Genomic DNA, 102,470 nt, shown 5'->3' on the forward strand with positions numbered 1-102,470 from the left:
AGGAAACTAATATGGGATGATCTGGAAATACAAAATCCTGCACCAGTAGGGAGATTTGCCGTAAGGTAGCCAGACCCAGGTGAGGCCGAGTGTGGCGGGAGTGCTTCATCAGGCCAGCAAGGTGTCAACCTGCAGGCGTCTGTTTGCATGAGCTTATTTGCAGGGAGGGTAAGTGCCTCCCCCAGGGCCGTGAGTGGCTGTGTGGCCGGAGTGACGTCTTCTATCTACTCCTACCTGGTCACCCAGATGTAAGCCCCAGTCCAGTGGGGAGACGCTCTGGACAGAACTGAAAGGACTCTGACAGCCTCATGGGTGGCAGCTGAGTCGCTGTGATGCCCAGTGACAAGGCAGGACACAGCGGGAGCAGGGATCATTTGCCCCATTTCTACATTCAGTAGCATCTCTACACTGCCTGGCCTGTTCTGGCCCCCAATGCCGCATCTCAAGACCATTGGCCCATGTCAGCCTTGACCCGGGACAGTAGGGAAACACCACTCTTGGGACTTTGCAGGCAGGCAGCAAGTGTCACCAAGAGATTCGAGCCAAAGACCTAAAGTTTCCCCTAAAATTCCCCCAAAGAAATATGCAATAAGTCATTGTGGGGGATAAACACAAGCCACTGGTATGGGGACTAACGTGCGATGGTGCCCACCTGCCGACGAGGCCTTGGGACCCTCAGGCCATCGCAAGGATCACCTGTGGGCATCCATCACCGTTCCTCTCAGGGACAGCTGCTCCCTACATGACCCGCTGAGCTGTTTCACAGCGGCCCCTGCACTCTGCGCAGGGTGTGACCACACCTCACCTATGGGAACGTGACCTGTTCACTGGAACTCAGGTGTGGTTCTCTCGAATTCCTCCTCCCCTGTGTCACATGTATTCTGAGTCCACCGGACATGCTGGATGTCACAGTGCCTCTCACGCTGCAGGTGGCTCTGAGAGTTTAGTTAACCCAGCGGCACTACAGCTCGTGGCAAGGGCGCCTGTGACCTGGGAGCTGGACCAACGGGTGGGATTCCCTCTGCCTGAGGATGCAGTGGCCAGATCCCAAGCAGATGGGCCTTGGGCCTCATCCATCGCGAGTGAACACTCACCCGCTTGGCTGGACCCCTCAGCGACCAGCCCGGGCACGCGCCTTTTCTCCCTTCTGATCTGCTGCAATCCCAACTCTCCTGCCACGCCACCGCCCACGATCTACACGGCAGGCCGACCCACCCAAACAGGGAACAAATCACACCAGGTCACCCCTCCATCGCTTTAAAACCCTCCACTGCATCCCAAATAGGACTCGGAAATAGACTCAGCAACAAAAACACTAGGTGCCCGGTTAAATTTGAATTCTGGATAAACCGGGCATAATTCTGTTAGTGTAATGTGTCCCAAAACGATCTGAAATTCAGATTGAACTGGACATCCTGTATTTTATGCAGCAACCCCTAACTGAATACAATGATTGCAGTCTCAACACCTCGCCTTGATGGACAGGAGCCTGGGGAGCCCCACTTTTGCCTGCCTTGTAGACCTCAGATCACACCCTCGTTTGCTCCACAGGCTTCACTACATTAGGTTTGTGGTTGCTGCTTGACTGCATTAAAGCCTTTCCCCACTGAGCCTTTATACGTTGTGTTGAGGCACCTGGGTGGCTCAGTCGGTTAAGCGTCTGACTTCGCAGTTTGTGAGTTCGAGCCCTGCATCCAGCTCACTGCTGTCGGCGCAGAACCTGCTTTGGATCTTCTGTCCCCTCCCCCCACACCCCGTTCTCTGTCCCTTCCCCACTTGCGCTCTAAATAAATCTTCGTACACTCTCTTCCTCTGCAGAGTCCTCCCCAGATGCTCATGCAGAAGGCCTCTGCGTATCACTCAGGTCTCAGCTCCCGGTCACCCGCTCAGGGTGGCTTCCCCGACCCCGTCCAGGGGCTCTCTTGCCTCCTACTTTCTTCCTGTCGTACACCCAAGTTCACTGCTCACTGGGCTGGAAAATCTCAGAAGCTAGCCAAGTGGAAAAGGCATGGGAAGCCCATGAAGTGATTTTCCATCGGGATGGACTGAGTGAGGGTCCGTGGAAAGCTCGGGAAGTCCACCTGGTTCCCCTGCTACATTTCTGTCTAGTCCCCTCTGAGGGTGCTGGAGAGACCAGGGTGGGAGAGGGAGGAAGGAGCCAAAGCTGCTTCACCTCTGGGGCCTGTCTCCTCCCCCCCTCCCCACTTTCTCCTCCCTGGCCTTGTGTTGTAGCGTCATTAACAGACTGCGTTTTTCTGTCTTCCCCTCTGCCCTGACCGTGTTCTCTTGGCGAGTTTGGTTCCCCCGGCCAAGTGTCAAGGATACTTAGGAAAGTTCCTCCTGGTCACCCGGTGTTCAAGAAAAACCTCACAAAAGGGTCTTAGCATTGCTGTAAGCCTACCCCTGGACACCTTTCTCAGAGCAGGATGTCTCTGGGTCATTCTAGAATTTCAAAATCCATAGTACCATGACAGGGGAGGGGAGCCAGAGAAACTCTTTGTTTCAGCAGGGTCCTCTCCTTCTGGAAGTCAACAGACCGTCCTCAAAATCCCAAATGTCCTTGATGTCTGAGTCTCTCCAAGGCCTTCAGAGGCAATGCGTGCCTGTAGTAGAATCCGTTTTCTTTTTATGCCCCAATCCACCTTAGACTGACACTCCTATAAAATACACTAAAAAATGAAGCCCTAGAAAAACAGGCTCACAAAATACAACCTCCCTGACTCTGCATTTGTGTATTGCAATGTCAAAATGCTACACGCACTTCTAAACGCTGACTCTCGCTTCGGCACGTAACCCACTGAGGGCAGACAATAAACGCTGGCGCGCTGTACCGGTCCACGGAGCGCGCTCGGAGTTCGCAGTTCTGAGACGGTAAGGATGGGCCCTGTCTACCTCCCTGTCCTGGCAGGGAAGGGAAGCTGGCTGGAAGAAAGGAGTCTCCAAGCCACGTTTGCTCTGAGGCTCAGTCGGGATGATTGCTGTCACCATGACTTCAAAGTCATGACCTCCCTTATAAGAAAAGCCAGTGGGCATAAACCTTAATTTACAAAACGGTTATTGGTAGTTAGGATGGCTCCTGTGTTTACTCTGTGGCAGGCACCTCGCAGAGAGCTCTCAAGGGCTTAGCCCCGTGACCCTATCAGGTTCTTTCCATTGGCATAATGGTCACTTTACAGAAAAGGATCTGGCTTCAAGGAGCCAGAGTGCCATGCCCAGGAGGGGCAGCTGGTGAATGGCCCAGCTGGGATTTGAACACAGACCTTCTGGTTTCAAAGCGCCCTTACCCGCCGCATCACGACACCTTCCAGATCCGTTAAAAGGGCTATTTACGACATTTTGGGAAAGGATTTCCTGGCACAGGGCTCCCCAAAGTCAAAGGTAACTTCCGTGCCTGACACTGGGATGCTAGAAGAACACAGTTCCACAGATGACCTCATGTTGAGCAGCGGTTCTCAAACTTGAGTGTGCCCGCCTCACCACATTCACCCAGAGGCCCGCCTCTGCCACAGACTGCTGGGGCGGGACTCAGGCAGTGAGTGCCCGGGGAGAATGAGAGAATTTCCGTTTCTAACAAGCGTCAGGTGATGCTGAGGCTGCCGGTTCAGACCGCACTCTGAGAACCACTGGCTGGCGGAGAGGCAGGTAGGGCTGAGTGCTGCTGAGATGGTCTCTGAATTGGGGAGTTGCTCCCTGGGTGAGGCAGACCCGAGAGCTGGGAGGCTGGTGATATCTCTTGTGTCCACTCCAGGGGGCTCCTCCTCTCTTCTTGAGGACTTGCGGTTTGTTCTAAAGCAAGCACCAGGCGTTCTAATTCAGCACAGTCGTAACAGTGAACTTGGGGGCATGGAGGCTCAAGAACAGGTGTTCCCCTACCTCCTCCGACTATGGTGCCCAGCCCAGGTGTTTGCTAAAGGCCCCGGTAGATTCTCCCCAGTTAACTAATCCTGCGAATTCCAGCTGATTGCCTTGGCGGGGAGGAAGAACCCGTGATACTTTTCCCTGCTCCCCATGACCTTGCTTAAGGATCTTCAGGATTGGAGATGGACTGACCCGGCCCAGAAACGACAAGGGAAGGAAATCAGAAAATGGGATTCCAGGGGCGCCTGGGTGGCTCAGTCAGTTAAGCCTCCAACTTCAGCTCAGGTCATGATCTCACGGTGGTTCCGGTTCGTGAGTTTGAGCCCCATGTGGGGCTCTGTGCTGACCGTGGGGAGCCTGCTTTGGATTCTCTGTCCCCCTCTTCTCTCTTCCCCTCCCCCGCTCGCTCATGCACACACACACACACACACACACCCTCTCTCAAAAACAAATGAAAAAAGAAAAAGAAAATGAGATTCCAAATGGAAATGAAAATTTTGTGCAAGGAAATCGGGAAGCCGACTCGACACCCCTTCAGCTCCGAGAGGCAGTCGCTGTGCTGGAATCAGTTCTGCACGGAGTGGGTGAACACTGTGTTTTGTCCGCAGCTAACTGGGGCTAGCCCAAGATGTGACCTGCTTCTGTGGGATGATGTCAACACGCGAGGTGGGTGGGCAGGACTATTTTAAGACCGTCTTGGGCCCAGTCTCATTTTCAGAGGCTCTGCTCCCAGTCACATCAAACATAGGAAAACTCAGCCCATTCCTCGTTCAAGAGAATCCATTTTGCTATAAATTTCGAAGGGGCCTTTGTAAGTTCTCCCGGGAAATTACTTGGCTCTACGAAATATTTAATGTCTATATAGTTGTCTATAATACGAAATATTTAATGTCTATATAGTTGTCTATATAAATATAGTTGTCTATAATTTCTTAGCCATCACGTATATCTGGAGACTTTCCGTGAAATTTCAATGTCATGAAATTCGAACTCTCCATTTCACAGATAAGGGAGTTGACAAAATGTTACATTTCAGGTGGACATTTGATTAAACGTTACTAACAATACGGTCATTTTCTTATTTTAGAGATAATAGTTTTGGGGGTCTTTTTTTGCCTGGTCTTAATCATTTTCAAAGACCCTTGGGTCCAGATGCTGTCTTTTTAGCACCTAAAGGTTCAAAAAGGCCATCGCGCAGGCGCCTGGGAGGCCCTTTCCCCCAGCAACCCTGCCTGGGCGCCTCTTCCCTACAGCTCATTCATTGACCTGCTCCAAGTGCGCGCACGCACACATGACCTCCGTGAGACCAGCCCTGACCACACCCTCCCCTCCTTGGCATCACTAATCCCTTTTACTTGGTGTGACTTTGTCATCTCCAAATGTACCGTATAATTTACTCATTTATTACGTCTACTGTTCATTATCCCACCCCACCTCCACCTACCCCACCTAGATGGGACATAAACTTTAGAAGAACTAGAACTGGATCTTCGGGGATTTTTTCGCTGATGTATCCTAGGTATCTAGAAGAGTGCCTGGCACTCAGTAAATACTTGTTGAATAAAAGTATGCCACAAATGTAGCTGGGGGTCAGGATAACAAGTTGGGGCTTTTTCTTTTAGGACTGGAAGCCTGGAAGGGGACAAGACCTCCTTTTGCATTATAATACCTCGGAGATCGGCTCGCCTAAGCTTCGCCTCCAGGGGCCGGAAAGGCCTGAGTGGTAAGTTTGCCACCCTGAGTGCAGGTCTTTGTGAGGGCCCCTCCCCCTCATGCCCTGCCCCCCAGAATCCAACAAAACGGAGAGTGACCCAAGCCTGATCCGGAGGCAGGACCCGGGAGAGGGAGGGAGGATGAGAAGGAGTCCAAGAGACTCCAGAGAGGAGACAGGAAGAGAACGCAGGAGGGAGGAGAGGGCCTCTGTCACTCAGAAGCAGCGACCTGGGCCCAAACCAAGGCCCTGTGCCCAGGACAGAGGCTAAGAGTTGCGGATGCTAGAGAACCCCTCGCAAACCTGGCACCTGCGAATCCTCTGGAACGTGTCCTAGAGCCAGAGGTCAAGGGCAGAGCGGACACCTGCCAGGACTCCCAGGAGTTTGTTTGCCACGGTGACGCTCAGATCCCAAGGCTGTGGACTGACCTACCTGCCTCCTCCACCATGAGAAGCTGTCAGAGCTGCGGACACCAGATTGGGACAGGAGCTCTGCCGGGCCCCAGATACTGCCGGGGGTGGCCGGTGGGGGCTGCTTGGACCTACAGGAAGGGAGGGATGGATGGACCTCCCCGACAGGAGAAGGAAGGGTAGTAGCCTCAGCCTCCTCCTTTCTGGGCATGCTCCTCGGTCGACTATTATTTGCCCACCAACATCTACAAAAACGTCCACGAATATGTGCAGCATCTCATTTGCGCAAGGTGGGACCTTGAGGCTCCAACACGCGCCAGTCAGACAAGAGGCCTGCGTCACTTCCCCGGAGTCCCTTGAGGATTACAGAGCAGGGCTTCCCGTTATGCCCTGGCTTCCTGGGCTGGAGGGTTCCAAGGAGAAGGGCGAAGGGGATTGGAAACTCAGTCCTGTGCGTCAAAGTCAAAGGGGCAAGGGATTGTCAGTCTTGGGGAAGTGGGCTGAGGGGGCCGGCGCCTGTCAATACTGGATGGTTTTGTTTTGTTTTGTTTAGCATGTGAGTGAAAGGTGTTAGTTTGGGGAATCAATTACTTCCTGGAATTTAAAGACCAGTGAAAAGACTCTGAATTCGAGGCAGGACTACACTTCTTTCTGTTGTTGATCAGCAGAGCTTGCTGCTGGAAGTCAGAGCAAAAAGAAAAATTCAAAAACAACTATAGTTGACTCCGTCCCCAAAGGTGCATAGAAAGTCCTTTTCACATGATACATAGCTCACATTTTTAAAACTAGGTTGTCCTTATCAGTAAGGCCCTACAAGCACGTGAGTGTTGGAAGTTGGATCCCATGGGGGTGGGGGATGTTCCCGTTTGGTATTCAGGTACTAAGGCAAAGTATGTGGAGAACCCTCTCATTCTACTTTTTGAGAAGGCTCAGAAATGGGCACTTTCCACATATAGGAAGCCTCTGCACCTGCAGTATTATCTGAAGCCTGTTTGCTTTTTCCTCTGAATGTCTCCATCTCAAGCAATGCAGCTGTGGAGGCCAGCCACCCCTGTGCATTTGGGGTTCAAGGTCGTCCCCGGCGATTCACCACCCCACCCAGCAGGTGTGGACACCTGAACCAGGTTGCCATGAGGAGCAAGGGGGCCTTGAAGAGGAGAAGGGGGCTTCGAAGGGGGAAAGAGGTAACTGCAGGGTTAGTGTAATCTTCAAAGGCAGTGGGAGAGGAAGACCCAGAGCTGGTCCAGGTGGGGGATATGGACCCTTTGGGCCTCGTGTCAATTCAAAATCTTTCTAAAAAAAATCGAAAGCCTTCAGAATTTGCTCACCTTTTGGTTGGTATTCCACCATGTACAATTTATTAATAGGATAAAGCACACACAAAGATATATAAATATGATTTGTCAGCAGAGCATTATTTCTTAGGAAAAGCTGGGAAATAATCAAATTGCCCCTTCATGGGGGATCGCACAAGCAAATTACAGGACATCCAGGCAACAGACCCTGATGGGTTGGGTCTGCTCTTGCCATCATGGGAAAAGAGGAACAGGTGCTGTTGCTGAGTTGACAAAGAAAACAAGGGGTGCCTGGGTGGCTCAGTCGGTTGAGCTTCCGACTTTGGCTCGAGTCATGATCTCGCAGTCTGTGGGTTCGAGCCCCGCGTCGGGTTCTGTGCTGCCAGCTCAGAGCCTGGAGCCTGTTCCGGATTCTGTGTCTCCCTCTCTGACGCTCCCCATTCATGCTCTGTCTCTCTCTGTCTCAAAAATAAACAAACATTAGAAGAAAAAAACTTAAAAAAAACCAAAAGGATATAGACATGCTTCTCTGTTTCCCTCTCACTAAGCACAGAAAAGAACCCTGAATATTATATACAAAACAAACATGAGAAGAGTTTGTATAGTGGAGAGAAGACGAACGGGCCTGAGCCGAAATGAAGAGTCAGACACTTAACTGGCTGAGAGACCCAGGAGCCCCTATTATTTTTTTTTACGTTTATTTATTTATTTATTTTGAGAGAGAGCACGCGAGTGAGTGAAGGAAGGGCAGAGAGAGAGAATCCCAAGCAGGCTCCACACTGTCAGCACAGAGCCTGATGTGAGGTTCAAACCCACGAACCATGAGACCGTGACCTGAGCTGTAGTTGCTTAACCAACTCAGCCACCCAGCGCCCCTATTAGTAGTAGTAGTACATTATATTTTATTTTTAAATAATCTTTATACCCAACATGGGGCTCAAACTTATAACCCGGAGACAGAGAGTCACATGCTCTACCGACTGAGCCATCCAGGCACCCTGTTTTATTTGTTTGTTTTTATTTTTTTGCTTCCCATATTCCAGTCGGCATACTGGAAAGGCTGGCAACTCAGAAACACGGATGGGCGCGGACAGAACAAGGCCTATGAGAGGCCTGTGCTGTCCACCCAAAGAACCAGGAGAGGGGGCGCAGCACGGCAAAACAGAAACCTCGTGGACAATGACCGCTCCCACGGCCAGGGCGGCGTCAGCTGAGACCCAGCGGACAGCTAGAGCATCCAGCCCTGGCAATTACAAGGACGCCTCCCACTCTGGTGTCCGTGAGACTAAGTGGAGAGCCTGGAATTTCATCCCTACTGAGAAGTGACAAGGTGGCATCTTGCCACGTGCCAGAGGGTGTCACAGGAGACCTCCTAAAACACCAGAGTCAAATATACTCCAGAATCTCATCTCGTACCCGCACGTCCAGGTTTTAAATATCACTCATCCTACGGAGAACTAGGACATCTCACTTGGAAGGAGAGAGGACAACCAACAGACAGCAACACTGCGATGACACACGTCTAGAATGATCTGACAAAGATCTGAGAGCAGCCATCATAAAAGTGCTTCAGTAGGCAATTGTGAACTTGCTCAAAGCAAGTGAAAAATGCAAATTCTCAGTAAAAACGGGTCTCAACAAATACATTGAAGATTAAAGAAGAGTCCTGTGGAAATTTTATTATTTGTATTTTGTTAATGTTTATTTTTTGAGAGAGAGAGAGGGAGGGAGGGAGCAGGGGAGGGGCAGAGAGAGAGAGAGAGAGAGAGAGAGAGAGAATCCCAAGCAGGCTCTGTACTATCATCGAGGAGCCTGACCAGGGGCTTGAACCCATGAATCCTGAGATCACAACCTGAGCCGAACTGAGTGGGACGCTTAAGCGACCGAGCCACCGGGGTACCCTGAGTCCAGTGGAAATTTTAGACCTGAAAAATACAATAACCAAAATTAAAGCTCTGTGGTTGTTGGGGCTAGACACATATTGTGCCAATGTCAATGTCCTCGGTTTGATACTATACCTAATTGTGTGAATGTACCCATTGGGGAAAACCGGATAAAGGTTATAGGGGACCTCCTTGAACTATCCTTGCAACTCCCTAAGAACCTATAAGTATGTCAAAATAAAAGTTTGAAAAAAACTTATGCTTATGTTGAGCATGATGTCATCTTATAAAATTGTTTAGCTTTATCTATAGGGAAAGTATCTGTGTAGAAAGGTATCTGGAAGGATGTTCACCAAATTTGTGAGTGACTGCTTCTTGAAAGATGGCATTTGGAAGTGATTTTCACTTTGTTCTTTCTATTCTAAATATTGTGTGACTTATCTTTATTTTATTTTAAAAATTTTTTAACATTTATTTATCTTTGAGAGACAGAGCATGAGTAGAGGAGGGGCAGAGAGAGAGGGAGAGACACAGAATCTGGAGCAGACTCCAGGCTCCCAGCTGTCAGCACAGAGTCCGACGCGGGGCTCGAACTCACAAACCATGAGATCATGACCCGAGCCGAAGTCGGACGCTCAACCGACCGAACCACCCAGGCGCCCCTGTGTGACTTATTTTTAATTTAAAGTCTAAAGTAAATTAAAGGGCACTGATGGTTGCTGGAAAGAGAAAGGGAAAGTAGAAAGGTCACATCCATTTGGCCTTGGCAATGGGTGGTTGTGGTAGAATGTCCTGTGGCTACGGGACTGATCCGTGGCCCAGGTCTTTAGCAGCAGGAGGGTACTTGCCACCTTCCCTGTCATGGCAGTCCCTCTGAGGAGCTCAATACGCAGCAGTTGCCTCTCTGATCGCAAATTAGAGGCCTGGCCAATCACTCTACCTCGCTCTCCACACTTCTTTTCGCCATGCCCTTGAGAATGCTTGTAACTCAGTTCATTTCAAAGTCTCACTTCAACTGGACATTTCTAACTTTCATTTTAACTCCAGGTAGAAAACAAACCATAGAGATCTTGCTGTTTTTATGAACTGATGCATATTAAATATTGAAACCAACGACAACGGGGATACGGTAGTCATTTTTTGAGCCCCAGTGTGCTAAAGAATATCACTGACTCTTTTTTTTTAATTATTTATTTTTAGAGACGGGGGGGTGGGAGAAGAGCAGAGAGAGAGAGAGAGAGAGAGAGAGAGAGAGAGAATCTCAAGTAGGCTCCATGCTCAGTGTTGAGCCTGATGCAGGGCTTGATCCCACAACCCTGAGATCATGACCAGAGCCAAAAATCAAGAGTCAGATGCTCAACTGGGTGAGCCACCCAGGTGTCCTGTCAACCCTTAATATACCCTAGAAGGCCCCGTTTCATGCAGGTAATTTAGATAAATACGTGCAGATTCCATGACATTTTTCTTGGTTCTGATGAGCAAAGCTTTTTTTTTTTTTTTTTTTTTAATTTTTTTTAACGTTTATTTATTTTTGAGACAGAGAGAGACAGAGCATCAATGGGGGTCAGAGAGGGAGGGAGACACAGAATCTGAAACAGGCTCCAGGCTGTGAGCTGTCAACACAGAGCCCAACGCGGGGCTCAAACTCACAGACCGTGAGATCATGACCCGAGCCGAAGTCAGACGCTTAACCGACTGAGCCTTCCCAGGCTCCCCTGATGAGCAAAGTTTTATTTGGGTCTTTCCACTGAGGAGTTTGTGCGTGCAGGGTGATGATAGGAAAATGCACTGGAGTGTGTATTTCCACAGAGCTCAGCACTCTTGTGTGTCTATTAACACAGACGTTGTTGGTGTGGCTAGAAGCACAAGGCCTTGGGTCCTGGTTCTTCTACCTCCTACGTGCATGAGCTCCAGTGCCCTCACCTGAAAAATGGGGGAAATACACGACAGGGCTGTTGCGAGCCCTAAATGTGAACATAAAATGTGGGTAAAAAGGATAACGTCATAAAACAGGGTCTGGCCTACAAGGTTGTTCACTTTGGTCCGCTCACCGATGTGTCCATTAGCAAAAGAGGGGTTGAAAAGTCTATGGCTTTTTCATTGCCTTAAAGAAGTGGTAAGAGGCTCCAGCTCAAAAGGTCTTGAGGGGGGAATCGGGCAATAGGTAGATGGCCAGCTGGCAGACCTGACTGATTTTTGCAAGATATTAAATGAGATTTTTATTTTAACCAAAAGTGGGTCTCAGTTTTATACTGAAAGGCCTATAGAGAAGGGTGGGGAGTATCCAGAGACTTTGGGCTTTTTCATGCTCTGCTTTCTGCTCTTCCCATCATACCCTGGGCAAGACTCTTTCCCTATCTGGGCCTCTTTATCTGTAATGGGCTGACAGAGTCAAGCACTGCCTGGCTGCCTCCGAGCCTGGTTGCAAGAACGAGGCCAGCCTGTGAATGGTTCTTCAGTCAGGGGGCCTTTGCAGATGGGTCTTTGTTCCTCGCCCCAAGGGTGATGCTGTGACTGACGGAGCCGTCTCCTGACCCACAGGCTCACAATCCACAGGGTAGGGGCCACGCCCCACCTCTCTCCAGATCCCCTCTTTCTGGGATTCTAACCCCCTCCCCTGGCTTGCTTATGCCAGTTGCATCGTCTCAAGCGAGGCAAACCGTGTCGCCCTTCGGAGGCAGGAGGTCCGTGACTGCCGAGGATACAGCCCCACACCAGGAGAGCACCTGGCCTGAGCTTGCCCACCGGCTGCTCAGGGCGGGTACTTTCTCGAGTCCCGGATGCATTCATCCTTCCCATCCATCCCTCCATACCTCCACCCACCTCCCCATCCACCCCTTTATTTGGCGGGTCAGTAATAAAATTAGCCAGGCAATCCATAGACTCCCATGTCCAAACTACTATTGTGCTTTGGCAGAGCATTAACATCCGGTGCCAGGCTACTATGCCCTAGGCACGGTGCCAATCTTTTAACATGCTTGATCTTCACATTAATCCCAGAGGCAAGTACGAAGCTCCCCACATACAGAAGAAGAGAGTAAGCCCAGGGAGACGGGGTGATCTGTCTAGAGACAATCAGTGAATAGGAGACAGACCTCACAAGTCCCATCCTGGGTCTTTCAGTCTCGGCAGCCCACACTTTTTTCCAAGTTTTTTTGTTTCACATCGCTGTTTAGAGTGTCTCTACATTCCCCGGATACTCACCATAATCCGGGGAGACGCATCAGACTGCCCCGTTGTGCAAATGGCAAAGTGTGGCTCAGAGGAGTTGAGTGAGAGGCCAAAGACCACAAGTTGCTAAGGACGGACTCTGAACTTGAACTCGGGCTTTCTGACCACAAAGTTCTGTTGTTGCTACAAGATGTGTCCTCCAACAATTAGCCCCATGGGGCAGCAAGTTCTGAGTGGCTCGGCCACTGGGTATTGAGGAAAGAACCCTGGCTTCTGGGAAGGGAACACTGAACATGTGTCCAGGGCAGAGAAGGATCTCTGGACGGGTAATAATGAAGCCAGGCCTTGAGGGATGGGGGAAATGTCACCCGGTGGAGAGCACTCCAATGTGACAAAGGTGCAGACAGTCTGTTTCAGAGTTTGGCTAGAGCAGAAAATTTGTGACAGGCCAAGGAAAGAGATGAGGCTGGAACACAGGGGTTGGGGGCCTTCTCTTCCACCAAGACCCCTCAAAGAGTCCAGAGGGACTTCTCTAGCCCACAAATCTGATCATGCCCGCTCTCATTTGAAAGCCTTCAATGCCCGCTCTCCATTTCCCCCACGATCAAGCCTACACCTTGTGCCTGGCTTACAAGCCCTCTGTCCCCCATCACTCTGCCTGTGCACCCACCCTACCCCCAGCAGTCCTGCTCACAGGGCATCCTACCTCTGACATGCCCGTCCGTGTGGGTGCTTGGATTTGCTAGCTTCTCCCAGCAATGACTCAGGGAGCAACTTTTGTTTCAAGGAATCGCATGGGCAGGCCTGCCACGCCCTGGCTGGCCTCTTGCATCCAAAACAAACAGTCTGGCGGGCAGCGTGTGGGCACCAGAATGAAGTGGGGGAGGGCATTTCAGGATAACCAGGAGAGCTTCCAGAGACAAGCCTGTTTGTTGTTAGAAAATAAAGATGATGAATCCTGGAATGGGGCTGGACGTGGGGGGAGCGTGTACCTTCTCCAATGGCCCAGCAGACGCTGTCATGAGCACCCACTCTGCACTAAGGCCCATCCTCACAATCTCTATGCAGCAGAGGGATCACTTAGCCAATGAGGAAACTGAAGCTCAGAACACTAGAGTGAGTGGTTCAAAGTTGCCCAGCCAGCAAGCAGTAGACTTGAACTCAGACCCGTCTGGCACCAACAGCATCCCCTTGCTACAGCATCATGGGTCAAAAAGCTTAAATCACAGAGATGTGATCTTTTGGGTGTTTGTGAAAGCAGCTTTTGTAAACAGTGCCGATCATCTTTCTACAACAAAAAGCCTGAACTGATAAAGGGCTGTTGATGCAGAGACTGAGCTGAGTAGGCTGTTGGTCTGCCATACTGGGTACAGAACTTTATCGATTGGCATTTGATTGAGTTATGTGAAAGAGGAGAAAGAAAGCAGAGAAAAGGAATCCTGCCACAGGAAATACAATGAATACTGCTGGCCTCCAAGGACCAGCTTCCTGGACCGACCCAAGTGCCCCAATGGAAAGGGGGTGACAACCATGAGGGACTAGGGCCATGCGGCAGTGGTCAAGATGGTAGTCTAGGCCGTGCCATCGACTCTCATAGCTGGGCCCCTTGACACCCGCCCTAATGGCTCCATTCTCCCAGGTGCCTGAGCCCATTTCTACAGGTGCTATGTTGGGCTTAGCATCCGGAGCTAAGCCTGGGGGCTTGGAATCGAGTCAGTAGGAGCTGCTACCAGGAGCGAGTCCTGGACAGTTGCACACCATGCTCATGCCCCGTCTGTCCCCACTGGACTTCCTAATGCTCTCAAGGCCCTTTCCAGGCCTGGAACCTACCCTCCCTTCCCAAAGCCCCCAGGCATACCTGCCCTCCCTGGCAGGGTGCTTGCCTCCCAGAAACACTGCACTGTTTCTTGACCCTCCTTTCTCCAGGGGCTGAGACTACAGGGGTAATTAAGACATGGTCCTTGCCCTGAGGAAATCATGGCCTCCTGGTACAGACATAGCTATAATTTATTTTATTTTTTTAAAGATTTTTTTAATGTTTATTTTTGAGAGACAGAACGTGAGTGGGGGAGGAGCAGAGAGAGAGGGAGACACAGAATGCAAAGCAGGCTCCACCAGGCTCTGAGCCGTCAGCACAGAGCCCGATGCGGGGCTCGAACTCACGAACCGTGAGATCAGGACCTGAGCCAGACAGGTTAAGTCAGACACTTAACCGACTAAGCCACCCAGGCGTCCCCAGACACCCCTATAATTTAAACATGGGAATGATAGGGTCACAGAAGAGAGAGGCTCACTCCTCTCTGCAAGCCCAGGAAGATTCCAAGAGGTGATGAGTTTTTTTTATTGGGGTATTAATGCTTGCCTCTCAGGGTAGGTAGGTTTTATCTGTGGGAGTTCAGGGAGGGTGGGATGGGGCCCAAGGGAAAAGCCATTCTGGGCAGAGGAAAGAACATGAGCTAAGAAACAGAAGGGGAACAAAACCAAAATGTCTATCAACAGAATAGATAAATTGTGTTTCATTCATAAAATGAAATATTACACAGCGATAAAAAGAACAAACCTATTACCGCACTCACAGACGTAGGTAAATCCCACAGATGCAATGTTGAACAAAAGAAGTTAGATGCCAAAGGGTACATGACATAGTGTATAATTACAATTACATCAAGTTCAAGAATAGGGCAAACTAACCTATGGTGATAGAAATCAGACTAGTGGTGATCTCCGGCTGCCATAAGAAGCCTTTTGGGGTGTTAGAAATGGATCTTGATCTGAGTGGTGGTTACACCATTTATTGGGCTTTAAACTTAAGAGTTGTAGATCGGGGGGCACCTGGGTGGCTCAGTCAGTTGACTGTCCAAATCTTTTTTTTTTTTTTTTTTTTAATGTTTATTGAGAGACAGAGAGAGACCGAGCATGAGCATGGGAGGGGCAGAGAGAGGAAGAGACACAGAATCAGAAGCAGGCTCCAGGCTCTGGGCTGTCAGCACAGAGCCCGATGCGGGGCTCGAACTCACAAACTGGGAGCTGAAGTTGGATGCTTAACTGGGTGAGCCACCCAGGCGCCCCTCTTTGTTCAGTGTCCAACTCTTGATTTTGGCTTGGGTCATTTTTGATCTCGAGGTTCGTGGGTTTAAGCCCCACATTGGGCTCTGCGCTGACAGTGTGGCGCTTGCCCGGGATTCTCTCTCTCTCCCTCTCTCTCTGCCCCCTCCCCTGCTCGAGTGCTTGCGCTCTTTCTCTCTCTCTCTCTCTCAAAATAAACACTAAAATAAATTTCCCTAAAAAAAAAAAGAGTTGTAGATTTTGCTATATGTATTAGTCAGTTTGAGCTGCTATAACAAAATACCACAGACTGAGTGGCTTAAAAGGAAGTGTATTTCTCACAGTTCTGGAGGCTGGAAAGTCCAATTTTTCCGACAAGGAAATGTGATTCAGTCCCTGGTGAAGGTTCTCTTCCTGGCTGGCAGATGGCTGCCTTCTCCCCAGGTCTTCACATTGCTGGCAGGAGTGGGAACAGTGAGCTCTCTGGTGTCTCTTCTTACAGGGACACTAATCCCCTTGGGTCAGCCCCCGCCCTTAAGACCTCATTTAATTGCAATAACTTCCATAAAGGCCTATCTCCAAATACAGTCACACTGGGGGGAGGGCTTCAATATATTAATTTAGGAAGGGACGCAATTCAGCCGTAACTCCATCTTTAAGTTATACTTCAAAACAAAGCCAAAACAGAGAAGGGAAATAGTAATACCAATGTCAACTCCTCATTGGCAGAGATTCTAATCTCAATTGGCCTGGCGTGGGGTCTCGTCCTAAGAATTTTTTTAAAGCACTCCCAATGATCCTGCCATGGCAGCGGGGCTTGGGATTCACTGTAGGCCCTCTGAAAGACCTGTCTCCCTCGTTCCAGGACCTGAACCTGGCAGGAGAAGTCAGCCGCTGGGCTTATTCTGGAACGCACAGACTGCCGTGCCGGTTAAGGAAATCAGTGCAAAGCCCTCTTTTATCTGCAGGAAGTCGTGCATAAAGTGCGGGTGCAGAGGTGGCTGTTGAGGTCTCCAGCCTCGGGGCGGTCTGGCTCGTCGCGAGCCACTGCGCAGGCTTCTCCGCGCCGGCCCCCCGAGCGCACACCTGCACCGGCTGCCCTTGGCGTTGGGGGGGTGGGGGGTGGGGGCGGGCTTAGCCTCCCTTTTCAGCCTCTCCGCAGCCCCGCTGGGGAGGCAGGAAAGCGGAGATTGGAATAAGCCGCGGAGGGAACTAGGTGAATAATTGTGAATGGAATTCGTGCTGGAGACTTCTGGTTCTCACAGCTGCGGGGGGGGGGGGGGGGGGGGGGGGCGGGAACCACCATGGGAATTCGGAGTATTGTTCAGCGCTGGCTGCACCTTCCATTGTTCGGCTCTAATTACAGCTTTTGTTTCAGCATAAAGTACAGTTATTAAATGCTGGCCGGAACAAAGATGTATTTACGCGCCAGGGGTGGGGTGGGGGGGTGGTGCGGGGAAGGCTCGCTATTTTTAGAGCTACCCCTGCTGTTAGTCTGCGGTGGGGGAGGGGCTGGAGGGGGAGGTAGCCTCCAGCTTTTAGGTGAAAGCGACAAGTTTCTGAGGGAGGCGGGCGGGATTGAAAATGAACAAGGAGCCATCGCCGTCCTGCTCTAGTCCGCCTAAGTCTGTTTATTTACTTTTGTAGCCAGAAGGGGTGTAGGGTACACTTGGGAAAGCAAACTCAAGTCCCCCTGTGTTATTAGTCAAGGTTTTCCAGAGAAACAGACTACTTAGGACTTACAGAGGTAGATACAGAAAGATATAGGGGCGTCTGGGTGGCTCAGGCGGTTAGGCGTCCGACTTGGGCTCAGGTCATGATCTCGCGGTCCGTGAGTTCGAGCCCCGCCTGGGGCTCTGTGCGGTCAGCTCAGAGCCTGGAGCCTGCTTCCAACTCTGTGTCTCCCTCTCTCTCTGACCCTCCCCCATTCATGCTCTGTCTCTCTCTGTCTCAAAAATAAACATTAAAAAAAAAACAAACTTAAAAAAAAAGATATAGATAGACAGATGGACATAAAGATAGATAGATATATGAGAAAGGAGACTTCTGTAGTTTCCTCGGCTATGGAGGGCGAGAAGTCCCACAATCTGCTGCCTGGGCTGGTGGTGTCATTGGGTTTGGGTCCAGGAGCGCGGACGTCTGAAGGGCAGGAGAAGAGGTGTGCCTCCTCAGCTCAGGCAGCCATGAATTCACCTACCTCTGCCTTTTTGTTCTGTTCAGGCCCTAAATGGATCGGACGATGCCCATCACATTGGGGAGGGAGATCTTCACTCAGTCCACCATATCTTCCAGGGACAGCTTCACAGACACATGCAGAAATCACGTTTTACCAGCTATCTGAGCCTCAGTCAAGCTGACACATATAGTTGGTCATCACATCCTCCTTAGGCTGGCGTCCTGGGTCCTTATGCAGGAGCCCTCCCCCTCCTCTCCCCCCCAGCACCATATCCACGCAGCCCTGCTTTCCAGCAGTACCAAACTCCTCAAGATCCTAGACCACAATTACTTCCATCGCAGGCACCCCAGATAGGCGTGAGGTTCACAGCCATCAGAGTCGTTCTAGAACCTACCCACCGTCATCCATCTTGGTCAGGCGAGCTCGGAAATTGGGCTAAACTGAAAAATACAATCGTGGATGTTGGTGGAGCCATTAATATGTGCCAGACGCTTTGCTAAGAGTATGTATTCGCTAATATGCGTTATTTCATTTAAGACTCATCATGAGCTGTAAAGTGGGAATTACTATTGACTCCATCTTACAGATGAGGAAATGTTGAGGCTCAGAGAAGTAATGAGCCCAAGGTCATAGTAGTCAGGGCAGATGGACTTCAGAGCTCCTTGCTATCCTATCCTTTCCTGGGGTGGGACCCATGATGTCCACAGGGCTCCTGGTGGAAGCTGTGACTTCTTGTCTTCCTCTGGGGGTCGGAGCATGGCAGCCCTCCCAAACACCTGACACATTGGTTCTTGTTATTGAATGCACGTACACTCTTCCGACAAATGACAAGAAGGACGAGAGAAACCAGCGGCCTTTAACTCAAGGAGGAGCTTGGCCAGAGTGGGGCAGGTGAATTGCAGGGTCTGAGGAGGAATTCCCACAGGCCGAGGGATGTGTGAAGCCCAAAATGGATTCATTCCCAGATCTTCTCCCATCTCTGTCTGGGAGAAAGAGCTCTTTACTTTCTAGAATGTTCCTCCACTTAGCTCCCCAGCCGTGGTCCTGGACACACACTTTGGCTTCAGAAAATCTTCCTTTTCACATTTTTATGCTACCCTGGAGCAAGATTCCACATGTTTGGACGAGAGCAGGCATTCTGTGCTCCACGACTTTAGGCCTTACCAGCATCCCAGACCTGCCACATGCGGTCAAGAGAATTAAAGTATGACCTAACTGGGGTGTGTGATGGGGCTGGAGCCTCACCAGACCCCAGAGATCACAGTGGGTGCTGAGGACTTTTAGGGGTCCTGTGGAATTAGGCAATAAATACTCTGCATCAGGTTCCATTCCTTATTGCCTGATGATTCCAAGGCAGAACATACCGGGTTCCGCTCCCTAAAAATCCCAGAGGCAATTATCTCCCCTGATCCCCCTTTTTTTTCTTGTTGAGCCTGGAGTTTGGGTTGGTTGCTGACCTGTTCCGAAATCCTGTTCTCGCATCTCTGCGAGCACGACTTGGTGAGCAGTCCTTCATAGTTCCTTCCTGATTGCCCTCCAGCCTTGGGACACAAGAGTGAGCTCCAGAAGGAGCATCCAGTCACCTGATCTGTATTCTGGGTAGGTCACTTAATCCGCCCCACCCTGGGTAATTACTGAGACTCATCCTTCATATCGCTTGGCTGAGGCTCAGTACGTGGGAAGGCTGGGAGGGCCAGCCTTCCGCCTCCTCAACCAGAACAGCAACCCCACTGACGGCTACAGGTTTCATTTTTATTTTTTATTTTATTTTTTGTAACTTAAAAAAATATTTATTTTTGACAGAGAGAGAGAGAGAGAGAGAGACTGAGCACAAGTGAGCAGGGGAAGGGCAGAGTGAGGGGGACAGAGGATCCAAAGCGGGCTCCACGATGACAGCAGAGAGTCTGATGTGGGGCTTAAACTCATGGAACTGTGAGATCATGACCTGAGCCAAAGTTGGACGCTTAATCGACTGAGCCACCCGGGCGCCACACGGGTTTCATTTTTAAACTGAAAATTAGGGAGGAGCTGTTTTTCACTCTCTGCTACTCAGTTTCTGGAGGAGACATGACAGGAACAAAGCTGGGTTCCCAGAGTGTTTGGTTCATGTTTAATTCTTGTTCCACATTGGTTCTGATTTGTAGCGAGAATAAGGGTTTACTTCTGGAGTTGCCTCTTCCGTTAACTTCTGATTCTGACTGTGAAGTTGGCTGGTGGCCTTCACCATGGAACAAATATTTCTGTTCTAGGCACTGAAGACACCGTGATGAACAAAACAGCTAAAATCCTGATGAACAAAACAGATAAAAGCTACAGGTCACACTCTAGTGCAACATGCAGAAAATAAACAAGATAAATAAGTAAAATATATAATGCATAGGAAAGGGATCATTGCTAAGGAGAAAAATATAAAGCAAGGAAGGGAGGGGCGCCTGGGTGGCTCAATGCGTTAAGTGTCCGACTTCGGCTCAGGTCATGATCTCACGGTTTGTGAGTTTGAGCCCTACATCAGGCTCTGTGCTGCTGACAGCTTAGAGCCTGGAGCCTACCTGAGATTCTGTGTCTCCCTCTCTCTCTGCCCCTCCCCAGCTCACTCTCTGTCTCCTCTCTCTCTCAAAAATAAACATTAATTGGGGCGCCTGGGTGGCGCAGTCGGTTAAGCGTCCGACTTCAGCCAGGTCACGATCTCGCGGTCCGCGAGTTCGAGCCCCGTGTCGGGCTCTGGGCTGATGGCTCAGAGCCTGGAGCCTGTTTCCGATTCTGTGTCTCCCTCTCTCTCTGCCCCTCCCCCGTTCATGCTCTGTCTCTCTGTCCCAAAAATAAATAAACGTTGAAAAAAAAAAATTAAAAAAAAATAAAATAAACATTAAAAAAAATAAAAAATAAAAATAAAGCAAGGAAGGGAGATGTGAGGTGTCCGTGAGGGGAGAGGAGGTCCAATATTTCAGAGGCGACAAGCGCTCAGTAACTTTCTGTGTGATTTTGGATCAGTCATGTGACTTGTCTACACTGATCTTTGTGTTGTCAAAGGAGTTAATTCTATGTGGAGGATCCTCCGCATAAGCGTATGGAAGGGACTCAATGGATATTTTTGAATGGAATATCAAATGCTTTACACACTCAAGGCATAAAGAGGAGGAGAGTGATGTTTTAAAGGTAAATTGCAGATTCTTGAATTCAGACTCCTCCTCTCCCTTTTCTTCAGATGACAAGTAGCCATGGAATATTCCAGCATTCCTCACTGCTGTCTGTGGGTCCTGAATGTTCTTGGTTTGTTCTCAGACTGTAATTTCAACAGGGGAATATTCCACATACTACTTCTTTTTTTTTAAATAACACTGAGAGCACTGTTATGTAATAAACCTCTCTATCCCCCCGAAAAAAAAGGCTGGAGGAAAAGGAGAGGGAAGAATATTATTACGGTTATTATTATTATTATTACGGCCACTGCATTTACTGGCTGATCCTGAGCCTTCCATACAGAAGGGTGTTAACAGGTGTGCTAGTTACACCCCAAACTCACAGTACCCCTGGCATTACTTGGTTGTGCGTCCTTAGGTAATTGAGTCACTTTTCCGGCTTTCCTCATTGCCTAATACACGTGGCTGTCAATATCAAACAAACTTTGGGACTTGTGAGGCAAAAAGAACAAGGGAATAATTTAAAATCACGCAGTCAATAATGTCAAATGGTACTAACAATAAAGAGAAAGTTTCCCTCTGGGTCCTGTCCAGAGGGGGTGAGAAGCTCTCTGCTTCAGTGGTCTGATCTCTGGGCTAGGGTTTCCAGATCAAATACATGTTAAATTTGAATCTGAATTTCAAATAAACATGATTTTGTTTTATTTTGTTTTGTTTAAGGATGTCCCAAATATCCTCACTTAGAATCTTCTAAGATTCCAGAGCTATAGACCCCCTCCAGACCATCTGGCCAGGGAAGGCAATCTCAAATATCCAGAGGAATCAGAAAGGTGACATCTGGATTTTTATGTGAAATCTTTCTATTTTTATGTATTTTTTATTAAAAAATTTTTTAATGTTTATTTAAGAGAGACGAGAGAGAGCGAGAGAGCGAGAGAGTGAGAGAGAGAGAGAGAGAGAGAGAGAAAACACGAGTGGGAGAGGGGCAGAAAGAGAGGAAGATACAGAATCCGAAGCAGGCTCCAGGCTCTGAGCGGTGGTCAGCACAGAGCCTGATGCGGGGCTCGAACTCATGAACTGTGAGATCATGACCTGAGCTGAAGTTGGATGCTTAACTGGGTGAGCCACCCAGGCGCCCTGAAATCTTCCTATTTTTAAATGTTTGCCACACATTCAGTTAAAAAAACAAAAACTAAAACCCACTGCATGAACCAAAGGAAATAGTGCTCTGGCCAGTTTATAAACTATGATGATGCCAAACCCTTTCAACCATTATACAGATGAGGAAGTAAAGCCTCAAGAAGACAGGGGTCAGTGAAGCTACACAGCTAAGGTTTCTCAAAAAATAACAGAACAATCATCTTGGGACTGTTGAAGAAAGAGCCAGGACTGGAGCTTTCCATGGAAGGTGAAGTCACCTCCATCAGCTTATGGGACTCTGAGAACATTCTTCAAGTTTAGCAGTTGAAATCGCTGAGACTCAAGAAAGACCAAAGTGTCACCCTCTGCCTAAAGTCACACAGGTAGGTCTCCACAGGTGAGTTGAGGGCTGTTTTTCACTTCTCCTTTGATTTAGATGACATAATACCCAAACTCCCTTTAGGATCCTAGTAAAGATAAACTCCAAATCCAATTTTCTGCCTCATAAACAGAATGGAGTCAGGAGGCCAGGCTGAGTGCCCAGACTTTTAACCCGGCTCACAAATACAGAAGGGATGTACATCTTCACATGGGAAAGATGTTCTAAAAGGCCTGGACAAAGATTTTGAAGGGATAAGGATGTGATCTAAAGCTGTGCAGGAAGGAAAGGAAGGACACAGACATAAATATTTACGAGAGCCTAGTGTGTGCCATGCACAGCAAGAGTGTGGCACAGAACTTTTTCCCTGATGTTTGCACGTCTGAGTAATTCTCATTTTTCAGGTTTCAGCTCAAGCATCACTTCCTCCGAGAGTACCCCTCCATCTCTTTAACTTACTCCGTTTCTCCACGTAAGTAAAATCTAAAATGATGTTGCTTAAGGAGATCTCCCTTCCCAGATTGCAGGCTCCGTGAGGACAGGACGGTGTCTGTCTCGCTCTCAGACGTACGCTTAGCGTCTATCATGGGACTTGGCACATAGTAGGTGCGCAACAAATGTGTTAAACATTTATGAATAGTCATGAGAATAATATTTATGCTCCATCTTTCCCGAAAGAATTTCAGTTAATCCTTCAAGTTTCTCTAAGCCTCCTGTCCTATACAGTAGGAGGTGGAACCAATAGTTCCAGGGAGAAACGGTTACGAGCAAAGAATTGGCGCGCAGAGCTGTAAAGCGTTTTTCTCCAGGTCACACAGCGGCCTGTCAATTTATGCTTCCTGGACCGATTATGGAACAGCTTGCAAACAAATTATTCGCAAACGAGCGAAGCCTATTTTTAAAGATCCCCATGCCGCGAAGCTCTAGCCGATGACGTCAGAGAACCCCGAGTTTCCGCCCCGCCCACTCCGAGCCAAGCCCCTGCTCCTCGAAAACTACCAGTCCCAGGAGGCACCGCGGCGCAGTGGCCCAGGGCTCCACGCGCGGCCCGCCCCGACGCGCCGAGGCCGCCTCCTCTGGAATTAGGAAGACGCCCGATGCCCGGCCCGCCACGCCGCCGGGACCCGCGCGGGGCCTGCCGGGACTTGTAGTCTCCGCGGGCTGGGAGTGCCGGCTTCGGAATCTCGGCCGCCGTCTGGGGGCTGAGGCGGCGCGGGCACGCGTGCGCAGTGTGCGGACTGGCCGTCGTGGGCGCCGCTCCGGCAGCTCGGTGGCTGTGGGAGCCGGGGCCGCGGCGGCGTGGGTGCTGCGGGCGGAGGGCCGACGTGAAGTTGGGCGTGAGGAGCGCGGCCGCACCAGGGCGGGGTGGGCGGGGCCGGGCTCTGGGAGCGCCGCGCCGGCTGAGGCGATCGGGGAGGCGGCCGAGCGTCCGCCGAGGAGCCGGCGGGCGCTGGTGAGTGCGGGGCGGCGGGCGGCGGGCGGTGCAGGGTCCCGGGCTGCCCCGCGGCCCCTGTCGGCGTGTGTCCGCCCCGCGCGGCTGCACCTGGGCGAGGCCGCGGCGCAGGCTCACCTGCGCGCGGGCTCCGGGGCGGCGGGAGGGGGCGGCGTCCTCTTCCCGCGACTCCTTTATTGTTTTCCTGACCTCAGCCCTCGGCGGCGTCCGGCGGAGGAGGGCGGGGAGGCCGGCGGCGGTCGCGGTCGCCGTCGCCGACGAGCTAGCTAGTCGGGGGGCTGTGCTGGGGAAGGACGGTCGCGCGCCGCTCCTGGACGCCCTGCGCCGGCCAGCTGTCCGGGGATTCCCGGCGGGCGACGCCTGTCGGGGTGGCCCGACTCCAGGACGGTGCCCACGGGGGCTCAACTGCCCGGGGCATCGTTTTCTACGGTCTTAACGCGCTTTCACTTTAGGACTCTCCGAGTCTGCAGCCGACTCCGCCCTGTGCTGTGCATAGAATCACGCTTTCCCTTCGCACCTTAATGGTGCAGATGACCGGTGCGAGGGTTGAAAGTGACTTGCCCAAGGTCACGCGGGTAGGACCAGGGAGGCGACCCGAACCCAGGTCCTTAAGCCTCGATGCCAGCCGGCAGCCGCAGCGCTTTGGGGGGAGGTCCTGAGTGGTTTGTGGTTTATCTCAGATGCTTTCTAATGACCCTCCTTGGATGGATCATCAGAGGGGAAAGTGTTGCCATAGTGAAAACGGTCTTGTTATTTATAGTGTTTACTGCCTTCGTTGACTTCTAGTTATGCTGAGTCCCATAGCAGAGCACCTGCCCTCGGCTGGGCACCCGATCGCTCTGGCGGGGGCGGGGGGCGGGGGGCAGATCCAAGACGAGGTTTAAGGAAGAAATATGCACGCGGTTTGTGCCCTTTTCCTCTCGTTTCACCTTCCAGTCCTGCGACCCTCCTTAATTTTACGATGGATCGTTGTCTGTTGCAGCAAGACTTTCTTTGCTTTCGTGAAGTCATTGCCCTTTGTGAATTGGTTTTCTAACTAGAAAATCTTATTTCCTGTGTGTTTAATGACTGGAACAAGTAGCGCGGTATGAGTTTTGTAACTATTGTCTCTTATCTTGGAACTGCTGATCGAGTCCGCTTTATTACCCCCCGTCCCCCGAGCGCTCAGCTTACATGCTTTCTGTTGGTTTAATGCCATTGAGACGCTTTTGACAGCGAAATCTGGCCAAGCTTTAATATGATTCAGAGAAAAACTGAAAAGAGTCGTTTTGGGAAACTCCATTTTTCTTCACAGTGTGAAGAACTTGAAAGAACTGTTATTTCAAAAATAGTAAGACCCATTCTTACTAAAATTCCTATCGCTTTTCGTACTCGCAATTTTCATATTAATACACTTGTGGCAAAAAAATATTTCCCCAAACATAGTAGGTCTAAATACTCCTTATCTTGGCCGAATCTTCCCAAGGAAAATTACATATTAGAATAATTATGTATTTAAACATGCATGTTTAAGCTTAGCAGAATTTGGGTTAATGGTTAATTTATTTTATAGTGCCATAAACCCTAGAATGTTTCCACTGATGAATTTCTCTTGAGTAGAGAGCCCTATCAAAGGATAGCAAGGGACATGGCTGTGAATTTGCTCTTTGCGGTAAGTAGTGGGTAACTTTTGTCACATTGAGAAGATGTGATTCATGTGTGTGGAAACTGCTTCATATGGCACTTTATCTTGCTAATTAGTAGTTTTATGGTTGCTTTGGGGAGGAGGGAAGTAGCAGGTTTGTATCTTTTTTATTCTCCGGTTTTAGCAATGTAGCCAAATAGGAAGGAGAGGTGATGCGTAAATTTGAGTTTGTCACAGGCTAGGAGAGACAGTCAAACAGGATAAGTATACAATTGTTAGGAAACTGCCATGAGTTCATAAGCCGGAAGGACCTTTTTAGAAGTGTTTAAGGGCATTAAGAATAGCATTGGGGTATTTTCTTTAGAAAGTCGCTGTGGGCAGTCCTCGCATGTTTGTTGTTAACTTATAGGATGTGAGGATGTTGAAGACGCCTGAGAAAATATCTGGAAAAGATGGCAACATTTTATATGTTTATAGGGGCTTTTTCTCTAAAAATGTCTAATGCAGCTTAAAAAAACAGAAAAACAAGACTTAAGCCCGAAAGTTCTTATGGTCATACTGTAAAACGTGCTGTTATTTTGACTGTATGATACTTTGTAACCCAGAATGAAATCTGTGAAATAATTTATTAGCATGATTTAAGTCAGACTTTGATTTTGAAACATTGCTTGCTGTTAAGTAGTTGTTCTTAAGTATTTCTGGTGTTTAAGAATGGGGGAGATAAATCATTTTCTGAGTAGAATATAGTAATTATTCAGATGTGACAACAGTTAACTCTGCTTTTATGAGACCCCAAACTTCAAGGACCATAGCAGTAACTGCCTCAGCCTTCAGCTTGAGCTGAAGTACTATGCAAGTATTACTTCTCTCCATGCTTGAGCATTTTACTGTTATTAATATTAAATTTTGATTTTCAATTTCAAGATGATTCTCTCGTTTCTGATCTGCAGTGATGTAATAAAATGGCTTCAGTAGGAAATAAATATGAAAATTGAGTTTTAATGGTTTTGACCATCGTGAGTACACAGCATTTAAAAAGGTACTGACATGATACCACAAAAGAGTTCTTAGGGCAGAAACTTGGTGGTTTTCGATGCTTGTCTGTAATGCTTGTCTGTTATTTTTAGCAACATAGAAATATGGGATGTTTTTATTTAAAAATAAAAATTCCTGTTGCTGCTTGTTTAGCAGTAGGACTCTGTTATGCCTAATGAGTAACATGAAACCACCGAACTCTAATATTTTTCCTAATAGCTGGCTGTGTAATAAAGAATATGTGAGTTTATAATGCCTGGAAGATATTTAAGCGAACGTATTTGCTGTTTATTTTGATAAGCCTTTTGATCAGTTGCATTGCTTTGATTCAGGGAAATAGTGTTCTGGGGATGTTATAGCGTAAGTTTTCTTTGAATTGGAATGTCTGTTGACCGTGAAAGAAAATGAGTGTCATCTAGGATGTTTTTTAGCATCTAAAGAAATCTGAAGGTCTTAAATACTTTTTCCTACATAGAAACCTTATAATTGTCAGTCTGATAGTTTTATTTTCCAAAAAGTTGTGGTTTTATCCTTCCACGCAGCCTAGCCTTTTATAGTTTAGCCATTGAACTCTGGATTCTGTATTCAGTTTACCCTCTTCCCGAAGAAAGGACAATCACAGGCACTTAGAACTGGAAGCAGTCTCAAAGGACTTCTCATGTAGCGTCTTACCCAGTACAGTGAATCCCCCGTGGGCATTTTCATGTCAGGTGTTTCCTCTCATTGCTAAGGGCAGTGATGCTGTTCTGTATGTCATCAGCTTATTGAGCAGTCTGAGCTTGGTGAAAACAAACAGAAGACAGTTTTATTTTTCAGTGTTTACTGCTTTCAGATATGATTTGTAGGCTCTTCCTTTTCCCCCTCTCTCTCCACCTCATAATATGGACAAATGATAGCTTTTCCATCATTGACAGCTATTAAAAGCTCATCTGTCTGTTTCAGTTTAAACCTTCAGTCTCCTATTCAATTTCAAGTTCCTGTCCTCTCTTACCCCACTGTCAGGCCACTTACTGCTTGAAGTACTTGGAGTGGAGAGGGATTGTGGTATGCTCCCAGAATTCCTTTCTCTTTCCTCTTCTGGGATCTACTTGGTCAGGGACTTGTAAGAAGCAAAATGGAAAAAGACAAGTCTTACGGGGGGCTGCTAAAGCCCTCTTTTGATGAACAGTGGCGAGCCATTCATATCCACTGATAGTCACCCACACTGGAACTTTTGGTGAGATCGCACTGAGAGACTCCCCACCGCACGTACTTCCTGGATATGGAATTTGCTGTGGGTTAACCTTTTCCAGCCTACACGCCCACCTCCTTGTCCCTGTCGTGGTGTTAGTGTTAGTGCCACCCCCGGGTTCCTAGGAGTGTGTGGGGTGAGGCGGTTTGGGGATCTTCTCTCTACAGCCAGATGTTTTGATAACAGCAAGACAGCTCAAGTCTAGCTAACCTTCTGCAGTTTTCGTTTAATCCACTGGAAACTCACTTCCTTGTGACGCCAAATGGTGCCATGCCAGCTGCAAAAATCTGCCCCCTTTTTGTGCCCTTACATTTCTTTTTTTTTTTTTTTTTGTCCCCTGCTCAAATAGGTGCACGATCAGTCATGCGATCTACTTCATAAGTAGGCATTGAACTGGAGAATGGGATGCCAGTCTCTCCTCATAGGCACTTCTTGGTGAATGATTGATTCTCTTGGAGGGCCCTGCCACTGTTTTGGGGCGAATACCCTCATCTTTTCCCTGTGTTCTCCCTGAAGACTCGAAAGACTTCTAATTTTTTCCCTCTCTCGTATCCCAGCCACTTGTATTGAGTGATGCTAAGGTTAAGGTGTTGATTAGGGTGCCAGAGCTGCCCCTGTGTGGGGGGGGAAGGGGTGTCCGTGTTGGGCTCCCCAGGTGTTGATGTCCTTATATCTTCAGCTTTGTATTTGTTAGCAAATTCGGGACAAGGCTAGTCTCACCCAGCACTAGGTAACAAATGATAGTGAACCCCTGTGGGCCTAACGAAGTCTCACTGTGCAGAATTAAAAAATTTTTTTTTTTACATTTATTTATTTTTGAGAGACAGAGAGAGACAGAGCACAAGGCGGGGAGGGGCAGAGATAGAAGGAGACACAGAATACGAAGCAAGTTCCAGGCTCCGAGCTCCGAGCTGTCAGCACAGAGCCCGATGCGGGGCTCGAACTCACGAACCGTGAGATCATGACCTGAGCCGAAGTCGGACGCTTAACCGACTGAGGCACCCAGGCGCCCCTCACTGTGCAGAATTTAATTTTTCTTTTTTTTTTTCCCTCTGTCTCTCACTGATTTTTGTTTTCTTTTTACTTTTTGGCTTACTTCCTGGTTCTTGACTGATGAAGTATCAACTGTGAATATGTTAAGTTATGACTGATTATATGGTCTAACTATACCTTAGACTGATGGATACATTTGGGGGGAGGTTTTAATAATGCAATTTTATCTATTCTTGCCTCATTCTAGCTTTGCTAAAAATAGAAATACAAGTAGAAATCCAGTATTTGAACCTTTTTCCTTCCATCGTCTAAGCAAACCAGTCATTTAAATCTGCTAGATGATTTCTTGTCTAATGAGGAAAAAGCAGCTTTCTATCTAGAAACTTAAACGCTAATACTCATTGCAAGAACATGGATCTAAGAGTATTATGCTAAGTGAAAAAAGTCAGAGAACGACAAATACCGCATGAGTTCACTCATTTGTGGAATTTAAGATACAAAATAAGTGAACAAAGAAAAAAGAGACAACCCCCCCCCCCCCCCCCCCCCCCGCTCTTGACTATAGAGAACAAACTGGTGGTTACTAGATGGGAGGTTGGGGAGGGGTGAAATAGGTGAAGGGGACTAAAAGTACACTTACGGAGATGAGCACTGGGTAATGTATGGAACTGTGGAATCACTATACTGTGCACCTGAAACTAATATAACACTATGTTAGTTGTATGTGAATAAAACAGTTGTGGAGGGAAAAAATATTGAAGTAATTATGGGCTCCTTAATGCTTCCTTCAACAAATAGTTACTGAGTGCCTTCCATGTGTCGGCACTGTTTTAGGCATTGGAGAAACAATAGTAAATACAAAAAACAAACAAACAAAAAAAAAATCACTGCTCTCCTGGAGCCTTTCCAGTGTGGGGAAACAGACAACAAACAGGTAAATAAATAAGTGATATTGTTTGTTAGCAGCAAATGCTAAGGTGCAGAGTAAAGCAGGAAAGGGAGCTGGGAAGTGGCAGTCCGGCTCACATTTGCAGTTTTAGATAGTGTCGAGATGGGTTGTCACTTTTTCTCTGGGAAAGTGACATTTGAGTTCAAAGGCCAAGTGGGGAGCTTGTCTGATGTAGTAGGTGCCCTCACTGAACACTGACATCGTCTGGGGAGATTTTAAAACGTACTGATGTTGGGGCACCTGGGTGGCTCACTAGGCTGAGGGTCTGACTCTTGATTTCAGCTCAAGTCATGATCCCAGGGTCATGGGATCAAGCCCTGCGTCGGGCCCCGCACTGAGCATGGAGCCTGCTTGGGATTCTGTCTCTCTCCCTCTGCTCTTCCCAGCTTGTGCTGTCTGTCTGTCTCTCTGTCAAAAATTTTTAAAAAGTAATGATATTCCATCTCCAGAGTTTCAGTTTTATTATGTTTAAAAAAAATTTTTTTTAATGTTTTATTTATTTTTGAGAGAGACAGAGACAGAGTGTGAACAGGGGAGGGACAGAGAGAGGGAGACACAGAATCCGAAACAGGCTCCAGGCTCTGAGCTGTCAGCCCAGAGCCCGACGCGGGGCTCCAACTCACAAGCCATGAGATCGTGACCTGAGCCGAAGTTGGACGCTCAACCGACTGAGCCACCCAGGCACCCCTTGTTATGTTTTTTTAACTTTTATTTATTTAAGTAATCCCACACCCAACGTGGGGCTCGAACTTGACAACTTTCGAGATTGGGAGTCACATGCTCTTCTGACTGAGCCAGCCAGGTGGCCCTGTCTCCGGAGTTTTCTGATTTAGTTGGTTAGGGGTGTGGGGCCAGCCTTGGCCTCAGGACTTTTAACAGCTCTTAGGTAATTCTAATAAGCAGCCAAAGTTGAAGACTTTTGAGCAGGGTGACTTTACATAATATTGTACAGAAGAGCCTGGGCTCCAGGGCTAGACTCCCCTAGTTTGAATCCTAGCTGTGCCACTTCCCAAACCTAGGACAGTGGACAAGTTATTTAAAAAATTTCTCCATGCCTTTGTTTTTTCATCTGTAAAGTTGTTGTTATAAGGATTAAATGAACTCCTATTTAAGTATTTGGAACAGTGCTTGGCAAGTAGTAATACGTGTTTATTGAATAAACACTTTTGAGTGTATGTTTTAATGGAGAATAAAGTGAATGGGGCAAGAGCAGAAGCAAGGAAGCCCCTGCAGTAATCCAGTGGAGAGGCAGTGGTGACTTGCACCACGGAGGCAGCAGAGCAGGTGATGAGAAGTAGTGGGATTCTGGGTATGTTTACAAGAGCCAACAGGCTTTGCTGCTACGTTGGACGTGTAATGAGAGAGAGAAGATTCATTCAAGTCCGACATCAGGATATTTTGCCCGAACAGCTGGAAGAAGGGAGTGGTTGGTTTTTGAGATGAGAAAGGCAGAGAGGAACAAGTTTCTAAGGGGAATATCTGGAGCAGTTTGTTAAGTTTGAGATGTCTGTTAGATAAGTAGGTAGATCTGTAGAGTGGACATTTGTACACGTGAGTCCGGAGTTCAGCTGAATGTCCAGGGCTGGAGGTAGGTATTGGAAGTCATCTGTAAGTGGACCTGTGTGAGTAAGTGAGCTCACCAAGGGACTGCATATATACAGAGAAGAGGTCCGTGGGCCACCTCCTGGGTCACTCTTACGTTTAGAGGTCTGGGAGATAAGATGTTTCTTAGAGTTTCTGGTGTGCTGTAGAGTAAAAGACAGTTGTAACTATTTCCTGTTTAAAAAAAATATTTTTTTTTAATGTTTACTTATTTTTGAGAGAGACACACAGAGCGTAAGCAGGGGAGGAACAGAGAGAGGAGGAGACATAGAATCTGAAATAGGCTCCAGACTGATAGCTCAGAGCCCGACGTGGGGCTCAAATTCATGAGCCGCAAGATCATGACCTGAGCCTAAGTCGGATGCTTACAGGCGCCCCATCCTGTTTTTAAAAAACAGCTTTATTAGAATATAATTCACCCATTTAAAGTGTACAATTCAGTAGTTTTTAGTGTATTCACAGTATATTGTGCAACTGTTACCACAGTCAATTTTAGAATATTTTTATTACTCTGGAAAGAAACTCTGTACCCTCCCATCCCTAGGTACCTCCTCAGTTCCCCTCCTCCCTTCTATCCCTAGGCAAGTGCTAATCTACTTCTGCGTTTTGGGTTTGCCCACATGGAGTGCCTATCAGTGGAATCCTATAATATGTGGTCTATTTAGAGAGATGTGGTATTCATTAGGACCTAGCATCTAGATTCATTAGATAATCATTTGGTAAAGATGGGGGCTATAAGATCTCTCTTGTAGAGAGACATTTTTCTCTTTGTAATTAATTAGTAAGAAAACTGTGGGGTAGGTATTTTGAGGCTATATGAATATTCTGTTCTCTAACAACATATTATATAATGGTTTTAGTTTATTGAAGATCCTCGCTCCAGTCCATGATTATAGTGGGAGTGCAAAGTGATGATTTTTTATTACTATCATATTTTCAAAGACCATACATTTATAATATCTCTAGTTCAGATGTATTGTGTAGAGTTTTGCCTTTTTTATACATCTTTTAACATGAAAATCATGGTTCCTAATAACAAGTAAATAAATGTTTTATTACTTTATATTATATTGCATACATTAGTAAATGTTATCTAAGATAAATCTTAGCATCAATATGTTTATGTTATTCTATAATACACATAAAATACTACCATATAAAATAGTTTCAGAATTATAATACTTAGTAGAATTACTGGGTTATAGGATAAATGTATATGTGATTTTGTTAAATAGTGCCGTATTCTCTTCACTAGGGTTGCACCATTTTGCATTTTTATGAGTGATGTAAGAGAGTCCCTGTTTTCTTACAGCCTCATCAATATAGTGTATTGTCAAGCTTTTGACTTTTTGCCAGTCTGATAGGTGAGAAATGGTATTTCTCTGTAGAACAGAGTTTTTCCATTTTGAAGAGTTGTGAACATCCACAAAGGTAGACTGAATTGTATAACCACAGTACCCATCACTTAGCTCCAACAGCCGTCAATCCAGCCCTTGCCTCCTTCAGTCCCTTCCCCCTGGATTTGTAGGTAATACTTTATCTCTGTATCAGTAAATACCTCTACCTGGTAAGGATTCATTTTCTTGGTAATATAACCACAATGACATTATCACACTGAAAATAAAGATCTATTTTCTTAATACCATTAGGCAATATTCAAATATCTAATTTTCTTAAATGTATCAGTGTTTTGTTTTTTTTACTTTTTTTTTTTGTTTAATGTTTATTCATTTTTGATGGGGGTGGGGTGGGGCGCCGAGGGGCAGAGAGAGAGGGAGACACAGAATCCAAAGCAGCTCCAGGCTCTGATCTGTCAGCACAGAGCCCCATGTGGAGCTTGAACTCATGAACCCCTAGATCGTGACCTGAGCCAAAGTCAGATGCTTAACCAACTGAGCTACCCAGGCTCCCCAGTGTTTTGTTTTTTTTTTAAACAGGATTTATATAAGGTCCCTATGTTGTGATTATGTCTTTTTTTTTTTTTTTAATGTTTATTTACTTTTAAGGGAGAGACAGAGTACAAGCCAGAGAGGACAGAGAGAGGGAGACACAGAATCTGAAGCAGGCTCCAGGCTCTGAGTTGTCAGCACAGAGCCTGACACAGGGGCTCGAACTCACGAACCATGAGATCATGAGCTGAAGTCGGACATCTAACCGACTGAGCCCCTTCTAGGTTCTTCCTCCTGTTCCTTTCCCTCTGCTCCCCGGAATTTGTTTTTGAAGGAACCATGTTACTTGTCCTGAGAAATTTCTTACAGTTTGGATTTTGCTATTTGAATCCCTGTGGTATGGTTTAACATGTTCTTCCTCTGTTTTCTGTATTTCCTACCCGTTGGTAGTTGGATCTAGAGGCTTGGTGAGATTCAGCCATTTGTATTATTTTTTTCAGAAGTGCTTCATAGACGTAACGTAGTGTGTCACGCTCTTAGACAAGTAGGCACGTGAAGTCTGGCTGCATTTTCTGTGGTGTCACTGGCAGTGCCTACTTTATCTTTGTATGTTATTTTGGGATTTTTCTTATTATGATTAATGTTGAGCATCTCTTCATATGTTTAAGGGCCATTTTTATATCTTTTTCTATAGAATGTCGGTTCGTGCCTTTTGCCCATTTTTCTATTGAACTTTTGATATATTTCCCTTGAGATTTTTTTGCAAGCTCTTTAAGTGTTAGGGAGATTAGCCGTCTGTGATGATAGAAGTTGTAAATATTTTCCACTGGTTTTTGACTTTGCTTATCAGGTTTTTGCCATGCAAAAATTAAAAAAAAAACCCTTTTTTTAATGTTTATTTTTGGGAGAGAAAAAGAGTGTGAGTGGGGGAGGGGGAGGCAGAGAGGGAGACACAGAATCGGAAGCAGGCTCCAGGATCCGAGCTGTCGGCACAGAGCCCGACACGGGGCTCGAACTCACGAACTGTGAGATCATGACCTGAGCTGAAATTAAAAGTCAAATGCTCAACCAACTGAGCCACCAGGCAGGATGGAAAAGCTTTTATAAAAAGTTATAGGTGGTCAGTTTTATCAGTGAATTTTTTGTTGCTGCTGGATATTTTTTGTTAATTTTTTAGAGTTTTAAGCTACATACAATAAACTGTATCCACTTAAAGTTTATAGTTCGATGAGTTTTGACTATATTGTAGCATGTTCCCCTGTGAAGTGGTATTCCATTGTATAGACAAATTACATTTTATTTATCTCTTCATGTGTTGACGGACATTTGGGTTGTTTCTAGTTTGGGGCTGTTAGGAATAAAGCTGCTATAAATCTTAGTGAATGAGTCTTCACATGCATATGTGTTTTCATTTTCTTGAGTAAATACCTAGGAATGGAATGACTGGGTCATAGATTAGGTGCATGTTTGGTTTTATTGCCAGAACTTTTCCCAGAGTGGTTGTATCATTTTACATTCCCATCAGCAGTACAGAAATTCTGGACGCACCACATCTTCGACAACGTTTTGTGTTGTAAGTCTGCTTACTTTTAGTCATCTGGTGGGTGTGTATGATGTCTTTTCAGTTTCACGATTATTGCTGTATTATTTACAGTCACTTTTACTCATTTTAGGGTTCGGTTCTGTAAGTTTTGACTTGTGCATATAATTGTGTAAGTTCCACCACAGTCAAGATAAACAGCAGTTACATGATCAGAAACATTTGACTTCTGCTTCTTGGTAGTTACTCCTTTTCCTTATTTCAGGCCCTAGCAATCCTGATCTGTTTTTCTGTCATGGTTTTGTTTTGTTTTGTTTGTTTCGTTTTTAACTTGCACGCAGTAAAGTTTACTCTGGTTTGTGTGGGCCTGAGTTGTGGGAAGTGTGTACCAGTGTGCCCACCACCATCAAGAATGAGAACATTTCCATCGCTGCGAAGATTACCCTTTGAAACCAGCCCCTCCCTTCACACACTGATTTGTCTTCTGTCCCTATAGCCTTTTTGATCTGGCTTCTTTCACTTGGCAAAATAGGTCTGAGATTTATCTATGCTGTACGTATCATTGGTTTGTTCGTTTATACTGTCAAGTAATATTCCATTGCATTAGATGCATCCGTTCATTTATTGGTCAAAGGTTGTTTTTGCTTTTATGCCTGCTATAAATAATGTTGCTATAAATATTTGTATACAGATTTTTCGTAAGCACAACTTTCACTTCACTTAGCTAAATACTGCCGGGTCGTAGTATATGGGTATGTTTCACTTTGTAAGAAATTGCCAAACTGTTCTTCCAAGTTGCTGTATGATTTTGCATTCCCACCAGCAGTGTATGAGAGGGGGTTCATTTGTTCCACATGCTTGTCAGCATTCGGCATCGCCAGGGTTTTGTTGTTGTTTTTTGGGTTGTTTTTGTTTTAGCCATTCTAGTAGGTATGCTGTGGTATCTCTTGGTTTTTATTTGCAGCACCTTTCTGACTAATGATGGTGAGCATCTTTTTATGTGCTCATTTACTATTCTATATCTTCTTTGTTGACTTGTCCAGATTTTTTGGCCATTTTCCTAATTGGTTGTTTGTCTTACTAAATTGTAATAATTTCTTGCCTGTTCTTGGATATCATGTATTTGATAGACATATATGTACTGAATATTTCTCCCATTTTGTGGCTTATCTTTTGATTTCTTAACAGTGTCTTTCAAAGAGCAGTTTTTAATTTTGATGAAGTCCAATCTAACAACTACTATATGGTGCATGCTCTTTGTGTCTTAATTAAGAATTCTTTGTGTACCCACAGAGTCATGAACACTTTCTCCTATGGATTTTTTTTTTCCACTTTTTTTTTTATTTTTTATTTTTGGGACAGAGAGAGACAGAGCATGAACGGGGGAGGGGCAGAGAGAGAGGGAGACACAGAATCGGAAACAGGCTCTAGGCTCCGAGCCATCAGCCCAGAGCCTGACGCGGGGCTCGAACTCCTGGACTGCGAGATCGTGACCTGGCTGAAGTCGGACGCTCAACCGACTGTGCCACCCAGGCGCCCCTCTCCTATGGATTTTTTAAGAAGCTTTCTTGTTGTGGCTTTCAAATTAGGTCTGTGATTAATTTTGTTACATTGTTTTCCCACATGGATAGCTAATTGTCCTAGCACCATTTGTTGAGAAGACTATCCTTTCCCGATGGAATTGCCTTGGGAACATCTTTGTTGAAAATCAATTGACAGTGTGTCTAAGAGTCTGCTTCTGGATGTACTCTGTTCCATTGATTTATTATATTAGTCTTTTTTTTTTTTTTTAATCAACCCTACATTGTCTTTATTGCTGTAGCTTTATTGTTAAGTCTTAAAATCAAATAGTGTAAATCATCCTACTCTATTCTTTGGGAAATATATTTGGCTTTTCCAGATCATTTGTATTTCAATGTATATCATAGAATATGTGTCATATTCTCAATTTTTATAAAATACCCTGCTGGAATTTTGATTGGATTAACTGTATCAATACTTCAGTTGTTTTTTTTTTTAATGTTTATACATTCTGAGAGAGAAAAAGCGCGTGCCCATGTGTGAATGGGGGAGGGGCAGTGAGAGAGAGAGAATCCCAAACAGGCTCCATGCTGTCAGTGCAGAGCCCAGCGTGGGGCTCCACCCCACGAATGGTGAGATCATGACCTGAGCCGAAATCAAGAGTTGGATGCTTAATTGACTGAGCCAGCCAGGTGCCCCTCAGTATTTCATTCTTTTCTGTGTCTGCATAATATGCCATTGTGTGAGATACATCTATGTTGTTTAACCATTCACCTGTTGGATGAACGAATAGGTTTATACTCTTTCGCTATTGTGAATAGTGCTGCTACGACTATTCATGTATACGTGAGTAACTGTTTTCACTTCTTTTGGGTATATATCTAGGAGTAGAAATGCTGAGTCATATGGTAATTCTGTGTTTAACTTTAGAAGAATTACTGAACTGTTTTACACAGCTGTTACACTGTCTTACAATGTTGGAGGGTTCCGGTTTTTCCACATCTTTGCCAACACTTGTTATTTTTCTTTCTTTTAATTATCGCCATCCTAGTGGGTGTGAAGCGGTGTCTCACTGTGATTTTGATTTCCATTCCCCTGGTTACTAACGATATTGAGCATCTTTTTGTGCTCTGTTGGCCAGAACATCTTGTGGGTTCTGTCGTATATCTTCTTTGGGAGAAATGTCTTTTCATGTCCTTGCCTGTTTTTTATTTGGATTGCTTGCTATTGTGTTGTAAGAGCTGTTTATATATTCTGGGTATTAGACCCTTGTTAGGTATGTAATTTGCAAATATTTCCTTTCATTCTGTAGGTTCTCTTTTCATTTTCTTGATGTTCTTTGATGCAAAAAAGCGTCTAGTTTTTATGAAGTCCAATTTAGCTTATTTTTTCTTTTGATGTTCATGCTTTTGGTGTCATATCTAAGAATTCACTGCCAAATCCAAGGTCATGAATATCAGCCTCTATGTTTGTTTTTTTTTAAGTTTTATACTTTCAGCTATCCTATATTTAGATTGTTAATCCATTTTGAGTTAATTTTCATATATAGTGTGAAGAGAGGTCCAGTTTCATTCTTTAGCATGCGGATATCCACTTGTCCCAGCACCATATTTTGAAGAGACTAGATCTTTCTTCATTTGCGTGATGTTGGCATCTTTGTTGAAAATTAGTCGACCATAGATGTGTGGGTTTATCTGGGCTTTCGGTTTTATTCCTTTATGGGCACCTGGGTGGAGCAGTTGGTTAAGTGTCCGACTCTTGAGCGTGGCTCAGGTCATGATCTCACAGTTTGTGAGTTCGAGCCCCACGTTGGGTTCTGCACTGCTGGTGCGGAGCCTGCTTGGAATTCTGTCTCTTCCTCTCTCTGCCCTTCCCTAGCTTGTGCGTGCGTTCCTCGCTCTCTCTCTCTCTCTCTCTCTCTCAAAAAAAAAATAAAAACTTAAACAGTTTTATTCCTTTGGTATATGTCTGTCCTCATGGCAGTACCACACAAGCGGATAGTTTTTATCTATGGGATACAGGCAAACCTAGGAGATGCTGTGGGTTAGGCCCCAGACTACCACGATAAGGCAACTATCGCAATAAAGCAAGTCCAATGAAAAATTTGGTTTTCCAGTGCATATGAAAGTTATGTTCACACTATACTGTAGTCTCTTCAGTGGGCAATAATATTACATCTAAGGAAAACAACGTATATACCCTAATTTAAAACTACTTTATTGCTAAGAAAATGCTAACCATCACCTGAGCTTTTAGTGCGTCATAATCACTCATCACCATGACAAATATAGTAATAATGAAAAAGTTTGCAATAGTGTGAGAATCACCCAGATGTGACACAGAGACACAAAGTGAGTGAACAGATGCTGTTGGAAAAAATGGTACCAGTAGACTCTCTTGATGTAAGGGTTGCCACAAAACTTCATCTGTCAAGAACACAGTAACTGTTCGTGCAGTAAAGGGAAGGGAAGCACAATAAAATGAGGTATGCCTGTACATTAGTGTATTAATATTTCAAGTTTTGATTACATTTTAGAAATTTTTTAAAGGTTGGATAAGTTCATTAAAGAAATTATCTCCTCTAAGTGCCAGATTTATAACAACACACATATGCAAACTTAGTGGATACTTTTGTTTAAAAAGTTTTGGTGTGTCTTAACCATTTCTCTGGCTGCGTACAGAATAATGATTTAGATATGCAGTCTATTATTAGGATGTGTTCTAATTGAATTTTGACTATGGGTTAAACTTACCTTGAGCCTTTAAATGAGGAGCTAGTTACATAAATAAATTCAACCCGCCAGAAGGTGTTGGCGCTGGCTGTAGAAGAACTAGAACAGGAGCAGTTCAGATGTGCATCCATTAGGAAAAGGAGTCATATCTATAGTTTCTAGAGGAAAAAAATGGCTGGGAACTCTGCTTTTTACTGGAGTCATGGTTTTTAAGTTTAATCCCTACAACCAAAATTTTAGTACCTGAAGAATCAGAATATGATATGCCTCTGAAGTCTCTTTTAATGTATAACTTCTCTCTTCCCCTCTTTTTTCCCCAGGGTAATTTATTTACTAAAGAAACTGAGTTGTTCTGTTGTTTCCCACAGTCTGGCTTTTGCTGATTGAATCCCTATGGGCAGGCAGTGTAATACATTCCTCTGCAGTCTTTATTTCCTGTAAATTGGTAGTTTGACATGATAGAAACTTTTTTGTTACATGTTCACTTCATAGGTGATGTTTGTGGCTTTCATCAGGAAGTACATAAATACCTGCTTATCTCCCTTTTTATGATATTAACTAATTTTACTTTGATTCATTTTAGTTTTGGCAATTTGAAGGGTTTGAGAGACAGGGTGGTGTAAGATGTTAAGATTTAAGCTCTAGAGCCCAAGAATCTGGGTTCGTGTTTTGATTTCTTATCTACTGGTTCTCTAATCTTGGAAAGTGACTTTCCCTTATGAGCATCAAGTTTCTTATCTGTGAAATGGGGATGATGATGCCTGTTCATGAGGTCGTTTTGAGCGTTCAGTGAGAAAATGCGTGAAAAAGAACCTTGCACAGAGCCTAGCATATAGTCAGTGGCCAATAAATGTTACCTATTCTGTGACTTTAAAAATATTCTAAACTAATCTGAAAGGTTATAAGTGAAATTTATAAGTGAGGAGATTAAGTTTGGATAGCTGTTTTTTGGGGAGTTTTTTGTTTTTGCTTCACCTGTGTTTATTAAGGGAAAAAAGGAAGTCAGTTATTCAGCTGAGGTGACTCGCTCTCCTTTGCTCCCATCAATGTGTATAGTTGCATTTAGTAACCATTCATAATAAGCTTAATTTCAAAAGTGATTTTTGCCCATGCTTCCTAAGGCTTCACATTATCTGGCCCTCACTTAGTTTTGGAAAACAGGCTCTTTCTTGAACAGACTGTACCATAGCACATTTTATGCATGAAGTCCACCAAGAAATACTCACTGTTAATGTTTTTATTTTGCAGTGTAATGTTCAGGCTCAGAAATGCCTTATGTGGATCGTCAGAATCGCATTTGTGGTTTTCTAGACATTGAGGAAAATGAAAACAGTGGGAAATTTCTTCGAAGGTACTTCATACTGGATACCAGAGAAGATAGTTTTGTATGGTACATGGATAATCCACAGGTTTGTAAAATCCAAACGGTCACCTTTTTTCCAAAACTCACAAGAGTTTTAATTATTCAAGTATTTAACATACCATCTGGTGTGAGGATTTGTCCTACTAAATAAACAATATATGTTTAGATTTATTTCTACTGGCTGCGTTCTTTCTGTCTGCACCCTCAACTCCTGCTATCGTATTTGAATTTCAGAAGATGAAACTAAGTTTATTTAATAAAAATTTATGCATGCATATCTGGGGTTCCCCCCCCCCCCCCTTGGGAGAGAAATGCTGTCTCTGGTAGAAAATACATAAATCGTTTAAATTTAAGAGACTTTCTCTAGAGACTACTGTCTTTTGTTTCTTTGGTAAAGAAACTACATCACCTAGTTGACACTTCCCGTGGGTAGTCCTTTCATCCTGCAGGGTCAGATTTGAGTGTCAGTAAGTGTCATGCCATTCAGGAACTGAAATGCACTTTGATTTTATTGTTGCCTTTCAGATCATTGGGGAAATGTCATAAACTAAAACTTAGAATCCCCATTTTAAGATCTGTAAAAGACCTTGGACTGGAGAGTATCTGTCGAGTAGTTTGTAAATTTTCTCTACCTGTGAAACTCTTCATTCAAATTGGGGTGGATGTTGCAAGGAGTCCCTAGCAGACGTCTAAGCTGGTTTGGTCTGGTGGGTGAGAGACTCTTAGAGTCGAGGGAGGAGCGGGGACTGGTGGGAGGTTCCATTCTGTTCCACAGAGAAGGAACTAGATCTCCTGACAGCCAAGCTAGTATTCTTTACCAGTGTGTACTTATTTTAGGTTAGACAAAATACTTATTTATTTGTATTTGTTTATTTAGAAGTCAAGTTGTAAGAGACTTGAGTATAAATTTAACCTCCTCTTTAATGTAGGAAAACTGTCTATCCCTAATCTTCACTTTAGCTGTTGTTCGTATTACACATTATCAAAAAGTACTTACTGTATTTGAGACACTTCAATTATTATTTGCTCTGTGAGCCAAAATCTGTCTCCTTGTATTTGCTACCCATTAAACCTACTCTGTCCTCTGATTCTCTATAAACTTTAGTCCTTTTATTCAGACACAGCCCTTGAAATTTTGGAGGGTAATTTGTATTTTAATTCAGTGTAGATTATTTGAGTGCTGACTTTCAGACTTTTTTCCCTAGGAGTGGTCTACGCTCTATCCTTATTCTTAATCGAGTTTATTGATTCTGTTTTACTCTCTTATCTCTGGGTGTAACCACCTTTCTTGGGTGATAGTAACCTGGCTATACAACTGTATGATTAATACCTTTATTTACTTGTCCAGAGTCAGTGGGAGAAGGAACAGGTCAGCAGAAATCAGAAGTTCATGTTTGCCTTTTTTTTTTTAACATCAGATTTCTCCCCTTTATGACCCCATCTTTTTATCTGTGGCATAATCCCCTCCCAAACTCTCTTTCGCAAAGAGGAAAGTAACTTCGTTCCCCTTGACTCCCTCTAATTACTAGTTTCCAGGGAACGGTTCTCCTCTCCCTTATGAGCCGTTGCACAGTCTGCCTGTGCTCTTCCTGGTTTGTCTCTCTGCGAGATCTGATGGACCGATATGTATGGTTTCTCCTGAATTGTATTTAAAGCTCCTTGATTATTCTTCTTCCTTCATATATAATGGATTCTCCTCCTCAGAATTCCTCCTTTCATCAGCACTTCCCACTTCAAGCTAGAAGAAGGTGGGCACAAAATGGACTATGTTTATTACGCCTAAGGAAACATGAACTTGGAATTCAGAGTTAAGGTCTTCACGGAAGTAGTAGCATTCGGAATTGACCCAGAAGGGTGGGTACGATTTCGGCCAAGAGATGGAGAAGTGGGTCTTCCCACTCTTAGTGCTCTAACAATAGCATGGACAAAGAAATCCAAACAAGGAAGCCTGTGGTGTATGTGGAGAATAGGTCACTTTGGCTATAGCAGGCAGGGTGTATGTTGAAGTCTGCACTCAGCTAGGTCTTTTGTTGTTGTTGTTGTTGTTAAGTTTGTTTGTTTGTTTAAGTAATATCTACACCCAGCATGGGCTCGAGCTCACAACCCTGAGATCAAGAGCTGCATGCTCTTCTGACTGAGCCAGCCTGGCGCCCCACATGAACTCTTTTAAAGCCAAATTTCCATGATGTAATTAACACATTTTTTAAAAATTGAATGTAGTGCAGAATTTTAAATCTGTTTTTATATTCAGTTCTTAATAATTTTAACTCTTCATTCTGATGAGAATCTTTTACCATCTTGACTCTGCAACCAGTGGATTAGCCATCAATATAATAGCTTGGTGTCACTTTATTTAAAAAAAAATTTTTTTTTTAATGTGTATTTATTTTAGAGACAGAGAAACAGAGCACAAGCGGGGTCAGGGCAGAGAGAGGGAGACACAGAATCTGAAACAGGCTCCAGGCTCTGAGCTGTCAGCGTAGAGCCCAAAGCGGGGCTTGAACTCACAAACCATGAGCTCATGACCTGAGCCAAATTCGGACACTCAGCCGACTGAGCCACCCAGGCGCCCATCTTGGTGTCATTTTTAAATGTATTAAGACTTGTATCTCCTCATGAAAACTTTAGTAAGATGTCTTGCTAAGGTTATTACGTTAGGTTGAGCCATGTGAAATGGCCAATATACCACCGTTTTAATCTATTAAAAAATGACAGTTTCATAGGATTCAATCTAGTTGCCTACGTTATGGTGCCGTAGATTATAACGATCATAAGCCCTGATAATGAAAGAAAATCCGTTTTAGTCACCTGTCCTTAGGGAACCATTCCTCCTCCGTTTTCCTTTCTTTACCACTAACTATTGGTTTAAAAATCCATTCTAGTGTATCACTAGGGATCAGTTTGGAGCTTTCTGTGTTTTGTCGAGGGCATGGGTATGGTGGAGAATTAAATAATTGAGTAGCTGTCTCAGGAAGTGACTTTGAAGAAACTTGAAAAAGATATTTTGGCAAAAGGAGTGCAGAAACTCATAAGGACGAATGGCTTACTTTCCTTTTTATCTTAAATGTCATGAGTTGATTATTTCTTGTTCACTGTCAAGTACAGATTTTGAAACCTACTTTTATGTAGTTGAACATGGCAGTAATCGTACCAATCCATAGAAACTAGGTATTTTGAATATTCGTTATCTCCAACTACTTATATTTCTCTATACTGTGCCAGTGTTCAGTCTGTGATCCTTTATGTCATGTGGCCATGACATAGTGCTCATTTCTCTTCTTCATACAGAGGCTTAGAACCGTATTCAGTTAGTTAAAATAATACGTTTTTGGAGGACTTAACAGAAAAATAACAATTTTGAATGAAGGGTAGCAGTGTTTGAAAAAAATCACATTGACAGGAGTTAGGAGGTCTTGAAGACATTTTAACATTTCATTTCCTTATCCAAAATTTAAAAAAAAAGCACACACACACAAAGCAACCTGTAATCTTAATAAAACATTTTGTATAAGAACAACCATTTACATTTCTACCTTAACAATTATAATTTTATATACATATTTATTTATGGTTTATACTTAGAAGCTCGAACATAGTATACGGTTTAAAGCAAAACATAATGCAGTTTACATAGGAGTGAATGTCTGAGAAGACCTGTCCCTGTCAACAATAACCAGTTTATATTTGGGAGTCTTGAGGCTTTCGTGTGATTGTCTCCAGGAAGCTCATAGAGAGGTTCAAGAGAAGTACCTCCTAATCGTTCATGAGAACAAAGCCAAAGGTTTTCTTTTCTTTTTTTTTTTTAATGTTTATTTATTTAAAAAAAAAATTTTTTTTTTTAAAGTTTATTTATTTTTGGGACAGAGAGAGACAGAGCATGAATGGGGGAGGGGCAGAGAGAGAGGGAGACACACAGAATCAGAAGCAGGCTCCAGGCTCTGAGCCATCAGCCCAGAGCCTGACGCGGGGCTCGAACTCACGGACCGCGAGATCGTGACCTGAGCTGAAGTCGGACGCTTAACCGACTGAGCCACCCAGGCGCCCCATTGTTTATTTATTTTTGAGAGAGACCGAGCACGAGCAGGGGAGGGGCAGAGAGAAAGGGAGACACAGAAGCCAAAGCCAGCTCCAGGCTCTGAGCTGTCAGCAAAGAGCCTGATGTGGGCCTTGAACCCACAAGCCGTGAGATCATGACCTGAGCTGAAGTCAGACGCTTAGCCAACAGAGCCACCCAGGCGCCCCAAAAGTTTTCTTTTTAATATACATTCTTATAAAGTCAGTAAAGAAGTTGATCTTGGTTAATCTACAGTGGAGGAAACTTTCAAAGTGAAGACTGTTTTAATTTTACTTTTAAAATCTATCAGAGTTTTCCTTTATTTTCTTTATTAATTTTTTCCAGGTTCTTTACCTGGTGTTCCTGCCTCCTTCTTCCCCCTCTTTCACCCGTCCCCTTTATTATATTACAGGATATGTTAAAGCACAATTTCGACTACAGAACTGCTCACAAGCCTTCTTTAACGGTTTCAAATTCTTTAACGGTATAAATTCTTTGCCACTTTTTTATTTAGGTCTTTTTTACTTAGGTTAGATTCTTGGTTCAAGTTCCCAAACTGGTGTTTTCTACTACAACCCTGTATGATCCCATATTATGTGTAGCTTCTGGCCGCCCTCATCTGCCTGCTGTAGTTCCTCTGCTTTCTCTGCCTGGAATATTCTCTCTTCTGTTTGCATTTCACATATTTCCTTATTTAAAGACCAACCTAAATGCTGTTCATGTTTCCACAGAGTCCTTCCTGCCAGTCTTTCCCAGACATGATTCTCTCTTCTTAATTCTTTACCCCTAGCCCTTTCAGGACCCAAACCCTGCCTCAAACTTGTTAGGGAAGAACAAAAATATAGTGAACATGTCAGTATATACACTCCTGACATATGGCTTAAAGAGTATCAGTTAATAATTATTTTAAAAAATGGAATCAATATAAATAAAGGACGGTATAATACTAATATGTTTAAATGGAAGAAAATCAAACTTTTGGGGATATATTTGATTAATAATTTTTAATAGAACAAAGTAACATGTGTAGTATTGAAATCTCTTACAATTGTATTTACGTCTCAAGTATTTTTTCCCATTGCCTTCAGGAACAAAGTCTGATCTTGTTTATGGCTTTTAAAGCTCATGAAAAAGAAAGTGAGTTTAGCTGCAATGATAAAACTAGCCTTTTAGTTATGGAATGTGTTACGGTGGAACCAAGTAGAATTTGGTTTTGTTATCCATGCCGTCAACTTGATTTGTAAATACTTGAACTGAAAAAGTTGATTTGTAAAGTGGAATATTAAAAAATATTTCTTAACTGCTTTTAGTATGTGTAGAACATTATAACATAAATTAATAATGCTGGATACTAATTATATATTAATGATTTGTTTCCAGAACTTACCTTCTGGATCATCACGTGTGGGAGCCATTAAACTTACCTACATTTCAAAGGTAGTTTTTCTATATCGTTTCTCAGTCATGCATGAATTAGAATTGCTTGGGATATGAGCGTGAATGAGGGGCGGTTTCCTTTCCTGTGTCATTTAGTGATGATGTTCGGGGTCATATCATGAGGAAGATGGTACCTGGCCACTATGTGTAGGAAGGTCTTTGGTAAAATTAGGCAAAATATGGAGTTAACTTGTAAGATGTGGCCAATTGCAGAAGTTAACATTAATCTTTACGATTAGGTATATGAATATCAGAAGGAGAATAAACAGTTAATGATTAAGTTCTGTCTTTGGGAAATCTGGAGTTTTGTTTTTTTAAGTTTATTTATTTTGAGAGAGAAAGTGCAAGTCAGGGAGGGTCAGAGAGAGAGGGAGAGAGAGAATCCCAAGCAGGCTTTGCACACTGTCAGTGCAGGGCCCAGCATGGGGCTGGAACCCATGAACCGTGAGAAGTCGGACGCTTAACCAACTGAGCCCCCCAGGCTTCTCCCCTGGAGAAGGTTTTTTCTAAGTCCGTATTGTATTTATTTAAACTGTTTTCCAGCTTTTAATCCCCTTACCTCTGACTTTTTATTTCTTTATGTTTTATTTTGAAGAAAGTAAGAACCATCTGCATGATAAAAGAATGATTTTTCCCTCATTTCACTTTGTCTCTACTAATTTCTGTTTTCTCATTTGTCGATTTTTCTGGAATTTTTGCAATACTATTTTTCTCTTCAAAAATTGAGATTTGGTATTTTCAGGTATTTTTTTTCCCTTTATTATATTGGGGTGGGAACTGAGATAGAGATGTCGAGGAGCTAGGCCTATGGGGTTTTTATACAAAGTAATGTGCGTCGATGGCTCAAGATAGAAGGTGTGAAAAGTAGATTAAGTAATATGCACGTGTATACTATTATGCATATATTGGGATTTGTTAGCAGAGGTCTTCAAGAGAAGACCAGTTTACAAGTGTGCTTATAAAGGTAGACATTCATAGATAAAGTACTTCATTATCAGGATCACAGCAGAGCTGTTCATTCTCACTGACCAAAAAAAAAAAAAAAAAAGAAAAAAAAATCAGCCCTTGGACGACAAAGATTACATATTGAAAGGGAAACCTTTTTTTTTATTATTATTATTTATTTAATTAAAACCATATTATTTAATCTGCAGAAGACAAATATTGTTTAAGTATACCTTAAGTGTCCCTGTAAATCAAAACATTTAATAAGTGTTTCAGGGTAGCTCGCAGCTTCAATTCTAGAGTGCTTGTTATTAGGAAGCATAGCGTGTCTTCGTAAAGTAAGTGTTAGAGCCCTGGTCTGCCGGCCGGCCGGTAGGGTATCGCGCTGTAATGTGAGTTTGTTGCCAAGCGCTTTTGCCTCTCCGGGAGGTGATGAGGAAAAGGCAGTTGAGATCGCCCACATGCTCCTATCTTTTCAATCGTTTGTTGCCTGGTCTTTTCAAAAATGAAGCACTGACTGAGCAAGTGGCCCTGACTGACCAGCTGCTTCCTGAATCTTCCTCGGCTCCTCTTTTAAAATATAACCTTTTCTGTGCAGCCCTGTTGACTTTCATCTCTGTCCCGAAGTTTCACTTGTACAGTTTGTACTCTGCTTTAGACATGCCTCTTTTTTTCCAGAATTTATTCTTGGAACAAATTCCAGTGTGACTCAGAGCTGTGAATTTGTAGTTGGGATCAGTCAGGAGCCCCAGACTTAGAATTCCTTTTGAAGGTACAAAACAGACGCTACAATTACATGTTCTGACACCGGCACTAGGGTCGTAATAGTCAGGAATAGGCTTCCGAGAGGGCTACGTTATTTGAGGGAATAACAGTAATCAGGTGCCAGTTGCTTCCCTTCTGAAAGGAACCACGTGCTGCGTTTAGCAAAGGGACCCCGCGATCCCAGGGTATTCTGCTGCACACGAGGGCATCCGGTGCCGTTTTGGGTTCCTCATTGCAGATTAATGCCTTTTGGATTTTTGGACGTTGTTAAATACACAATCTCCCCCTTGCCCACCATCATTTTCTCTTCAGGTTCACAGCTAATTTAGAAATACGCAATCTGGGAAGAATTCAGAGTTTCTGTAGTGTGTTCCGAGGGTATTTTGAAACTTATGTTATACTACAAAATGTCCCATGTGTTACATAAAACTTAAGGGTTTACTTTCAACTTCTTCACATTTCCTTAGAATAAATGCAAGTTTGTTCAAAGAGAACAGGGAAGTATCGTTTGTTTTGAACATCTTACAGTTGGGACCCATGTTCTGTGTTCAATTTGCAGTTCTTTTTCAGTAGCCTTTAAAGTGTAATTTCAGGCCTGAGTGCTAAATGTGTGTGTGGGATTACTGGGAGATCGTACTTGTGGGAGTTGGTGCAGCATTTAAGGTTGGTTACAGTCACATATGAAGAAGTCAGTGACTCGTCTCTCTGTTTTGTTAGGTTAGCGATGCAACTAAGCTAAGGCCAAAGGCTGAGTTCTGTTTTGGTAAGTAGCCATATTTTATATGTTAATTGATTTAAGTTTGGCCAACATAATTACATCATAATTGTAAAAGGAAACAGTCCTGGAAAACCATATGACACAAACCTGTGGGTTAATGGATTATTCTGAGGCAAATTCCCTTGAAGCCACCATCCAGGTGAAGAAATAAAACTTCTCGCCTACCCTCGAAGCCTCTTTCCTGTGTCCATCCCGGTCACGGCCGCCTCCCTCGGCCCACATATAGTCCTTATCTGGGCGTTTATAGCGATGACCGCCAGAGAGATTTCAGGTAATTTCTAACTTTCTACCTTGTATTATTCTATATTACATGCATTTATAAATAACGGAAAGGATTTGGTCTTCCGCTCGTGGGTCGTGAGAAGTGTACAGCTTGGGGGTAGAGGTAGTTGAGGGTGTCTGATTCACTTGTTCGGCAAACATTTAGTGTCTAGTGTGTGCACACTGTGCTTGGCACTGGGCCGTAAGAGTATTAAAAGGCGGTTGTCGCCCTTAAGAATCTCACAGGCTGCTTGTCTCTCAGACACCGGACCTGGTGAGATCCTTGCATTTCTTACAGTCAGTGCATGACGGAGTGTACAATCTATTAAAGAAACACAAAGGAAGAGCTTCACATCCTTACTGGGGATCCTTACCAGGGAGAGCCACACTGGGTGAAGAGGCACTTGAGTTGGTGGCCAGCTCAACCTTGGTCATCCTCCAGCGTTTGGAAGAGAAGGGGGAGGGATCACAGGACCAGAGGCACGCGGGAGAGAAGAGCGAGGTGTGTGCGGACATCTGAAAACTCAGGGAGGCTGGCAGGAACGGTGAGAGACCAAAAAGTAAAAGGCCAGGCAGAAGTCCGGGCGTAACACGTGTACAAGTGGTATATGTGTATGTATGTGTGGGAACGAGAGGTGAGAAACTAGCATCTAGCAAGCTGACATAGGTAAAGGATGTGCTTTGTATGGACAGGAGAGTTTTGATACAGGCAGATTGGCTCAGTGGCTTCCGAACTACTCTCCTTATCTAAGGGCCCGCATCTGGGTCGTGGCAGTGGGAGAGGGGGGACAGACAACACTGGAAGGAAATGTGCAGGGCCTTGGTGACTGGATGTGTGGGAAGAGAGAGCTATCAGGCAGGTTCGCTTCAAGTAAAGAAATGAGGACCTGAGAGCTGGATTGGGTAAAGTGTTTGATAAGGAGTTTGAAGTGGTGAGGAAACATCCAAATGGAAATGTTCCGGTGACGTAATTGAAGATGGATGGAGCTTGAAGATCAAGAATGGAGAAATTTGGAACTTGTGAAAATAGTTGGGTGGTAGTTGAAGCCGGGAGAGTTGATGTGCTCTCAGAGTCTGTCAAGGGACACCAGTGATGGAAAGGACAAAATTCAGAGTGGCCAACTGGCATCAAAAAGGACCATTTTACATTAACGTAAAATACTTCTTGAGGTAGAAATGATATCAGCGTTCTTTGTTCTCTTTTTTTTTTTAAGGTTTTTTTTTTTTTTTTTTTTTTTAATTTATTTCTGAGACAGAGAGAGACAGAGCATGAGCAGGGGAGTGACAGAGAGAGGGAGACACAGAATCCAAAGCAGGCTTCAGGCTCTGAGCTGTCAGCACACAGCCCAACGCGGGGCTCAAACTCACGGACTGTGAGATCATGACCTGAGCTAAAGTCGGACGCTTCACTGACTGAGCCACTCAGGCGCCCCTGTTCTCTTTTGCTTGAAAAGGGTGGGTTTCTTCTTTAGGCATTGTGTTGGGGATAACATCTGATGGCAGTCATATACATCCAGTAAGCGACTAGGGTGTGGGCAGGATGTAATGCAGCTGTTCAGAGAATCCTCTATAAGGCTTTTATCACCTCTAAGAAACCAAAAGAAAAATTTATGTGCTTATTACAAATTTATAAACAGGAAAATGCTTCAGAGCCTTGTGAGTGAAAAGCTAATGGGGGCAACAGAGAACTTTGTTTTAGAATGTATAATGCATATTCTCTTGACGAGTCTTTTTAATGTAAAACCTCAAACCTACAGCTTGAAGGAATAGTAGTATATAGTAACATACATAACATTCAGTCATTGGAGTATGTAGAATGGGTGATTTTAGTTGGAGTCAGAGATTAAGGTTATTTGTTGGTCTGTCAGTAGTTTGTTAGTCCATACTATAGAGGGCATAGAGAAGAGATTCATAAAATGCTTGTCTTCAGAGAGGGCGGCACAGATTCCTAAAATGGAACTACAACTTCCATTCAGAATGGCAACATAAAGATTCTTCCACCTTTATTTTATCTCCCGATTGTTCAAAAACAAGTGAGAACAAGAAACACTCAAACCATCGTTGCAGACGTCTGTAACCCACAGTGTATACAGGTGGGAAGTGGATGGGGGGAATGGAAAATAACTTAGCAGAGTAGAGAAGAAGCCAGTGAGGAGCTGGCCTGTCAGCGTCCTGCCCCCACCCCAACTCCAGAGAGACTTAGGTCCTGGGTACCGTATGGGGAGGCAGCGGAGAGGAGGACCCAAAACGGACTACATTTGGATGTCTGTGTCAGGGACAGCCTCCAGTCCCTGCTTCCATGCAGCTTAGTTGGGCAGCTGTCCTTCCACCATCCCAGCAAGAAATGGCATGTGTAGTACCTTTAGAAATAGAACCAGTGAGGGGCGCCTGGCTGGCTCAGTTGGAGGAGCATGTGACTCTTGATCTCAGGTTCGTGAGCTCCAGCCCCATGATGGGTGTAGAGATTACTTAAATAAATAAAAACTTAGAAAGAAAAGAAAGAAAGAAAGAAAGAAAGAAAGAAAGAAAGAAAGAAAGAAAGAAAGAAAGAAGAAAGAGAAAGAAAGAAAGAAAGAAAGAAAGAAAGAAAGAAAGAAAAAGAGAAAGAAAAAGGAAAGAAAGAAAGAAAGAAAGAAAGAAAGAGAAAGAGAAGAAAAAAGAAAGAAAGAAAGAATCAGGCTCTGTGTTCGGGAAGAAGGGGAGAGATGAAGCGTGAAACTGAAAATACGACTAAGTGAAAATATGTGCATGGAATGCACCTCTTTTCCTGTGTCCAGTTCCAGAGCACTGGGCAGCCAGGTATAGTGGGGTGGGTCTGCATACTCTAGAGAAGAGAGCCATAGGTGCTGACATCTGGGCATTTCTACTAGAAGACTTTGCCAAGTGAGGTCCAGCGGTTAGTAACCCTACATATGTTTCAGGGAGCTTCCAGTTAGTTTTTTTAGTGCCTTGCTTTTAAATATGAATAGACAGCCTGGGATTACATGACATTTGAGGAGAGAGCACTATCAAATAGGAAAAGGAACACAAGACAATGCAAAACTCAGAAGAAAAAGGCAAAAAATCTGAAAGAACAAAGACAGACCGATGAGAGGAGAGAAATAAGAAAATTAGTGGTTCCTTTTAGAAAGTCTGCCATCTGATTGAGAGAACGAGAGGATGGACAAAGAATAGAGGGAACTGAGAAAACTGGCAAATAATGTGAGAAAGTGTCTCACAACCATTTGGTCGCTACCCATACCCGAACTGTAACCAGTTGATCTTAGGTGTCAGATGATTTTTGCTTGCAGTCAAGCTAGTGTTTGTGCTTCAGGCTTTATCTGTTTGATACATTCACTCTGATGGTAAAGATTTGAAATGAAGTAAAGAAGTACTCAAGTGAAAAGATAGTAGAACACAACCTCTGGGATGGAGTCCTCATACGCTGCGGAACCCTAGATTCAAAAGCATGGCAACTGGCAGGTTTTGTACACTTTGTTTACCTTCGAATATTTTTTCTTTCTTTCTCTGTCCCCCCCCCCCCGCCCCCACCAACATGGATTATTAGTATGCACTTCCCAATAATTTGCTTTACATTTTCCACAATGCTTCCTTACTTGGAAGTCTCCAGATGATGATGAAGATGATGTTGTCTATTCTTTCCCAGGCGCTGTGCTACTTCCTTTACATAGATCACCTCCAACCCTTCGAGGAACGGATGGGTTGCATCCATTTCCTTGATGAAGAAAATGGCGCTCAGATTACCTGGGTTTTGCAGAATGTTATTGCTAGTTAAGTGCGTGAGCTGGTCAGGTCTGAGTGATCCCAGGCTCGGATTCCAACCCCCTCCTGCCCCCACCGTATCCTTATGCCTCTTCCTACCATGAAATAATACAGTACATGAGTTTTTATTTGGACTGCAAGGTGTGCTAAGACCCATTTTAGAGGTATATTTGCCTCTTTTTTCTTTTTTAAAAGAAGTCCTTATATAAATGCTATTCATTCAAAGATAGATGTATTAAGCACTCACTTTGTAGCAGATGTAGTGTAGTACTAAGTGCTTAGATTTTCAGACTCCTTAGCTGGTCTCAGCAGATGCCCAGAACAGCGCTGAGGGGGGAAGCCATTGGGAGGGGGCCCAACCTCAGCCCGAGCTGGAACAAGGTTGTGAAAAGAGTCTTTACCAATTGTTAGAAATTAAAAATAAAAGCCATGTGTTGATATATGTCCTACTGTGCTACTCATCTTAACTTATGCTTATGGCATGGATCATTTCTCCAGTCTCTAGTAAGATATAAGAGAATGATTTATAGTGTTTTAAGTTTCTTTAGTTTCCATACTAGTTGTCTGACAGCACTTCACAAGGTACTATTTGACTTCCTTGCTCAGATCCTCATCTCCATTCAGGGAAGCTCTGCCTCAGTGTCTTGGTCTCAGTTCCAATTTCAAGTCTTGTGCATTTGAGAAATAACTTTTTCCTTTGAGGGTTTTCATTTCCGCCTTTGCTTAGTCATACCCAACTGAGTGGTAGTATGTCGGTTGATACGTACATACATACGTATATGAGTATATATATATATATATATATACACACACACACACACATACATATGTATATATATTTTAAGTTTATTTATTTTGAGAGTGAGAGAGAGCAAGCAGGAAAGGGGCAGAGAGAGAGAGAGAGAGAGAGAGAGAGAGAGAATCCCAAGCGAGCTCCATGCCCAAAGTGGGATCTCTTGAACTGTGACATCGTGACCCGAGCCAGAATCAAGAGTTGGATGCTCAACCAGCTGAGCCCGCCAGGCACCCCTAAAGGTGTTTATTTTTATGATCTTGGGTTGGGGAGATTTTTTGCATCTATGAAAGCTCAAGTCATTACAGGAAAAGGAAAAGATTGACAGAATATTTTTCTCTTTGTTAAAAGATACCATGGACAAATTTGATGAGGCAAATGACAGGCTGAGAAAAGTACTTGAAATAAAACAAATGATTAATATAAAAGCTCTTAGAAGACAATACAACATAAATGGATACTCAGGAGAAATATGGACAAAGAAAATAAAGCTCACAAAACAAATTCTGATGGCCAAGGAACATAGAAACTAATTTGTCTCGATCAGATAAATTCAAATTTAAACAAGATATAATTATTCACCATTTAGGAGGTCTGAGATTGCTGTATCTGTCGGGGTCCAGTCGGGAAAACAGTCTGCACTAGGTATTTCGAACCTGGGGTATTTGTTAGGAGGAATTGCTTACCCAAATATTGGAAGGCTGAAAGAGTGCAGAGGGGATGCCGAGGAAACCCGGAAATTAGAAATTGCATGAAGCAGCTACCACCTACACGCTGGAGAGACGAAAGGGGAAGAAGTGGTGTTACCAGAAGCTGGGACTTTGGAGGGTTGGAAGAGGGGCCCTGATGGAGCTAGTGATGGGTGTCTGAGGAGACTGCAGGGCTGGTGTGGGGAGTGGCCGCAGAGCCTGGAGCAGTAGTAGCTAGTGGTATGCTTCTGCAGGGGGAGGGAGGTCAGCAGTAGTGGGAACCTGTAGGAGCGTGGCCTCTCCCAGTCTCCTGTCAATATCTCCCATTGGCAGAACATGGCTCGAGCTGGCAAAGGGTTTCTAGGGAATATTGTTCGCAGACTCCGGCTCCAATGTCAACAGTCTCGGGGCTGAAGACAAGGTCCCTATCTAGCACAGATGCTAATGACCAGGACGGGTGCTGAGCACTGGATAAAACAGTCCTTCACTGTTGATAGGAATGTAAATGGGTTCGACCTTATAGGAAGACAAGTTGTCAATATCTGTAAAAATTTTAAGGGTGAATTCCCTCTGACCCAACACATTTATCCCATAGAACTGGTAGCCCAAGTATGGAGAGATATTATGTATATGGTGTTTCATTGGGATATTTTATATAATTTCAAAAATTGGAAACAGCCTAAATGCTTATCATTAGGGGATTAGCTAAATATATTCTGGTATTTCCATTTAATGAAAAACATAGGCATTAAAAATAAGAATGTTACCTATGTTACAGAGTGATAAAAGCATTATTTCATATGATCTAACATTTTGTCAAATCTGAGAGTCACCGTATTGAACGTAGCCTGGTTTTGCAGAAAGCAGGTGCAAACATAAATTTAGATGCAACAAGTGGAAAATTTCATATACTGTTTACTTTTTCTCTCAACAGTGCAAAATTTCATATACTGTTTACTTTTTCTCTCAACAGTTATGAATGCAGGGATGAGGAAATACTTCCTACAAGCTAATGATCAGCAAGACCTAGTAGAATGGGTAAACGTGTTGAACAAAGCTATAAAAATTACAGTAAGTGTTTGTTGTGTTTTTAATTTTTAACGTCTGGAGGTCATCTTTACATTTTGAAAATATGCCTGCTGAGTCTCCAGTTTACCAACAGGTTGCATCCTCAAAGTTTATTATTTAAAAGGCCGGTGTTTATAATGGGAATACATTTTCTTGTACCAGGTGATTATCAGCCCTTAAAATCAGCCCGTAAATGCCATTTTAGCCCATTATGTACCTACCACGGCATATGCTAGTGTGCATTTTACCCACTGCACAAGAATGTTTCTAGGGGAAAATACACATCGAGGATGTTTTCTCTTCCCGAGTAGGATGAGGGGCTTCCTGCCGCCACCCCTGCTACTAGGCGTTGGCCTTCCTGTCTTCCAGGCCCTGACTGGGATCACTGCTGGGTAGGGTAGAATTTGAAGATAGGAGCAGGAAGCGGAGGTGAGGCCATGGAAGTGAGGCACGGGGTTAGGGAGTGGATCTGGAGAGCTGTGGCGGCCAGAGGGTCCTGCCCACGTGGCCCCCTCGGGAGTTTGTCTTCAGGCTCTAAACTTGCCTCACCCACTTTTCCTCCTTGAGTTCGGGGCGGCTACCCTTGCAACTGTGATGTCCCCGGGCTACAGCTTCCTGCTTGCAACCTGGGTTTCTTTTTTTGGTTTTCTGATCCTGAGGGGTTTACCTCAATTACCTGGAAAAGTGATAATCCTTGGGATTAAGTAACTTTTACTGGTTTCATCGCTGGTAAATCGTGGAACCGTTGAGCCAAACCCAGGCTGTTTGACTCTGGAGCTCGACCCTGGAGCACAGGGTCCTGAAAAAAGAGCCCTTTCCCACTCTTTTGTTTGTAAAGCAAAACCCAGACTTTTCTGAGAAAGTTTACTACTGATTAGGACAGGCAAGTAGATAGGTTCTGCGCCCTGATCCTAGCTCTCCTTGCTTTTTTTCCTCCTTACACACTTGTAGAGAGACACAGAGAGAGGCTCTGGAAGGAGTTCCTGTGTGTGAGGTTTGTGTGAGCTCAAGTGTGTTTTACTAAAGTACAGTTGTTTACTGACCCTAAACGACTTACTCTCGAAAAACATATGCTCTGAAAGTCAGCATATGTTGTCACTTGTTAGTTTCCATCTAAAATGAACGATTCCATATTTATATCACAACACAGTAAAGAGTTAATATAACTAAAGCTGTTCTCGGAGTGAAGTCGGGTTTTTTGTCTTGCACCAGAACAGCTTGTTGCCACATGACAGAAAACACCCACGCAGTGCCTCTGATCTGTACATGAAGCAGAAGTTATTTTAGGTACGTGCAGTTTCAGGAAAGCAATTTTGTGAACTGATTCAGAAGTACATGTTCTTAAAAGGTCTTAACTAACAGTTTTTAACTCAATATATATATTTCTTAGGTGAAATTTTCTTTAGGAAGACAGTATCTAGTAACTTTACCAAATTGGTTCATTTCTTACAATTTGCAGTAATTAGTAGCACTGGGTTCTTAGTGCTTTAGGAGAAAAAGGAGTGAATAGTCTCAGGCTTTTTACCATTTGGGGGGTTCTTGAATTGCTAGACCTAATTTATTAATGGTGTGAAACCATCTTACACAGATGACACTGTTAAGCTTATTCAAATGCACGAGAAGCTGATTAGGGTTGGGTGATGTTCCAAAGCATAAAGACTTTTAAATACCAGCGTTTGTGGTCTTACGGTTTTATTTTACACGTTGAAATTCATAATTTTTAGGCTAAATAAGTTGGTATTGATGCTTTTATAATTCATTTTTTGTAATTCACATTTAGAAAATAGGAATACGGGGGCGCCTGGGTGGCGCAGTCGGTTAAGCGTCCGACTTCAGCCAGGTCACGATCTCGCGGTCCGTGAGTTCGAGCCCCGCGTCAGGCTCTGGGCTGATGGCTCAGAGCCTGGAGCCTGTTTCCGATTCTGTGTCTCCCTCTCTCTCTGCCCCTCCCCCGTTCATGCTCTGTCTCTCTCTGTCCCAAAAATAAATAAACGTTGAAAAAAAAAATTTAGAAAATATGAATACGTAAAAAATCTAGAAATCCTTAGCTTGTCAACAAAGTGAATGTAACTATATGAAAGTGAATGTAGAATTGAAGAACTGATAGCACTTACTAAACATCAATTTTATATAAACGTTTAACTTATCGGATAGCAATGAAAGAATTTCCCATGCCTACGTAAGATTTATTTAATTTTTTTCTTTAAAGGGCCTTGCCAGTTTTCATATCATGTGCATTTTACACATGTAAATGTATTCGGGTGTGGAATCTCTAATTTGTCATACATTCCTATGGAAATCGCTGATGAGTAATGCAGATTTCTTTGCAAAATAGAAGTTTATGTTTTAGTGCATGTGTGGTTTACAATTCTATGGAACTGCTTCAAATGACAAGTTGGTCAGCTGTGTAACTTAGTGGTCTGCTGAGTACAATGTGATTATGTAAACTTAAAATTTTTAGAAATTCATAATTAGGGTTTGGAAGCACATGGTTTCAGAATAGGGGGTGGTAGGGAGTAGTGGTAAGGGAATGGTGATTATTTAACTACTTCCTGATTATAGTACCTTGTCATCTTAGTGGACTGTCCTCTGATACCATGGTCTGTGGCTTTTCGAACTTGCCTAACGTCCATGTGAATGTTTATTGGTGGCAGCCGTTTAAAAAAGTTTCCCCTTATTTGAAAAGACAGAGAGCTGGTAGTGGAGGAACCGACCCTGAAGGGAGTATCCGCGAATAGGGTTGGGAAAATCAGATTGATTTTAAAGTATGCTTTCAACTAACTTTTTATAGGAAGTAATAACAGTACAAATACGGTGGCCTCTGGTCCCTTATCGATGAAGGAATGTCCAGGATGTATATGGTGTATTCCTAAACAGAAACCCACTGTTTTTTAAAATAGTGTCTTTTCCCCACCATAGGTGGTAATTCAGAAATCAATACTAGATTTTAATCTACAAGTAGTGTTTTTGACATTGTGGCCAAAATTCCACTTTTTTTTTGGACAGCTGGGAGCAAGTAGAGGAAGCTGAATATAGGACTTTGGTCCTAACAAAATGGTAAATTTGCCCAAAGGTACAAGGCTTTCTACTTGGTACTAGTGTTTTTCAGCTGGCAGGTCATGGGTAGGGCCCTCAAAAGGCTCCTAATACCCAGGAGTTTGTGTTGGAACGTTTTAGGCTTTCGTCTGCAAGCCCTGTTGTTTTTCTCCATTTTGTTTATCTCTTCATTCTCTGACTGCCTTTTCTTTTTCTACTATTAGGACCACAGGCAAACACCTCCTAAAGATGCATGCAGATTTCTCACAGAATACAGCTCCAATAAAGAAGGGTAGAAAGCAAGAGAGAGCAGGGAAAAGTCAGGGGCAAGGAAACCAATCATGTTCAGTGTCTTTGACACTTGCTGTCTGCCTGATGAGATCAGTTTTCTGATTCTCATTAAATAGTTGGCTGATTTTTTTTTTTTTCTGTTCCTGAAAGTATGTTTATTTTAATGGCTGAATTTAGAATTTCATTCAAAGTTTTTAAGACCATTACTGTATTCATGGGTATTTTGCTTGTACTTATTCTTGGGGAATGTTCACAGCTTAGATTATTTATTTTAATGATAAAATGTTAATATTAGTTTCAGGTGTATAACATATCGATTTGAAAATTCTACACATTGCACAGTTCTCACCACACAATTTAGATAAGTTTTATTGTAAAGTGCAATTCTAAGTTAATTATTGAACTCTAACATTAGAATTATGCCATACTTAGTATTTTATTTTATTATAAGGACACATTAGAAGCAGTGAGCTTAACAGCAGAGAGAAGGATTTTTAATATACTATCATTTCTGGAAGAAAAGTGGAAAAAGTATAAATATCACTGTATTTTTGGGGTGGTATAAAAGATTTTTCTTAGGAAATGCCCATGTATGACTGACTAAACTGTAAACTTCTTAAAAGAAGGACTGACTTCATATGGGTCACCTCTTCGTACATTTCAGCTAACACAGATGAACAGATAATTTTCTCTCTGGCTTAAAATTCTCGCAGTGCTGTGTTTCTGTTCTTAATGGGGTAACTTGGCCCCGTTTTCTCGGTCATGTTTCAAATACATGATGCTGTTCATTCAGAACATCATGGGCTTCCTCGGCAGACTGTTTCTGGGTAGAGTGTCCTCAGTCATAGTCCTTTCACCGCCCTGTCATTGTGTGGATCTTGTCAGGTAAAATTCTAGCTAGTACCTGTTGCCTTTAAAAAGCTCTCCAAAAAGTGTAGCCTCTTAGAAGATTTCAGGGGGCATTCCTTAGCAGGATTCATTTGCCTTCCTTTCCTGTGTTCCTGCATTGTAGTGTAAATATGGATGAGAGGGCCTGAAGCCTGGAGAAAAAGCCTTGCGGGGAAGCATCTCCAGGGGAGCGAAGGAGGGAAAGGTGGAGAGGAGTTGCAGAAAGTCACCTGAGAGACAACTTGTGTATATTCGTAAATTATGTGGATTGGGATCTACTACAGCCCGGCTTAGACACACATAGACCGCATTTGCCCGGTATTTCATAAAGCCTTGTCTGAAGACACCACTGTCTGCCTGCTTTTCCCCAGACCTGGTGGGAGAGCACAGGCCTGGCAGCAGTGTTTCTCAGGGTGGTTTCTGCAGCAACTACCTCAAAAACCACTGGTGTTTCTGCTGACCGTGTGGCCTTGTGCACAACACTGTGGCTGGAGCAAGTCAGAATTTCTGGGAGGTGCAACCTGGAAATCTGAAGCTTTTAATAATGTTCCTGGCTGATGCTTCATGAGTGTTAAAGCTTGAGAAACCACACTGCTTCGGAATCCTATTAATAAATGGTTTGGGTCTTTGACTGCAATGTGAATGGTGTCCCCTGGAGCTGTGCCAGTTCCCTGTTAACATGGATTAACTGTGAGGCAAGCAAGTTACTTGATTTTAAATGTTTTTACACCACCACTATGATGCTGGTTAGAACAACTTGTCACAATGTTTCTGAAACACTGCAGGATCCTCACATGCCCTTTAAAATCATTGGAGAGAGATTAACTGTCATGCTCAACATTACATCAGTGCCAAGCATATTTTATTACATTTTTTATCTACGGTCAAAAGAAATCTGCAATCCAAAGGCAGACTACATGCAGCAGTCTGTTGGCAGAAATATTGCACCTTGTTTCCTGAGCGGGCCGGATCAGAAAAGCTAAAATGTATGTTAAACGTGTGTGATCCCTTCGATTCTCTGATTCCACTTCAGTGACGTTTGTGAGTGATTTATCGTTGATACCAGTGTTGGAATACCTTCTCAAAATTTCCAATAAGCTTTAAGTTATTTTGAACATTTTAAGTTTTAATTTGTGTTGAGTATCTTATTCTTTTTTTCCTGATGATTTTGGATTCATCCACTGAGTCCGTCTCTCAACATTTAGTGAACACCGTGTTTTCAGTAGTAGACTCTGTCCTGGCACCAGTAATGATGAGTTTGCCACGGTCTTTGTCCTTGGGTGCTACCAGAATCATGGGCAGCGGCGGAGGATGGGGAGCGAGAACGGCATGGAGCTGTGCTCTGGTGTCAGGTGCTCTAATAAATGGGGGACATAGAATAGTGGTTGAGTGTAGGGGGAGAGTTACACAGACTTCAGTAGAACGTAGTACAATCAGGACCTAAACCTATGTTTCTTCACACCGCTGAGCCTCCGTCTTCTCACTGCTACCACGGAGGTACAGGCCCTAAGCATAGGGTTCATCAGAGGATGAAGTAGAAAAATGTATGAAATAGTACCTGCCCAAGTAAACACTCAGGAAATGATGGCTGTATTATAAAGTATTACTGTAACAGAACAGTGTGAGAACTTAAAGGGCACATACCTATTATACGTAATTTTTATAAATGTCAGTTATATATAAATGGACAATTAGTTGGATATTCTGTGATAAAAGAGGGTCCCCTATAACATGCTGGTTGCAAAATGATTCATTTACATATTATTTTAGGTACCAAAGCAGTCAGACTCACAGCCTCATTCTGATAACCTAAGTCGCCAGAGTGAATGTGGGAAGAAGCAAGTGTCTTACAGAACTGACATTGTTGGGGGCGTGCCCATCATTACCCCAACTCAGGTAATACATCAGTTATTCTGTTGTGTGGTGGTTTACCTACTGCGTAGTAATTTTTATGTTGTTATAAAATAGAACATCTTTACTGAATAAATATAGTAATCAGTTAATTAAAAATGCTTCATATCTGTTTATTTCAAAAGTATGTGTTTATTAAAATATTTGGCAACCACAGACCACACTTCACACTTTTCATGTTTTCTCTGAGCCTTTCTTCTTTTTTTTTTTTTTTTTAAATTTTTAATGTGTTTATTTTTGAAAGAGAGAGAGAGAGAGAGAGAGTGAGCACCAGCAGGGGAGGGGCAGAGAGAGAGGGAGACACAGAATCCGAAGCAGGCTCCAGGCTCTGAGCTGTCAGCACAGAGCCCGACATGGGGCTCAAACCCACAAACTGTGAGATCGTGACCTGAGCTGAAGTCAGATGCTTAACCAACTGAGCCACCCAGGTGCCCCTCTCTGAGCCTTTCTTCTGTATACTTTTGTCCCAAGAAATGGAGACCCTCTGTAAATAACTTTTTTCACTCACATCTCAAACATTTTCCAAGTCACTAAAAATTATTCTACATCAATTTAAATGACTGGGTAGTCATTTTGACTTGAATTTAGCATAGTTTACAAATGGTCTGTTGTTGGACAGAGTTCCTTTTCCTTTTGTAAACAATATGAGTAGGAAAAACCCACTCTTCCTCTCACATGACTGCCACACTCACAATGCTGCTGACATCAGAGGTGTGGGGATCCCCCCACACCAAGCAGTTCTGTGACACTGGCTGGGTGTCCTGCAATTTAACTCAATTCTGACAGTCAGCCTGGATCCCACAGGTTAAGGGCTCCGTCCTCCCAAGACTGCTCCCACCCCAATCCTTTCAGATGTCGGTGGAAAGTCCAGGTTGTTACCTCTGCTTCTGACCGATGGGCTGTAAATTGAAGGTTTCCATGACCTTGTCCCCAGATTTGATTAATTTGCTAGAGCTGTTCACAGAACAGAAGCAGTTTATTTACTGTTTACCTGTTTATCGATAAAAGGATATGATGAAGAATGCAGACGAACACCCTGATGGAAGAGATGGGAAGGGCATGAAGCTTCTGGGACTCTCTCAGCACCTCCACATGTTCAGCAACCCAGAAGCTCTGTGAACTCTCAACTTGGGATTTTTTTTTTTTAAGTTTATTTATTTTGAGAGACGGAGACAGAGCACATGTGAACGGAGTTGTGGCAGAGAGAGAGAAGGAGAGAGAGAGAGTCCCAACAGGCTCTGCATTATAGTGGGACACTTAACCTACTGAGCCACCCAGGTGCCCTTCTGGCTGCTTTCATTTTGTACAGAATTAAGATTTTGTTGTGTTTTAGTTTTAGTGTAGATTATTCAGTAGGTTGTAAGATTGCATAGCAGCTGCCGTATTAAAAAGATCCCAAAGAATTTTTTTTTTACTGTGTCATTTTGTAATGTAGCTTTTTAAAGAAGTATTTACTCATTATAAAAGCATTTAATTGCTATATATTTGTCAAGAAAATGACAAATCTCATTTGGTTGATTATTCAGTATTGGGTTAGTGGCAGTTAAGTGCTGGGATTACAAAGTTTAAGTACATAATTAGTGCTGTTGACCTGTCTAAATGTATAACAGGTTGAAAATTCCCCAAGATAAGACTCGAGTGTTCGTTTTTCTCTTGAAAATTAGGAGTTCTTGAAAAAAAAATACACATTTGGTTGATTAGTGGGATTCTAAGATTATAACATGTTGCATGTAAGCCAGTTCTTTGGGGAGCATGAAAACATGAGTATAGTTAGATCTTTTTTAAAAAGCCTGGACTTGGCGTGTGAAAAAACAAAGAACAAAACCCTGCAGAATTTTTAGATTCTAAGAGCAAGGAGAAAATCGTCTGGAGCAAAAGAGTTTTTAGACTTGCCATCAAAAGCACAGCCCATAATGGGGCGCCTGGGTGGCTCAGTTGATTAAGCTCCCGACTTCGGCTCAGGTCATGATCTCACAGTTTGTGAGTTCGAGCCCCGCTTCAGGCTCTGGGCTGACAGCTCGGAGCCTGGAGCCCACTTCAGATTCTGTGTCTCCCCCTCTCTCTACCCCTCCCCTGCTCACACTCTGTGTCTCTCTGTCTCTCAATAATAAATAAACGTTAAAAAAAAAAGCACAGTCCATAAAAGGATACATTAATCCTCATCGAAATTGTAAATGTTTGCTCTGTGAAAAACCCTGTTAAGAGGATGAAAGGGAAAGTCGCACACGGGGAGGAGGTATCTGCAAACCACGTATCCAACAAAGACTTGTATCCAGAACATACAGAGAAAGAATTGGGGCTCCTGGTGGCTCAGTTGGTTAAGCATCTGACTTTGGCTCAGGTCTCGATCTCACGGTCCGGGAGTTCACGCCCCGCATCGGGCTCTGTGTGGACAGCTCAGAGCCTGAGGCCTACTTCAGATTCTGTGTCTCCCTCTCTCTCTGCCCCTCCCCTGCTCATGCTCTCTCTCTCTGTCAAAAATACATAAACATTAAAAAAAAAAAAAGAAAACTATCAGAACTCAGCAGTTAAAAAATAATCCAATTAGAAAAGGGGCAGGATTCACGAACAGAGATTTCACCAAAAGATAAAAGATACACACGTGGCAAAGGAGCACTAGAAGGGCTGCTCACCGCTATTCGTAAGAAATGCCAAGACCGCAGTGAGTATCCCCGCACACCTATCAGAACGACTCCGATAGATAATAACACACGTGTTGGCAAGGCCGAGGAGAAACTGCCTCACTCGTACGTTGCTGGTGGGAATGCAAAACAGTACGGCCCCTCTGAAGACCGGTACGGAAGTGTTTTGTTAAAGTGCACTTGCGATTACTTTCCAGCCCGGCACGTGCACTCCTGGGCTTTGCTCCTAGAGAGATGGAGACTTAACGTTTACACCGGTCTGTATGGGAATGCTTGTGGCAGGTTTATTCCCAATGGCCCCCAACTGGGAACGACTCAGCAATGCCCTTTAACAGGTGAAGAGTTAAACAGCCGATGGTACGTCCAGACCATGAGCGCTACTCAGGGACAGGCTAGTGATAGGGGAGCAGCCTGCGTGAGCCTGCAGGGAATTATGCCGAGTGAAAAAAAGCTGATCTCCAAAGGTCACCTACTGTAGGATCCATTTCCATTACATTGTCTAAAGGCCAAAATAATAAAGACGGAGAACCAGGTTAGGGTTGCCAAGGGATTGGGCACAGCGGTTCTAAAGGGGTCGCCCAACCGAGCCTCATAATGATGCTGTATGTGGTTGTGGAGGTGGTTTTACACAAAGCTGCGTGTGACAGAAATGCACAGAATGATCCATACACGAAGACATATGAATGCGTGTAAAACTGATGACATCTGAATAAGGCTTGTAGGATGTGCCAGTGTCAGTTTTGAAATGTACTCTAGTTACCATAGTTACACAGTTTCCCTGTTGGGGGAACCGGTTGAAGGGTACATAGGAAGGATTTCCTGTATTTTTTTTTTTTTTTTACAGCTTCCTGTAGATTATTATAATGACTTCAAAATAAGAAGTTAATCCCCTCCACCCTCTACCCACCCCCCACAAGAGAAATAGGAATGTGTGGTTTTATCAGTGATGTGACTGTTTATGATTAAGCATCTCAAATTGCTTAGAAAACTTCACTTCAAAATCTGTGTTCCTAACTGAACTAAGGTTAGAATTTAAGGTTTTCTGTTAGAATTACAACATGAAATACAACTGTGCTTTGAAGCTAAACAAGCAAGGAAAGAATTTCTTTATCTGCTTCATTTTAGAAAGAAGAAGTAAACGAATGTGGTGAAAGTACTGACAGAAATAATTTGAAACGGTCACAGAGCCATCTCCCCTACTTTACCCCTAAGCCACCTCCAGACAGTGCAGTCATCAAAGCTGGGTATTGTGTAAAGCAGGGAGCAGTGGTGAGTACCTTACGAGCGTATGTGTAACAACGAAAAAATGAGTCTGTTAGCAAACTCTCAGCACACGAATCATTTGCTTTGTTTTTCGAGAGATCCAAAGGGAGCCATGAACGTGCTCAGGAGTCAGGAGGTAGAATAGGGGTGATTCTGTGTTATTTTCTTGGTCTGTGGGTGGCTGGGTAAGTTAGTGCTGATTACCACTGACCTTCAATTTTAGATGAACTTTCCTAACACTTTAGATTTATTCCAGAAGGCTTTCCTACTGATCTTTCTCTCCCTTGGGAGTGGGTCAGAGAAAGAGAAGTCTGGCAGGGAGATATCAGGAAAAGAGGGGGCAAGGGAGTGGGGTGTGGAAGGCCTGCTTACTCCATTTGGTGTTGGGCTGACCTCAGTCGAATTCTCTGTGACCTTGGGCTTCTCATTTACCCTCTCAGGCTCTCTGTTCCTTTTCATGGAAAATTAGATTATAGAACCTACCATTTGGAGATACTTTGAAAGATGCAAATTAAGAGAGTATCTTAGCGACACCTGGTCCTTCCTAAGAGCTGTTAAGGGTTAGCTGGGTATTTCTCATCCAGCCAGACCCACAGCGGGAAATTGTAGGAAGGGCAAGTACGTTTACCAGTGTTTTCCAAGGTTCTTTTTTTTTTTTGAGAAAGAGAGAAACAGAGTGTGAGTGGGGGAGGGGCAGAGAGAGGGGGAGACACAGGATCCCAAGCAAGCTCCAGGCTCTGAGCTGTGAGCACAGAGCCCGACGCGGGGCTCGAACTCAGGAACGGTGAGATCAAGACCTGAGTCCAAGTCAGACGCTCATCTGACTGAGCCACCCAGGCGCCCCCAGAGTACCTTTCTAAAATTTGTCATCCTTTACGTGAACCAAATCGTTAGCATTTTGTGAGAAGATAAACTTTGAAGTTTGAAAATAAAAGTAAAAAAGTTTCTGTGAGTAAGGAAATACTTAAAACTCTGCCGGCAGTTCTGTCTGACTTCACGTCCCTTTCTGGCAACGCTAATTAGTGTAGGTCAGCCGTGGACAAGTTCTTTTATCTCTAAGCTCCTGACCTTGAAGTGGAGGGAAGTGAAGGGAGGGCCCGAGACTCACCCCTTGCAGCAGGTCTGCAAGGAACCTCAGAAGTTCCTCAGGCTGTGGCTCACTTGTGCTAATGAGGGCTTTCAGGGAGGGAGACCTTTCTTTCCTTCTGTTTCATTCCCAAGTCTAAAATAGCAACCCTTGGAGATACTGAAGTGCTTTCACAAAAAGTGTATTTCAGTGACAAAACAAATATTTGTACAAAGTGGGTTCATTTTATTAAATATTTGTTGCTTTACTACTAAGCACAAAGTACCTGCAGAAAGATTCTTGCATTTTACGGATTTTACAGAACTTAATGTGGTTTAATAACATTTCCTGTGCTTGCTCTTGAACTCTTGATGACATTTACTTTGTGGGGTTGGGGGATGGGGAAATGCTTTTTTTTTCTTTCCTAACTTTTAGAGCATTAAACATAATGAAACCATATTCTGAAATTGTATGATACAACAAACTGAAGACTGGCCACCAAAGTTGAATTAGGCGCTTAAGGCCTGAGCAGTGGAAGAGATGATGTTTCATGTATTTCCTCACTAAGGGAGGGTAATGAGGTTTTTTAGGGCTTGCCATTTCTGATTATGGGTTCATATCAGAATAGGTAAGTGGCTGTTAACATTTGACATTCTTAGAAACAGAAGTCTTATGTCTGTGTTCATCTCTGGTAGATGAAAAACTGGAAGAGAAGATATTTTCAATTGGATGAAAACACAATAGGCTACTTCAAATCTGAACTGGTATGTTGCTGTGTCATAAATGTTGCTTTAAAATGTTTGAGAAGTATTATTCTGGTGATTGTGTGTGTGTATAGTTTCTTGTCCTGTTTTCTATTTCTAAAATAATTCTGGTTTTGAGAAGCGTATACAATTCACTTTATTTGGTTGTGATGTCTTAATGGTAATTTTGTAAATACATCTTAAATAAAAAGATCATACCTTCAAAGGCGTTCCACCTTGAAAGAATTAAAAACATCAGAACTCCTTCACCTGCCGATGTCCTCTGAAGGGCAGCTGGAGGAGATTGTAGGAAGAATTAAATCTCTAAAAGTCAACATTTTAACTCTGCATTTCTACCTTCTTTTCTCTTCCCTCTCTTGATAAATTTTTTTTTTTTCCTATTGCAGATTGACTTTTCAAGTTTTTTCGTATAAGACCTTTTTGTCTTGTGGGGTAGAATCAAGATTGAAATTCCCTCTTTCACTTGTTCGAGTAACATCCTTATTTAAAATATTCTTGTCACATAACCTGAGTTCTGCCACAGATTGCTGGATAATTTGAATGCTTTTTTATTCCTTACATGTCTGTCCTACCTCCTTTTCTTTTATGGGACCTTTGAGTGGGGATCATATTCTTTATTTGAATGAAGACACCAGAACAGCTGGTGAAGACACCAGCTACTATCTGGTAGAACTTTCTACACTGATGGAAATGGTCCATATCTTCACTGACCAGGTTTACTGGCTACATGTGGCTGTTGAATGCTGGAAATATGGCTAGTATGACTGGGGAACCTACCTTTATTTCATTTTAAAATTAAAACTGATTGTTCTTTAGTATTTTTTTAATTTAAATAGTTATACATAGCTATTGGTACTATACTGGACAGCAGAGTACTCAGAGAACAGGAAAGGACTATTTTGCGATTCATCTCAGGTGTCTGTTCTTCTGGGAAGCTTTTGAACTCTGCCTTCTCCTTATACACCACGGTTCCTGAAGTCCACTTCTGTCATAATAACTTCCGGCTGCGTTTTGTCATTGTATGCATACCTGTCTTTAGCAGTTGACTCTACGAGCTTCTTGAAGGCAAAGATCTCTTTTATACCCTTTTACGAACACAGCACCTGATACTTGGTAGATAATCAAGAAGTCTTTTTGAATGAAGGAAAAAATGGCACAGCACACCAAGAATAGCCATTTTAGCACAGGGACCTTTCTCAGACGTCCAATTCGAAGAGCCTCAACGGGAAGTAGTAGTTACGTGGCTCAAAAAGTATCAGACGTGGTGTCTCAGAAGGCTGCACGTTTGCTTGGTTAGTAGGTTGATTCATTGCTTTAATTAATGATCGCACTCTTGGGGAGAGTCATTAATGCAACAGATATTCATTGAGCCCTCCGTGGCTCTGGCACACTGTTCCGGGAACTGGGAATAAAGAGAACAGCAGCGATGTTCTGGCCTTTGTCAGGAGTTCAGTTGTGCCAGAGAAATTGACATGCCCCCCTGTCACCCACAGTAATTATGAGACAAGAACTATTACGGAAATACTTGCTAAATTTTGAAAACCTGCATGTAGACGTTATGCTATAAAATTTGAGAGGAGAGAATACTGAACTAACAAAGGAAGCAGGGAGATTATGCCATGTGTATTTAGGAATGTGTTAAGCACTTAGAAAACTCAGATACAGCTGGAAACTTTAAACATATTATAATTACTTACCTTTATCAATAACTCAGGGGTACATTCCCACCACATGTAACATTTCTGAACGGCTGTCTTAGCTGCGGGGGAGGGGCAGTCAGGCAGCAGCTGTGGGGTAGTTGTCTTTGCTTCGTGCGCACAGCACCTCTGGGTAAGATCGGAAAACACCGGCACCAAAACCCGCAGAAGAGGGTGCTGGCAGCTTGCAAGAGAATCTCAGGGACACGGTAGAACGTTCTTAAGAAATGCTTCATCCCCTTCACTCTTTTTGACACAGAGAATGGTATGGAGTGAAAAACATTGACATTGACAATTGATGGCTCTGAGTCAAAAAGTGATTCAGAAGAGGTGGAATCCGAATGTGAAGTTTTAAAAAAACCTTAGTCACTTTACTTTTGCTTATGTACCTATATATGCTCAAGAATGATAAATGATAGAAGTTGATGTTTAGGGTACAAACGGGCTCTTTTATGAAACGTTTTGATCGTTAGAAGTTTAAACATACAGTAGATAGAATAGTATTCTGAACCCCTCTTATCAAGACATGGCTGGTTTTCTTAGGTACCACCACCCACTTCCCCTTTATATTTTGAAGTAAGTCCTAGACATATTATTTCATCTGTAATTACTTTAGTTTGTTTTTCTAAGAGATAAGGAGTTAAAAACTTTTTCAGTAGGTATGAAGGATTTAAGTGTATACCTGAAAACCTGGAGAAAGTATTTGTAATGTGTATCAAGGATAAAACATTGATATCCCTAAAGAACGTTAAAAATTGAGGGATTCTTCCTTACCCTCTGCCCTCTTTCCTCCCAAACAATTAAGACCTAAAATTTTTAGGTGAGGCAGATCAGTGTAGGCGTTCATGTGGTGGGACAGAGGCGCAAGGAGCTACAGTAGCCTGGGTGTGGGCAAGGAACCCAAGAAGGACGAGGAGGCTGTCCTCTTGGAGGATTAGCCCAACATGGAGTAGGGGGAGGAGGGTATTCAGATTGGGAAGAGGGTGGTGGCAGAGACGGGAGGATGTTTACATATACACTTGATAAAATAAGTAAATATGTTAGGGATCATAGAAGCCTAGTTTCTCACTGTCCAAAAAGGGAGTAACAAATAAGGAAAGGGAGAAGACTTTTTGTATTAGGTTGGAATTCAGTGTATCGATGTGAGCACTTAACATATACAGGTAGATGTAGAATTAAACAGAGCTGTAAACGTATTCATGGGTTTACATATATATGCATATAATATACTTCCTAGCTCCGTGCAACTGGAAAAAAACCCCTTTCCGTGGAAAGAAACCTGGGCTCTTGCAGAAATGGCAAGACTCCAAAGCTGAAACAGTGGAAATAAATAAAAAATAAGCCTGGAATGTCTCGTATCGGAAAACAGAATGCTCACAGAATGCTAAGGACATGACGGAAGGACCCAGAATCCAACTTGAAAACAGCCGCCCTTGCCAAATTTGGGGGATTATTTGAGGCATCAAAATAAGTAATGATGGTAACAGATTATTGCCCTTTGAATAAAGTGGAAATCCATGAACCCACCCGGGAGAAATGGGTGGATGCATGAGTATACACGTGTGTTTGTGATGAGGAACCAGAGGGCACGTAGTTTCAAAGTCCCCATCCGCAGAATGCACATTAAGTACAAAAAGGGAAATGGTAACTTGATAGCGATAAAGATACCACTGGTAGATACCACTCTAAACAGGTGACCAGATGATTAAAGTGGACTTCGTCAGTGATGAGATGAATTAAAATTACTTCCCGTCTGACAGGATAGCTCGAGAAGGTTGCTGCCTCATTTCTGTGATGTTCCTGCCAAAGATGCCTGACCTGAATCTAATCCTGATGAAGGCTCAGACACACCCAAGTCAGGGACTTTCTCCAGAATGACTGCCTTGGAGCCTTCAGGAGAGTCAAGACTGTGGGAGTTAGGGACAGAATGACTGAAGGAAAGAAAGATATGACAAGTACATGCAGTCAGCGATTCTGAACTGAATTATTTTGCTTTAAAAAAAGACACTTGGGGGACACCTTCCTGATTTTGATGGTTCTGTTGTGATAACATAAAAGGATGTCTTTGCGGGAAATACACACTAAAGGGCCTTGGGGGCCAGGTCAGCAACTCACTCTGAAATGGTTCCAGAGAGTCAGGTCTTTGTGCTATGTTTTCAACCTTTGTCTAAGTTTGTGGTTGGTTCAAAGTTTACAGAGAGAGAAAACCAAGGGGAAAGTATCCAGTAGAAAAATGAGGAAAAGACATGAATAGACAGTTCCTTTATAAAGAAATTAAAATAGGGGCGCCTGGGTGGCGCAGTCGGTTAAGCGTCCGACTTCAGCCAGGTCACGATCTCGCGGTCCGTGAGTTCGAGCCCCGCGTCGGGCTCTGGGCTGATGGCTCAGAGCCTGGAGCCTGTTTCCGATTCTGTGTCTCCCTCTCTCTCTGCCCCTCGCCCGTTCATGCTCTGTCTCTCTCTGTCCCAAAAATAAATAAACGTTGGAAAAAAAAAAAAAAAGAAATTAAAATGGTCTTTAAACATATAAAAGATATTAAGTATCACTTGTAATTAGAGAAGCACACATTAAAACCTCACAGGAGTATTACTTCTCATGTATCGTGAGAAAGCCATGGCGGAGTGAAGAGATGAGTGGTCTTCTTCCCCCAAAAGCAAGTATAAACGCTATTCTTCAACAGGAACCGGGAACATTGGAGAGATGGCTGATGTCAGAGGTGGGGCAGGCACAGGAAGAGCTGGGCCCGGAAGATCCAGTTGTGACAGAAGATAAGGAAGTGGCTCAGCGAATGATGGGGACGTGACAGAAGGACACAACCAGCTTGAAGGGGCTCCTAGTACCCAAAACTCATATGGTTTGAGCACCAGAGTAAAAAATGATAGTAATGGATTACAACCCAGAGAATAAAACAAGTCAAATAAGTAAACGGAGAAAGAGAAGCATTTCCTTAGAGTAAAATTCCAACTAATACATGAATTGATGGGGCTGGAGACAAATCACCATTTGGCAGCTACTACAGTAATGATGGTTTCGGGCAAGAATTTTCGAAGCTTGGTAAAATTAGTGGGCAAAACGATGGGAAAAGTGGGTATTCCATAGGCTTCGAGTGTCTCCCCACAAGATGTTTAATAATGGCAAAGGAGAAAAGGGTAACTCTCTAGTGACTGCAAACACGGCCTTACGAGATGAGGTGTAACACCCTAGTAATGGGACACACCCCTCTCACGCGCTCCGTGAGAATGATGCCCCGAGAAGAACGAAGTGCATCTGTAGTTTCCCCGCCAAACTGCATAGCCTGAATCCAAGCATGGTTAACATCATACAGAGCCAAATTAAGGGACGTTCTACAAAACAACTGGCCTGGACTCTTGAAAACTCTAAAGGTTGTGAAGGGGGTGGGGGGGAAGGCCTGCAGAACTATTCCACAATAAAGGACACGAAGAGATAGGACCACTAAATACAAGGTCTGATTCCAGATTGAACTCTGGAGCAGCAAATCTATAGTTTTCCCTTCTATGTTAAGGATACTGCTGGGCAATTAATGAGATGTGAATACGGTTTTTAGATAATAGGATTGCGTCAGTGTGGAGTTTTTGGTTTCTGTGATTGTACTGTAGTTACGTAAGAAACATCCTTGTTTTAGGAAATATACACTAACATATTTAGTAGTAAAGCACATATCTATGATTTACCTTCAGACATTTCAGGAAAAATATATACACACATACCATAGTCACATACATGAACACAACAAGCAGAATGATTTAACAAACGTGAAATTTTAACATCTTGGAAAATGGGGTGCGATGTGTACAGAAATTCTCAGTCTTTTATAGTCTGAAATTATTTTAATTTTTTTTTTTATTCTTGAGAGAGAGAAAAACAGAGCATGAGCTGGGGAGGGGCAGAGAGAGAGGAAGACCCCAAATCCAAAGCCGGCTTCCGGCTCTGAGCTGTCAGCACAGAGCCTGATGCGGGGCTTGAACCCACGAACGGTGAGATCATGACCTGAGCCACGCAGGCTCCCCTATAGTCTGAAATTATTTTAAAAATGAACCATTTTGTAAAACTTAAAGACTGGTGATTTTTTAAAGTGTTCAGCCATGCTTTAATTTTTTCTTGGGGCTGCATCAAATAATGGCACTTTTTAATCTTACGGTGTGATACTCGGTGAAATATGGCATATAGTATTTCATGGCACGTGTAGTATAAACAGGCTATTGGGAACTAGTTGTGTCTTGTGTCTAGTTTTGTGACCTTGGGGTGAGGTACTTAATTAACGTGTGAGGCTCCGTTTCCTCAGGTGGATAGGAGTGCGTGTACTGTGGGGTTGTAGAAAGTTGAAGTGAGCTAACGTGTTTAAAAGCTAGCGGATGTCCTGGACTTAGTAAAAGTTCAGTAAATTGTGCTTGTTAAAATAACGTATTCATATAAAAGTGATATACCTAAAATGACAAATTTAACTCCGAGAAGCTGGGTATTTGCTACTCTGGTGCCTTCTACCTCAAAGTAACATTCCAGAAGAGGAAGTCTTCTACTTACGGGGTCTGCAAGGGTCCACTGGGGGAAAGTCTGATGATTTCATGGCTTTTAATCTACGCTGTCATTAAGGCCAGAAATAATGTGAATACGGGTTATGTGCCAGTTTCCGTGTTTCAGACCACAGTGTGCATAAGGTTATTCGGTATTTGGGCTGTTCTGATGCTGGATGGTTCAGGAAGGTAGATTTACGTCTCAGATGTGCTTCATAGAGATCTCCAAGTAAGACAACTAATCCTTAAAAGGACTTTAAGAATATACATCATGTGTCCGTGTGTTTTTTTGCCAGGAAAAGGAACCTCTCCGCGTAATACCACTTAAAGAGGTTCATAAAGTCCAGGAATGTAAGCAGAGGTAAGTAAGCACCCGCTGTCACTTAGTGCCTGCCGCAGCACTCTAGCACTCAGCAGGGCTTTAGTTTGGTTGGTGTGTACAGGTGATGTTTTCCTGGGTTATTTGTAGCATTACTTTTAACTCTTCCTAGTTGGGATATGCCAGGACTTACAAAATCCTCAAAGTATTGAGATATTTTTTTGTTTCATTTGAAAACTAAAAATTAGGCTTATTAACGGAAAGGAAAAATTTTAACGTGAACAACTTCTATCATATTTGACAGATTGATGTATTAGTAATTTAAGTATTTTGAAGTTGCTGCAGAATAGAGCTTTATAAGAAAATGTGGTAACTGTGCAGTGTTTCTTTGAGCAAACTGATTTATTCACAGTTGAAAACTTTGGATTTTAAACTTCTTTTATGAACCTCTTCTAAAAATATATATAACGTATAAAATATGTAAAATTAATGCAAAAATAAATTGGAAAAGATGATTTGGTTTTGCTAAATTACATCAACATTTTATCTCTGCTTGTTTTCTTATTGACATATATTTGGTACTAGATGAATGAGTGAAAGAAAAACTATCAAACAACTGCTATTTAAGTGCAATTGGACGTTTGTTTTTGTTAACAGTGACATAATGATGAGAGACAATCTCTTTGAAATTGTAACATCGTCTCGAACTTTCTATGTGCAGGTGAGAGTCTTCTTTGGAGATTATAGATCCTCCTAACAAGAGATTAATAATTTTAGAGGTGACATGAACAGAAATAAACTTACTGCTTATGAGGATAAGGAAAAATATGACAACTGTAATTCACAACTTAAAAAAATGTTATACATAAAATTATTGGTAGGTCATATGTTCAGCAGATAGGGGTACTCTTGGCTATGAATTCGTAGAGTAGAATTAGGTAGTATTTATGGGAAGGGAAATGCTGTTTTAACGTAGATGCTAACTTTCAATTTGGATTATTTTTGCACGTGTTGTAGAATTTTGACTGCATCATTTTTGGTAATTTTAGAAATGGGACTGAAAATCCCACAATAAAAGGAGACCATAGATCTCACCAGTGGTAGATAGGCATCTTGTATTTAAGTTTAAAATACTCTTTTTAGTGTATTATTTAGATTGGAAGTTTTTCTTTTTTTTAAAGAACAGTTGTTTTTGTTTTATAAAAGCTACATATAATTATTGCAGAAAACTTGGAAAATATAGAAAGATATGAAGAAAGGGGTAGTTTATAAAACACACAGAATCTCACATTCAGGAAACCATTCTTATTATAGTGCCTTTTTTAAAGGCGTACATTTTTATAGCAAGTGGGGTCATACAAAGCACACGCAGTTATATTCTATTTAATATATTATAGTCATTTTTTTCCACATCATTAAAAATTCTGTAAAAACTTTTTAGAACTGCACCATACTCTATTATATGAATGCTCCACAGTTAAACTCTTTCCCTGCTACTCTGTTACTGATTATTTTTGTAGTTTTGTGTATTTACTATTATAAACAATGTGAGGATGAACATTTTTGTGCTTAACTTTGCCTGGATTTCTTCTATAGGTTAAGTTTCTAGATCAAGAATAACCGTCAGAACATAAAACCTTTTTAAACCCCCTCTTTTGCCAGATTGATTTCTAGATTTTTGCTTTACCTTTGCCTGCTCTGGGTTTTTCCTTTTAAAAGTCCTTATTAAAATCATTGGTTTGCAAGTATTCTCCTGTAGCTTAAAAGTTTTAAACAGAAGTAAAGGGAGGTATCTCTATACCCCTCTTAGGTTTTGTTTGGTTGGATTTAAAGTCATAATAAGGTTTTAATTCACGTTGGAAAGCAAGGTCCTGTCAAGGAATATGATACTTTGGAATATGACCACCAAAACTACTTTCAGTACTTAGTGTAGTACTAGAAATGATCTCTAGAAAAATAATACATGTCAAATGGCTTTTTAACTCCGCAGTTACATAAATACTCTTGTAGCAGAGTCAGACGATATAGCAGTAGACAGAGCAAAATGAGAAGCTTTGTCTTTGACTTCTTCCTCTCGTTTTCTCTCCAGAAGTATTCATATTGACTTTCTGATGTGTCTGATCTTAAAGCATCAAGTGCCCAACTTACGTCTCTGTAATAACTTACCCGGCAAAACCTGACTTAAAGTGACTCTAAAAGTTTTTGGAAACCATTGCCTTGGAATGATTTTGTTGTTGACACTGTAATTTACCAACATGAATACGTTGGATTTGTAGATGTAGGAGCTGATTTGGGGGATGAATTGACTGAATGAGTCCTTTCTTTCCCTTAGGCTGATAGCCCTGAAGAGATGCACAGTTGGATTAAAGCAGTCTCTGGTGCCATTGTAGCACAGCGGGGACCTGGCCGATCAGCATCTTCTGTATGTTTCCTGTTCTCTGGGGTGATACTCCCTAGGGTCCCCCCCATCCTGTCGAGTTATTTTCCTTCCTCTCCCCCTAATCCTTCTGGTTTCTTTCTGTATTGAGATTTATTTGCATGTTGACTTTCGTACCAATTGGACTTGCAAAAAAATAATGCATTTCTAATTTAATGCTTCCTTGTAGTGTTATGTATATATAACTTTCTGTGCATTGTATTGTCTTAAATGCACAAGCAGGGCAACTAAAGAATGAACGTTTCCTTGCTTTGTTTTAGGAGTTCTTACTTGTCAGTAGGTCTGGATTTGTTACAACTTGACAAATTCTCAGTACGGGATGTGGCCTAATCCTGTAAAGCGCCTTAAATTGTAGCATAACACAGTTTGGTGAAAGTCTCCATTTCTCCTCTACTGCCTCGAATTTCAGTTAAGGTGTTTTTGGCTTACTAGCACCATAAGGCCGTTGAATGGAGCAGCTGGAACCCGAAATACAACTTCGTGTTCTCCGTCACCATTTTCCGTTGCGTGTCCTCGTTCTCATTTTCTGGTAGAGTAATTTAGAAGCCCGCTGCTTTTCACTATCATAATTGTCTCTGTGATGATATGAGAGTAAAACTGAAATGTTACACATTCTCAGAAATAACAAGAAAAATGTTTTTAATTTTTAATTTATCATGTTCAGGTACATCATAGGATAAGATTTGGCTGTAGGGCACTTTGGTCACTGCTTTCATCTGAAAACACAAATATTCTACTGAGGAATAGAAAAAAACATTTTAAGTGTCTTGAAATGTAGCACTTCTGTCCACAGAATGTAGTCTAACATGTAGCATGAAAGCCTTATATTACCTTTTACGGGTTCATTGTAAATGCCAGATATTCTGCGCTTTTGGTATTTTTCTGGTAGTTTCCTGGTAGTGATAAACTACAGATCGGTAAAAACAAATCCATGTTTCTCATTTCTTAAATGAGTCTCCTTATATCCTTTCTGGAATATCTTAGAAGTCACTTTCATACCTGTTAATTTTGTAACTGCCTGTGTTTTATGTGACCTTTTCAGCAGCCCAATATGAGACTCTCTGCAAAAACACTGTCTGTGGGGAAACAGGGAAACTTGGAGAAGGGCACTTGTGTTTCGTGCTTTGTGGTGGGGGCGAAGTGGACTCTCTAGCTGTAACTGTCGGCAGAACTTTCTCTTTTCCTCCCTCTCCTCAGTATAGGTTAACTCTAATCTTAGCTTTGCACTGTGTTCCAGATGCGGCAGGCCAGAAGGCTGTCGAATCCTTGTATACAGAGGTATACATCAAGAACTGGTGAATGCAGCACGTATGTGGGCTCTCACGCAAACGTGCCTTCTTACTAGAGGGCCCGGACTTAACTCACTACTCACAACTGATCGTAGAAAGTTGAGTTAACCAAACTGCCTTTTGCAGTTATCGTAACTGACTTTGTCAACACTAACGCAAACTATTTCCCTCTGGTCATCCGGTTGGATACGTATATTTAAACAACAACGAGGAAAGATAAATCATGAAAGAGCAATAGAACCTTACTAATTGAACAAGTCGCATTAAGCTGTCCTAAAAATTAATTTACCGAATTGCCACAAGTTTCAACTTCTGTATTTTATGTATTTTGAGATTTTTGATGCTACACCACTGCACTGCACCCTTGTTCTAATAATCTATGCAAACTCATGCACGCTTATGCATTGGATGAACTCCACGTTACTGTAGTTTGCATGGCATTTTCAAGCTCAGGCGAAATTTAGCCAGCTCGTGGGAATCTAGGGTGTTTTGTGAACTTGTAGCGCTTTGTTTTCAAAGCCGCGAGTGTCATACATGAGCACAGCACACCGGGAACTACATGGCAATGCATTTGGAACGGTCCTATTTAAGGATATCTTAAAGTTAGAAGCGAGTGGGAATTAAGAGTCACAACTGACCGTTATTTCGCCACAGATTTAATGAATGATTAAATATGTACCCTTTGCTGCCATTAAAATCTCAAGCCATGAGAATCAAGGACGTGTTCAAAACTGAATAAATACAGTTAAGAGGAAGTGGAAAGGCGGCACAATTATCCGCTGCCGTGAAACTCAGGGCAGAAAAACGAAGGTTGGTCAGACTGCCAGACAGAATCGTAGGCTTGAAAAATAGTGAGTTCTGCTTATTAAAAAAATAGGGCCTTTCATTTTTATATCCTGCATTTTTGTTTTTTATCTTTCTAAAATACGTGGGACGATCCCTAGTGTTGATCGAGAGACTAGAACACACTCTTACGTGACCCGACGCCACAGGGCCCTCTCACACACCCGCTCAGCCGCGGCTGCAGCGCCGCATTCCGGTGCAGGCCGACCAAGGCTTCGAGTGGCAGAGCTTTGGTGACAGAACTGGTTTCTTAGTGGAAATGGTTGTGGACTGTCCTTGCTTTAACCTCACTCCTAAAAATGCATTGCTTTGGGAAGGAACGTGCACACGTTTGCTGCATGGCTCATGCTTCTGCTCCGTGTGTGTGTGTGTTTTGTTTGTTTTTCAGAGAGTAAAGTCTCACGCTGAGTTACTAACTCCGTCGTTAATGTTTGACTGTGTCTGACGGCCTGTCCTCTTTCCAGGAGCATCCCAGCTGTCCTCCAGACCCCAAGCACGCTTTCCGCTCTGCCAGCGCCGCAGCCGCCGCCTCCCTTTGCACGGCCTCTCGCAGCAACTCTTTGGTCTCAAGCTTTACCGTGGAGAAGCGAGGATTTTACGAATCTCTTGCCAAGGTCAAGCCAGGGAACTTCAAGGTCCAGACTGTCTCTCCAAGAGAACCAGCTTCCAAAGTGACTGAACGTGCTCCGCTCAAACCTCCAAGTAAAACTGGCCCTCAGGATAAAGATTGTGACCCGGTGGACTTGGATGATGCAAGCCTTCCGGTCAGTGACGTGTAAGACGAAGCACGCGGGCCCCCCCCCCCCCCGCCCCCGCCCCCCTCCGCCTCCCCAGCCCCTGTTTCCTCTCACGAGGCTTCTAGCCAAAGATGATAAAGGGTGAAATGGTTTTTAATACATAGATTATACTGCCTCTTAGATGTACTCTTCATAAGCTGGTAAACCAAGGATCTCGGGAGTGGCCAAACGAAATGTAATTTCCTTAAAACAAAACAAAACAAAACACAATGAACGAACGAAAGAAAAAAACCTAAGTGTTTCAGTATCAACTGTGTGAAGCTTCGTGTGCTCTCGCTTGGGTGATGAAAATGTGTGTGTGGTATTTTTTTTCCTAGGGAATTTGACAATTTAAATGTTTCACCACATAAAACATTAAAAATGCTTATTAATTATTTTGGTTGTTTTTAAAATGCTACTTTGACTTCCTATTAGATGCTTGATATTTACATATTCTTACTGGTTAATATTATTGAATGAAATATGGTCAGACTAAGATAACTGAAATCATGATGTCTGTGGTGCTGTAAAATTTATACTACGACGTGGACAGTTTGGAAATGATCACCACTTTTGATGCTCTGGTTATCAAGGTGAGTAGCAAGTTTTGCCGCAGAGATTATCACCGGACCGTTTAGCAAGGGTTGGAGGTTGCCCGGGGGGGTCGGGGGTGGGGGGGAAACTAATTCAGACAACTGTATCTTGGACATGTGTTTGAAAAAGCTTAGGACCTTAAGCAGTCATTGCTTTATGAAATGGTGAAAATGACTTGGTGTGAAATTTCTGGGAGATCTGATTTTCTTATCAAGGTTTTATAAATAGTTCTTCTTTCTATATTTGGATCAGTGAAAGACTGAGTTTGTATGTGAAGACATAACTGCCCTTAGTCATGCCTCTCCTTTTTGTCACTAATCACATTCAAGTGCCTGTGTTTTCTCATCTTGCTTGAGAACGTTGTCAGATGAACGTGCTCAAAAGTCCTATGTGATTGGTTTTAAACATTGAGATAAAATTAATTGTCAGTAGCATAGTGTTTTGTGTTAAGTAAGATATCATCTTATGTTTGAGATGCCAGAATGCTTTTATTCTACTACCTGTGCAATATTCGTGTTTTAAAACACACATTTGAGTATACATTTAATCACGGGGACGTCATCAGTGTAAGCACCGCTCTGAGAAATCCTTAGTTTCAAGTGTTGAATAATAGACGAGTTTGAGGTATCGTCTTTATGGTTGATTCTTAAACGTTTGCTTTAAGAAAATAGTCTTGAATCTCACATGCTGCTGTTTTTATGATACTTTGCCATCTTACTGTGCTGTTTTGTTTTGGAATTCATACGTGTCACTGTTTCCCCTTTTCATTTTCTAAGATGACTCTTGTTTGAGAAAGAGAGGGAGAGATTTCCTGCTCCAGCAGTGGGGTCCAGAGTTTACTATTTATTGCATTGGAATTGTCATAGAATCAGTTTAAAAATCCAAATGTGTCAAGTGCGCCACTCAACTTTTTTTATTCATAAGCTAATATTTTGAAAAGGCACATTTCGATTGTTTCCTTTTTTGCAGCTATATTCGAAAATGGTAGAATGGAAAGGTTTTAAGTAGTCGTCACTTTTTCTGATGATATGCCCATTTCCGTGGCTCTTTTGAAGGTTACTCTTTCATGAACATACCTAAGAAATCTTGTGTAGACAGTTTGCAATATTCAGGAGCCTAACGCTTTTTTCTTTGGTACAGCTTCTACGTTGCATGTTTATTTTAGCATATTTTGGTATTGGTAATTTGATATATTTCATAGTGGCAAAATATTAGCTCTATTTTGGGACTTTTTATAGAACTACCCCTCATATTCAGTAGCGTAGGAAAATGTTCTTGTGATTGTCAGGGTCTCCTAATATTTATCTCAATACTTTTATAATTCTATGAAAATTATTTAATTATTTTAAAACTTATACTTTTCTTGTAAATATGTCACATCTGAATTGTCAGAAAATTACTTTGAATACCTTAATATTTGCTGCATTTTTTTTTCTGTATATAGAACACGTCTTCTTTCAGAATGGGAATATACACGTGCTTCCCAGTGTTTACTTTTACGTCTGCTACTTTATAATGTCAAACTGGTATGAACACTGTAATGATTTGAAAATAAACTTCAAATTCTAACTTACTTCTCGTTCGGTTTGGTTCAGTTTCTGATGTGAACAGGCAACCAGAACTAGTACAAAATCCGTTTGGTTAGTTGACTTGAATTTCCATGTTTAAGGACGGAGTAACTATTTGGTGGCCTTTGGAAGGCACAGCTGGAACGAAAGTTGCACGAGAAAAGATGATTGTTTTTGGGAAAAAGAGCCTGATTATTTTGCTTACCTCAAACAAAAGAAAAACACGTTCTCAAAAGCAGTACTAGATATGTCGGCTTCAGAGCATAGTTTGAATCGTCCAGGCTGCTTTTGCAGCGCGTGGTTATCGGTGAGACTGGACCCGGCCTGAGCGCGGCTGGGTACAAAGGGCATTTTGATCCCCAGACGGGCCGTTGACATGTACTCATGAAACTGCTTGTCGGGCGTTAAAGGCTGCTTTTTGCAGACCCGCTGTTGGTAACAAATCGTCCGCGTCTGCTCCTGCATCCAGCATCTAATAGCGATGGAATTGGAGAAAGTCTGTCTGTCTTAGTAATTCTTGTTAACTGGTGCAATGTAATTTTCTTTCCCTGAAAAGATTTTACATGTTTTTATTTTTAAAAAGCCCAAAATGAGAAAGTTCGAAACTTCGTGGCTTTCACAGAAAAAGAGATTCCTTTCTCAGCTTTTCTCTTACCCTAGTTGCTGTTCAGAAATCTTCAAGTCGCTCCCATACCTTTGTCAAAACGTTAACAGTTGGTGAGGCAGGAGATACTTGTATTAAAAAGTGCAGCGATAGAACAGCTTCATACCAGACTGGGTAAGAATCTTCCTGGTCTCTGGACGGGTTTGCCAGTCTACACAGGACATGATGAAAATACACATAGTTAGACGGCTTTGTATTTTCCATTTGCCACCTTCCATGTTATGCAGACCCAAAATTGATTATTTTATATGTTGTTTATTTTTTAATGATTTATGAAAATTGTACTTTTTCAAATCTCATCTAAGACTTATTGAAAATATTACTGAATTGGGGTTAGCGTTTACAGTTTTGATTGGTAAAACCTTAGTATTCCATTTTCATGACGTTTAAAGTGACAGTCCCTTACCGTGGTCTAGGGATGTGGGAACAGTGCCACCTTCTGGTTAGGTCATTGCTAAATTTAAAATAAAGTAATTTGTAGTCTGTTTGACTTTGTCTATTTCACTCATCATAGAAGTTAGAAAAGAAATGTAATTGCATAGGATAGTTTTGAAATTACAATTTAAGTTAACATTTGCAAAAGACCAATTAAACTTTCTATTTGGAGATAATTACAAATTCACATGTAGTTGTTAAGGAATAATACAGAGTTCTTGGATATCCTTTATTCAGGTTTCCCCAGTGATAACATACTGAAACACTATAGTAAAATATTATAACCAGGATTTTGACCCAAATTCAGTCAAGATACAAAACAAGGATCCCTTCTTATTGCCGTTATAGTCACACTCGCCTCCCATTTTTCAGGTTTGGAAGTACACTTAGTCATATTAGATTTAAAACCCAATTATTTTGGGGCGCCTGGGTGGCGCAGTCGGTTAAGCATCCGGCTTCAGCCAGGTCACGATCTCGCGGTCCGTGAGTTCGAGCCCCGCGTCGGGCTCTGGGCTGATGGCTCGGAGCCTGGAGCCTGTTTCCGATTCTGTGTCTCCCTCTCTCTCTGTCCCTCCCCCGTTCATGCTCTGTCTCTCTCTGTCCCAAAAATAAATAAAAACGTTGAAAAAAAAATTTTAAAACCCAATTATTTTGGTAACGAGGTTTGGGCTCTTAACTAGTATGGTATTACTGTCTCGGTAGAAGTCTTGAAAACTATTCTTTGCTTACTTGTACTATCTCCAGATTATTAAATTAGTTGACTTTTCATTAAATCTATTTTTAACATTTCCCAGAACCATAGTATTTCAAATGTTAGAAATTGGAAAATAATACTTTCTTTATATATACATTTAAATTTAACATTGGAGAACCAATAGTACATAAGTATCCTGAACGTAACCTCCTTGAGAGATGTTAAGCCCTGCCGTTTATATATATACTTAGTAAGATTACTAGAAGAAGGACTATTAAATAAAATAGTTTCCAAATGCCAAATTCTTGCGTTGGAACTAGTTGTGGAGACTGGTGATAATCACTTGTAGGGTAGGAGTGAGGTGTTCTTCCGTGTGAAGGAGCTTTTGACCTTCTAGTGTAAGATCTTGGGTCAAATCGGTGTCTTCGGTGTATGATATGCCCACGACAGGGATCTCGGAAGATGACGAAGACCATCCACAAGGAATCTGCGGAAAGAAACATACGGTACGTGATCAAATCAAGCGTGGAAAACCACACGTGGAGAGACCGAGGTGGTCAGTGAGTGACTGAGCGGGTGACAGAAGCTTTGTGCCAGAGGGGCCTTCCAAAGGTCCCAGAAGAGGAGAAGGTACCCAGTGAGTAAAAACTAGGTGACATGACAATACATTTGCAGATGTTGATTTGGAATTTGAAGGGTCCCAAATGGTGCAAAAACTTAAATCTTCTCTTAGAGGCTCGTTGCCTCTTTCTCCCTTTCAAACTGTAATACTTGTACCGGTCACACTAGTTTTCGTCAGCAGTGTGGTTGGCCCGGCGAGAGGTCGACGGGGAAGGAGTGGATGGGAAATGTGGAGAACTTTCCATGATTTAGAAGATTACCGTGTCACAGCCCGTTTTGGCCTCTGCCTTTGCTGCCTTCGTAATGGGAACATCTATTGCCCGTGGAACCTTATTTACTGTTTCCAAATAGGGGCTGTTAGTCCCAGTGACCTGCGTTCCTTTGTGACTTTCACATACCTCACGTTCACTGTCTCAGTTCATGTCACTGCTCGTGTTGTCCTCTCTCCTCCCACTCTGGCCTGTCTAAAGAGAGTTGAGATTATTACTCTACAGAGTTGGTGCTATACTTAGGGTCCCCTCTGGACCCCTTTTGGGAGGGTGTATCTGACGACTTCCTCATTTCCTCTAGAAAATTGATGTGCTTAGGTTTTCTGTCTCTTCTAGAACCAGTTCTGTTAAATCATATACCTTGAAAATTACATCCCAAGTTTTCAAATGTATTTGCATGGAGTTGAGCAAAGTATATGGTGCAAGAACTCCTTTTGTCTTCAACTCAAAATATATGAACAAATGTGAAGATGTTGTTTATGTGGCAGATGATGATATCCTCTGTATTTTACCTGGCACCGAGGTGATTACAAACACAAACGTGGACACCAAAATAAAGCGGTAGTTAGTATTCAGGTATAAGGAGGCCATGTAAGTCCAACTTATGAGTCTTTTAAAAATTAAAATTCAAGTGTGAAATGCATTATTTCTCGTAAAGCACCTGTGATCCCTGGAGAACAGGTCTGAGTTCCCCGTTTATGAAACACTCTTCTTGTGAAGCAGTGTTTAAACTTAGCTTAATTTCAGGGCCCTCCCACCTTCTCACATGTTGCTGCTGCTTTTTTTTTGTTGTTGTTGTTTTTTAATGTTTATTTTTGAGAGAGACAGAGAGACCATGAGTAGAGGAGGGGCAGAGAGAGAGGGAGACACAGAATCCGAAGCAGGCTGCAGGCTCCGAGCTGACAGCACAGAGCCTGATGAGGGGCTTGAACCCATGAACCATGAGACCATGACCTGAGCCGAAGTTGGAAGCTTAGCCAACTGAGCCCCCCAGGCGCCCCTCACACGTTGCTTCTTGTATATCCCATGTTCCAGTTCAACCGAACCATTCTTCGTTTCCTGGTTTCCCCACCTCTCTGCCTTAATTCTTGCTGCCCCTCATTGGACGCCACTGTCCCGGTCATCTTTGCCTTGTGACTCCCCTCGCCCTTCAGTTCTTGCTAAGATGCAGCTTTCTCCTTGAGGCGTTACAATCACTTTCTCAACTTTCCCACAACATAAGCCAGGATGACCCCAAAATACCCGATTGCCTCTCCCTTCGTAAGCCAACATTCAACTCTGTTCATTGGAACTGGAATTCAATGTAAGCTTCTGCTCTCAAACTCTGGGCTGACTAAAGAGCTTTTCTCTCTCCCCTACAGTTCCTTTTAAAAACCAATGACTTCAAAATTTGGAAGAGATTAGAAAGTGGAAAGAGCCCAAATCGAGCTCTTTGTTGATTAGATTGGCCCAGAAGAGCAGTCAACGAGACAGGAAGCAAAATTCAGACATGCTGGTAGGCCTGGCAGTTCTATAAAAGCCCTTCACCAATGCAGCGGCTTCAACAGTTGCCCACAGCTGTTGGGAAGGTCACGGGCCCCTTTCACACACTTGCACGTTCAATTTTACATTTGAGTAGAAGCCGCCTGACACGCCCCAGACAGAAGAATAAAAGTAGAAAGCACCTGACAGTCCAGTGCTTGGTTCTGGGTGCACCTTCGTGCTCATTTACATGCATACACAGGCACACTTAACGACTTTGGGACCATGTTCTACAGGCTTTTTTGTAGCCTTTTTTTCCATGCCATAGGATATTGTGGACACCATCATCTGGCAATAAATATGGATCAACACTCCTACTTCTAGAGGCTTCAACCTTTGGTCTTGTGTGTTTCTATGCAAAAGTCTCTACCTGTTCTGTTACTGGACCTTTTGATTGTTTCCAACTATGCAATTCTTTAAAACAAATTGATTTTTAATGTTTATTTATTTTTGAGAGAGAGAGAGAGAGAGGAGAACGTGATTGGGGGGAGGGGCAGAGAAAGAGGGAGACACAGAATCTGAAGCAGGCTCCGGGCTCTGAGCTGTCAGCACAGAGCCCGACACGGGGCTCGAGCTCACGGACCGCAAGATCATGACCTGAGCCGAAGTCATTTGCTCAACCCACTGAGCCATCCAGGTGCCCCCCCCCCCCCCCGCCCCCGCAACTTTGCAATTCTAACAACACTGCAAGCTGCGTCTTTGCCTCCAGGGGCCGCGCGTCCCTCCACGCGGGTTTGTGGGTCTCGTGGGTGTGCGACCTTCACATCTCTCGATATGGCCAAACCACCTTGTAGGAAGGGCGCATTCGTTCCCGCTCCCGCCGATAGTGCATGAGAGTGCCCATCTCCTCGCATCCTGGACAGCACTGGGTTTCATCATTTTGGGGCATTCTGACTGGAAAAAAGGGTGTCTTGTTGAGATCTTAATTTATGCTCGCTTGAAAACTATTGGGAGTTCACTTTTTTAAATGTTAACTGACCACTTCCATTCGCCCTTTTTGTGGATGGCTGTTTTTGTCCCTATCTATTTTTCTGAGTGTTGCCAAGAATTCTGTGTGTCGGAACTACCAACCTTCGTCCTCTATTCATCTTCTATATTTAAATATCCTTGTTTACCACTTGTCTTTCATTTACGTGCGTCTGTTTATGAGTGTCTTTTTCTTTATGGATTTTGCCTTTGCCGTCATGCCTGGAGAGTAATTTTCCACACACATAGGAATATATATACCTCCGACATCTCTCAATACATTTATTGTAACTTTTTACTCCTCAAAGCTGATTCCATCTGGAGTTAATTCTGGCAAATAGTGATAAGGAAAGATCTGATAGCCTCCATCAACCGACCCCAGTGCAGACGCTCAGCAGTGTCTCTGTGCTTTTAGTTTAAATCTATTTCTTGGGGAGTTTTAAAAATCTGTTTCTTCCCACTGATTTGAAATACTACTTGTATCAGTGTCCTAGCCAGAGTGGGCTGTTATTAACAGAATGCCATAGACTCGGTGGCTTAGAAACAGCAGCAATTTATGTCTCACAGTTCTGGAAGCTGGAAGGCTCGGACTGAGGCACCAACAGGTTTGGTGTCTGATGAGGGTCCGCTTCCTGGGTAAGAGATGACTGTCTTGTCACTGGGTCCTCACATGGCGGAGGGGGCAAGGGAGCTCTCAGGGGTCTGTCTTACAAGGGTGACACGGTGCCTTCATGACCTGTCACCTCCCAAAGGCCCTTCTCTCCTAGTACCATCACCTTGGGGGTTAGGTTTCAACACATTAATTGGAGGGGGCCACCCACCTTCAGTCTCTAGCACTCAGGCAGTAATTGTTTACATTGGAGTCCGTTTCTGAACTTTCTAGAACACGGATATGACTATTTCTCTGCCGGGAGCATACAGCATTAGTAATTGCAGCTTACAATACATTTTAATATCAAAGATGTTTTTCTGTTCTATTTTTGAACCTCCAAATCCTCATTTTTGACTTCCAAAAAAATCCCACTTTTTAAAAACCTGCAATTAGGTTAAATTTATAACATCGTCAGGGTGCTTGTTCCTGTGACAGCAGAGATGAAACTCCGGGTCTCTGCCATGTTTGGTGGCTCTGTGGACAGGTGGTTCTCCCGACTCGGGCTCTTCCTGGGAGCGTTTGCATTTGTGGGGAGGGGATGTGCAGAGAAGACGCTGTGTGCCTGAAGGCAGTGGAGACTCTGGGTCCTCTGAACACAGCTGCGTTGTGGAGCTAGGAGTGACCAGAAAGACCACGGAGGCAGGGTGGGCATAGAGAAGGGTGTTCTCCCCATTTCTGTGGGATGTGGTGTGGACACAGGCCGGAGGGCTGACATCTCAGCCCTCCCATTGGTCACTCCAGGTCGGGGGTGGTGCTGGGACTGGCTTCTAAGTCAACTGCTGAATGTGGGGGAATTTTGCACGCTTGTTGTCACACACACCCATGATTAAGATTAGACTATCAAAACCTACTGTCAAATAAGTTACATCAGGGTAACTGGGTGACTCAGTCGGTTAAGCGTCCGACTCTTGATTTGGGCTCAGGTCATGATCCAGAGACCATCCAGAGACCTCACCATGGTCTGGTGAGATCCAGCTCCGTGTCAGGCTCTGTGCTGAGTATGGAGCCTGCTTGGGATTCTCTCTCCCTCTCTCAATAAACATTTAAAAAATAAAAAATAAATAAGTTACATCCGGAAGAAAGGTACTAAGTGCAAGTCCTCACGTCCTAGTTATTTTACTGCACCTTATTATTATCTGTACCCTGGCAGTTATTCACGCTGTGTACCTGCAAGGCTGAAACACTGCATAATGCTGTGGTCGGTGCCTCTCTCCCTGCTCTGAATTCAGCAACGCCACACTGGTAACCGGCCACAGTGGGAATGTTTTCCCTGGAAATTGGCAGGTGCTACAACGGAGGGCTTGACTTATTCTTCTGTTGATCGTCTAGGCAAGGGGTTGGCAGCTCTTCTTGTCAAGGGCCAGACAGTAAATGTTTTAGGCTTTGCAGGCCATAGGCCTCTGTCACAGCTACTCACTCTGCTGTTGCACAGGGAAAGCGGCCACGGACGACACAGAATCGAGTCAGGCAGTGTTCCAATACAACTTTATTTGTGGAACTTGTGCCACTTGAATTTCATATAATTTTCTGGTGCCACGAAATACGATTCTTTTTGATTTTTTTCAGCCATTCAAGAATGTAAAAGCTATTGTTAGTTTGCAGGTTGTAGGAAACCAGGAGATGGACTGATTTGGCCTGCGGGCCAGTTTGCTAACCCCTGGTTGATAATTAAGAAAGCATTCTGGGGGCGCCTGGGTGGCTCAGTCGGTTGAGTGTCCGACTTCGGCTCAGGTCATGATCTCGGGGTTTGCAAGTTCGAGCCCCGTATCGGGCTCTGTGCTGACAGCTCAGAGCCTGGAGCCCGCTTCGGATTCTGTGTCTTCTCTCTCTGCCCCTCTCCTGCTCATGCTCTGTCTCCCTCTGCCTCTTAATAATAAATAAACATTTAAAAAAATTAAAAAAAAAACATTCTGTGAAAACCAGTTGCCTATATGGAATTCACAATAAAGAGTATTGTATATTGTATTACTATTTGTAAATCATGTGCTATATATCTCTCAAATCAGTAAAATTTATAGTAAATCCACCCCCCCCCCAAAGAACTCGTGGTTAATATTGGATTGCCCTGAACATCTAGTGCTTGGCACCCTCGTTTTAGTCCAGATATTAATAGGATTGTCTCTGGTGTTTTATTATTATATATGATGCTGGCTGTTGACTTAAGGTATTCTTCATCATGTTAAAGAAGTTCCTTATTTTTTAGACACCAAAAAAAAAAAAAATCCTCTCAGGAATGGATATGGAATTTCATGAGATACTTTTTGGGATTTGGGATGATATGAAAAATTTATTAATACAATTCGGAATAACACAGCATTCTAGCATGCTTGTTCCATTCTTTAATGCAGTGCAGAATGATTTGCTTGTTTTTAGTGGCCCCATACCTGTGCCCATAAGTAATATTGACTTGTATATTTTTTTCAGGGGGAGAAGGGGTGCTTTCTTTTAGAAGTTTTAGTATCGGCGTGTGTCTGCTTTGTAAAATGAATTGGGAAGTTTTTCATTTCTCCCCCCCAACCTTCTCTCTCAAAGAAAATGAGATTATCTGTTTACTTAAAGTTCCCAGGAATTCAACCATGAAACCTGTTGGCCTCAAGAATTTTTTCAGAGGTGATTTTTATTTGTTTGTTTTGACGGACATTTCATTTGCTCCGTAGATGCTGGCTTACTTAAGATTTTTTAAAATTCTGTCAAAAAAGCAATTTGTCATTTCTTTAAAAAATATTTTTCAGTGTTTATTGCCTTTTTAAAAATATTTTATTTTGAAGTCATCTCTACACCCAAAGTGGGGCTCGAACGTAGAACCCTGAGGTCAAGAGTTTCACACTCTACCAACTGAGCCAGCCAGGCGCCCCTGATTTGTGATTTCTGAGAAAATTTCTATTCCATCCCTGTTTCCCTACAATCTCTTCTCCCAGTTCAAATATCAGATTGTTCACTCATTGGGTGAAGGCCTTTGATACTTTCCCATTGTTCTTCAGACAATGACTATATCCCATGGTCTACAAAGACCCTTCATGGTCTAGTCCTAGCTTCTACCTTCTCCTGCCTTGGGTATGGTGTCAGCGCTGTAGGAGGCATCGCATTCCCCTGCCTAGAGTAACGGGCAGCCCAGAAAGAGGAGCTAACAGATACATGCTGACAACTGCATTTCGTTCTGATTCTGGAAACCGTTCCGTTTCAGCCTTCAAGGGGCCTTAATTGTTCTGGAATGTTTGCTGACGTAATAGAGCTTGGCTTCTGACGGCTTCTTGTCCTTAGGCTTAAAGGTAGAGCAGGCATTAATAAATGTTACAAAACGTCTTTGGTTGTGCTCAGCCAGTTTTTTTCCATCAGAAGAAAGACTGTGCTTGATTAAACGCTATCATCCTTTCCCAAGGGTTTCCTGGGGACAAGACATTTTGCCGCCAACTCTGGAGCGTAAGAAAGAAGAGGGATGGGGCGCCCGGGTGGCTCGGTCAGTTGGGTGTCTTGACGCTTGACTTCGGCTCCGGTCATGATCTCACAGTTGGTGAGTTCGAGCCCCGAGTCAGGCTCATCGCTGATAGTGCGAAGCCTGCTTGGGATTCTCTCTCCCTCTCTCTACCCGCCCCTCCCCCATTTGTGTGAGAGCTCGCGCTCTCGCTCTCAAAATAAATAAATAAACAGTAAAAAAAAGAAACGTGAGGGAGGGAGACACACAGAAGTTACCCCTATTACATGGCAGACTGTCTCATGGAATGTACTAGGTTTTGCTGCTGCAGCAAATACCTCAGAGGCTTATAACCATACAGGCTTATTGATCCTGCTGTGTGTCCGCCACGGCTTGGCCACAGCTCTGCTCTTCACCGGGTGGCTCAGTCAGCGAAGCGTCTGACTTGAGTTCAGGGCATGATCTCGTGGTTCACGGGTTCGAGCCCCGCATCAGGCAACCTCTATCTGGAAAATGGAGAAAGAGGGAAAATCACGGAAGAGGGAAAAGATATGCAGTCATGTAACCCCTCCTAAGACTTAAGTGACACATGCCATTAATGCCCGCGTTTCATTGGTCAGAGAAAATGATACGATCCAGCCTGACATCAAAAGGGCAGCGAAGTATGAGGTTGAACCATATAAGATTGCCACTTTAGTAAGTCAAAAAATGACCAAATATCAGCAATGTTATTTGATTCGACCTGCTATAATCCTCCTATCGGGAGGGCAAGGAATATTTGAATCTACCCCATAGATGTACCAGCAAAGTTGCAAATAGAAAAAAAAATTGTCTTTTAAATTCAGATGAGGATATGCAAAGAATGAAAATTCAAAAATCCTGTATTTCACTTGAATTGCACACATACAACCAACCCTTCCATGTCTCAATAAGGAACTTAAAATCTGCTGAGCCCTTGCAATGTGTCGGGTTGTATGAGAGATGGCAGGATAGAGGCATCTGTCCCCAGAGAGCTGACATTCTGGCTTCTGCCCCGGCATCTGGCTCAGATGATTTGTAGATAGGAGGCAGGGGCATGGGGAGCTGTGGCAACTTGTGGTCCTTCTCTAAGCCCAGTGTTGTGGCCAAATTCATTTCTGTGCAGCCGCAGAACTCACGGTGGCTCCTTCAAGGGCAGCTGGAGAATCCCTAAGCTTGGCGCATGCCTCATCAGGTCAGGCCTACCAGGGTCTCCTCCTGCTGATTAACTCAAGGTTAGAGTGATTACTTTTAACATCTGCGAAATCCCTCTGTCTTTGGCATTTTTAAAACAGTTTAATTTATTTAGGGAGAGAGAGACAGAGAGAGCATGAGCAGGAGAGGGGCAGAGAGAGAATCCCAAGCAGGCTCTGCACGTCAGCACAGAGCCCCACATGAGGCTTGAACTCATGAACCACAAGATCATGACCTGAGCCGAAATCAAGGGTCAGATGCTCAACCAACTGAGCCACCCAGGCGCCCCTGACTTTGGCATTTAATACAACCTAATCGCAGCAGCATATCCATGGTCCTACCTATATTTCAGGGGAGGGGATTTTCCGGGGGTGCATACCAGGGGCCGGAAAGCTTGGAGGTCACCCTAGAATTCCTCCTGCCGTGGGGTTGTTAGCCTTTTTAATTTTAGCCATTCTTGTAGGCGTGTGTCATTGTTTTACTCTGTATTTTCCTGACATCATTGGCTATTCGTAGATCATCTTTTGTGAAGTCTTTGTCTCATATTTTTTTTTCTCTTCATTTGTCTTTCTTTTTGTGGAGTTGTATATTCCGAGTATGGGTCCTTGTTTAGATACAGTATTGTAAGTATCTTCTCCCAGTGGATGATTTTCATTTTGGATGAACAGAAATTACTTATTTTAATTATGTCATACTTGTCAGTTTTTTAAATAGTTAGTGATTTCTGTGTCCTCTTTATGAAATCTCTGCCTACCCTGGGGTCGTAAAGATATTTTCCTATCGGGAACCTTTCTCCTGAACTCTGCATTGTTTTTACTTTTCAAATTTAGGTCTATGATCCACTTTGAAAAATTTTAATTTTGAGATGGGACCTAGTTCATTTTTCTTCCATATCAATAACCAAATGGTTCAGTGCCATTTATTGAGAAGACCCTACTTCAGTTATGCTTTTGTTAAATCAGGTTACTGCTTGATGTCTGAGTCTGATCTGGGCTCCCTCCTATTCCAGTGAGTTATATGTTTGTCTGTATGCCTGGACCAAACTGTCCTGATTGTTATATTTATTTTTAATTTTTAAGATTTTTTATTTTTATAATTTAAGAGATTTTTTTGTTTACTTATTTATTTGCATTTATTTATTTTGAGAGAGAAAGAAAGCATGAGCCGGGAGCGGCAGAGAGAGAGGGGGAGAGAAAGAATCCCAAGAAAGGGGCTCGAACTCACAAACCATGAGATCATGACCTGAGCCAAAGTCAGACGCTTAACTGACTAAGCCCCTGTCTTGATTAGTTTTAAATTACGCTGTGATGTTTAAACACCACCTTTAAAGGTATCCTGGGAGTCGTGACCTCTGTCGCGTTCGCACGGCTATTTCCTTGTGCCAGGGAGCAGGGCACAGGCCGCTAGAAATGGGGACACAGAAAGGGGGAAGTAGGGAGTGAATAGGTCATGTCCAGACAGAGCTTCACTGAAGACTTCAAAAAGATGTACGGATTTAAAGATGTATGGATTTAAAAACTCGAAAAAGCATCCTCGTTTTAAAATGTCAGAAAACATAGGGGTGCCTGGGTGGCTCAGTTGGTTGAGCGTCCCACTTGAGCTCAGGTTGCTCTCTCTGTTTGTGAGTTCAAGCCCCGAGTCGGGCTTTGCGCTGATAGAGCGGAGCCTCTCTCTCTCTGCCTCTCCCCACCTCCCTCAAAAATAAACGTTAACAAACTTTCTTTTAACGTCAGAAAATACAGATTTGGAACAATCTATAAGTTTGGGGCATTATTCAGGGCTCAGCACACTCAACTCGTGCACACTCAACTCAACTGTTTGCTGGCTATGTAAAAGGCAGGCATGGGCCGCGTCCACAAAGGATCAGGAGCAGGTGCTGAGCTCCGTGGTGGGACAGGGTGGGTTTGAAGGGCCTGAGGGACAAGGAGTGACCACAGGCAGGAGCATGGGCCAGTGTCGGGGGTCCTCAGACGGGGAGCCCCTGCTGCAGGGAGAGCATGCCCCGGGAACTTGGCTTTCACTGATGGCAAAGGCCTCCGGCTTTCTGACCTTCTCTTCCTTTACTTTTGCCTATCTCCTCCAGAATGGCTGCTCAGTACAGAAAATATCACCAATCAGTCTCCACCCCTCCACCCCTCCACCCCTCCACCCCTCCACCCCTCTACCCCTCCACCCCTCCACCCAGAATTAGCCTCAGGCTTTGTTCTGCCCACGTTGGAGCCTGACAGTCAGTTTCTTAACAATCAGGGGCGGGGCGAGCCCCACTCACACTTTTGTTTGTATCCTGCATTTCTTGCTTGGTGTATTAGCATCTCTCTGGGTCACTACCCTGCTTCCTCTGGAATCTCAAACTAGGGAAGCTGGGCCATTAGTGAGGATTTCCTGAATCCCCTTTGAAGGATCAGGGTGGTTGGGCTGGGTCTTCCTGTAGCTGAGGGGTCGGGTTGTCTCTCCCTCCCCTCTCTCCAGCCACAGGTCTTCAGGACGGGGAATGCTGGTGCGCCTTTCAGGCCTGATCTCTAAAGTGGCGGCTCTTCTTTTTTAAGCGACAGTGAAGTCATTTAATGACTGGGTGCCAGGAACTAGGCTAGGCTTGAGCACCCAGACGCCGCCTACAAGAGGTGGAGGCCATCGGGAAAGAGGGACACAGGTCTCCACAATGCGAGGTGACAGGGCTTTAAGAAAGGATGGGGGGAGGGCAGTGGAAAAGTACCTCGGCTGTGATTCATCGGGGATAATGCTCTGCTGGTGTCACGCCATCCAGGAGTGCCGACAGCTGATGGCTGGAGGACACATCAAAAATAGAACCAATTTTGGGCGAAATGGGTGAAGGGATTAAGAGATTCCAAAAAAATGTAAAAAAAAAAATAAGAGGAATCAGTTTAAGGGAAGAAAGTCGATGAAAATCAACACAAAATGTATTACTTCTGTGCCATACCTGGCCTCTGCTGCAAGCTGTCTGTTGAACTCAACAACCTGAGACCATTGTGGCTGGCACTGTCTGGTCCAATGGGCAGGTCAGGCTTCCCGTTCCAGACAACTCCCAGCCTGCTGGCGGAGGGCAATGCAGTGGCCCATCTGAACACAGACCGCTGATTAAACTACAGGCTGTGAATTAGACGAATAGAATTCCCAGAGTCGCGGAATTTTGGATCCCGAAGGACATCACCCTGGCTGTGAAACAACAGGATGGTTTAAACACGTATTCACATAGCCTCAACACAGAGTAACGGTCCGCCTGTGGTTCCCAGCCTGACTGCTCCCTGGAGTCCCTGAGAGGGCTCTGAAAACTCAGCATCAGGGATGCTCAATCACACCCCCTAGAGGATTCGCTTCTAACAGTCCTATCGAGGTAGCATTCAAATACCATACAACTCACCGTTTCAAAAGGTCCAGGCCAATGGTGTTTAGCGTGTTCCGAGGGGTGCAACCATCACCACAATTTTAAAACATTTTAATCACCTGAAAAAGAAGCCCCTTTCCTTTTGCTGTTACCTCTCTATCCCACCATCCTCCCCCCAGCCCTAAGCAACCACTAATCTATTTCCTGTCTCTGTAGATTTCCCAGATGTTGTCGACATTTCATTCCAAAGGAATCGTACGCTATGCGGCCTTTTGTGACTGGTTTCTTTCATCTGGCAATAACGTACTCAGGGTTCATCTATTTTGTACCATGTGTCACTCTTTCACGGCTGAGGACGATTCCATGGCATGGATACGGCACGCCGACTGGACATGTGGGGGTATTTCCACCTTTTGGCTGTTGTGAATAACGCTGCTACGAACATTCGTGTACCAGCCTCTGTGTGGACATACGCTTTTGTCTCTCTTGGGTGCGTAACAAGGCATGGAATTGCTGGGCCACATGGTAACTCTGCGTTTAATTACTCGAGGAACCCCTAGACTGGTTTTCAAAGTGGCTGCGCCATTTTCCATTCCCATCAGCAGCGTTGGAGGGTTCCCTTTTCTCAACATTTCTGCCTTCTCCCGTTATCATCTGATTTTTTTTTTATACGAGCCATTCTAGTGGGTGTGGTGTCTCCATGTGGTTTTGATCCGTTGATGACTAATGATGTTGAGCATCTTTTCGTTATTGGTGCCTCTAGAGGATTTTCTTTTATGTTTATTTATTTTGAGAGAGAGAGATCGCGCCCGTGTGTGCAACTGTGAGTGGGGGAGGGGCAGAGAGAGGTGGGGGGAGAGAGCTGCCAGTAGGCTTCGCACTGTCAGTGCAGAGCCTGACTTGGGGCTCGATCTCACTGAGATCAAGACCTGAGCTGACACCAAGAGTCGGTCGCTTGGCCACCTGAGCCACCCAGGCGCCCCGGTGCCTCTAGAGTTTTTGATTCCATTGATCTGGGTGATTTATTTTCAAGAAACTTTTTTATTTTGAAATAATTTTTGGTTTAGATAAAAGTCGTAACAATCGCATAAAACTCTCATTTACCCTGCACCCAGCTTCCCAAACCCAGCTTCCCCACATGTCGATCACACTTGCTCGTTCTGCACTCCTGAGACATTTAAGAGTGAGTTGTAGACAGGAAGGCCCTATACCTCTAAGTGCTTTAGTGTGCATTTTCTTTTCTTCTTTAATTTATTATTATTATTTTTAATATTTATCTGTTTTTCAGAGAGAGAGAGAGAGAGAGAGACAGAGCGCAAGTAGAGGAGGGGCAGAGAGAGAGGGAGACACAGAATCCGAAGCAGGCTCCAGGATCTAAGCTGTCAGCACAGAGCCTGACGTGGGGCTTGAACTCACAAACCGTGAGATCATGACCTGAGCCGAAGTCGAACGCTTAACTGACTAAGCCCCAGGCTTAGTCCAGGCACCCCATGTGTTTAAAAAAAATTTTTTTAATGTTTATTTATTTTTGAGAGAGAGAAACCCGGGGAGGGGCAGAGAGAGAGGGAGACACAGAATTGGAAGCAGGCTCCAGGCTCTGAGCTGTCAGCACAGAGCCCGACGCGGGGCTGGAACTCAAGAACCGCGAGACCATGACCTGAGCTGAAGTCGGACACTCAACCGACTGAGCCACCCAGGCGCCCCTCCATGTATCTTTCTTAAAAAACAAAGTTAAAAACCAACTTGATCTTATGCAACCATAGGAAAATGATCAAAATCAGAAAACCGATACTGATTCAATACTATTTACTGAATTTGATCAAATTTTGCCCAACTCCAGGATGTCAGCATTTTCAAACAGCTCCACAGGTGATTCCAGTAGACACCAGGGGCGTCTGTCTCCTCCTCTTGTGGAGAAGGACCGTAGAAACGAGAATGCCCTCCCTGAGGTCACCGGCAACTTAGGGCAGGGTTTTTAGGGTGTCCCGCCCTTGAGGCATCTTCTATGACTTAGGAAAAGAGGCCTTTCCTAGAGCTGAGCCAGATGGGCAATTGCGTGGCGAGGGGACAGTGCCTTTGTTGTCGTGTCAGGCCTCTGTACCCTAGCACCAGGCACATTCTCTGTGTAGGGCTGACGATAGCTGAGAAAGGGGAGGGGAGAGGCAGGGCTCCTGAGGGCCTGGGACTGTCAGTCTGTTCTGCATCGTGGGACACGTGCCCTTCATGTCTGCCCTTGGAGAGTCTGTGCTTGACATTGAGTGGGAAGGAGAGGAGCTGGTTATAGGCTGAGGGGCAAACTGTTTCTTTGCTGTATTCCATGATCTGAGCTGCCAAAATCGAGAGTCTTCTCTCCTGCTAAAACCTGTCTCCAGACTCTCCCTCCTTCCATGCCCCCATCCCTCAAACCAGATTTCACCCTGGTCCTGGTGGTCTTTCCAACCCACACATCTGACCACATCCCTTTCCCGATTAAAACCACTAGATGAAGCCAGAGTTCCTCCATATGCAGTAAATGGGAAGAGCGGCTGTCTCTGCTGGGCCCTTCCCCGCCCCCTGGTCTCTAACTCCTACTCACTCGTAAGACTTACTCCGGCGTCTCTCTGCAGAAGCCCCTCCGAGGCTGGTTATCTGTTCCCGCAAATGATGCCATGCGTCTCTCCCACAATACGACCCAGCGTGCGTATGCGGAGATGTGTCAGTGGAGCCGGGATGGGCGGTGGACAAGGGACGGGAGGGGGACACATGTTATTTGCCTAGTGCCTTGTTACCCCAAGCAGAGCCTCCAGGCCAACGGGCATCACGTCACCTGAAACTGGTTAGCAATGCACGTCCTCAGGCTCCGCCCCAGAGCCGCTGGATCAGAAATTCGGGGCGGAGCTCAGCCACCTGCCTGGCAGCCGGCCAGCCCTCCAGGTGTTCCTGATGCTGGCTCAGGCTTGAGAACCACTGGCCTCGCAGCCAGAATCAGGGGCAATTCAGCCCTTCCCTGGGTTCAAGTAATTCCAGGTGGATATTCTCCACGGCTGGGAAGTCAAGAATATCAACCAATATTTCCAGTGCACCTAGTATGGGCCGGACAAAGGACACAGGAAGATGCCCTGGGTGGGAGAGTGGGAGCGGGTGGGGGAAACCCAAAGCCCGTAGAAGGCCATCCGGGTGGCCCCTCCAGCTGCTGGGCTGGGTTTGGAGTTACACTGATGGAAGCGGAGACCTCAGCCCTCAGGGACCTCTGGCCAAGGCTTCTAGAGTAGCCATTAGGTAAGGGGCACCACCTTTATATTCCCACGGCTTCACGTTTCTCATGGTCCCGTTAGTATAGGGATTTCAAAGGAAACCACATTTGGCTGTAAATGTAAGAAGATAACAACGCAAGTCTGTAGAGAAAGAATCTGGGCCTTCTAGGTCACGTTCGTTGAAAATGTTGACATCCCGGGGCGCCTGGGTGGTTCAGTTGGTTAAGCGGCCGACTGCGGCTCAGGTCATGATCTCGTGGTCCGTGAGTTCGAGCCCCGTGTCGGGCTCTGTGCTGACCGCTCGGAGCCCGGAGCCTGTTTCGGATTCTGTGTCTCCCTCTCTCTGAACCTCTCCCGTTCATGCTCTGTCTCTCTCTGTCTCAAAAATAAATAAACGGTAAAAAAACAAAAAACAAAAAAAAAACAAAAAAATAAAATGTTGACATCCAGGGGCACCTGGGTGGCTCAGTCGGTTAAGCGTCCAACTTTGGCTCAGGCCATGATCTCATGGTTCATGAGTTTGAGCCCCGTGTCGGGCTCTGTGCCGACAGCTCAGAGCCTGGAGCCTGCTTCAGATTCCGTCCCTCCCTCTGTTTCTGCCCCTCCCCTGCTTGTGCTGTCTCCCAAAAGTAAATAAACGTTAATTTTTTTTTAAATGTTGACATCCAAGCACCCCACTACTGATAAATACATTCAGTGAATAGTTTTTAATACTCTAGACCTTTGGCCCTTTGTGTGTAACTTAGTGCCTATATAACTAGATGATGAAATACTTCTAAGACTGAACACCCTCCTCCATTTAAAAACTTTTTTTTTTTTTTACGAGCACCTTTAAAATTCTGGTTCAGAATTTCTTTTATTCAAACTCAAACATTCTTGCCTAAAAGGCAGTCTGTTCCGTAAGTGACCTTGTTCTATTTTCGTGCTGCTCCTAACAAAATTGACAAGTTGTCACTCATTGCACTTTGGCGGTTGCCTGTGGCTCTGTTTGAACTTGTGTCTGTCAGATATTTGGTCAATGAGAGTGGAAAAGTGCATGCACTTTTAATTTCTTAGAGCAAATATGTTGCAAAGAGCCGATGAATGCAAACACAGACCATTGGTCTTCTGCAAATGACAGGGGACATGTTAGGGTAAATTAATGAAAGATCTGAATTATAGATCTTGAAGGCTTGAAAGGAAACACAGAACAGCAGGCAGGCCAGGGACTGGTTTCTATGGGTCCTCCTTTGATTAAGAGACATGAATGTTTGGTGATTTGATATTAGAAATGCTAGTGTTTCTTCTTTTTATTATTTTAGAGGGAGAGAGGGGTAGAGATTTCAGGAGGGGGGGGCGGGACATGGGAGAGAGAGAGAGAGAGAGAGAGAGAAAATCCTCTAGGATCCCCTAGAATCCCCTAGGATCATGACCTGGGCCAAAATCAAGAGTTGGAGGCTCAACTGACTGAGCCACCCAGACCCCCGAGAAATGCTAGTATTTCTTTTTTATTTTTAATTTTTTTTTTAACGTTTTATTTATTTTTGAGACAGGGAGAAACAGAGCATGAACAGGGGAGGGTCAGAGAGAGGGAGACACAGAATCTGAAACAGGCTCCAGGCTCTGAGCCGTCAGCCCAGAGCCCGACGCGGGGCTCAAACTCACGGACCGCGAGATCATGATCTGAGCCGAAGTCGGCCGCTCAACCGACTGAGCCACCCAGGCGCCCCGAGAAATGCTAGTATTTCTAAAGTGCCTCTGAAGTTCTCAAACATATTTTAAACATCCTCGCCATTTGCATGATTTCTGAAGGAGGGGCTCGCGTGGAAGAGGTCATGATGAAATGAATTGTCACAAAGCTATTGGAATCTCTCTACCTCTTATCTTACTGGGTTACGTGAACTGCATCTTCAGTGTAGTTCAAAGTGCTTCTTAACCTAGAGTCTAATAATGTGTCTGTATTTAAAAATGTATGTTGCTGAATCCATTTTCTTTTTCAAGCCACCGTCCTTACTGCGGTAAGGTGATTCTGCCAAAACCCAGCTCCTTCAAAGCCCACTGGAGTTCCACATCAGCACCAGGGTAAAGCCCAAATTCCTTAGGAGGACAACAGCAGCCCTTCAGAACCTGGCCCTGCCCTCCAGCTGCCTCTCCTGACCACGGGGCCCCTCTCCTGCCAGACATACACTGGACAGCTTGGAATTTCCCCAACTGAGTGGACTCATAGGGTGCCCCGTGTGCTGCCTGCTCCTGTCCGCCTGGTGACTTCCTCCCCATCCCTCGAGATGCGGCCCAGTTAGCATCTCTAAAGTCCTAATTCCTCCCCCTCATAGAGTTCCCTCCCGTCACCCTGTGCTTGCCTTCTTATTGCTGTCTCCAGTGTGATAGGCACCGGTCTCATACCGCTAAGGGGGTGCCCTCGTGTGGTTACGCTCAAAGAATTGAAATGAAATACAAATAAAAAGTCTCTTGGCTGCACTTGCCACATTAATGACACTCAGCAGTTAGTTACACATAGTTAGTGGCTATCATCTTAGGTAGAGAACGTTTCCATCACTGCAGAAAATTCTAGACTTTGAGCTCCGTTTAATGCTGCATCTCCAGTGTCTAGCAGAGTGTCCAGCACTTGGCAGATGCTCAAGAAATTCCTCTAAGTGAAACTGAACCGATGTGGGACCATCTTCAGAGAAAGGAAGGAGCAGATGTGTCTTTTGTCAAAGGAGGTCATGACTTTCCGATGTACATAATGGGAGCGTGCTTGGTTCTCAGAGGGAAGGGAATCGAAACTGGCTCAGAAGTCACCTTTTACCTGGGCAGCCTGTCCCCAGCCAAGGCTGTTACTATGGAGAGGGCGGGACTAGATGCTAGGGGCAACTTGGGGATTCTGCCACCCTATAGCAGCAGAGAACAACCTGGCTTGAGGGGCACTTTGGGTGACAGCATGGAGCATTCCGGATGTCAGGTGAAGAAGTTTGGACTTCCTTTTACTAGGATTTCGAGCCCCTGAAAATGACAGAGTAGGGCAATTGCAAGATTGTAGGAAAAGTCAAAATGATTGCTACAGCTCCTTAGGCTTTAGGTCCTGTGGATTAGGAAAGGCACTTCGAGTCCCCAATCATTCTGGGTCCTTCGTAGTTTTGGGAGGCCCCCAAAGTGGGAGATCTTTCTCTTTGGGGGCAGCACAGACATGGTTGCTCTGTGCCAGTTCAGAAACCTCATTTCCTAATGGAGGCTTTGTCAGCCATGGTGTTTTATTTGTTCATTATTCATGAATACACTTGACTCTGTTCAACATTAAGGTTTAATGGCTGCAAATTTGGGCCGCAGAGAAGATAGCAGGGCCTACGTAGCTTCCAAACGACTCCCTTTTCCCTGGAAAAATCTTCTCTAGGAATCCGTGCCAAGCCCCGGTGCGAAATGAGTTTTCCTGATGTATTTGAAACACGCATCTTGTAAGAAACTGTCATTATACATGGCATCAGGGTGGGGAGACAAAGAAAAGAAAGACTAGTCCTTTCGGACCAAAAGCATTAGTTTTAGATCCGGAAATGCTAGGAGTAAGGGAATACCTGGTTTCAATTGTATTATTCCGTGTCCTTCAACCCATGCACGCTCACGGGCACACGCAGGGGCACATACACACAGGACACCCTCCTGAGTGGACGGTGCAAAAAATCTCCATAATCCATCCGGTGGATCTTTAATTTCTCGAACTCAGAGTCGAAGGTCTTGGGCGAGGGCCCTCCTATGAGCTGTCTTCTCAGCGATTCCCGTTAACGCAAGAGCAGGTGAGTGAACTGTAGTCACACCGGGGCGGGGGAGATGGTATGATGTGATCACGGTCTTTCCAGAACCTTGGGCATTGTCAGTTCTGCTTGTCGGGCGCCGTTCAGCCTTCCACTCCTTGGCTTGCATTTCCCGATCACCGCCGTTGCGAACATCACTTCCGGGTTGTGAACCATTACAGGGGCGGTTTCCTTGCCACAAACACCCTTTTTTAGCCACTGGATGCGTAGTCACCCCCATTTTCCCGGTGAAGGTCTCGAGGTTCTTAAATAACTTGCCCAAAGTCACAGAATTAAGGGCCAGAAGCGGGACTTTGACTCCCAAACTCATCAGACGACACGGCTCCTGCCAGCTTCACTAGGTCACATTTAAGTCACCCTGGCGAGGAGGAAGGGCATTGCAGGAGGAGGGAAGAACATGGGCAGAGACACAAAGACTTTCAACAGGAGAAGGTATGTTCCAGAAAATGCAAGTTATTCAGCACTGGGGGAGTCAGGTGTGTGTGGCGGGGCAAAGGGGTGGAGAATGGAGTGAGGGGGAAGGGGTGATGGGGACTCATTGAAACTGGCAGGGACTTGGCCTCTGATGGGGAAAAGGCCAGGACCCATTCCCAGCATGCAGTTTATTTTTAATCAGTTATTTCACTCCCGCAGCTTGGCTGGAGGGTGGAGGATGGGGTCCTGGCTGTATCACTCTTGTAGTGTGACCCTGGGGGAGTCACACTACCCTTGCTGGCTCGCAGTTTTCTCGCTCATCTGCAAAGCGAGAGTATTGGACGCAAAGAAGTCACTACCGCAGGCCAAAGTTTATCGTATCTGCCCACTGGGCTGCAGTGGGGAGACGCTTTATTGGCTGATCCACTTTGCTAATTATTCCCCTCACCCCCCCCATCCCCCTTTTTGGGTAATCACAGCTAGCCAGGCGCTCAGCACCCCTAATCAGAATGCTGTGCCCCTCTCCAGTATCCAGGGACTGAGTGAATTCTGGCTCAAGGTCTCCCTTTACACAAGGATGAAGATTGTGGCTTTAGGAAATCCTGTGCTAATGTCCTTCTAGAAGTCCAGGCTGCTGGAC

The 102,470-nt window shown here is 44.0% G+C and overlaps 2 protein-coding genes across 8 annotated transcripts; one reads left to right on the plus strand and one right to left on the minus strand.

The window, feature by feature from the left end:
• Positions 1-19,300: 19,300 nt before the first annotated feature.
• On the minus strand, positions 19,301-27,824 carry LOC147576208 (uncharacterized). The gene is made up of 3 exons (XM_086679466.1): positions 27,799-27,824; positions 22,669-24,086; positions 19,301-19,837 (listed from the first exon to the last, which is right to left on the minus strand). The coding sequence occupies exons 1-2, from the start codon at positions 27,822-27,824 to the stop codon at positions 23,108-23,110; spliced, it is 1,005 nt and encodes a 334-aa protein (XP_086535592.1). The 3' UTR covers positions 19,301-19,837; positions 22,669-23,107.
• On the plus strand, positions 23,377-80,614 carry PLEKHA1 (pleckstrin homology domain containing A1). 7 transcript variants are annotated; one of them, XM_086681080.1, is made up of 13 exons: positions 23,377-23,662; positions 40,027-40,187; positions 45,576-45,632; positions 48,060-48,105; positions 54,599-54,696; positions 60,679-60,804; positions 64,587-64,730; positions 66,486-66,554; positions 73,080-73,144; positions 73,760-73,823; positions 75,435-75,524; positions 76,777-76,847; positions 78,136-78,484. In XM_086681080.1, the coding sequence occupies exons 2-13, from the start codon at positions 40,047-40,049 to the stop codon at positions 78,344-78,346; spliced, it is 1,182 nt and encodes a 393-aa protein (XP_086537206.1). In that variant the 5' UTR covers positions 23,377-23,662; positions 40,027-40,046; the 3' UTR covers positions 78,347-78,484. The 7 variants fall into 7 exon arrangements, 5 of the variants coding, with proteins under 5 accessions (XP_086537206.1, XP_086537208.1, XP_086537207.1 ...); XM_025918189.2 differs by having other exon boundaries at positions 23,383-23,662; positions 76,777-76,817; XR_015241899.1 differs by lacking the exon at positions 73,760-73,823 and having other exon boundaries at positions 23,378-23,662; positions 78,136-78,203.
• Positions 80,615-102,470: the final 21,856 nt, after the last annotated feature.

This window comes from Puma concolor, chromosome D2 (assembly GCF_028749965.1).
Source record: "Puma concolor isolate L17-30 chromosome D2, mPumCon1.1.hap2, whole genome shotgun sequence".
In the NCBI taxonomy this organism is placed as follows: Eukaryota; Metazoa; Chordata; class Mammalia; order Carnivora; family Felidae; genus Puma; species Puma concolor.

Bases quoted from the DNA above. Each gene is read 5' to 3' on its own strand.
- PLEKHA1 (XM_086681079.1), top strand. From the start codon at position 40,047: ATGCCTTATGTGGATCGTCAGAATCGCATTTGTGGTTTTCTAGACATT. The intron at 54,697-60,678 runs GTAAGTGTTTGT...ATATTATTTTAG, and splicing joins ACAAAGCTATAAAAATTACA to GTACCAAAGCAGTCAGACTC. The intron at 60,805-64,586 runs GTAATACATCAG...GCTTCATTTTAG, and splicing joins CCATCATTACCCCAACTCAG to AAAGAAGAAGTAAACGAATG.
- LOC147576208 (XM_086679466.1), bottom strand. From the start codon at position 27,824: ATGGCACCATTTGGCGTCACAAGGAA. The intron at 24,087-27,798 runs GTGAGTTTCCAG...TTAAGACCGTAG, and splicing joins CCATTTGGCGTCACAAGGAA to AAAACGATGCCCCGGGCAGT.